Raw genomic sequence first — 144,179 nt, forward strand, 5'->3', positions numbered from 1 at the left:
CAAGATTAACAAAATTGTACAAGAGATTGGTTCTTTTTCCCATGTGATACAAGTACCTCAGATACTGAAGTGGCCACATGCATGGATGGATAAAAGCGAACTAGAAATTTTAAAAAAGTCAGATATTCTTTGACACAACTAGCTATTTTAGAAATCTTAACAGACAAACTAATTTATATCAACAGATACATAGGCCAAATAAAATATATGCCATCTAGCTAAACAGCATCAGTAGTAGTATGTTGGTAACAGTCACTGAGTACCAAACTAGTAAGAAGTCCAGAAAAAATGAATATGGGAGAACAAGATCTAGAATAGGAAAAAAAAAAAATCAGTGAGAAAATTAATTATTCCAATTAAAAGTAATTATACTTTGAAGGCAGAAGCAGATGTTTTATGGAACAACTGTCATGATGCTACAAAGAAGACTTCCCCATATTTAAAACAGTTTCTGGGACTCAGAAAAAACCTGCTGTTCCGTTTTGATATTTAATAAGATTTCTCAATAGACATTCCTCACTTAAAAAGAAAGAAGTTAAAAATGGAAGGGATAGAACAAGTAAGTTCACTAACAGCTTTGATCTCAAGTCATTTACATTCGTTGTTATCATAAAATCAGGGAGGCTGTTTTCACTGGGTGTTGTGCACTTTACAGTATCTATCACAGACAGAAAATAAATACCTTTGGAAGCAAGAAATTTTATTGCAAGTCAACGTGTAGAGTTAAAGCTCTGGAAAGCTAATGTAATTTCCTTGAAAAAAATCACCAAAATTCTGATCAAAAAAAGATAATCTCTTTCCAGTCAGAAAAATAACTTCACATACCTCAAATAAGACAGTAAAAACCAACAAAAAAAAAAAATAGCAAACTCATTTGCACCTGAAAATTACAGCAAAAGGCCTTCTGGGATACTACTTGAATAACAACTATTTCAACCACATTTAGAGCCCCATCCTGCAAACACACTGCTAGTGGGGCATAAATCTTACTTCAGCCTGTTAAGATTCAGGGCCTCACCCTAGCTCATACTTGGGTATAGGAAAACATCTAAGAAGAGATGAAAGCCTTCCTAGAGAACTTTTATTCTCCTTATTCAGACATTATAACTTCTGTGCAGATTTCTTATAGACATTTTCAAAAAGAAAATGGCCATCTTATGGCTTCCTCCAGACCACCATCTCACTATAGCTGGGATGGCAGCATAGTTGTATTCCACTATATTCAAATTGTCAGAGAAAATGTTAACTTATATTGCACATTAACATAACACAGACCCAAAGATCCCAAAGAAACAGCTTATGGATTTGTGTGACACTGTGTAGTCAGTCACAAAATCATCAAACGTAAAAAATAATCACAAGGACCTTTATGATTACATTTGTTTGATGGTCTGAGATAACAGCTACTTGATCTTCATTGGTCTGATCCTCTACTGAAATTACGTATGCTATGACACTGAACACCAAGGGATGTGTTAACATCCCATCCAAGAAGATACAACACAACAGTACAGGCTGAGGTAATAATCAATGAGCTTAGAGCCTGAACCTTGAGAGCCTGAGAACTATGGATCAATGAGTTTTAGATACAAAAGCACTAGAGAGGAAAAAACAAACAAAAAAACCAACTAACAGGCAGGACAGCAACAATCAAGTTGAAAGAATGGAAATACCTGTGTAATTAATGTCAGCAAACCAAGAATGACAAAGGTTTAGAGAATGAGGAAACAAAACAACATATAAGCAAAGCATCTTGTATCCACAAATGTAATTTCAACTCTCCTTTTGAACTTTGTCTTTTCCCACTCCAGTCTGTTTCATAAAAACAATAGAAACTGAAATATTGAATATGCACAATACAGTGTTGATGTTTTAAGGGTTTATTTTCTTTTCCAAGAGGCAGTTTGGCTGAAAGGACTGTAGCGTATTGCTAATTATGCCTCATACCACTTTGCCCAATTCAGTTAGCTTATTATGTTTGAATACCTGTGCAGGTGCCGTGTATTTTAATACCCAAATATGAATTAGAACAATTTCATTTTTAATTATCACACCTTATCAGCTGCCATCTTTATTCTCTGCATTCTATTGCTATCACTGCAATAATTTCCAGTCACTTCTAAGTCTCTGCCGATAAGTGAGTGAAGGAATACATATTCAATAGTAAAGAACAGAATCTATCTGCTTCTGTACAACTACAGAAATATGCCTGAATATTACTATACGCTTTAAGGACCTGGGGAAAAAGAAAAACCTCAGTGGGTCAAATGGCCAACAGCATGCCATGTTGCTAAACTTTCAGATGTGAGCCAACAGCATTGAAGCCAGAGGCTGTCAGGAGAGACGAGGCTATCACCAAACCATGGCTGCTTGCAGCCTCATTTTTCTGAGTTCAAGTATGGGACCACTAGCAAGAGAAGATAACTGTAGATGGCTTTTTGACTTCTGCTAACTTCTTCTGAACAACTTCATTAATGGTACACGGAAAGTTTTATCTGCTAAATTTGTGTCCCCCACCTTGCTTCGTAACAATTATTTTGGTCACATGCTCATAATATTCCCGCAGAAATAATGGCTACTGGTGTTCTACTTCAGAACAGGAAAAAAGTCACATCAACAAGGACAAGTTGAGCCAATTTCTAACAAAATGACAAAGACAATTATTAAAGAATAAACACAAAACAATCTTAGAAATGCATTGTGAAGGCAAACAGACTTTGGAACTCTGTCAAAACAGGCATGAACAACCACAGGCAAAATCTGCCCGAAGCAGCCAAATATTTGCAAAAATATTTGCAAAAAATTTGCTGCAGGCAACAGTCAACAGAAACCTTAATATGGCACTCATCAATCCCTGCTACCAAATAGTCAACAGCCCAGATAAACAAGTGAAATGCTGGGGTTTCAACCCCCAGCCCCAAATTAAGGCTGACATATGGATGATTCCCACAGCCCTTCACAAAGGGGGGTGAGTTTCCCTTTAGGCTTCCCTCCAGGGTGCGGCCTGGCAGGGAGAGCCATTGGGTAAAGGAGCCCCAGGGGTCCCACATTAAGTGAACAAGGGTCAGGTGAACCACTGAGGGATAAAAGCTGGGACCCCTTGCAGGCAGGGGCAGTGTCTGTGTGTGAGGGGGATGCCCTGTGCAGAGTTCCCTGTTGGGGAAGGACCTCCCGCCTCCCTGGGACTGGGCTCCAGTCAGGTCTGGCCTTTGTAAACCTGGGCTGTGTAGAGATTCAGTGTGTGGCTGCCTTGGTCTTATGTATTTGGCTTGTTGACTCTCTTGTCTCCCGTTCCTTCTATGGGAGACTGCATTTCACCATTTATTCCACCCATTGTTGGTCCTGTGGTGTCGTTGTTGGGGTCAGTGGGATTGATGTTGATTATGTATAATCTGACTGTTTGTACCCCCAGTGCTCACCCATGTACTGACCCTTTTGTATCAAATACAATTTGGTTATTGGTTCATCTTTATGCTGGCTGTGTCCTTTATGCTAGGCCTAGTAATTGGCATAAAAAACAAGTAACACTTATCTTTCAGTAGATACCAGGATCTATGTTAAGATCAAAAAAGTCTATTCAGACTATGACACTTGTAGTCTTGTTACTAGAGCTAAAAGTCAGGCTCTTTAATCTTCCCCCCTTTCACACTCTAACAAAAAAAATAAAGTAATAAAAAAATTTGGCTCTTCTATATTTTGACACTGACCTGCATTTTAGCTAAACTACTATTCAGGTGGACTTTCCTATCTCTGCCTTCTCCAGATATGAATACACCATTCTGACAAATCCCATTAGTGTCTGTAAGGGAGTGCACCGATTCAGCTATCCCCAAAAATCGACAGTTTTTCTTACACTGCAGAAGAGGTTCCTGCTTGAAGCCAGACTCATCAGTGAGGCTTTATGACACAAATTTCACTTTGTTTGCGTCCCACAGCATCATGCTATATTTTAATAATTCTGTGGTATGTTTGTATCCCTGTGCCATTACTTGATTTTAAAGTATTCTTCCTTGTCACTTTGTTTTCTTTCTTTCTGCCCATGTTGCTGATTGCAGCCCTCCTCTCAGAGTCAGGCAGAGTACTCCTACACAGTCACTTACCCACAGATGTAAGTTTGGATTTCAAAGACATCTCAGGAGCCTACTTCCTAACAGACTTTAACAGCTATCTCATGTGTATCTTAACCTTAATTCCCTGAAAGTATTAACAACTAATTCTCACTGAGTTCAAAAGAAACTCAATGTATAAATACCTCCAAAAGCAATGGGAACTAGTCACTCTGCAGATGGCAGAAATTCACATGAAAATCTTTAAGGCCCAATATCATCCAGGGAAAAAAAAAAATAAAGAAAAAACTCACTATACCATACATGTGAACTGCTAAAAATAAACAATAAATGAATCCCAGTCCTTTATTTTTATGAAAACACTGTCCTGAGTGATGAGAACACTACAAGCTGGCAGAGCCCAGCCCTTGGAAGAACAAGAAATATTCACATTGAATTATAATTTATTCACTGATAAATCACCTGCTATCCATTCAACTCAAAGCAAAAACAGTATTATGAAGAAAATAAAAGTAGATGTTTGTTCTACAGTCATACATCACACACCAAGAGCTTTATTGTCTACATGGTTTGGACTATGTAACTATAGGGGTCAATGTGAAGAAGGTCTAAGCTCTAATGTACTGTTCATTTTAGAGTATTTGGATTCAGATTATGTTAGAAACTGATTTAACCATTTACTTAATTATTCAGGTATAAACCCAATTAAGAGCCTCTACTTTGGCATACAGCTGTGGATGTAGGACCTGAGGTTACAGGATCTTTGCATAAGACCACCTTTCCCTGCTGAGCACAGGCAGCCTACTGCATGGAAATCCTGATTCCACATGCTAGGATGTTTGCATTGCCGCTGCTTGAAATCATTTAGACTGCCACACTGAGGAGCACAATGGGTTACTTCTGCTCAGCCTAGTAGATACTAAAATATTATAAGTCTGAAAGACTAAGAAGGAAGAAAGAAAGATTTCAAAATGTTTTTCCCATGATCCGCAGCTCAAAAGTATTCCTATGGGTGAAATTGCTTAAGGTTTTCTTGAACAGAACTGTCTTTGATTAAATCTTTTCTCTGTTCACTCTGTTCCAGCAATGCCATCATTATGGTTCTGATAAGCTGATGTTAGACCGTATCTCACTTTACAATCCCATCTGAACTTGCAGTGATCATGGAAGAAATTTTTTCCCCCTTTACTGTTACACAAGATTGAGCTGTTATATAAAAGGCATCAAAGTCCAAAGAATTAAAATTCCATAATGTGTTGAGAAAAATACTTATTCAACATAATAGTTTGTAGAAACTTCAAAGAGGAGAAGTCTAAAACAGTGGTGTTACTGTTTCTTGCTCACTAAAAGCAATATTCTTTTCCCCCATCCCCATAGAGGGCCATACTAATATCTGTCTTCTAGGAGAATATAATTCAGACATTTCCATTCAGGATCATACAATCACAAATGTCAGAAGCAATGACCTGCTATGGCCTTTAGTATTTTCCTTTTCTTAGGCCTGGATTCCTAGCGGATTATGTTCTACTGAATAATTTAGGTATCATAAATAAAGGTATTTTTACTTCTCCTTTGGGAGACTACCTAGTAATATCCTAACTGACAGGGTACTATTTTGATAGCCCATTTTATTATCATAATGACTGGATAATGATAATTGCATGACGGAAGCTAAATCCTGATGCAAACTCTATCCAGCTGAGCACAGAAGAGTCTGTCTCTTACAACTTGCTTGATTTGTGTTTCCTCATGCAGGAAAGTTTGCTTTCTTCGTATCAGTTCTAATTTTTCACTTAGAAAATGCCCCTCTCACACCTACTGTCTTCCTTTTGTGCCTGTAGGGGTGGCACTGAGCAGGTTGCCCCAGTCCAAGCTCTGGCAAGACTGACAAGCAGTCATCTCATCAGAACTGTCTCTCAAGCCTCTTCTGAAACAGGAGAGTGATCCTAATTTGCTTCTTTCATAGGTTATTACTAACCTAATGATACAGCTCTGTTTTGTCTTTTTCCCTACCAGCTAAATTGTAGAGGCAGCCATACTGCCAAGATGAGAGACCCGATGCCACCCAGCCATCTGCTAGGGGAGGTGAAGAATGAGCAGAATGTAAGCTGATCACTTGGGCTTATTCCAAAACATTCACGCTTTAGGGAAAAAAAAAAAAAATTCTAAATACTTGATTTGAGAGTTCTGGTATAATCACAACAGAAGCAGGTAACAAATACACCAAACTGCTGAGCCTACCTGTTCAGATCACAACTTGATATTGAAACAGTCTATGCAAATATATATCCCTTCATTCACTCATACAGCCCAGGTTACTTTTGTATTTGTAAATGGAACATCCTCTCTAACAAATTCTACCCGTTTTACTCAAAATTGAAACATCCCAGTTAAAGGAATGGACCAAATGTGAGATTAGGTCCTATCAAGACTTAAGTATGGAATAACTGGACACTTGATCAGACAGTTTAAGCAGTGATCCCTTTCTTGGTCTTTATTACCCAAGAAGTTTTGTTTTCTCCTCTCTTACGATACTCCATCAACCTTGGATGTAAAGGATGCTCAAAACTGTGAGGTGTTTGTGTCATGGTTAGGTTTTTTTTTAATTACCTCAAGACTAAAGCAATAAAACAAGTGCCCCAGAAATATTTCATTGTTGTCAAATGTCTAATGTTTATAACCCTGTCCTGGTTTTGGCTGGGGTAGAGTTGATTTCTTCTTAGTATCCAGAAGAGTGCTGTGTTTTGGATTCATTATGGGATTTGGTATGAGAAGAGATCAAGGACTCTTCAACTCTCCATGTCCTGCCCATGTCCAGGTGCACAAGACGCTGGGAGAGGCACAGCTGGAGCACCGGACCCAAATTGGCCAAATTTCATATCATGTAACATCATGTTCAGTGACAGAGGAGGGTCAGCTGGGAAGGGAGGGGTTCTCTCTCTCACTTTCAGGATTGCAGTTTTGAAATCTTGGCTTCTCTGAAATTGTTAGCCAGGAACAGGCTGGGTATTAGATGGTGGGTGGTAAGAAATTGCATTGTGTATTGCCTGTTTGTACTTTCTATTATTGTTATTGTTTTATTTGATTACAATTATTAAACTGTTTTTATCTCAACATATGAGTCTCCCTTTACCCCCACCACCCAGGTAGGGGAGAATGACTGAGCAGCTGCATGGTGTTTGGCTTCTGGCTAGGTTCAAACCGTGACAAAGCCATACCAATTACTAATGTATAATCTAAAAAAAATGCAGAATTCCTTATCTCTAAGGTCTCTAATTAATTACTATTTAGAAAACAGTTTAACAAGTTTCAGAATAGCTCTGTGACCATAAAGAAGAGATCAGGGGACTGTCCTGCCTAGCACAGAACTGAAGTTGTTTTGGAGGGGATCATAAGAGCTGGTTAAACCACAACAGCACAGATGACAGGGATGATGGAACTGCTGAAGTAGTTTACCAGTATGCAAACAGTCACATTTAATCTAGGCTATTAATAGTCTTCTCTCAAAAAAAACCCCTTTCAACAGTCAAATCTAACTTTGCATTTCTTTAAAACATCCAAAATTCCCAGCATTGTACCAGGTGACACGTTTCAAATCTCAGAGGAAAGGAATAAATTCATTGAATCAGACCACATTCCATGGCACTTCAGTTCTCCTTGGATACTCTCAGTCAAGCATCTGGAAACAGGCTGGACTTGCATGTGAGGCAATTGTGCCAGAAGACCCACATTCTCTTCCCAGCTGCCATTGGTCTGTGTGTTGTCTCTAAAATCACTTCATGAGTTTCTGCATGATAGCACAAGGAACCGTCAGACCTCCTGAGTCATGGAACAAATAATAGTCTGAAACATTTATCTATAATAAGGGTATGAGAGAGCACAAAATCATCTGGTTTTCCTCCTCCTTCCCACTATGCCCTAGAACACTGACTGCTGATAAACTTTGTGGCACTGCACATCACCCAACTGGCCTCGAAATTAAATTTGACTAGTCTTAACAAAAAGGCCTACAAACAAGGGAAAAACAAATTCTAGCTATTCCTTTAATATTTGGAGTAGCTTGACACTCCAAATGAAGCGTATTTTAAGCATGATAGAATGGTTTTGTAAGAATATTGCTGCTTGCTCCATGGCTAATTAAGCCATCCACTTGTACTGCTGTCAATCTAGGAACCTCCCACTAGAATCAAAAGAGAAAGAATAAGAGTGCCCATGGTTTAAAGACATTTCATTAATGCGTATCTTTGGTCATAAATTACTGTTTACCTGTCAACTGGGTTCAGAACACCCACAAGGTGTTCTTTGAAGTTAACCTCTTGGATTTAAAGATTTTTAAACAGCTGTTGAAGGACTGTTTGATCTGAAAATCTGAGTCTTTTGAAGTTGAGAGCTAATGGAAGATTTATTTTTTTTGACAGTGATCAAGCAGTTAATGAGATAAAGTGATGGGAAGACAGGCTTAATAGAATATGTGAATGCATCTCATGATTTTTTTTTTGATAAGGATTAACAGGAAACCCAGACATAGTCAGGGCCACATGAGTCAAAATCATAACGAAGATGAAAATTAACTTTACTCAGACACAGCTCTTTACTGGAATCAAAGCTATTTTGGGACTGTACTCTAAACCCCCTCACCAATGCATACAAAATAGAAAATTAAGCTATTAGGGATTTGGCCTGTGCTGTTTTTGCATGCTAAGATAGCTGGTCCCTGACACATGGTTAATACACCAAGGAAAGGGCATGGCTAAACAAAATGAAGATCCGATATAAATGAACTATACTCGTGCTCTTAATGTTTTTAAAACCCATCAGGCACAGAGTGTTTATAATACCCTGAACATTCCAAGAACTGCCTTTTGAACCCAAGCAGTGAACCTTTTGAACTGTTTTATTGAAATAAAGTGCTTCCCAACAGTAAAGCTAATATTAAGGCATTAATGTTTTGAGATACAGAAACATCCTGCTCTTGTCAAACAAAATCCTCTGATTTTGATCAGAGCACTGGTACTGATCATGTACCAGTGGCATAAGTTAGCTGCTCTAATTCACATGGGATACAGCACCAGAAAAATCAAGACACAGGAAGAAAAGTCAGTTCAAGGACAAATTTTAAGCTAAGGACAATATGTTTAAGAGGTAAAAAAATTCAGTAGTAGATTAATTTCCTTATATTAAAATACAAATAGACCAGAATCATTGTTTACTATGAAATTGAATAAATCCACTTGCCAGTTATCTCTGACTTGGTCTTCATTAGGTTTTGTCATTTAGTCATTTAGTCATTTAGTCAGAAAAAGAGGTCTGAAAATACAGAAAAGTATTTTTAATATATCTCTTTAAATAGGGACATATTCTACAAAGGATAGATAACAATAACATACATTTGCTGTGAAAAAAAAAAAAAAAAAAATTTGTTCCCCCTTCAATTTTTGCTACTTTTGTAGAAGAATAGTAAGACTACCTTGAGCATTTAAAAAAAAAATAAAAAAATAAAAATCAGGCTATGGATACAGTCCACACTTATTTGTGTCCTTCTTTAAATCAAGCGCAGCATTCCCCTTGAAATCAACACCTGAAGATGATGAATAAGTCAAAACAGTTGGTGAGCAAATAAAATGTTGAAATGTAAAGAAAACAGCCCCATAAAAGAACTTGCAATCTGGCTTGATAGCTTTGCGCACTCTACTTTAGCCTTCATAAGTCACAGTAAAATGGCAGAGGATTTCAGTCCTGCATCCTCTAAGGCTGCAATATAAAAGTGACAGAAATAGCAAATAGAAGCCAAGGGAAAAAAAAATAGAATACTTCCATTTATTTCCTTTAGCACATTCTGTTCTAGGGCAGGAGTGCCAAGGACAGTTGTAAAAGAACTGTTACATGACCTAAGTAAACTAGATAAAATGTAAATAACTCACAAAAAAAAAGTAGAGAATAAAAGAACACCTAACACAATTTAGAAATCATGTTACAAAATGTAAATATAATCACTGCTAAGTGAAAGTGGTTTTTACCATCCTTCCATTGTTGCCACCAATAACCTAATAATTACTAACTACATTTGTATGTGTTCTTACAAATCGTCTCTAATGGGATAGTTAGTAATGCAAAACCTCAGCCCAAGACACATGTCTACTCTTTAATATACTTGCACAACCTATGTAGTACATTTGTTGCTAATGTTTCCAGAAAGAAAAAAAAAGCCAAACCCACAACTGTCGAATGCTCATCTAATCCCGTATCTCATCTCTGACAGCAGCCAATACCAGATGTTTCAGGAAATACAAGGAAACCCTGAGGTGAACCCATCATAACACATACGGAAAGACGCTTCTTTCTCTCCTTAAGGTAAATACTAGTTTATGTTCAGTTTTCTCCAAGGACCGTTATTAGCTTGAAGTGGAAAACTGAGAATGGAGTGGTTGGACTATCAAATATTATATTTGCAATAATTTATTTCAGGGTTGCTGTCTCTAAGGTCTCACCTAGAGCACAAAGCAGCCACTTTAGCATTCCCTGTGCAACGGAGATATAAGACTATCCAAGACGTAATGGAGAAGCAGGTATGAGGAGTGGAAAACCTGAACCTTGCAGCAGTGCAAGAAGTAAGAGCTATGAAATGAAATAACTTTTTTTCCAATTTTTTGTTCAAGTTGTAGCAGCAAAATTCACAGACCTGTTTAGAATTACTGCTCATATTAAAGGGAGACGTTATCTCTCAACTCAAGCTACTGTGACCAGAGCACAGTCACATCATAAATTAGGGAGTAAATTCTGTCAGTATATCTGATTAGAGCCACATTTGAGGGAGCATTTCTTTCCTTTCTTTTTTTTTGTCTTCTATTACACTATAATATTAGCCCAAATCTTCAGCTTTTAGAAGAAATCTTTAGCTAGTCCTGTTTTTCAGTCATCTAATGAGTATTACAGAGAGTAATGGCAAACACTGGAGAAACATGAAAAAGCAGCCTACAGAGATAAGTAAGTCTGAAGAAAGGATGCTTACTAGTCAAAATGGTAGGCAGGAGTCTGGTCTTACCTTCCACGTTGTAGTGGGTGAGAAAGGACAAAAGAAAAAAAAAAAGGAATTAAAAAATTGACAGGAGGGATAGAGCTTTGTAAATTTGTCTTTCCAATTAAAAATTATTTTTAAACAAACAGAAAAGCAAAACCATTTTATACTCTAATGTATTGGATACATAATGGAGAACACCCTGACATTAACAAATCCATACCACACCTCCCAAGGTGAGGGTTATGATGCACATAATTTTATTGGAATCTCTTTCATAACTGCTTGGTTGTGCCACCATGTAATATAGCTGAATGAGCAGATTATGACTAATAAATGGCACCATCCACATAAATAAAAGTTTCTCTCATTTGAGAAGCAGTGAGACCTACATTCTCACTTCTTCGCATGTTCAGTAAGAGGCTGTCTTAAACAATATTATGAAAATTATAAAAAGGTCTCTTTCCACAAATAGAAAAGTCCAAACTGATTTTTACAGGTAAAGTTAATAGCACTTTTCAGGCTGAAACCAAAAGCAATGCCCATTTTTATGGGTCTGACTGAATAAATATGATTTGATGGAACAATTTCCTCATCCTACAGTTACTCATATACTCTATACTTTTAACCAGTTTTAAATAGTTAGCAAACAACCAGAAAGCCAAGGTTGTTTTATAACTGTAATCTCTTGATGAACATAAACTAAGTAAAGTTTATCATGGGAGTCTCTTCCCAACACCAAAGTAAGTGTTATATTCTCAAGCTCTTAGAAAACTGGTACTTAACAAGAGTCTTAAACAGGACAAGGTGGAAGTCACATGCAGTACTCTGAAGCAGTTTTGTTCACTCGAGCAAGCTTAGAGATATATTTATATTTTTAGTACATCACAGCATTCCTATTCATAAAGTCTTTGTCATTGATAGTTAAATGGTGACAGGAGTCCACCATTCAAAGCGGCCCCCTTTTTTGGGTATTTTCGGGTTCATTAGTACTAGATGTGTCACATAAGGCCCTCCTGACCAAGTGCAAAGCTTTGGAAATGACATATAATACATAACCCTATGGATGTTAGCACAGGTCAGGCTCACTTTATTTAGCATAATAGCAAAGGGACAAGGGCTGGACTGGTGTGCTTATGGGAATATGTCAACACCCAAAAAACAGCCTGTAGCTGGAGTCACCACAGGGAGAGCTACCTAGAGTGGCTTATATTATCAGTGTCGTTACTGTAACTGAAGAACTAAAAAAAAAGTATCATCATCACACATCAGACCGTATCATCGTTTTTTGAATTCTTAAGATCAGTGATACAGAGAGAAGAATAAATAGACTGGTGCTCCATATAAAACTGATCTTCCATTTCACATGTTAAATCCTATATAAACTGATGGGACAGCAAGGAATAATTAAAGCCTTGGCCACAACATGAAAATTTTAATCTCCTGAAGAATTCAGTGACATCAACCTGAAAACTAAGAGATTCAGTACTAACTTAAGATGCCCACACTGATAAAAACTACTTAGCATAGTGTAAAAAACCACAATTTGAACAATTTTACCCTTCTTTTAGGGCAAAGTATATCACTGTGTAGAAAAACAATCTGAGCCCTATAGACTGCTTAAGTCTAACCCAAGTCTACCGTGTTTTGAATGATATATAGACTTTGTGTGTACGAAAGTTTACAGACAGTGAATCACATTTGTCAAACATTTTTTCTTACTATGACCTACCTTGACTTTTCATTTCATCTTAATCAGATTATCTGGAGAAGCCTTTTACATAGTTACCTGTAAACTAAATTGGATGGGAAGGAATATTTACTTCTCTTACAGAAGCTAATTTTGAGAAATTCAACTGGAACTAACCACAGTTATAGAAGCCAATTTTATAGCAAGAATGTTTCTCTCCTCATACAAACAAGTCTCAGCTTCCTTCACATATAACAAGTATATGGAGTTTTCTCAGAAGCAAAGAAAAAAAGAATCCACAGAATAATGAAACAAGAAAATTCACTCCAGTGTTCCAATGTCAGAAGGCTGAGCACAACACTTACAGCTCATAAACAGACAAATGCTGTGGCATAAGTCCAGGTGAGGTTTAAATACAGCATGATGCTATCCTATGTCCCCGAAGTCAAGAATGGGACTCTAGCCATGTATTTTGAGGGAACGCATGCTCAGACTTCAAGTCACACATCTTGCAACTTCTAGACACAAAAACTAATTTCAGTACTAAATAGCAGATAAGAACAAACTGGAAGAATTATTTTAGCTCAGTGTGCATATGTCAGCAGCCAAGACTATATCTTACAGCCACATCTTCCTGCAAATTCTTCCTAGATATGTCATAAGATTCAGTTTTAATATTTCTATTTTAAAACAACTCTCTTTAGATTTATCCTAGCATGTGCATCACAGGTCATTTCAGAGAACCTGAAACTCAAAGCAAAGAAAAAGAAAAAAAAAATCCCTGAAGTATAGAAAGGGTAGGTACTAGGATGCTATTAACTATTAATCATAACAAGGGGGTTGGAAGCCAGTAAAGCTAGTCGGCTTCATTCCCAGTGTATCACTGAAGAAATTCAGCGATTTTGCTTTCTTGGTTCAGATTTTTAAGGCATATTTTCTATCTTTCCCAAATGACTTAAGGCCCCTGTTGCATCCTGAATTCAAACCAGCTTCCTTCAAGTTCAAAGCAAAAACTGGTACAAGTTGGCCAGACTGATCTGCTTTAAGTGCCTGCAAGATCTGGTATTGCACTGAACTTTGGCAACTCAGTTGCACTCATGAAAGTTGTGAGAAAGGAATTGGTGGAAAGAAACATTCATGAATATGCATACAAACTGAAGCTGAATTTTGATTTGGCTGCATTCATAACCCATTTATGTTCATTTCTGTGGATGATCAGATGCTAGAGATTTATTCATGAAAATGAACTGAGCACTCAGTCACCAAAAGGGAATTCTGAGCAGCATTTTCAATGGCAAGGTCTGCCAGTGCTGGTGAGCTACACAAGTCACCTAATCAGACAAGGAAAATAAACAAAACAAAAGAGTAATATATGTAAATCTAGCACAAATTACAAATATTCACAGTGAGGTGTTCACAGATGAGCTGCTAATCAGTACCAATTTATTGAGGAGTGGAAGTTCAGCGGTCTGGGTTCTGCCCTGTATCCATCTGCAGGCAATGTAAAGTGGTAATAACTATTTCTGTAACAAAGCATTTGGGAAGCTACAAAGAGGCATGAGGTAGAACTAGCTCTCAGTAAAGAAAAAAAAAAGGGAACTGTGCAACTGTTTGCTGTCCCTTCACAAATGAAAGAAAAAAATTTTAAAAAAATAGCTGATTGTTTGTTACGACAACTTGCACAACCCTGCATGACAACCTAGACAAGGATTCCAATTAAGTTCACTGTGATTACTGGTTTACTGAAAAACTGCACAGTGGTAAGGCACAGCTTAACTCTCCTAAGTAAAGAGATGATCTCATCTGTTCTCCCACGTAAAGACCCTCTTTGCACACCAGACAGTTCTCTAAAGCTATATAGCACATCAGGTTTTAGGAGGGCAAATGGCAACTTGGCTTAATCGGAAGCCATCAGGAAAGCTGCATCACACCACTTTCTTCTTCAGATTATACGAAAATACAAGAACTGTGTTACAGGAGATTTAAGTTAGAGCTGCACAGAGCCTCAACTGTAAGACTCTCTTACATTTCGGACTTTCAAATTCTTAAATTTGCCCTTTACTTAAAAAAGTCAATGATTTCACCAAGAAAGTTTGATTAGTTTCTTTTACTTTCTGTAATGAAGTGCCATCCTTTTTACACTTGAAAGGATCTTTGTAATAATGCAACATTGATCTTTTGAATACAGATGAGCTAACCTAGATAATAGGATTTGGTAAGCGAAAGAAAGGGCTTCTGAGCATATTATCCAAGGCTCCAGTGCCATCAAGAGGATCTTAAAGAGAAGGCACCTATTCACGAGCAAATGTTTAGATTTGGCATTGCAACAATACTCTTTCATTTCCATTATATTTGTAGGTGATCTTTCAATGCAAAGAAAAATGCCATGACATAACTGAGAATGTAATAAACACAGACACAAGCAAGTGATGATGCAGAACCAGCCATAAAGAGCTAATACAAAGAAAGATGCTCCCATTGGCAGCTTCCATGCATAAGAATTTTGGAGCTTTTCTTCTTTTTGGTAGTCCTCACCACATCATAGTGTCTACCTTATTAACTGTAACAACATCTTCTGGAAAGAGGGAACAGTTTAAGAAAAACGTTAACAGCATTTTCCTAGACAGAGAAATTTTTACTTCTTTTTAATAGATATGTTTCTATATTTAAAATGGAGTTTCACAACAGAAACTGTGCCAACAAGTTCCCAGTGGAAAACTGACCAGTTAACTGCATCCCTAACAGATAACGACCACTTACTGTTTCCTTAGAGTGCCTAAGTACAAATCCATCATGTCCAGAAAATAGAGCACAGAATTAGGTATCAAAATACTTGGATTTTCTTGCCAATTGTACTACAAGCTTGCTGCATTCACTTTCTAGCCAGTATAACAAATTTGCACCTTTATTCCTCCATCACCTTCTTCCATTCATTTACTTTCAGAACCACCATGTGACAGCAGCAATTTCTTGTTATGTGCTTGTGACACGTTTGTATTGCTAGTTCTGATTCATAATCTACAATATTTTCATTAACTCTGCCCCTTGCAAATACAGATTGGGTCTGAGAAGGAAAACCATCCTAAAAACAGCCTTAAAAGCAATTCAAGATGGATTCTGTGTCATCCATAACCTGTAACACAGAAAAAATGTTTAGCACAAAACCAGCCACATTAAAGAAAATTAAAAAAAAAAATTCAAAGTACCTGTGCCAGACAGCACTTTGTTTAAATACCACAAAAGTAAAACCCTTTCCCTCCTCCTCCAAGAGAAAAACATAGCTTCTAACATCTTATCCAAGCTCTTGCCAGGCTGCCAAATCATTGTCGTAATGGAACAGCAAGAGCTGAACTCAAACTGTGCCTCAACACCGTTTTCAAACACAACTCTATTCCAAGCGTAGGCAGAGCCTTTGAGGAAGATAACATAAAGAGTCATTTCAGCTGACCTTTTTGAAATCTTTTTATGATATAGCCCATTAACAGGTTTATTGGGAATGCATTTTGCACCAGAAAGATTTGTATTGGTCTGGATAACTTCAATTGGACTTCTCCTATGCAGAGCAATCAGATTTTGCTGGTGACAGCACACATGTGCCATCATTTCAGCTTCAGCTCTCCAGGCTTTCAGACTACTGAAACACAATCATTCTATATTCAGAACATCAAGCGTTTCCGTTAGACCATGATAGCAGCAGGATATCTCCCGATTTTTTTCTTTGCAAGTGCCTTCAGGCAGCACCTATAGATTGGTAGTTTAAGAAGAAAGACAGACTGAGCCATGGCTTTAACTTGTAAACAGGGTCTTTGAAAGAGCAAAGGTGTGAGTTTGTCTCCAGTAAAGCAAACTTACTTTGCTGTTTGCTTTAGGCATTTTTGTGATAAATCTACAGAGTAGGAATGGATTTCCTGTCCATCTCTGCAAACTTGCCTTTTACTGAACCAAGCAAAACTGCCAGAATTTTATTTCCAATGCCAATGCATGTGTCAGGGTCAAAGACAAGGGGTCAAAAGTGCATTTCAGGATTAGGTGCATTTCTTTCCAATGCTTATGCAATCTGCTGTAGTAAGCGAAAATTAAACACTAGGATTTCCAGGGTGTTAAGAGGCAGAATGAGAAGGCTCTGGTATTTTGTTGCTGGCTGCTTTGCTGATGCACTTCTGTCATAATGTATGAGCAACTGACACTTTCAAATGAAGCAGATGAACATTCAGTTTAAAACAGAGATTTCACATATTATTAAAATGAGATTGTTTATATTTTAATTAGATAAACAAAACTAAATTCTATATAGTGTTTTTCACCCCAAGATCTCAGTAGGTTTTGCAAGAAAACTCCAAACCAATTGTGATCCTGATTTTCTTACCAGTTGAGAAAAGTACAATGCAACAACTTGCTTAAAGCCACACAAATTATCAGACTTTGAGCCACTGTTATTGCTTCTCGGCTATTCCGCACATTTCCACACACACCTTCAGCCATTCTAACTTCCCTGTAATTTTAATGACAGCCCTGGCAGGTAGCACCCAGCAAGTGATGTGTACACACCACCAACTAAATATCGTCTATTCTACAAGTGTTACATCAGAGAGGAAATGAACGTCCTACTCATACCATTAGCATGTGTCCATCAAATTGACAAATGAAGATAAATCAGCTACTGTGCTGCTTCCATCAATATAAATACATAAAGAAATAATAAACATTATAAATTTTTAACTACCTATCTGCTTCTACCTGCAAACATGAAATTCCCTCACGCTTCAATAACGAAAAAAATACACTCAATGAAGTCTAACAAATGTGCCATCTGTTCTGAGAAATCTGATAAACCGAAGCAGCAGTTAAATGGGACAATACTGACCTCCTGCGGCAGCTTTGCAGAGAAACAACTTCGGAAGCAAATGGCTCATTTCTGAAAACGCGGGAATTTGCTATGTACTATCCTCATCATTTACCACCGTTGTTGGCAGCTCCAGGTGAAAGCTCTAGTCACTGGCAGGGGCTCTCAGCCTCAGACACACACTTCAAAGTCAAAGCGAACACCACAGCTCCCAAGGACAGACTGAACAAGGCAGCAAAGCTCAAAGAAAGAAGACTGTTGCAAATAATCTTTGCTGCCTTGCTTCAGTTTAAGTCTATTACATACATCTCTTTCTTCTCTTTGGCAGTGCACATTGAGATTTGAATTAAACATGACGATCTCCCAAAAATCCCCAAAGAGCAAAATCAAAACTAAAAAACAACAAAACCAGCCCCACCACCACAACACGCACACAAACACCCTTCTCACAACAGGATGGTTAAGCAAAAGAACAGATCATTTAACGAGATGGTACACTTTCCAGAATGGGCTGGTCTCGAGAACCAGCTTGGTGAACTCCTCCAGGAATAGCCGAAGCTCTTAAAACTGGAGTAGGCTTCCTCCCAAGCTAGCATCTGTAGCTCACTTGTCCTGAAAAACACTAGCTTTACACAAACTGCACCCTAATGTAGTTCACAGGCTGGTCACATCATTATCATGCCTTAAGCTGTACTGCTTCATCCATTAGGAGAAGCCATTAGCATCTCTTCTGTATTGCTTGTTCCCTAGGCATTGAGATGATCGCTAGCTGCATTTACCTTAAGGAGCATGGCCAAGAAAAAGAGGTGATTTTCTTCCCCAACTGAAGGAAGAGGTGGAGATGTTCATACCCTCTGTTCTGTAACCTCTTCCCAGCACAAGACCAAAATAAAAATGTATCCTTAAGAGGTAATCTATAAAAGAAGCGTAACTACCAGCTAGAAACTTCATCCAGTTTTCATGCACGTAACCGGTAGCACTAGGTACCTTTGTACTTGTTACAGGCTGTGGCTGGGTACTACCATGATGATGATGACGACCCTGAACATCACTTACAATCTTATTTTTTATTAATCTGATCTAAATAAAGAGAAATACAGGGAGCAAGCAAAACATGATACATTAACGCAAAATACTTGTGAGCACTATTACAGTAACCCACAGTCCACAGAAATAGATGGTCCAAATAGACACAATGTTAAAGAAACATTTGTAGTCATAAAACACACCAACACAGAACAGCACATGCATTACCTCCAATACCTGTCAGAGCTATGCTTTTTATAGCAAAACCGGCGCGTCAAGCACTTAAAGAGGCCCAGCTAAATCTCCACGGGAGGTCTCTCAGCCTCAGTCCTCACTGAGGTTACACCAGCACAGTAAGAAGCATGTAGCAAAAACATAAAACTTCTGAACTCAAGAGCCAACTCATTTTACAACTTGGAGATGTCAGAAGCATTAAAAGATAGGGGGGGGGGGGGGAAGATTCCTGCAGACTCCTTTTAAGTAAGCAGCTTAAACCATTATACTTCCAAAAAAAATCAAGCCCATAGTACCTGAACAAGCACAGCAATTTCTCCTGAAATTTTCTCCATTCAGGGTAACAGTGCAAAGGAAATAACAAGCATACGCTAGTTCCAAACTAAACCCTGGGAAAAAAAACAATTAAAAAAACCCTACAGTCACTCCCTCAAGCCTGCACTGCCGAAACCCGCCCCTCAGCTGGGCGGCGCCATTTTGTGTTCTAGAACCATCCCCCGGGGCGCGGGGTGGGGGCTGCAGTGGCGACCTGCCAGGGTGAGGTGAGGTGAGGTGAGGTGAGGTGAGGTGAGCCGAGCCGAGCCGAGCCGAGCCGAGCCGAGCCGCGCCGCTCAGTTTTCACTTTCTGCTTTCACATTTCTCCTGTACTACAAGCTGTGCTGCACATTACGGGGTTTCATTCTCAGAGGAGATAAACGGAAAAACAGAAAACCTTGTTGCATTAATCTTTTTAAACTAATTGTTACTGTGAGGTTTAAGGGGTAAAGATGACTTAGGCCTCAGGCTTGAGGATTGGATTGTACAAAAAAGTAAATTTCATGTGGAGGAAATAATTGTAAAGCTCAACTTGAATAGAAGTGCTTATGACTTTAAAGTCTGACCAGCAAGAAGCAGGTAGTGTGTTTATTTAAATGTGTTCTCATAATGCTAGAAGCCCCCACAAAACAGTTCACTTTGTGCTCAAGAACTAGAAAATTAGACTGTCACTTATGAAAGTTACTCTGACCAATTTAATTTCCTTGTGTAAACTGGGTGAAACCTTCAGTGAAGAATTAAAATGAGATTTTGAAGTTATTTCCATTTTAAAGCTCCAGCTGTTCGGAGATCCCTGAGGAGTGCTGGATGCTGTGCTCTAGGAGTGGTGGCACTGCCAGCAAAAAGGCCTTAAATAGGAGAGCCCTTATGCAGGACATGCCTTAGATGGACACCAACTACAATTGCAACTGATGATAGGAAAAACCCATGGGGTCTGATCTGGGGAGAGTTTTCCAGCCTAGACAAAGTACTCTAAGATGAAAATGTCCCTGCTCTGCTCTGAGCTAAGTTATGAAATTTTTCATGTAGCATAAAAGCAAAATCATAAGAATGGCTGCTGGAGATGGAAATGAAAATGAAGATGGAGACCCAGAGAGCTGTCCAGGCTCCAGTGATTTCCATCCCTGAGGTAATGCAACACACGGTCTTGATGCTTGTGAGCAGTTGGTGCCTGCAAGTTGAGGCCTGTAACAATTAGTGATAAGAGAAGTGTTCCATTACACTTTAAATATTAAGAAATTCTTTTACCAAACAATCTTTAAATTTGTATTTAACAAGGCCTGAGTGATTAAAATATACAGAGGAAATATTCTAACCCTGAGAATAGATACATCCTGGCAGAAAAGCTCAAACAAGGCGAATAAGAAAGAACAGTTTGGCAAGGCAAGAGAGTTGGGAAACATCCAAGGAGAAGAAATTGTCCTCAAAAGACTTGTGACCATAAAAGGGAAAAAAGGAGTAGGGTGCTAACTCCCCAAACGACCACCAATGTGTGGAGAAGTTTTTGGAAGATAACGGCCACCTGGTCCTTGATACCGACATGAGTAATTCTCTGCTAGCTGCCTCTGTGTAAAGAACTTACTGTTCAATGTTCCCCTCTGGCTTGCCACTGCATAGAGAGCTATTGTTTAGCAAATTCCTTAACTAGAGATACGGAGTGAAGTTGAAACATTGAGTAGGAGGTCCATACGCTCGTGCTTCTTGCGTGTGCTTCTTGCGTTGTACCAATGAAATATGAGTTATATTGTGTGGACAGTAGCTTAGAACCAATCACAGCTTGTTTAGCTGTATGCGACCACACCCTAATAGTATATAAGATGCTCTGTACTTAATAAAATTGGATCAAGCTGGCAAACCATATTGGTGTTATTCTTGATACGTGGGCTTTATCCGTCGACACCAATGACCACCCAAGACCCTCGCACATGCGTTTTGCAACACCAGCATTATGTAAATATAATAGATAGGCAGAAAGGTGGAGACTTCTTGGAAAATATATGAATATTCATGTATTTAAGGTATATAAAGGAGTAACTTTTGTTTTAGTGTATGCACATTAGGTGGAATGATCCCTCCTGCATCAAGGACTGCAATAAAGAATGCCTGCTTTCTAAAACTCCAAAACAAGTCTTAGAGAGTTCCTCTGCAGGCTTTTATGGTAACAGTCTTAACACGTTCTACCACATCTTAAAATGTCTGACTTAATTACTACCAAGGTCCTTGATGCCAGTTGGAGCCCTTCCTCTATTCCTAACTTCTGTGACAGCAGATATTCATAAATTAATACAGGCTCAAGCCTCTGCCATAGAAACTGCTGTAGTGACTCAGGTTATATTGGGACAGTACTAAAGTCAGTTGGGGTTACTTACATGCAATAGAGAGAAACACAGACCCTCAGGTGTTCAATAAGCAGTCTCTGAAAATCAAATTGAGAATTTTTGTATTAAGTGTTACATGATATTTATGTCTGTTGTCTCTGCATTCCATAATCCAGTCCACTAGCTATCTTTTCTCAAACTAGGTTCATGAACTTTGAAAATGAGTCATCTTCTGGTTTATGTAGGATTAAGAAATTTTCCCCTCCCTCCCCATAATCCAGATAAATGATATACACTCTGTCCTGACTACTCAGAGCTGCCAAGCGCATTTATCTCGCCTAATCTTCTTTTCCAGGATCCATGCTGACTACCCCTTAAGCAATTACATATATCTAAATGTTCTGTGTGCATAATTGCTCTCCTTGTATTTTCTGCCACTGAGATCAGATTTACAAGCCTGCAGTGTTCTCAATCTTCTTCTAGTCATCCTGCTTCTATTAGATGCTCACTGGTGCCTAATGTCGTGTTTTGTCCTTTAATAAATTTTCAGTAAAATATATACATTTTGAAGAGATAGTCAAAATGGCCGCCACCAAGACTCAAGAAGGAAAACTTTCTAAGCTATGTGTGTCTACTCTCACACAGTCTAGAGGCTTTTCCTTTTTTACAGGCCTGACAATTTTGAAAATCCAAGTTGAAAGTGCCTTTCTTAACACTTCCCTGATCAGGGCAAGCAAGCTGGCCGAGCTCCTTGTCTGCTGGCCACAGCCCCTGGCACCTGGCCGGGAGAGCGGGTGGTGGGGTACCCACAGCCAGCCCTGGGGCAGGGGCCCGGGGAGGCTTCCCACAGCTCTTCCCCCCAGAGCCGCTCCCGGCAGCCTGATCCTTGAGCAGCTGCGGAGTGTGAGCCAGGGCCGACCCACAGGGTGGCCAGGGCAGGGAAAGGGGCTGCAGGGCCAGTGGCACTCTCAGAGCCCTGACATCCGTCTGCAGTATACCCTCATGATCTAAATCTGTATCTCCAAGCTTATCACTTCACTATTAAATACATTCCCTTACATTTTTCATATCTGTTTAGTATTTCTTCTGTTTCCTATATTGTCCCTAATAGTTACTACCCTACTCTTAGTCTTCTGTGTTGTAACTCTCCTTTCCCTACTGAAGGAAACCCTCTTCAAAAATCAGATGAGACCAATCATAACCTGAGATCTGAAACTAAAATAGAATGAAGACTGAATAAAAGGGTAATATTTTGCTGAACTTCCATTCAACTTCACATATATTGCCCCAGAGAGAGGAGGAAATAAGAGTCATTAGCTCTTTACCGTGAGGGGCCTGCAGCCACTGTTTCCAGAGTTCCCCTCCTTTCAGCTGGACTTCTTGTTTCTAACTTGCTCTCTTCCCTTCCTCTGCATTAGTTCAGCATTAACCTCCAGAAGTGAAACCTCTATGTCTGTGGGATATGCTGGCACTTACCAGGAATGCCCCTGTGGTAACAGTTTGATGAATCAAGTGTTTAGAAGAAGCTGGACTTTTCTCCTGATAGAATCAACTAGAACAGTTCTCAGCAGGAGGGCGGAGGACACTCTGCAAAGCTCTCCACTTAATTGCAGTGAGTAGATAACATAGAAGGGGGATGTCAAAAGTACAAGTAAAGGTTCAGCTAAGTATTATGCATCCAGTTCACATTGACTACGTACATAATATTCCGTTTGTGCTTTTAGAAGTCAGGTTGAAATGAACAGTACTGTTATGAAGTACGCAGGCTGTGTGTAAATTGGTAGAAGCACTGCATGCTGCAGAATGGTGAGAGACTTAGTGGGCATAGTAGGTACTGGCATGTTCCACTCAGTGCTTGGCTCCCAAACAGCCTTGAAATGCCTCTGTAAAAGAAAATTTTATAAAGTGTTGAACATTGCTTACATCTCAGTATGACGAAATATCTCTCTAAAACTGAGGTTTGCTCTTACAGTATTGTTATTTACATCTTGTTTGCATGAAAAGATGAATATTACACGTTAATATTTTAGTTAAGTATATCTTCATTTATCCTAATGTGTTTAACTTGTTTTCAGACAGAGGATTCTGTTTATGGATACTGGTTATCTTGTCCTTTCACTGTGTCTCTTCATGCTTTTTTTCTTCTTACTATCTGTTGCCTTTGTGTATCACTGTCATCAGCGTACACAGTTCCATTTATATTGAAGCTAACTATCCACTAAAGACTTGAAACAGTCATGCACAGACTTGGTTCCTGTTTATTTTTCCTTTAGCTGATCAGAGAAAGTACAGTCCTCCACAGTCCAGGCAGTATGGTGCTCTAGGTCCTCAGGCAGAAAATTGGAAGCTACTGCTTCACCCAAGCAGCTCTTCATAATGCCTCTCTGATGTTCACACACCTGGGAGGGGATAAAAAATACCTGCTGCCGTCACCCACTGGGCTATGTATGCCTGTATTGCCTGTTCTTGCAAGGAACAGTAGAACTACTGCAAGACTTTTGATTTACAATTTAGATTAATTAGGTTGAGAAAATATACAGAACATCACACAAAGAAACATGCTTTACTTTCATTCACCCTTCTCCTTTTCACAAACTCTTCCTGCTGTCTTCCTGTGGAAGCTGAACTCGGGACAAAATAAAGCACCCTTGTATACCATGACACATTTGTTCATTTTCAGTTCTCCAGCCCTACTCCCATCTTTTGAAGTTCCACTGTCGCAAAGCATGCGCTGCTCAAAATATTTCTCTCCCCACTCCTGCTAGAATACTGAAATACAGAATTCATCTTGACCTTGTGCCTTGTCCGTTTGTAATGCTTCTAATTGCCTGTCTGCTCCAGCATAATCATAAAACCTTTTAACATCTCAGTCCAGTTTCCAGAATTTGACCTTCGTCAGCCCTTCTCATGAATAACAGGCCAAATAAATTCACTTAGACTACTGGCAGTGCCAGCATCATTCATCTTCATCTTTTCTTACTGGGTTTCTCCCTGGCTATTTGCTGCTTATAAATATAGAATAGTGTTTCACTTATTTCTACATTTTCTTAATTCTCTTAATCTTTTTCTGTCATAGAATCGTAGGATAATTCAGGTTAGAAGGGATGACAGGATGTCTCTAATCTGCCCTCCTGATCCAAGCAGTGTCAGCTCTGAGGTAAGGACAGGTGGTTTTATTCCATTTGGTCTTGAAAATCTCCAATGACAGAGATTGCACAGCCTCTCTCAGCAACCTGTCCAAAGTGTCCAACTGTCCTCATGGTGTGAAAGGCTTTCCTTATGTCCACTCTCAACACACGTGTTTCCATTTATGTCCATTATCTCTTGTTCAACAGCTCCCTGTCTCCCAGGACCTTTCCTGCAGAGCTGCTCCCCAGCCTGGATCAACTACAAAGGGCTCTTCCTTCCCAGTTACAGCACTTGGTGTTTGTCCTTAATGAATTTCATCAGGTCCCAGTTGTCAATTCCTGCAGCCTGTTTAGATCCATCTCAATGGCACCCTTGCCCTTGAGCATACCAACTGCTCCTCCCAATTTGGTGTCATCTGCAGACGTACTGAGCATGCGCTCCATCACCTCCTCCAGATCACTGCATTTGTTTCTTCCAGCTGTTAGAGAAGGGCACCATTTTCTTCACAGTAGAAGTGGTGTAGTTGGCCTTGTTCTTCCAGTATTTGTCTCAAGGCTGGCATTTGCCTCTAAGATGAGTTCCTCAGGGCTGTTGAACTAATTGAACATATATGGAATATTTGTGCTACCTATTTATATCTTTTGAGTCAACAGAACTAAGTGGCTAGGACTGGGATACAAACCAAAGCTTCTTTTTTATCAGTTCTTTGACTTCTGTTAATCCTTTTTTCCATACCTTTTTTGCCCATCCATCATTCAGGACTTTCATAACTACTGTCCTGATTTTCCTATATGCTACTGACTCCAAATTTGCAAGCCACTCACTATTAGATGATGATCAGTAATGCTGAAAATTAGACCATTCACTTGTGGAGTTAGAAATAAAAATACACTGGTTGAATCAACAGTCAAGAATGGAAACTGGTATTTGAAATTGTAAAGTACAGGGTTGTTTTGGAAATTTTCCACACAGGCAGTGGCAACAAGCACAACAAGCTGTGCATCAAATGTATCAGGCAAATAAAGTAAATAAAGTGTGTGTGTGTGTGTGTGTATATATATATATATAAATAAAATGAGGATCAGAAACTCCAAGCAATTAAAATTCCTACTGTTGACTAAAAAGATTTGTGTGGTTGAGTGCTGGTAGGGGGAGGATAGCAGGAGGTCAGAAAACAGTATGTACATCAGTCTTGAAGGTTCAAAAGAAGATTTTCCTGTTCGTATGGGCCAAATGTGTCTTTCCTGTCTCCTGGCAGTGGGCCAGCCTGAAGGACTAAGAGCCTGTTACCGTGACTGTTGGTTACCAGGTAAGCTGTTCCCTCAGCTCAAATGGTAGAACTGTGTGCGTTGGTACAAGAGGACCTTTTCCCATGAAATGTTTCTCTAATTTCTCTGCTCTACTACTGCTGTGTGAGCAATAGCTTTCCCAGGTTTCTTTAAAGTAAAATCTACAAGCTGTTTAGCCCTTCCCTTTGCCTTTTACCAACACAACAACCCCATAAAATGCAGTGCAAGCCCTATCTGCACATATCCTTACTAGTACAGAATCGTCACTGGGGCTGGGGTAGGTGCAGTGGCTTTGGGGACCTGATCAGGTCCACCCCCCTGTGGTTGCTCTCACTACCAGTTCCTAGACTGCAATAAAAAGATTTGGAACTTAACTGCTCCACTCTTTGATACCGATATGAATTACAGTAACCCCAACAGCATACTATCAAGACTTAAAAATACATGTAAGGGGACAATCTGTATCCTTATTCACCTCTTATCAAGATACTCCCAAGCACTGATGCTTCAAAGTTTTATGCCTGTGCTTAAATGTAAGCATGGTAAGGAGCCCTACTGAAATCAGTGGAACATTAAGCACAGACAGAAATCCTTCCTGTAATAGTTTTCTTAATGTAATTCCTAATTCCTGCTGTCTACACACTTTTTCTTTTTCTGTAACTATTAAGGACAATTTTTCATGCTGGCAAATGCCCTATAACATTACACAGCAGCCATTATTTTGGAAGCTAGTGTCACAAAATAGCCAATCCTCCTCGAGAGCCCTGTCTCGGGTTATAAAGAAGCCATTTCAGACAGAAGTCTCATTTCTCTAAGGTTTTAATTAAATACAAATTCAGGCAACTAAGAGTTATAAAGTAAACAAAAAACACTGCAAAGCCACAAGTTCCCTGAGCTCAAAGCTACAACTCCAGGTCCCTCAAGACACTGCTAAGCTTACCATTCAATTTATCTCTGAACTCCAAAATCTCATCAAAAACTGTGTATATTGCAGGAGGCTATATATTTCTATCTTATTATACAGTTCATCTAAGCTCCTGTTACACTGTAATCCCTAGATGCGCAAGCATTTTTGTATGTGAGTGGTTGTAAAGTTAACACATTAAACCAACAGCTTAAATAAAGATATGCCACTTAAAAGAATATGCAGTTTTAATTTAATTATAGAGCACGTGAGAACAGAATGGTTAAAAACTTGGGTAATTTATGTCATTATAAGTTAGTGTAAATCAAAGTCATGTAAATTAGGTCAGAAATCACTGATATAATTTGAAATTAAGTTAACTGACAGGTATGCACAGGTCTGTCATAATTCACTAATGTGTTTTTTCATTTAGGAAGTAAATTAGATTTAAATTTGGATTGTCCATTTTGACAGCCAGTAATCGAAGTGAAAAAAATTCTAAAGCAAAATGAAACACTGTTTTGAAACTCTGGTTCCTGCCCCCAGCCCCAACAGAGTGAACACCTCAGTCCTCACAGCCGGGCAGCTGTCGCCAGTCCACGCTCAACGGGAGCATCCCCTTCTGCCCTCATACCCCCGTGAGTGGTTGTCCTGCTTATCGCCTGCTCTGACAGATGCCACAGAGGCACAGGTCACCACAGAGCTCCTGCAGGCGCCTCCTGAAGGCACGTTAGCGTGCTTTGGAGCAAGAGGGCCTGCTGCTGTCATCCTCTCTCTCCACACGCAGCATCCTTTCTGAGCCTCATGAGCAGATGGGCAGCCCCTCTGAAGAATGTACTGAGAGAGGGGCAAATTCTCCCTAACAAACTTAGTTATTTCTTGAGATATTAACCACTGAAAAATTGGTTTCAGCCAGCTGTCCTAATTCAGATACCCATATTCAGCTCTGTAGCAGAAAACACTCAAACGCATTGATGGACACTTGTGTGTGTGTGTGTCATGTCACAGACGGGTGGTGTCAGGCAAGGCTTAGAGAATTATATTTCAGCTGTTTCTTAAGAGCTTGAGCACACAGAAGAACTTCATTCATATGAATTATTTTTAACAAAGTTTTTCTGTGAATCTGTATTAAGAATGGAACTAACACATTACACAAATACTGAAGCAATGAAAAGCTGGACAGCAAGGTGACTGGATTTTATATGTCCTTATTTCACAGAACCTGAGATGTTCTCTGAGGGGCATCCTTCTCATTAAATACACCCTTCTAAATCCCCAACCCCACTACTTCAGTTATAGTCCCCATGTTTCACAGCAGCCTGCATCTTCTCACAGGCCCATAACAGGTAGGGGAGGGAAAGATACTACTAGAGTTGCATCCTAAGCCACTTGTAACTCAACAAGTCAGTGTATTAGTTTTGAGGAGAGCAACTGTAGCCTAGTGATCTGGGTATCAGCATGTCGTCTCTCCTTTGCTCAGGGATGTAGCATTTGGTGCAAACGGCTTCTGCCTTCCTCCAGCTGTAGTAATTTAATGCTGAAGTGACAGGTGCATTGATCACTTGGCCAGACCCGCTTCCAGACAGCAGACAGAAGATGGGAAAAACGCCAATCTGCCATCTTGTAACTTACATTTCTTTTTGCGTGATGAGAAATGTCACCAACTTCTGTCAACCTGGCTTTATTTGAAATCTACTGTATAACATACAGTAGGAAATGAAAGATGCTAAAAGATCATTTTGAACCAAAGTTATGTTTTCCTAGAGATTTTTACATTTGCAGAAAAGAGTCTCTTAATAAGCAAAAGGATTTCATGCATCATCTGATCTTCCTGTTTCACCCCCAAAATTATGAATCCCCGCATACCAAAGCAGAGGCATATGTAGAGCTCTGACATCAGTTTTATTTTTCTTTCAGTGTTAAATGGAGAAAATATTAAATTTTGGAAGTTCAGACAATCCAGCACTCCACAATCCAGCAAGTGCAGTTCATACATTTACTTTATTTTTATTCGTTTGCAAAATCCCTATAAAACTGGGAATTTGTCTATTAGTAAACTGGAAATTTGGAATGCAAGGAGGCAATTTAAACCTTCTTTCTAAAAAAAACCAAAAAACAAACCCAAAACAGCAACAACCTGTTTTATAAATCTGATGGGCATGGACATCCAGCTGTGCACAAAAAGCCCTTGGAGATTACATCACTGGCACTTCTGCTACAGAGCTTCTACTGGGAAGGAAATACTTCTTATACCTTAGTGCTTCCCAAAACAGCCAAGACATTTCCTCAAATGACTCACTCCTGGAAAAAGTCATGTTTCTGTTGAACTCACAGGAGCCCAACTTTCTGGGAAATTGGTAGTATATATTGCTTCATGGCTGCAAGAGCACTCGTCTAGTAAGAAGTCTACCTTTCCCTGATGGCTTTTCAGTTTATCAGTTATGAGAAGAGAAGCATACCATTTTTGGAACTGATCCATACTTTACTTACTTACAACAAATTTTTAACAGCAAAATGGAGCCAAGTGGAGAGAATGAGAACTTTGTGGTTTACAGTGACCACCTTTTCACGGTGCCTCAGCCCAGCAATAAACCAGAAAGTACTGAGTTTTTATAAAGAGTTCTGTCACTGTTTGAAGAACATGAAATTCTTCTCTGTGCAGATACTGAAAGATAAGACTGCTATGAAGCCATGCTAGTAAAATCAGCTTTAGAAGATAAAGGGCACAACACTAAGTCAGCAAGTTACATTTCTCTTAAAATGGAGTAAATAGGCTGTATTAAATTTTTTTAATTCCAATATTGTATTTCCCTGGAACAATAGTGGAAACCTAAAAGAAGAGAAACATTTATAAAATGCTAACTGTATCATCAGAAATAAATCAGAAGAGACCAGATGATAGAAGAAACTGTTTCATTCATGAAAATCTGCCCTTTGGGTTTAGAAGGCCTGGAAGATAGGAAGTGAAGTGCATCTTTGCAGTCTAAACAGAAAATGAGACTTTAAAACCAGTGACTTCTCTTTATCCCTTTGGCTGACAGGGAGCAATGAATAAATGAATATAAACATCAAATAACCCAGAATGAAGATTCAAGCAGGTCTGATTATTGCCAGACTTTCACAATTGCTAAGCTGGCAGAAATTGGCATTGCTTCTGTAAAAAGCAGCTGTTCTCTCCTCTGCACACTGAAATCATGTCCCATTGCAATCCCAATGATTTTGACCCCAAACCGTTCCTGGACACTTGTCACCCAACACAAATACCTACAGAGCTGTGGAGCCAGAAACACAAAGCCAGAGAAGAAAAGGGAAGAGTACAACGGATTCTTGCAACAGCAACAGAGCTTAAAAGTGATGGGAAAATTACTTGGTTCCACTGTCTCCTGCAGTATCTACAGTGCTCTCTTGGGTATCTAGACCCAAGGGAGGGAAATGTCATGAAAGGTGTCTTGGAGACTGCATTCTCCAGAGCAACTTCTACAAGGCTTTATGGTGGAAGGATGCTGAAGAGGTGGATCCCCTCTGACAATATATAACTGAACAGTAGTCTTTTCTTCACAGAAAGGACAGTTACCTAATTTTTCATTTCCTACTGGAACCCCTGAAATAATGATTCCTTATTCTTGACTTGGTATGAAAAAGGTAAGAGGAACTGTTGTTTCTGTATTTTTTAAAAAAATATTTATGTCAAAGATGACAGACTGTTACTGATTTTGTAACTGTTATATGTAAAAGCTATGATTTTCACCTTGTAAGCATTAAGAACATTTTTTCTTGGCAGGAAAACCATGTAGCTAACAGACATGACATTTAAGAACATACTTGCCTTTCGCCTTTGTAATCTGTCACAGCCTTTTGTAAAATAATAATAATAAAAAAAAGAAATGATAGCCGGATGGAGTTTGGTATTTATTTTTTATAGACTACATATGGAGCAAAATGGAAAATACATTGCTAAGTGAGTATAGATTGCTAAATTTTATGATTAACATACTGAAATAAAGTATATTTATCTGAACAGAATCCAAATCTTTATACACATTTATACAAAATGATTGAATATCTCAGCTTGGGACTTCCCACATATTTAATTATGACAGCTTGATGTTCATGATCACTTTGCAAGAATTTAGGCAGAATTACCCCAAAACTCCTGGTTAAAAGGATTAACATAGTGAAGGTTCAATCTACGTAGTATTTTTGAGCCATGCTGTAAAAGTTAATGAATGAAAGGAGCTACCCATTTAATCCAGTTATAGTCAGTGTGACTTACTTCAAAACCTTTTAGGTTGATTTTCCTTACACTTCAAAATAAATTTTGAATTGTCAAAACCGCACCCAAGACATTTTTTAAAAGCACTACTAACAAGACCCTTGGACTGCAGTCTAGCTTGGAATATAGTTTTCATTGAACATAGCCTTTGAATATATCTAAACAACTTTTTGTGAAAGAGGTGCGGTAGGTAGGAAAACTTGTATTGCCTTAACATTTGATTTTTCTGTAACTCTGGTCATCCAACTATTCAAGCATGCAGCTAAGAGAACAACATTTTTTCAATATATCTCTTGTCATCTTTGATTCTTCCAGTCATACTGTCATCCTTTGAAACTTACCCCAGAGTTGCAACACTTTACTGTAACTAGCTCCACACCCTTCTTTTTCAAATTAATATATTCAAATTAATACATTCTCCCTTTTGTGGAAAAATTAAGTATTGGGCTGGGTAACAACATATACAAGGTGCAACACATACATAAACTAAATCATACTGCCAACACCTTATATAGAAATGTCTGAAATGGTGCCTAGGAAGCAAGAGTTCCCCAAACCACCCCCATTGCTGTTTGAACAATTGTACATTTTAGTAAACACAAAAATGATTCTGGAAATGTAAAAGAGCTTAAAAAAACTAAGTCCATAGATGTTTCTCTTTTTTTTTTTTTTTTTTACCTGGGAAGTCCCATGTATCCTAGGGTGAAATATAAAGATTAATCCAATTTAAGAGTAGGCAAGGTTGAACCACCCCATATTTAAGAATTGAAACCACTTGGAAACTTGAAGACTCCTATATTTCGGTGTTAAAAAAAAAAAAAAAAGAGTATCAGTGATTAACTGCCATCTAGGTTACCTTGAAAACCACAAATACATTTTCAAGATAGAAGTTCCAGAATTCTGCTCCTGTGGCACATTTGTTTTTTAGTTTCACCAGTATCCATCAGCCCTGCAAGACAGGCGACATCGGTATTAGTGAGCCCATGCCACCTGCTGTGGCTGCAGCAGCCTTAACAGACTGCTGGCTGCTGAACAAACCAGGGCAGGTGGAGGGGTAAACGACACACTTTTATTTCACAGTTCAGTGTTTAGAGCACTAAGACTGGGATTCACTCACTTGCTCTGTGGGAGAAAAATTCAAAATTGCAAATCTTTCCTCCCAGTAAAATGCCCAACTCATCCCTATTAGGTGCTTTATGTTTGGGAGACAAGTGATCCTTTCTCCTTCCTGGTCAAACTGCTCCATTTACCACTTAGCTTCTACCAGCTGAAGGGAAGGGATGGTTAGAGCACTTCCCTGTAGGTGGAAGAGACAGTTTTGGATCATCTCAGGGGGGGGAAAAATTGGATACTGTCCTAGTCAGTATTGTCACATGTTTTTTTTTTTGTAGATGTAGCAATAAGCAATTTGAGAACAGCTTAACAAAAATCAGCAATAAATCCAGAATGGCATATACTGCCTTCCAAATATTAATGTATTTTCCCACATTTTAAAAATGGAAATAAAGAACCCCTTAAAGAATTATTTAGCTACTTGATTTCAATAAAATGCTGTCACTTCTGATTATGTATGCCAAGGAAAAAACCCAAACAAAAAGAAACCACACAATGAAATAGCAAGTCAACTGTCCACCTCAGTGTTCTTCAAATTTTTTCTTCTTGTGGCTTTTATCCCCATCTCCAATTTTTCATATCAGTTTTAAACTTAATGTGATTTTTTTAAAATATGGTGTCAAATTTAATAAAAATTTAGCTGCCTGCAAGTGTAGAGGATGTACTGAGAATCTTCCTGATCAAGCACTGAGGCCCAGGATGTTTCAAGGCTCGTATTTTCAAAACCTCCTGTACCTTTTTTTGTGTGTACATTTATCATATCCCCAAGCCAGTGGCACGTTGACAGAGAAACACTGATCCAGCCTAATCTAACTCTGGAAATAGTTCACTGAATTAAGGAGCAGGGGTGGGGGGAAAAAAAAAAAGGAAATCACTGAAAGCACACACAGATTTCAAGAAGAACTGTAAATATTTATGATTTAGATATACAAATCCTGATGGTAAAGAAAGAATCAACAACTGTTTCTCATGCTGGCAATATATATTTATTGTCATTCTGGAAATAGGTTACCATATGTATATCAGGACTTCAGACTAAAAATAAATTGGAATTACGCCGGTTGGAAATGAAAGGACTGAATCTAAAGCTGACCTTTAGAAGATCTTCAGTTCGTCTATTTTTTTGTGGGTGGGTGTGTCCCTTTTTTAAAAAAATTAAAAGCTGAACATCTTCCCCTTCCCCTTCATTTTAACCTCACAAAAATAAATGATCATCCAAATGCAGCTTTTTCTAGTTTTACTAATAATCTGCTGGCAATCTCAGAACATCTATATTGTTGATTCTACAACTTCAGAAAGAAGCTAACCTTTACAAACCATGTTCTTCCTCCACTTTACCTGGCTAGTGAGTCCAACTTTAAGGACCAGACTTAAGCAGATTAAAGATTTGCTTATATTAGACTACTGTGGTTACATTATTATGGTGCAAACCTTCAACATACATGCTTTGCTGTTCCAGAACAAGCTGTATCAGTGCAAGATCTGACACTCTGTGCAAAAGAAGCCACAGTGCTATAAATTCTTGAAATACCTTTCTTCTCCCTCTCATGTATTGACTAATATCTTCCTCCCACTAATTTCACCAATCCCAAATACTGTCCCCAAAAAAGAGAAAGATGAAGATATTTCATGCTTTTGTACAACAAACAAACTCCCCACTCCAAAAAAATAAAATCTTCCTACTCTGTCTGATCCCCCATCCAAAAACACCCAGGTCAAAGCTCAATGTTCCTCACCCTCCCAACCCTCTTCCAGCTTTTACGTATCACCATTAAAACAAATGCATACAACTTACTGTACAAATATGAAACTGCAGGCATTCAAGTTACAGAACATTCTGAAAATATTTCAAGCATAAAAAGTACACTTGATAATTGCAAAAATAAAGTTTCACTTTTTTAGAAAACATTTTGATTAGAGCTCAAGCAAAACAAACATTTAACAATTCCTACTTCAGTTTAACTTCATAAGAACACCACCTTCAGAAGTTAAAAACAGAAAACTCAGATTTTTGGTGACAAAGTATCTGACCATGTCTTTTAATGAAGAGAAATGGTATATACAACAATGGCACAGACCTTAAGCATCAACAACATATTTCAGCCAAAAGTAAGTCTACAAGTGATCTGAGTCATTCTTAGCATCAAATGGTACTGATTACTAAGAACCATAATCTGCTAAGAACAGACATTAAGTTAGACTGGTACGAATGAGAGGAAAGATCCATGACATCAAATAGGCTCAGTTTTTGTCACTGAACTTGTTTTAGGCTAACAATTTCCCTAGTGCAAGACCATGTTTACCTGATTAAATGAAAACTCATAAATGTCACAATTTAAGAACACTTATACAAAACTATTTTTTTCTTTTAAAAAAAGTGCCACATACCATACTTTTACTAAAAAAGTTACAAACTAATGGAAGACTGTCTGCCTCCATCTCTTGTCAACAAGGAAAGGCCAAAGTGATTCTTTGATCCCAGCTCGAAAAGGCGTTCTTTGACCTATCCCCAGCATCTCCAACTTGGAGCAGTCTAGCTGAGCATTCCTCGGACGAAGAGCACCCACAACCGGACAATCGGTGATCTAAACAATAAACAGAGAAAAAACCCAACACACCAACAAATAATCAGAAATGACAGAATAATAATTATTTTTACATATGCTCATGAAGTCTTCCTTCATAGGTTTCTATATAGGTATGTTTCCTTCTTACCTTCCAGCTATTTTGTGTGTGGATTTTATTTTTTTTTTTGGGGGTGGGGTGGGTATTTGTTTGCTTGTTTTATTGTTAGTTTCATTTCAGCATAAGAGATGTCAGGCAGAGCAACGTGAAGTATCTTAAGTTAAATTCTTCTCACTCAATTACTGCGCATCATTTATGCTTTTCTATGCTTCATTCCTACTTTCACTCTATGACTATAATCACAAGGTAAGAAGTGCTCTAAAATGCTGACAGAACCATGTCTTGATCAATATACTTGAAGAGAAATACATTTGGGCAGAAAAAGTTCAGACTAACTTAGTGTTCTTCATTCTTTTTCTCTCCATCTTCCAAGCCATATTTCAGTTCCATCCTTTACTAATTCAGAATCCTTGGCATTTATTTTAGAAATAAATAAAATCTTATTTACATGTTATATTCTCATAACATTATCAGCATGTCTTTAAGAGTAGTCTTACTTTTAAGTGTCAATAAACCGGCAGGAGAAGAGTTTTAAGCAAATCAAATATAATTTGAAATGCATGCATTCAGAAATAAATCTGGACACTGAAAAGTTCTTACAGATTTCTACTTTCAAGTTAATATTCTGTCAATCTGTAAGCTTTTTTAAAGACAAAAATACAATTAAAAAAACGGATTCACTTGTGACTAAGGAGAACTCTTCTGCAGAAATACCATTATGCTACAGACTGCAAAACTGGTTACTGACTGACTGGGTACTTTTCATAATTCAGCAGGTGAAAGCAGCTGTTGTTTTCCTGAATTAAGACACCAGGCAGCACCCTCAGCAATACATCTGCTGTGCCAGACATACTCAGAGATCGTCCTGAAGAGGAAGCTTATTTAGCTAGCGTGAGACTACTACCTGAAACAATAAAGCACATGCATCCTTCTGCAGGTCGAACAACACATCACTTACTGGTCTCAAGTGGCTGCTGGGAAGGTTGAAAGCATCTGCAATCGCACACGCCATTTCGTACTTAGTCATCTGTTCATTGCCAGACCAGTGAAATGTTCCTTTTACTGATGGGTCCTACAGAACAAAAAGGAAACACAAGTTAATAAAAAGCAGCTAGCTAGCCCTCAGCCTAATTCCTCAGCCACAATTCCTGAGAATTGTGCAGACTAATCTTCCAGCAAGATCCTATCCTGAAAGGCACCTCACTGAAGTTCTAGAAACGTCTCACACATTTTCAGAGAACACCTGCAAGGGATTGAGACTGAAAACTGGTGTTACATATATCTGACCTGACTTTTCACAGCTTCTCTTCTGCAGAATTAACCAGAGGGAAAGGAGTGAGCCAATCAAATAAACTCAAATAGCTGTGGAGGAGGAACTCAGCTACTCTATAGCATTCACTTACTCAAAAACAAATGCAAGAGGCACCACACATATCCCATTCTGAAAGTTAAACTGCAATTCACGTACAAGTCCGATCAAACAAATTGATTGCACCACGTCCACCATATGTGCATGGTCCATTTTTTTTCCAGGTTATATGTACGAAAAATAGAAGTTGTTCTTTGGTTTCGTTACCTTGCAAAAGTGGTAATCTGAAGATGCTGTGGTGAATAAACACACTACAGTATTTAAGTCCAGTGGCTTGGTTTTGCCACTTCAGCGTTCTTAATACAATAAACAAGGGCATCTTTGAGAATTTACATCCAACCACCATGAGGTTTTTTTAGTCCAAAATGTCAATTTCTATAAGGCATATTAGAGTAAGTTAGGTATTTGCATTTCTCTCCTGTATACTAGAAGACACATGACAATTTTCAGAAGGATCTGCCCCATCATTTCACTCACTATTCAAATGTCAGAATATCTACTCACTGTCATGTAAAGATGCTGCAGTATTACAGCTAGTTCTTTCCTTCCTCTCAGTATCCCAGAAATGCAAAGAATAATGCAGGCTGTGTGCAGCTTGCATTTGTTCAGAAACAAAGCCAAGAACTTGAACTGTTTTTACTCTGAAGAGGCTTTAAATTTAAAGTTTCTTTAAATTCTTACCAGCATTCTCTTTTCAGCTAGTTGTCTGCAAACAGTTGCTACATCCTTGACATTAGTAGGAAATCTTTGTTGCCAGTGATCCATGTTGGCAGATTTATTACTGAACTGCACTTTATCAAACATAACAGTCACAGCACTCTCCTCCAGTCTTTCTACCTCTCCATACAAGACAGGAATCCTAAGTACCGCAGCACCTAAAAGAAAGGATATTTTAGAAGTATTAACATTGTTATGAATAGCTATGAATGCTGCAGCATAACCTGAGAAGTGTTTTGGAAGCATCAAGAAATATGTTAGTGATATTACGCATCTACAAAACACAAAGAAAACACAATTAATATGTTTATCCTCAGAATATAATTTTAATTTTTATCAATTAAAACAGTTTATAAACATTAAGTTTACATAAACTTATTTTCACTTACTCCATTGGTTTCCATAAAGTATAACAAGTTTTCATTAACTCCACAAGAGAAAACAGAAGGCCTGTTTGGGTTAGAGCAAAAATTTTAAAAGTAAAAAAAGCAACTGGACTATGAAGTTACTCTGGCACTCCCCATCCTCCCTGGGTAAGAGCAAGAACAAAGATTCCCACCAAACACAAACCACCATATTCAGGCTGCAATTACAGACAAAGATTTTTTGTGAAGCATGCAGAAGCCTCCTGCATATTTACCAGAAAAAAAAGACATCAACCTTGGAATGAATAAAAAGCTTCACAAATAAGGAATAAGGTCACAGAACACAGTAGTAAACACTATTAGGTTTCAAGATAGTGATTTGAGAAATTAACAGTAAATAAGTGCAAAGAGAAGGCCGTTTTATGGTAGAATACATCATACTAGTCTATCTTGGTCATGAAGACTCAAAAGGCCTCTTTGAGGGGAAATCCAAGAAGGCTATGACAAATTCATTAAAAGTAATACATAGGTATTAGATAATAATAGTTATAAATAAAAAAGCTATTTTTGCTTAAGGAAAAAAAATAAAAATCAGTCTTGAAAATGAAGTGGAAGTCACCAAATCACTGCTATTCTTAAAGATTTGTAGGAAAATGCTAACAGCTATTAGAAAAACAAAACCAAAAAGCTATCAAATTATTCTCACAGAAAAGTAAACCAAACAAAGTACTTACACAAGGAAAACAAATACAGTAAAAAACCCAACATGACACTGATTTCCTGCTGCTCTAAAACCAGTTATTTGGTCACTCAGCAAATATGTTCTTCCTCTCTTCAAATACTGGTTGAAATACCTCTCAATATCTTTAGAAATATTCATTGAGAAAAGGACTGCTTTCCTTTTGTTCTCAGAGAGCTGAGACTTGGAGAGCGTTAAATTTCATTACCAAAACATTTTAATTTTATAAGCATGAATACTAAATATAACTTGTATACCCTCCTAACCAAAGTAAAAAAATAGTTTCAAAAAATACACACACACACAAAAACTATTAGTGAAGATTCTTGCATTATACAAAGCAATAGATAAGGAAGTTCTTCACGCAACTACAGACTGAATAGACTGAATTCTACCTATGCAATATTAGCAAATTAGTGGTTGGAAGACTAATACATCTAAAATATTTCTATTTGTATGAAACAGTATCATTATCAAGAACCTTACTCAGCACCACCTCGAAATTCCTTCTGCTAATTCCACTGCTGCAACCCACTACTGCCTGACAGATCGGGCTCAGAAATGTTACGGAACAAAACTGAAGCGCTGACTTGAGGGAAGGATCTAATGAGATACCCATGTACTTCAATCAATACCAATCTAGAAGAGAGAGCAAGTTGCATCCCAGTCAAATTCAGAGATGATCTTTAAGAGGTGGAGTGAGTAACTTTTTATTTAAATTAATTTTTAATTAAATAGGAATTTTCCTATCAAAGTATTTTTTAGAGGCCTATCATTTTCCAATATAGTACATATTTACTTAGTGTAAGACCATCATACTAACGTATCAACTGTTCAATTCTCTAGTTAGGCAGAACAGAATCACTGCGTATCATATTGACTTATCAGAAGCTTCTTCTGCAAGTACATTGAGATTATTTTCGTAAAATTCTTTTTGAAAACAGAAGTGGTACTTTCCTTACAGTATGTGAATACAAACCGAGAGCATGCTAACTAAAATCAACCAAATATCTATTTTATACAAGAAATAAGTTTTAAATTCAAAGGAACATGTTCAGTCCCAAGCTTTTTTCCCTTATCAAGTAGAATTTTTAAAATTATGTTCGTATATTTTGAATGTAAATTTTCATTAAGAAAATATGTAAATAATAAATAAAAAAACCCTAGTTGGTTAAAACCAGAAATATGTTACTAACCCTATAGAAAGTGTTACAGGCAGGAATCTGATGTGTGGGGCAAGCTAGCTGGGTGAAAATAAAATGGATGGCCTGATGGCGTATGTAATGAGAGCAAAACAGGAGATCAGCAAAGAAACCGAGAGTAACAACAAAAGCCCATGCTGATTTTATCTGCACTATTACTGAGTCACAAGTCTGTTTTCTCTTTAAGTAAACATACATTTAAAACAATTGCAATGCATTCCCCTAGATAACAGCAGCTATATATTAACGTGGTAAAGCTTGTATCATTCCAATATATTGACGTATTTTATCTTTCCTTAGGAAGACCTGATTCACAGTAGACAAAGGCTTGTGAACATCTATCAGCAGATTCTAGTAACACAAATGAAGATCAAACCAAGTGAGAAATAAAGCTTTAGTCAAGCGATACGCAATAGGAATCATTTATGAGGAAGGAGAATGACTCCTAAGCACATTCTTTTCTAAATCTCATTTCCATGGTTTTGCAACTTTACCACTGACTTACCACTCTATTATGCAATTATACAAGTAAAAACTCTATTAAAAATGTGTGACTGTATCCTTACCTTCATTATTTTCCAGGACTGCCTTTTCACCCTCCAGTTTGGTTTTACCATATAAATTCAGGGGATTTGGTACATCAGTCTCTTTATAAGGAGGGCTTGTTCCATCAAACACATAGTCTGTACTAATGTAGATCAGAAATGCTCCAACTCCAGCTAGGAAGAAAATGCATAGACATAGTCTATTTTAATTCATGCCTTGTTTGAAATTCCAATAAACCTTTAAACAAATCCGCAAAGACCCTCATCTCCTAGCCCCATTCATTCCCACTGCTCTGTCCATTCACTGATCCTTCACGCAGACATGCCTGCTGCCCTGACACAGAACGGATGGACATCACACCAATCACCGAAATCACTTACAGCACGTTGAGTAACTTACTCATATTTACATCCATGTATAAATAAATGCAGTATTTTTAACAAGAAACCAAATCCATTAGATGGTCTCCTTACCTGCCTCTTTTGCTAAGTTCCCTGAAGCAGCCACATTGAGCTGAGAAGCAGCGTCTGGTTGACTTTCTACAACATCTGGCCTTCTCTCAGCAGCACAATGCACTATAACATGAGGCTGGAAATTAAAGACTGATTTTAAACAAACGTTGTCAAAACACTGCAGTTGCACCCTAACTCTAGCAATGAACTCCCATCAGCAAAAAGGCATTTCACTAAGTTATGTGAAGTAATAAAAGTAGTAGTACTACTTTTAATCATGGAATTCTGAGGAACACGTTTTCCTTAGGAAATGAAGTAGAACCATGCTGCTTCAAGATACCAGAAAAACTGATCATTAGCTTTGTAATTATGATCTTCAGTAGTTTTGATTTTACAGCAAGATTAAAGCTGTAGGTTTGCGGGGTTTTTAACTCTGTATAATAGTATAAAATATATCTCACACACAAAATGATACTCAAAAAAATTCACTGAACTGTTTTTAGATAAGCCATTTACACATGACTTATTTGAATATGCAGACTACTAACAAGTTATTTAAAGCCATTTTACAGAATGGCACCCTGCGTAATGGGTTTTATACACTCCCCTTGCAAATTAGATTGAAAAACAGTGAACTTCTTACCGTACCACACACTAGACTTACAGTTACTGCTGTTGTATTCAAGCATTCAACTTCAAAAGAACTGCCTTATACTACTATGTCAGTAACTCACATTTATCTTTTCCTTTCAACTGTCAGTGCAGGTGTGCTGACATCTGGAACCTGCAGTCCAGCTATGGTGATGATGGCAAAGGTCAGAACTATCTGTATCTACAGAGCAAATCTATACTCCAGATGTTGCAGAAACAGCAGCCATAGATTTTTCAGAGCTCTGCCACAGCAATAGCCCCACTAAAGTCACGTGAACTCAGCACCAGAACAGCACTATCAACTGATTACTAGTTGTATAAAGTACGCTGTTCATCCACTTCATAAACTTACCTGAAACTCATGGATAATGTCATGAACTGCAATAGAGTCCAGAAGATTAATCTGTTCAAATCTGGGCTGAGCTCTCCTGTATCCACAGCCAACTGCATTCCAATTATTTTCATTGAATTCTTTAAACACAGCTCTGCCAAGAAGTCCTGTAGCGCCAGTAATCAAAACTCGCCTACTGGGAATATCAACATCCTCCTAGGGAAATGAGAACACAAAAGGTTTTCTTTCTACTATTACTACTGTTTTGTCTTAAAAAGTACTCAAGGCTACAGTCAGTGCTACTGTACGAAAAGAGCTTTCCTTGCCACATGAATGTTTTGGAGTATCTCATGGAACACAAATGTCTGGTAACACCAATACTGTACCTAGTTAAGTATTTAAACATATTTTTGAAGATAACAAAACCAAAACTTAAATGGGAAACACATTTACTTGCACAACGAGAGGGGAAAATACACCAAGCCACTAATGACGACAGAATTTTAAGTTTATCCAAAATCTGGTAACTGTGCGATGAGCGATAACTGTGAAATGAGGGAAATAAATTAATTTGAAAATGGACACAAAGGATATAATATTTCGGGTCCACATCCCGCAACAAATAACTTTGTTATTATAACAAATATAATTTTAATATAATATTTTTGTTATTATAACAAATATAATTTTAATATAATATTTTTTAATTATTATTTTTATTTATTATTATTAATTATTATTTTTAATATAATATTGTTGTTATAACAAATAACAAATAACTGTGCCTGTTAGAGGCTGCAGCAATACAATGACTGTAAGAACTGAAGACTTGACTTTTGTTATTAAATAGAACAGTAACTCATTGTTATTCAACACAATAGTCTAATAATAGGGAAACCAAAGATACAGCTCTCTCCTCAGTTTTACAAAATCTGAAAGTGATTTGATAATTTAAACTCTCAATCTATAGAACATACTAAAGATTTACTTCAGCTACTGCACACTTCAGTACTTAAGGCAGTTGCATACATGAGTTCACACAAAGTTCATTTCCCTCCACCACTCACTAGACCATCAAGTTTTCAAGACAGCAAACATTATTTCCTTTCATGCTTTCCTTCTGCACGTATCATGAACAAGAGCCTGCTAAAAGCAAAAGCGTATGCTCATGCGCCAGTACAGAACAAAACTTCAGGTGTGCAGAATCCAGAAATCTTGGACTTCCTGACGACTTTATACACAAAACCAACTTGTGATCATTAATTATAATTTTGTAAATACTCTTTACTATGCAAGTCAAATAGCCCAGTCACTTCTGAGCATTCTTACGTTTTCAGCATTGTAACAGACTGCTACTTTTAAACTGCAGCACAGGAAGCAACAGAAATCACTTCCAAATTACTGTCTTTCACCCTTAAAGTTAAAAAGCTTTTGTTTCATAATGGTACATGCAGAGGTGTGTTATGGAAGCAGCCTATCCCAAAACAATTGCTTAAAGTTCCCAGCACACTACAAGTAATTTCCTCAACTCCAAACTTTCAGGCAAAGGATGACTTATTCCTATCAGTACTGGATGAAAATTAGTCATTTATATCTGAAAATGACAGACTAGAGCAAGTGATGTTTTAAAAAATCTACCTTTATCTTTACAGTCAATTTGATCTCAGAACACAAGTTTGTTTACAATTTAAGACTGCACTTTTCTCTGAAAAGCGTGAGAACAAGTATTGTTTTTTTAAAAATTATGTACTTTTTATTTTAGCAAAAGTCTGAATAGAGGGCCATAGGACAGATTATCAGTGCTTCTATAGACAGATGGTACTTGCTAATAACTATCAATGGCTGGTTGCAGAAAACAGAGTTGAAATGTTCTCCAAAATCATCACATATTATCTTTAATAAACAGAAAGCGACCAACACAAAAACATGTGTCATTTGTTAAATCTGACATTTTAAAGCATCATTCATCTAAGTTAGTTCATTCTAAGGATCATAAAGCGGATATTACGTTAGCAGCACAGCTTAAACCAAACACAGTCACAACACTACCAAGCACAGTTTGCTTCCTGTTGCTGTTGTCTGCAAGACTGATTTTAGTCACTTGTTTCTGAGAAGCCAAGATTAAGTGATGGATGTTTCCCATAAATTCAACACAAACAGACTATTAACTTAAACTTATTTCATCTTACCAGAAGTTCAACATTCTGCTAATACAGAACCTGCACAGATTAACTCTCTGTCTGTACATTGCCTTGCTCCTTCGCAGAAGGTCCTGTCTCAAACTACAGATAACAAAACTTCCAGTCCAAGAGACCTCTGAGCTTCGACGTTCTGCCACTGCTGTTTGCAGATGCCTCACAGCTATCCAGGCACAGACAAGTGCCTGGCTGTTAACAGCACTATACAACTCAGGGTATCAACCAGATCATCTTTAACAGTTAGCAAAGCTAAAAATTTAATTGCTGTTACTTGCTTTGTCTTGCAAGGAATTAATCATGGTGCTCTAGAAGAGAAGGTGGCAAAAAACTATAGCTACTATCTACTCGTATCAGTACTTAACTGAAATCATATACGGCATAGCACCTTCTTTTTGACTTTTGTTAAACTCCATTTTTTTCTTAAATATGGCTGGAGTATTAACAATGTAAGGGAACTAACAAAAAAGGCTGCTCTTAACTGTTATCCTAGTGAGGTAGAAAGTACATTTAGAACTTATAGTAATTTTATAGACAGTACTATATGTGAATAAAAAACATTCTAGAATTCAAACGTTATCCTTTTGCCTGCGAGTTTTACAGGCTTGAATGCAAGTTCTTATTTAGAGTAGCCTATCTGCTAAAAAACTTGTACATGTATTTCTCAACGAAGGAGCAATAACATCCAGAATCATCAAATGTGCAAAAAGTTCTCTTAGTAACTAACTTTGAATACTACTACTTAGAAGTAGCTTTGAGCTTTTTAATAAAGGATCCGATTTCACCTTGGTTTATTTGATGTTCAAAGACTAAGAATCAATGCAATAAAGAAAAATTGTACTCAGCAGTCTCATTCACATAAAAATATACAAGCAATAACATCATAATATTAAAAAAATGGAATTTATGAGACCCAAGACTACTTTGTGGACATTATCAAAATACAAATTAAGAGTATAATTTACAAAAATAGTAAAATGGGATGCATTTCACGGTACTTTTTAACCTTTATGTAAAAACTGAACTCGGTAAAATCAAAAATACCACCTTTAAGGAACGCCCACTAAAACCTAAAGCTACTGGGATAACACAGATGGGCAACGTAACATGTCGGCAGAGAAGTCACTACAAGACTGGGCTCTTCCCTCAGCTCTGACATCACCTACAGCAACAGAGCGAAAGGCAACGCACCAGGCTCCCCCGGAGTCAGGCCTGAGGAGCCCACGCGTCCGGCCTCGGCAAGGAGTTACGTGTTTAGTTTCTATGTCAAACACTGCGGCGCCTAAAGCTACACCTGTTGAACACGATTAGTAATAAACGTGACAACAGAAAACAGCAAACCTAACGAAGCAACAGCAGGCGGGATTCCTGCACAGCGCTGCCCGTTACAGGTAAATCCGCTCCGCAGGAGGGCCGCTCGCATGAAGCGGTTTGACAACGCCGCGGCCTTCCCAGCGCTCGCTCCGCTGCGAGCAGAGATCTCTCTGCGGGATTAACGCGGAGGGAGCGAGGGCCGATCCGGCGCCACCCGAGTTCCCCGAGCTGGCGGGTGAGCCCCGGGGGGGGCAAGGAGGGAGACGACCGAACGAACCTGGAATGAAGGGCCCAGGCACCGCGCCTCAGCGGCGGGGCCGCGCCCTGCGCCGCGGGCAGGCCCCGGCCCCGCCGCCGCACTGCGCCTCCGCGCCCCGCGGGACGCGGCCCCTTCTCCGCCCGGCCCGCCGGGGACGCGTCGCTCCGCATTCGGCCCAGGGCCCCGCCCGGCGGCACCACCCGGGAGGGGCGGCCCTGCCGGGCCCGCCGCGGGGAGCCGGGAGCCCCCGCCAGCCCTCGTTGCGCACCCAGAGAAAATCGCCCCGGCACCGCCGCTCACCTCCACCAGCTCGCAGCGCCCCGGCACGAACCGGATCTTGAGCTCCTTCTCCCGGCCGACCATGGCGGCGGCGCGGGGGGCGCGGGCCGGGGCCTCCTCCTGCTCCCGCGGGGCGCGCCGGCGCTGCGGGGGGCGGGCGGGCCCTGCGGCAGGCCGCGCCCCCATTGGGCCGCAGCGGACGCAGGTGCCTCCCACCGCCGCGCGCTCATTGGCTGAGGCGCGGCCAGGGGGCGTGGCCCAGCAGGGGTTTAAAGGGGCAGCGGCGCTCGGGGGACGCGCCGGGCCCTGCGCCTGGGCCCGCCCGCCCGCGCCGGGAGGGGGCGAGGCCGCAGCGATGGGAGAAACGCCCGAGCAGGAAAGGGTAGAACACACGTAAAAGCTTTTGGTATAAAATACGTGAGCCCTGAGCGGTGCTGCAGCAGAGCCGGAGGGACAGGCCCAGCCCGCGGCAGGGAACGCCTGAAAGCGGGGGCCGGGCGGGCGCTCGCCTCTGGCAATACCGTGCGGGTACAGGCGGTCAGGGGGGCCGGTTCCCCACGGGAGGGAAGAGGACGCACAAGGCGGCCCCCGCGGTGCAGAGCCAGGCCACGACCCCGGCGCCGCTGCTGTCGAGTCTTCCCGTGACCAAGTCTGCAGACTGAAACTGCGATCTGTCAGTTGGATAAAATGAATGATCAAGTCCTGTCCTTTACAAGGTGAAATTTCGTAATTAAACCAAAAGAGGTCCTTTGGCTGCTAAGCGACACCTTTAACAGCACTCAGGCACATACTCAATAGAAACTATTTCATTTTTCTGGTAGAATTGCCTTTGAGAAAGTAATGACAGCGTATGCTACTTATCCTATATACGTAATTTTTATGCTTAGAAGATGACAAAATTCACTTTTTTAAATGCAAGTTTATAAGGTAACATGACTCTGCTTTTTATTGGGATACTTCTTCCCCCTGCAAAGGCAGAGACCATGTGCCTAACATTACTTTTTACAACAGGACTAAAAGTAGAAGTGTAAGAATTAGTGGCCAACGCTTACTTTAGCTACATTCCCGCATCTTCACCTGATCAGTTTATTTCAGCCTGATGATCAAAACAGCATTTAATTAGTAGTCAAGGGAAGAAACTAGCTGATACTACAAGAATTAACACACAGCTAAAGAGAAATCAGAAATATCTACTAAAATTGAATAGAAAGACATTGACAGGACAAAGAAGTAGACATACATAACACACTTCAGCCAGCTTCTGCTTGCTTGGAATGCAGATGCCCTATTTCTCGTTGTAATAAACTATGGACATTTAATTCCCTTGCATCAACCTTCTAATTCTATTGAAAATATCTGTAATTCATAACTTGACATTCAGAAGAAAAAACTACAAATAAACACTGAACTGTTCAGCAGGACAAAAGTGAAAACTCCAAGCACATCTCATGACACACCTCTTCCAACACGGACTGAAAGAGGTCACTATACATCTCAGCAAAAACAATTACATGGAAACAGAAGTGTTGCCTTCCGGTAGAAAGGCAGGGAAAAAACATCAGCACTGGTGTCTCAAGCTAGAAACAGAAATTGGTCTGAAAAGTATCTTCACATTTTTGTCACCAGTATAACAGTTACAAAAACTACAATGTGTTAGCTCTGTAACAGAATATAGTATTTTTTCCTCACATATTTACACTGAATTCAGCAGTGTTCTATCTTACAATTTCAATTTTTTATTATTACATTTACTTTGTGAAACACTATGATTCCATGGAATAGACACACAAAAATTTTACTATAGCCCATATAACAGTCATTTAAGCATAATGTATCACTGGGTGAATAAATGCTCTACTCATTAAACTAACATTTCAGATTGTAATTTGTGGAGACTGAAGTGCAATTAAGTCTCTCTCTCTCCCCTCCTGTTTCCTTTTCCCTGTATTCTGTAATCAAAGCATGGCAGCAATCTGTTAATGCAAGTATCCAGAGCCTTACCTGCTCCATTTCCACCAGCATTTCAGGCATTGCCTCAAACTACAGAAGGAATTACCAGCCTAGGAAATTATTGCAGTTCAACTGCGCATTTGTCCCTTTGTCTGCTTTTGCCTGCAGAGAGTACACGGACTGAAAGCAGCAATAGCTCAGTTGACCTTTGAAACCAAAACGCTAATCCAAGCCCTGTATCACGTGTGGCTCTGAATCCTGTTAAGCTTTTGGTTTATTCCCAGTGGTACCATTTAAGCAGCTCAGTATGAACTTAAACTTTTACTTCATAACAGCCGGCATGAGCAAGTGCAGCCATTGTGTGTATAAAAGGTATTCAGAGCGCTGGCACTGAGTCTTACACAGCTTTCCTTTCGCAGGAAACAGGAGGAGGGCTCTAATTAGGTCAGCCAGGTGGAGGGTTCTAGCAGCTCTTCATTTTACATTTAAACTAAGGACAGCCTACACCTTGCTACAATACAGCAAAATGGACAATCAGAGAAATAATTTATTGTTAAATCATATATCCTTTCAATTAAAACAGTATGTTCCACAACATGAAAGTAATTGATTCCCGCAGTGAATACTTCAGTCAGCTGAGCTACCAGTATCAAGGTTTCAGGTTTGAGAACATATTTTCATATGTGCATGAAACTGGCAAAACCACTTAGACTGAAGTTGACACAAAGCACTCAATTTCCCCTTCACTTCCATTCTTCTCTCCCCAGTCTGCTCTACATTATTTACCTCTGTTTTAAAGCTAAACCAAAAATCAACATTGCTCTAAGGCTAGCCATAATTATTTGCTAGAATTTCCCTAATTTTTGTCAATATAAGCATGCTCTTGCTAGCCTAAAGTAACACTTAGGCCAAACTGCCCATTAAGCTAGAAAGATTTAAGAACAGAGACTGTATGCAGGAAGTAGGTAGCCATCATAAAAGCACAGTCGTGTGTTAGTTGCAGTATCTTGTGTCACTTGGTACACTTCCACCCTGTGAGAAATCCTTGCTAGCTTAATGCAGGACATGTCAAACACCAAAAAATGAGGTTCGGTTAAAAAAAGTACCTTAACTCAGTGTCCCTGTGTCCATGTTTTGAGATTTGTGAAACCTTCTATTAATATTTACTTGCCCTAATATCTCTTGAAATAAAATGTTCATTTACATTTTTAAAGACACAATAAACCAGTCCTTGCTTTTTTGGCATGAGGGCTTTTCAACAGACATTTGATTTATGAAAAGTGATTTTGCCTTCAATATCCCCCTAGGAGTAGAACAGCAGAGGAAGTGAGCAACTTTCAGCAACCATGCATGGAAGATTAATGACATCTTAGGGGAAAAACTCTGGTGTAAGAGCTGTAGAGTGTTACTTCATCCATTTTCAGTTGCTTGCAGACTCCACACACACACACACCCCAATTGCCCTCTCCCCAGCTGCTCACTAGATGGGGTTTGGTTTAGCAAACCCCTCACTTCCCATCCCCTGACCAGTGGCTATAGAGGCTGTGGAGCATCAAATGAGTCAGACTAATGCACATTTCCTCTCATTTTGTTTTACCCCATTTACAACTTTTGGACAAGAAAACATTTCTCTCTTTCTCCACAAGGAGAGCTAACTCCAGTATTCAATTCTTTCAGCAACTTCCTTAAACGAGGCCTCTCAACACTTCAAGCAAACTGCTAAAGTAAACACTAAGCATTGCTCAGTCCAAACACCTGAAGTTAATCCTCACCCTCAACCTTCAGAAGTTCAAGTAATCCAGCAAATATGCAAAGATCACATTAACAGACAAGACCTAGCAATTTCTTTCCTTGGACTTAATATACATTTTTTATATCTTATCTCCTAGGTGTTATCAATTCTCTACGTTTATATGTCAGCGTAAGCGACAAAAGCTTCAACATGCTGAACTTTGTGTCCTGTCCCTCTGCAGCACCCATATGCAGGATAGTAGCAGATACGAGAACACTGAGTTCCACAGTTCACTTCAGTTCCAGTATTTACTTTTGTATTAGAAGAAATTCACAGGAATTGAGGATAAGGGAATTGAAGGTTATCTGTATTGTACAGTTCAGATAAATAATTCCTGTAAGATTAGAGAAAACACAGTCTTTGAAGCAAGGCCAGCATTAGGCTTTGTTGTGAATATTAACACTAGAACAAAGAACATGAAGTCAATTACACTATGTAATTTGACATTGGTTTTTATCCTTGTCTGTGAAGGAAATAGACAAATTCTTTAATTTGATTTTTTTATTGTGCTAAAACATTCTTAATTTTAGATGCAATTAAACAGATTCTTTACACCTTGCCAGCATGCAGGTCTATACAATGGGTATCCTCCCACCCAATTAAAACTTTCTGTTGTTATTCCCCTGCAGGTATCACTGATCAGCTACAGCAGCTGGCTACCAAGATATTATGACAATTGAAGAGTCCAGTGAGCACAGCATTCATAAAATAGACATTTCTCTTAAGACACTAATCTTGGCCACAGTATGCAAACATTTAGGTAAATGCAGTCAATATGAATTTGACCTGAAAATCCTCTTCTGAAGATTAGCAGCTGCATTATGTAGCCACAGGATTCAAATTATCATGTCCTGAATATAGATCCCATTAAGAATATCAAAACTAACTGTACAGTCCAATTTTCTATATTGGTTCTACATTACAGAGGCCACAGAAGAAAAGGGTCTCTTGGCAGCATTCCTGACATTGCTATTGAAGAAACCATCAACAGCAAAATTCATTTAATATGGAATTGTATATACATGAGATACCAAAAAAAATCTTCCATGAAGTCAGATTTCCTTTGCCATCCTTATTCTCCAGTGCTTATTCACCTTTTCTGGACTTAAAACTGCTCCATCAAAACCAAACTGACCAGTTTCTGCATACCCGAGGAGTGAAACTGAACACTTCTGGAGTTCAGGAGAACAACAATGTTAGCAGGAGTCTGGAACACATAGTCACCCCACAGCTTCTCAGCAAAAATACTACGAAGCGTAGGTTTTCTAAAAATATATTATACCATTTCAGAACATTTCTCTACTACTTCTACTAATTTGTATTATATACAGCATCCAAGGTCATCTTGAATAAGTAGCCTGTTGAAGTCTTCTGTAACACATGAGTTTGTTGGTGATTTATGATGTTTTTCTTAATACCAAGAATAGATCAAATGTTTTTGTTACCTGCAATGGAAAAATATTACTAAGTTTGGGTTTTTGACTATTGCTCCTACCACACTGTGTAATTCTTTGCCTGCTGGGGGCAGGAAGGCACTACACTCCACGTGAGAGGCAAGGCAGAATTTCAGACCCTGGAATATACTGTGAAATGAAGGTCTAGTTGAGATCTACAGTCTCCCCCTCCCTCCTACACTGCTTCCCTCCATGTGCCCCTACACTCCTGCTGTCTTTGCCTCCACTCCAGTCACCTGCAGGCCTTCTGCATCTTGCCTTTACGCCTACAGCAGTGTAAGGTCCTGCCAGGGGCCAGCTTAAGAACCAGGGCCCAGAGCTCTGGCTGAGCCACCTGTACCCCTACCACCAGTGCAGCAGATGCTGCCATCACCCCATCAGCTGTAAGGGGAAGCTGCAGGAGGGAAGGGAAGCTGCGGGCAATACACAGCAGCAAAGTTCCCATCTTGCAAGGTAATGCAAACCAGCTGAGTCTGTAACCCACTCCTTCCTCTTCCCCCCATCAAATGCACTTTCTATGGTCTGACCTGACACACCACCTGCTCAGCACAGGCTGGAAGAAACGGCTGGAAAGCACAAGAGCAAACAGAGCACTGCAAGCACCCCATTGATGCAGCCTTCAACATCTGCTGTGACACACACAAGGTGCCATGCTCCTTCCTTCCCCAAATGCAGCAGACTATACAAGACCATCATACCTTCTTTGGTTAAGTTTAAGTGTTACAAGGACATGGGTACATCAGCATCTAAGCTTACCTTCTTTAAAAGGAGTTTTTGGAGGAATATTTTCCTTGCTATCATGCTGGAAAGCTTTAGAAGGATCAAAACGCTTAATGCCCTGATTTGCATATACTTGCTCCTGAAGATCTCTGTTGGTTTGCTTTTCTTTCGCTAGCAATGCACGCAGTTTTGAGACATCCTAAAGAAAACATAATACTTAAAATTTAGATTAAAAACAGGAGAAAAGCTTGCTTCATCCTTTACTGAAGTAGCCCTTTTGACTAACACTAAACACAAACATACATGTACAATTATTAGTGGTGCTAAAAAACAAGCCAAAATCAGAGCTATAGAGAAACCAGCAGCATGGTATAATTACTGTATAACACCACAAAGCAGTATGGTAGCCTGAACTTTTCAGGTGCTGCTTTCAGCAGAGTTTACTAAGTCTAGATCCTCCAAAAGAGCTAAGAAAAACCAAGCTAAGAGGAGGAGTAGTTATTTGCACTTGTGATCCCTCTGTATAGCAGATTCCTTTGGTGTTTCTGGAGGCCAGTGGTTTATTCTATAATCTAGCTCTTCCAGGGAATTTAAGAAGCATAGAAAGTAGTTTGCAGGATTAGTCTATAAATATTTAGAGCAACTAACCAAGAAATCAAGTAAACAAATAAACGTGAAGATTTCTAACCTCTCATTTCACAAACCTGCTTAAGGTGCATATTGTCTTCCTTCAGTTTCATAACGTGCTTGATTTTTTGCTTCTGGTTCTGGTGGCCAAGTAGTTTGGCATAAGCATCACTTAGTTTATTCAGTTCTTCCTGGGCTGCACCATGCTCATTTAAGAGTGCATTCTTCTCTGCTTCAAATGCATCTAGTTGTTGCTGAAATACATATTGAATCTTTTACAAATCTTTAAATTAAATATAGCTTTTACTTAATTGAACTACAAAGAAAATTGGTTTGGGAAGAGAATAGCTGGCTCGAGGGATAGTAACTTAGGAAACCATTGCAGGATAAATGCCTTAGAATAGGAAATAACATGTTTACTTAAACAGTCAACTGCACAGGTCTTAACAGATAGTAATCAACACCCACTCCATAACACACCTGAAAAGGCTTGGTTTTGTTATGTAAATCTTTGTACAGATTACGCCAGGTCTTCATCTCTTCTTTTAAGTTCGAGATCACACCTTCATTTATGGTTTTCCTAAAAAGCAAGAAGTTGAGTTTCATTATGCTTACTGTTAGTTCTCAGCACTTCTTCACACTAAAAAACTTTGATGTCCTACAATATGCAGGTTTAGTTTGAGAACAGTCACCTTGATATTTCCAGTTCAAGTTTTCTTTTCAGATCTTCAGTTTGCTCTTCCAGTTTTTCTTGAAGTTCAGTCATCTGTGCAAGACAAGACTCCTTTGTTCTCTCTGTTTCTGCTTCTTTTAGTGCAAGCTTTGTCTGGACTTCTAAAAGCATCCTACGGAAAATACCATCCATGCTTAATGAACCCTTAATTTTTTTTTTTACACTAGTCTAAATCTGAAGAGACAAGTAACCATGATTGAAAAGCTGTTAGTAGAAGAACCGAAGTAAAGGTTTGCACAAACAGTGCTACAAGGAAGAACAACAATATAGAAAGCAGTTAAGTTCAAGATGTATGGTATTTTTAACTCCTCCTATGAGGAAGCAAGCTTTTGAAGCAAGGAAAGATCATATGTTTCTTTGTTGTGGCTGTTTAACACTAGCAGCTTCTAGTGAAAGACACTTTAGTAATTAAAACTACATGCAAAGTTTTGCTCAAGCAGAAACTAGTCAAGGCTGTTCCATGTGGATGTACTCAAGGATTCAAAAACTCTACACCTAAAAGCATTGCCTTCCCCCTCCAGCCTCAGCTGTTCCCTGTATCACCTAGGTGGGGACTAAGAATCCCATCCCTGCCACACTCAGCCAGCAAATCAGAAAGGAAATTATTATTCTTCCTTCAGTTGTTTTCCTTTTATCAGCAGTAATGGAAACTGGAGGCAGTATTAAGGAGGTGGGGAGGACAGGAAGGGCAATGTCTTAAGCAGCACAGGTATTGTGAAATAAGCTGGGGTAAGCAGTAATTGTCCTGTGGACAGTCTTAAAATACTGGCACATGTATGGACAAACAAGACAGCAGAAGCATAAAACGCCTTTGTAAAGTGTTGTATAAGTCAGCAACAACACAGAGTTGGGAAGATCAGAAATGCCCAATGCAGTTTGGCCAAAACAGCATTTTAACATAGCTGAATGAGTATTTTATCCACATGCAACAGTTAAAACCATTAGAGCATAGTCATTGATTTAAATCCAGCTTCAACTTCACATGGTAGCTAGGAACTACATTAAAAGAAGCAGGGAAGGAAATCTTCCAGCATATACACAATATGTTCTATAACACAGCTCACATACAGGCAGTTACCACAAGTTGCCTAATACAGGTGACGGTACACCAGGACTTTACTAAACTTCCCCACCTCCTCAGATAGTAAGTCACTTGCCCACAACAGGGGACTTTCTCCTGCTCTGTGCAGTGAGCTGGAAGGAGAACATACATCACTGGAGCTGCTGTCAGAGAAACATGCCCTCAGCTAGTGGCCTGTGACAGTGTCTTGGGTGTTACTAATCAGCTGCACTGTGAGGCTTCCACAGAAGGCAGAACCAGGACCTTTGTTTACTTCACCACACTGTGGTATTTATGGATGCTTAACTGGCATCTGCTTGTGAGCAGAATTTGAGGTGATGGATTATTCAGAATAAAGTGGCAAAAGGTGAGCTCTGTGTTAAGTATTTGTCTGTCCCTGTGGATCTTATCTGTAGAGTAGTTGCTGTAACTTATTTCTGATAAAGACCATATTCCAACATAGTTCAGTATTTTCCTTTTCCTGTATGTTCCACATAAAGGACAGTAAGCAATTGATTGAACAGACCAGTTTTCTAATGCACATAAACTTTGTGAATTTTGCCTATTTTCAACCTGGGAAAAGGAAGAAAGCTTAAGCTTACACCAAATACTGATTTTATCGGCTAGAGCACCATATTAAGTTCTACTTAAGAAGGCAAGCCTTAGTTGGCATTCTTTAGCTTAAGGAAAAGTTAATCTGTTTAGTACCTTGCACATTCTTCTTTTGCTTTGTTTTTACTGTATTCTGCTTCCTGAAGCATTTGTAAATTATCTTGGCCTATTTTTTTTAGGTTGACAACTACTTCTTGCAGGGAGGTGTTCTCCAGTTTAAGACTCTGTATTTCTTCAGCTATTGCCTTCTTGTAGCTGGTATTACAATGCAAGTAAGCAAAATTTTGTTACTTTAGACAAAATACAAATTGACATATTCAGGCCTTACATATTCAAAGCAATACAAGCTCATACTAATAGATTTTAGAATCTGGAGATACAGCGCTATTCTGGCACTGATAAATCTAAAGTTAACACCCCCCAACACCCCCCCCATTTCCATAAAACCATAAGCAGTAACACTATGACAAATTCTGCAATACAGATTTTAAAACACAAAAGACATACTGTATCTGAAGCTTATTTTAAACACCAAAAGACCTATTATCTACAGATAGCATTGGCAAATATCCCACTGGATCTGTCATGGGTGCCATGCATACTTAGCAATAACAGTATCACTTTTAAATACCTCCACAATCTGAATATTTTGAAGAAAGATCCTGAAGAACTGTAGGAAAATAATCTCGATTCAGTGCAGAGAACAGCATGACTAGTTACAGGTCTCATCGAGAGGCAAGAGCACTTGAATATTCTAATTGGTTACACTTCAGAAGAAGAAACATCCAGTTTCCTAAACTAATACTAAGTATGTCATTACACTTGATTAGTACTCAGAAGGAATAAATTAATTTCTCAATGCCACTGAATACTTCGTCACCAAATCCTCTGCTTTAAACTGTACCAACGCTCATATACAGTTTTATATATCAAGGCATGTGAATAAACAGCATATTTTACTGTAATCTTAGAAACAAACCCCATCATAGATCTTAATGAAATTTAAATACCTTTCAAACTCAGCCACAGTCTTCCCAAGTTTACGCAAGGTATTGCTATGCTCTTCTTGGATTTGCAGAACAGCATTGCTGTGCTTTTCATTGATTTGCTCCAACTCAGCATTCTTCCTGAAAGAAAAATTCAACATTCCACACTGAAGATAAGTATGTCCAAACACATTACCAAATGCTATTATCAATTACAGGATGCTTGCAGTGGCAGCAATAAATTAATTGTGACAAAACAGTAACTTCTCTGCCATACCTTCAAGTATTAAAGCCCAACCTTCATAGCAGATTTAACTAAGCATTTCTCCCTCATCTTAGTTTCCAAGATAACTGTAGAATAGATTGAACAGCTAATAGTAAATTTTCAGTACATGAAAGGAAGAAGCAACTTGCCTGAAAAATCTTTCCTAGTCATTGACCTCTCCAGGGCAGAAACATCCCATACAACATGCATTTAGCTTACCCTGCTACTATTACTATTAATTTCTATTAGATAATTAATAGCACAAATACAACTAGGCAATTAATAGTATTACTATTACCCTATTATCACAGCACTGGAATTTCAAGCAAGTCTCGCTCACTAATTAGTTTTAAATTAAGACAATATAAAATTGATGCAAGCCATTATTGATAGTGATTAAATCTAATCACTATCAACAATCAGCAAGAAATAAGTTTAGATCTGTTCAGATCTCCAAAACCTGATTTAGGCTCAGAAGCTTTGTTTATATGACTGATTTAACATTTTTCCTTTCAAAGCTGTAGAATCAAAAAATTTCACAAACTCTTTCAGCTTCACTTCCATCTGTGCAAGTTCAAGAGCTTGAGATTTGATTTCCTGTTCCAACCGCTTCACCAACTTCTCCGCTTTCTTCTCCTTAGCATGTAATTTATTCAGCTCATTCATTGTATCACTCAGCTCTTCTTCAAGAAGAAGTCTCTCACTTGTTACTTCATCTTGAAACTCCAGTAACTTCTGGTGCATTAATGCAGATGACTCCTGCATGCCAGAATACCAGGGATTTTAAAACAACCATTTTCTAGATATTAAAGGCTAATTTACAGCATTCAAACTTTAAAACACCGAGTAAGTTCAAATCTAAAGGGAGAATCAAAGCACACAGTTTCTGCTGGCCAGCACCCACTTGTACATTCCATAATGAATACAGCAACTGCATGTGTAACCAAAAATCAGAACCTTCAGAGCAAGTAATTGGATCAGTCTATTTTTTACACTAATTTATAGAATATATTTACCTTCTCTTGCTGCAGCTGAGAGACTATCTTCTCATGTTTCTGAAGCAGTTTTTGGTGTTCTTGTTCATCTAAGCCGATTTTTTTTTTCAGGTCTTCTATTTCAGCATTCATACTCAGGAATTTTCCTCTGGTCTCCAACAACTCTTGCTCTGCTCAGAGGAATTGTTAATATAACACAAATTGCCTTCTCCATCTTCAAAGAACTACATCTATCCTTCACAGTAATTCCATTCTAACTTTAAAGTTAGTTAGGCAAGGGGGGAAAAAAAAAATAATCCCCAAACAAAACAAAACATCTTTAAGCCATCTGGAAACTCCTCAAAGTTGGCTGAAAGCACACCACTTAAAATTATTTTAACAGCAGGAATCTTTGGATCAAGCAATTAGCCTTCATCAGAACAGCAGTACAGCTGGGGAAAAACTAAATGATTTCCCCAAAGCTTCTTCTGCATAATACTAGCACATACAAGCCAACTGGTACAGAGAACTGAGTCCCAGTCTCAGGCTGCAGAATTGCTGGTTTTGGGGGAGGGGAAGGAAAGAAGTGAAGAAGGATTCACAGCCACATTCCCAATACCTCAGTGAACTTCCACACAAGCTGCTAACAGTGAATTGAGACAAGTGGATGCTGCTTCTCAATGAAGAGCAAGGAATAAATCATCTGTGTTCACCTCACAGATTAAAGCCATTCCTACTATGTAAGCAATTTTTAATTCTATACTATTACCTTAGTAACCCTCCATGGAAATAAAAATTTAGACTTAACAGATGTCAGATTGAAGACAATTTCCATACTGTTAGAAATATACCTAGGTGCATTCAGCTGGAGCTCAGAGACATGACTTAACTTGGAACAAACCAGTCTAAATTGACATTTTAGAACAAACCTCTCTGAGCTGCTTCTAGACATGTCAGTGATCCCATATATGTGAAGAGCATACAAGCACTAAGAAATACCTTTTTCTTGTTGAAGCAAATGACACCTTTCATTAAGTTCTTTTATCAGTTTAAATGATTCTTCCTCTTTTGTTTTCAGGGTATCCCTCAGGATCTCAATATCTTGGTCTTTCTTTACCAGCATCTCCTCCATCTGGGCAACATCCAGTTTGTATTTCTCAACTGTTTCTGCAACACTACTGTAGGAGAAATCAAGTATTTGTTACCACTTAATTTTGTTTGTAAGAAACTTCAGCACAAAGAAATCTTGCTTAGGACTGTTCGCTTCCAACAGGAAAACTGCCTTCACCTACCTTCCCAGACACAAGATTTTGCACATTAAGGCAAGTTACTTAAAACCAAAGTACTTTAACCACCAATGTTTTGTTTTGAACTAAGCTTATACAGTTACACAAAATATAAAGGTTTGATTAAAACCGAATTAGTCACTATAATTGATTTACAGATGACTACTACATCCATTTTTTTTAGAAAGCTGCATTTTCACAGAAAAGCATACACATTAATAGAACCATTTTCACAAGAAAAATCAGAATCTTAAGATGGCCAGTTAATGAAGTATCTCTTAATAACTAAATTGACAGTGGTGTGGGTGGTGAAGAGTGAACTAGTTAAATTTAAATACTTTTGTATTTTCACCAAGTTCTGAGCTAGGAATATATTACTGTGAAGCCTGGTTAGAATTTCAATCAGTTACAAAATACTGGATTATTGATCTTCAGAATCAGACTGATGCTCATACATACATAATTCAACACTACTCAAATGCAAGTTAGAGTATTGCAAACTTCACTGTAAGCCATTATTGAGGGTTTTTTTGCATTACTGTACATAATTTTACAAGCAGGGCTAAAAGACATTACTGCCAGTACCTTAGAGGAAAAGGATTTAGCTTGATTTATGTACAAATAGGCTAAAAACATGATTTCAGTACCCTGATGCAAAACTCCTTCATAGTATTGCTTAGCCCAGAAAAGCAGACACATTTAGAAAGTTCATTAAAATAATACCTTATGACTCCTTTCCATTATGTGGAAAGATTCCTGCTTTCTTTTCTGCCTCTGACAGAATTGCTGCCAAGTTTCTACTTCACCAGTCATAAAGAAAGCTTAGTTTTAGTGCCTTTTAAACTTATGCAGTCCAACTCAAGAACAATTTGTTGTTACCTGAGCTCTGTGATATATTCCAGGAGTTTTTCAGTGTCAGACTTTTCTTCAACTTTCTCTTTCTCAGTAGCAGACCTAAAACCAGGAAGTTTCTGTTATGGATGTATTCAAACAAATTCACAGCTACTTTAAGTTATTTGTTTATGGATAAGCAAGTATAAATAAACTACTGAATTGTGACTTAGTAACAATACATTCTTTTCACAGTTCAGTTTGGCTGACAAACTGGTATTGGCCCTGCGAGGTGATTCTACCCTCTTTCAATACTTGTTCCATATGGTGTTCTCGTTTGTAGTAAAGATGCTGAGCCATATGCTGCCCCAAGAAAGTGTGCTAGAACAGTTGCATTTGCTAGACAAATTACCATTTCCTCCTTTTGTGCACTGCACTACCTGCATGATTAGCTTTGTGTATTTTTAGCTCTAATGTAGGTATAAAAATTCTTCTCACATTTGAGCACTTGCATGTTAGGTAAATGAAGAAAGGGTAAGAAGGATGCTGCAGTGCCGATCATGCAAAATTGACATAAAATATACCTTATAACTCCATCCTTCTTAGGTTGCCATCCTCAGAAATAGCCTATATGTTAGTGCACTGCTCCCGCGTGGCAAATGACAGTATTTGGGCAGAATAGGAACTCTTTTCCTACATATGGCTGCTTAATCCAAGACACTTTGTAGTTGCCTTTTTTTTCAGAGAATGTGGCTGTTATGAATCAATTTAGAAGGCACCGTAACTGCTCTTCAATACACTTAGCTGAAGAACACACAGGTACTCACTGAACTTGGGTCAAATGCCTGGCTACTGAATTAGGATCTCAACTCCTGGTCCAATACCTTTCCATTCTTGCTTATTCCTAACTGACTAGTCTAAAGGGCCAGACACTGAAGTACCCAATCTACATGAATGTCTTACTCCAAGATGAACAACCCTTTTCTCAAGATACATGCTTTGCTACCCATCCACCCATATCACACTGGAAGGCAAAGGGTTGAGATGATACAGTTTGTCTTTTGGAAAAATATTACATTAGAGAAGCAATAATCTGTACGTTCTTTTTATAAGAATATAGCAGTTGCTAAAACTTAATTCCATCAAGTTTATTCCCATTTACAAGTACTAACAATTTCTGTTCCTTCTCAGTAGGGAGACAGCCTATATTTTCCCTAAACTACATGCTTACTATAAGGTATAAGCATGTAAGCACAGCTAGATAATACAACATTTAAGTCAATACCCTTCCCTACTACTTACAGTTTTTCTTCTAACTGTGCTACTTTTCCTTTTGAGTGCTCTAGATTCCTTTGCACTTCCTGCAGCTTCATTTCCATGTCTTCCTGCTTTGCAACTGCAGTCTTAAAAAAAGAAAAATATCACCAACAAAATGAGATTTAGTAAAAAAAATAAATCCATCTGCTAAGAGACCGTGGTAAACAGAAGTTGAGTCATAACTACAGTTTAGTGATAGTGCTTGCTACTATGCTACATGTGATTCAAAGAATCCCTCTGTAAATATACTAGCCATTTGCTAAAAAACCAACCACCACCACCAGTTGAAAAACAAACATTTATAACAGCTCCAAACTACACAAAGGACCACTGATTTTCAAAGAAATTAGTGTGACCAACAGATTGATACTGTAACAGAGGTATTTCTAGGCTTCCTTACTTGAACAAAAGTTTACTCTGTGTATCAACAGCAAGATGAAGAACATTCGTTGTTTGATCTTTCTTTCTCTAGTTTCACTGTACAGAAAATAGAAGAAACTACCGAGTTGAGGACAGAAACAGCACATGACCTGCAGGTCTGTGGTAAGCCCTTCATTAGCTGATCCTGAACAGCTCACAATTACTAACCCATGCAGGGCAAATAGTCATACCTTTTCCTTAGCGTCCCTCTTGTTTCTGAGCTTCATTAACTCCATGCATAGGCTGCTCATTTTCTTCTGCATGCCATCTTCAGACAGCTTATTAGAGAAGAAATTAAAAACTAAGCATAACTCCTTCATATGAATTACTCCTTACACAATCCTTTAAGTGTCTCCCTCCCACAACACGGATCTCCACTCATCCGTGAGATGGGTGCTAGCAAGTCCCGCTCTGTCTATAGACAGAAGTGCACAAGATTCCAAACCAGACACACTCCAGCCCTGTACCAATGAAGGGGCACAGGGAACATCAGAACAGACACTGAGCAGCAACTGAAGCTTCCTCTTGCCCAGGGAGCTTAATAACACCAAAGGCAAAGCAAATATATGCTTCTTTGTCAGAATACCTTTGACTTCAGTAGTTCATTGGTTCTTGTTAGTTCCAGAAGCTGTTTTTTCAGACATGCAACATTTGCCAGAATAGATGTTTTCTCCTGAACTGTAGCACTCAGCTTTGCCTCAATCTTAACAAAATCCTCATCCAGAGCCTGAAGTTTTTTATCCTGCTCTCCACGCTCTCTCACTAATGTACGAATCTAAAACAAAAGAGGCATTTTCTTTATTTCTCATGATTACTCTTCTTCAATAACATCGTTAGTTTAGGCCTGTGATTTTCTTGGAGAGGCTAAGTATCCACACTGTATTAACTTTCATTCAGAATATGTACCTTCAACTCTGTCATTCACAGGAAATGGAAATATCAGAACCACCACAATTCTCTATTGTAATATACAACAGATTTGCAGTCCTATCATTTCATGTGATTTATTTCATGCTTCTGAGCTACTCATGCTTCTGACTAAATTTACCATGTTAAAGTTACAACAGTCTTAGCTTCAACTTGAAACAGAAGCCAACTCTCCACTTTGGCTGTGGACTAGAAAGACAGTATGTGACATCTGAGACTGGAGGCATAGATTAAAACATAGAAGTGTACTGATGAGAAAAAGCTAGTGACTCAAACTTTAAAATTATGTCAATTACTAAGCAAAAATCTCAACAAACAGGTGTTAAACAGAACCTTTTCAGGGTGGAGAACATAGGACTTTGTTGTTTTGGTTTGTTTTGTTTTGTTTTGTTTGTTTTTTTTTTTACAAAAAACTGTCTGCGTAGCTGTTCACAAACAGTAAGAATTAATCTAATTCTAACCCAATACTTCTACATACCATAATATTTGATAATCTCTGCTCTGCACAAACCTGTTTGTGAACTACTTGTATGCTATGTTACACAAAAGAGGCTCATTTTACCAGCTTGTATTTTTTATTATGATACGTGGGAATAAAGGATTGCACTCAATGTATTCATACCTCCTTCTCCAGCATCTTCTGTTTCTTTTTCTCTTTCATAAGGATAAGATCTTTTTTAGGCTTCAGAGTCCTACTCGCTGGCTTTTGAAAACAGATGTATTAGAAATATTTAAACTGATCTGTAGCTGCATATTAGTTTAACACAGTTAAACATAAGAGTGGACACCTTCACATAGACAATGCTATTAAAGATACACAAATAAGATGCAAACATCTCTCTCCCACACATAGGGCAGACAAGTATCAGGTTTGGATGGGGTTTACCTCTGTACTTGCTCATAAGCATTACTCCAAATCGACAGCTCATAACCATAGTGACAAGAAGTTTGAGACATTAGCACCCCCTAAACACCACAAAAAACCCCATTTTCATCCCTTAACTCTGAAGCTTGCTTGCAGAATTTCATCCTACATTGTGGTGGTGCAACTCCTCCTTCCACCTCCTTCCTGGGCTGCTCTGTGTTTTGTGTGATTCCAATCCCCCTCCTGGGCCACATACTAATTTAGGGAGGTATGGGCTGCAGATGGCAGTGAACCAGAGTGTTAAGGCACCTCTTTAACGAGCCTGGCTCCTGCTCTGCTATTGCTTGGGAAGGTTATAACAGTCCATCACCGCCTGACAGCCTGGTACACCTGTACCTGGGATGTGGCCGAGGGAGAACAATAACAGAACTGCACATTCATCGAGTTCTTGATCTGTGCAGCTGGTGGAAGACACCAGAATATTTCATGACTTAAGTTGGGCCAGAGTGGAAAAGTACCTGACGAAAGTGAATTATCTTGGACCCTGTAAACAGCAGCCCCAAGTGAGACCCCTTGAGCTCTCCTGGGCGCCACTGGGCCTGTGACCAGCATCTCCCCTGAGCTGGGACGTCTCTCGGGCATTAACTCCCCGAGGAGTCCACTGACAGAGCTGATGGGAGCCCAGGGCAAAGCCGACCTGCTCGAGTCTCAGTTATCACCTGCTGAGGAACACCGATGCATTGTGAGTATTTGCTCTAAACTAGAGCGGAGGGAAATTTTAACTGTAGGCCAGCTTCTTTTACCCACCTCTCTACCTACCAATGTGTTTGGGTATACGCAGTTATTTTCACAAGTGTGGGTACATACATATTTCACCAGATACAAAAATATTTGTATGTCTTGTGTTTATGAATGTACATGTGTATAGTGATTTAGGATACTTTATAGTAAGTTAGTGTGAATCTTGTAATCTTCGAATCTGTACTTAAGTCCCTTCTTTAATTGTAACATATTTTACTAAATTACTTTGTAAATCCTTAAATTGGTTAATGATTAAGTGCTACTAGTCATTAAAAAGTCTTGATTTGCTGCTAAATCATTACTGTGTTAATATTTTCATCTGCGACAAATTGGTGTAGTCAGCAGGATGACAAGCAAAATAAACTACTTACAAAAATAGAACATACAACCAAATCCCACCTTCCCAAAGTATTGGGCTTGTAATAATTATTGTAACTGGGAAGAGGTAGAAGAACAGTTAGCTGATCCTAGAGGATTGTTGGAAAAGATAAAGCTACAGTTTGTAAAATGTTGGGAGTGTGCCTAGAAGCTGCCTGCCAGGAACAAGGAAAATTCAGTCATAAAATACAAGATGACAAGACGAGATTGTAGGGGGCAAATTCAGCAAGCTGCTGTTATCAATGAAAATAAAACAGCAGCAAAAACAAGTTAAGAAATACCATCAAAACAGGAAAAACTGGGGGAATGTATTGAAATGATGCTAATGCAGTCTCCAAAACCCCTTGATACAGTTCAAGTTGGGAAACTGTCTCCCCTGAAGACTGGGATGGTAATATTTGGAGTGATTCAAACAACAGCTCAGATTAAAATAATTCTTTTCAACTGTCTGAGCGACCCCCACTTGCAATCAGACCTATTATTAAAACAGAAGAAACAACAGGACCTCAGGGTGGTGTGAGAAATCACATTAGCAAAACAACCCTGTTTGATCCAATTCAGACGGCCAATTTACAAGACAGTTACAGCTGTAAGCCTGGAGAAACTGAAACTGAATACCTCTGGAGAGCATCTCTGAATGGGGAGATAGAATTTTACTAGATGGCAATAAAGTCAGTGGTTATTGGGGTCCTGGTGTCTTTTTGAATGCTGGCCCTACCCCCCCGAATGACCCCCCACTCACTAACAAGCGGAGTGGCATATTGGGCTGATGCCTTAGGGAGAAGAGAGCTCTATATACCTATCAAATCTCTAAACGAGCTCTCCACAGCTTTTACAAAGGCTGCCTGTATTAAAGCCATGCATTAACATGATCCTAGCGATGTTCCTGTTTCAGCACCCGTGGCTCCTGCTGTACTTAAACCATTGATAAAAGGAGCCCCTGCCACACTCCAACCTTTCCTCATTGCAAAATAAGATAAGACCCAGAGAGACTTAAGTTATAATGAATTGGTAAACATAACACAGACTGTTGGAAATGGTGAGGAAGGAGAACTAGAACAGGGAGAATCATCCCCTTGGGCAACGCTAATATATGAAATTATAAATCATGCATGAGAAGTGGGACAGCATGAAATTCCCAGTAAAACAAAAAACACAGGTCACACTGTTACACAAATTAAACAATCACATCAGAACAATTCCCACAAACAAAAATCCTGTGACCAACAATTTAAGGGCCAGGAGTGGAGAAATGAACTATGGAAGCAATCATTGGCACTAGGAATTCCTAGAGACATGATTCAGAGACAACCTACCAGTGTTTTTCCGAGTTTAATTCAAGCATTTCAAAAATGTAACACTCCAAATACTCCAAATCCTCCATCACCAGCTCCCAGAGAGAAATAACCCTCTTGTCCCTCACAAGGATCAGTTACAAAACACAAGAACAAGAAACCTAATAATGCCCCAATGGCAACTGGGCCTGCCAGTCCGGCAAGTAGAAGCTTCTCAATGGTCAAATGAGAACAGCCCTTACATTTTAATTCCAGTGGGTCCTCAACAACAGTTAACAAATTTTTTAATTGATACTGGAGCACAAATTTCAATTACACAATGGGATGCCGGTAAGCTAGGCATATGACCTGGACAGCAAAAAGTTAAAATTACTGGCGTTACGGGAACTAGCACTGTGTGCCAAAGAGCAAAAGGTACTTCATGGCTCCCTGACACAAAGCATACAACATCTTTTCACTCTGCAATCAAGGAGCACCATGAAAATATCCTAGGTTTTGATGTGTTGAACAAGCCAATGAACTACTGAAAAAATATCTTGAAACACATGAAGGACAATGGGACAACCATCCTTCTAGATCGGTATGGTCCCTGTGGAAGTCCAATTACTCAAGCCTTTTGAATACCTTCTCCAGAAAAATCCCTAAACAACGAGCATACCTGGTCTTTGATGAAACTGGGACTGCCTATGATGGTAAAAATACCATCTCCAGTAACCTAACCAAACCACGAGGATTTCTAGCATGGGATATTATTGACAATGATGGAGTAGATCTCTAAATCAGTACTAAATGAATTTATCCTACATCATAGGGGGTAACCCATTTAGTCTTCCCCACCAAGACAGTTCCTTCTTCCTTTCTTTTTCAGAAATAATGAACTCCAACAACATTGTGGGAACAAACAGCACACCCAGCGATTGCACCAGTAGCACTGTGGGAACAATTGCAATCTTTGAGGTGGACATCTTTGAAGCATTGTACCTACTCCTTCTCTCCCTCACCATGTACATCAGTGGCCACAATGACTACACACCCCTTCCCCACTCTCTTTTTCTGTCCAGGAGAATTTTCCTGCTCCTATCAGACATTTTACCTCACTGGGAACAAATTGAAGAAAATGAAAATTAATTAATTAATAAAAGCTCTTGGAGCAACCCACGATAACAGCCCTCTTGCCTTGAATTGTATCCAAGTGCAATTGTGGATACAGTCTATAGCAGCAGCCACTATTAGAGAAAGAGAAGGAGGAACCCCACCCACTGAGATCTGTAAATTTTTCTGGGACAAGGCCTCAGAATTTGAAAGGGAATTTCAATCATGCTGGCAATTGAACAGCCTCATTCACCATGCAGAAAGCAATAGGATTATTGCCTTTGTCCTTGCCTTATGTAGTGCTTCAGTGTACAATATATGCCCAATGATTGCGTTCAGACTGAATCACTGTGGAACCATACTCTGTCCCTTGGAGCACAGAGTGTGGGCCCACTAAGAAGAGGAAAACAGGCAAATAATTGATGTAAATGCATGTGCTGTGCAAGAACAACAAGGCTTCATTTGTGAAGTAGTACTCTTGAAGCTCCAAGACATTGGTCTTGACATTGAACAAAATATTTGCCACTTTGAAATCCACTCAAACAAAACCCCTGAAACCATAGTGCTAGGTGTTGGAAAAGGATGCATGCAAACATGTGATTCTTTACTAGTAGATGATTTTGTCTATAACGTAACCAATCAGTTCAATCTATGTGTGTGTAACTTTTCTGTGATTATTGGTTGTGATTTTAATTTCTCTGTGTCAATAACTACTTACAATGACTTATCTTTAGATTACACATTATATTGCAAGCTAGAACCTACAACTATGGGGATGAACGTAACCATACTCAAGCAACTCCTCCAACACCCCGATGTGATCAATCTTCTACAATAAGCACGAGAAACAGGATAAAAGACTCTTATCACAGTCCAGCATGATATAAAAGAAATACATCAGGTGTTGAAGAGAGCCAAAATGGACGGAGAACACTGATGGTAGTGAACATTAGGAGTGGTAATAAACTAAATTAGTAAGTCAGGGTTATAATGTCTCAACTTGTTAAGCATCTTCAAATCCTTTACCTCACATACTGCACTGAGAACCTGTATATAGAGTATCATCCCCTGTGTTACATTTACTACTAGGTTTCTACTCTGTTCTGTCCACCATATGACAGCAGAAACATCATCTTAAAAAGAAGCAGGCACACCATCATCACATGATAAGCAAGAGACAAAACCCCCAACACTGTAACACCAAAGACAACAAGCCAATCTGTAGTCCCAAGTAATCATCATACGATTCCCAAGATACTGCAGTTTCATTTTTCCTTCTTAGCTACTAAGGAATACAGGCACAATAATGTGTTTCATACTTTACTCAGGTAGGTTAATACTAATGGTATGAAGGGGCTAGATGATTTAACCAGTCACAGTGAGGCCTAGCTGGAGTTTAACAGTGCTATTAGACACCATAGAAAAGTCTTACTGTTGTTCCAAGAGATGCAAGTCTCCTTACAGTCTGAGGAGTAGGTGCACTCTTCTCACTGTTCAGATTTGTTTCACCTACAGAAGGATGCAGAAAAGAATGGTAAAGGAGGAGGGTGTGCACACACAGAGCAAGGGAAATTTAACCCAACTGGACAAGGTTTAATTGAAAAAACAGAAAACCACCTGATTGTTAAGACAATTCACAACCTAACATCAGCTGGTTTTGTACCACAATCAGGCAGTTCAATAGTAGTCATCTGGGCAACTGAGAGAGTCTAGACAGAGACTACCAGATGACCACCAGTTCTGAGAATTCAAGCTTCTGCCAAGGCTCCCCCCTATCATTCAGATAACATGCTGTCAGTTTTCAGCTGAGGGATGCTTTATACCTGAAAAACCCATGAATCTACCACTAAAACCAAGGTTAATGAAGCAGTTAAATATTTTATTTGATCTCTAGAGGTCTCCCTAATTAGCAGAAGTCACATATAAAACTATTTTGGAAGATTCAGTTACACATGCTTTTACAGCTGCTGTACCCTTTAGCCAGAAGGTAGGTAATGAGCCCCTGCAACAGTAAACAATCTCTAAACAAGAAGAAAGCAGTAACAGCATGTAAGCACTGAGAGTTTTTGCATTCAAAGACGTTATACTGTGCATCTTTTACAACTACTTACTCTTCTGTTTCCTAATCCGTTGACATGTTTCAGAAGACAGAGAGCTTTTCAGTGTGTCTGAAGATTTAACATCACAGGATCCTCGCAGTGGGGTGCATGCTGGAAATGACATTTTCAGAACAGTAGAAAATTAGTAAGGTAAATGACAGGGTTTTCAACTTTAGAGTTGAGGCTGGTAACACAACTAGGTTGAAAAAAACCCAAACAACCAACAACTGGAGTCTCAGTTCTCCTCATCCTCACCATAAACATAAATCTACAGCACACATGGTAGGGGAAAGGGTTGGTTTATTACACGGCTAAGAAAATTAGAAACCACGATTTACACAGACCATATTGCAGGGCATCTTACTAGCAATAGCAGTGCATTAGCTTCCATAAAAAAAAAAACAAACGGTTAGAGGATCTTCATGCCAGTTGGTGAAAAATTGGTTTAAAATAGTAGAGGATATAAAACAAAATTCAGTGTTTTTTAAAGATCTTCCTCCAGTTTAGAAAAGACTACTTAGATGTTTTTGAATAGCAAATTTTTCCCTCCAAGGAACTAAGTTACTTAAGCTTCTATAAAAAATTAAAGCCTTCTTTTAAGCATCAGAAGGCTAGCATGTACTAGCCTACCACTGTTTTATTTAATACATACATACATTTACGCTCAGCGCTATATTTAATAGCCATTTCCCTACAACCAGGATCCGACCTGGAGTCGGAGTCTTTTCCCCTCAAAGGGAGACTCCTACACGGGCTGAGACAAGAGTCCCCCAAACAGGCGGTTACAGGCAATTCCCCTCACAGGGGGAGTACAGGCAGAAGGGCTGGGACACGCCGAGGTAACGGCAGGCTGGACCCTTCCTCCCGGCACCACTCCGTAGAGCCGGGACTCCATCCCCCCGCCCCAGGCCCAGGCCAGGCGGCCGCCGCGGACGTACCGGAGCTCTCGTTGAAGCGCCGGAGCGGAGCGCGGGCGAAGGCCATGGCAGCGGGGACGCGGCGCCGCGGGCCCGCAGCGTTCAAAGGCACCAACGGCCCCTCCGCGCGCCCCGCGCAGCCAATCGGCTCCTCCCGTTGGCGGCTCTCTCAGCCAATCAACGCTCGGGCACGGAGCACGCGCGCTGCCGCCCGCGGCGGGGCGCACGGGGCGGGGCGCGTGCGCATGCGCAGAGCTGGCTGCGCGCGGCCGGGCGGGAGGGGGCCGGCGCGGAGCGGAGCGGAGCGGCCGCCGTCTCCCATGTCGGCTCCTTTCGAGGAGCGGAGCGGGGTGGTGCCCTGCGGGACGCCCTGGGGCCGCTGGTATCAGACCTTGGAGGAGGTGTTCATCGAGGTGCAGGTGCCGCCGGGTACCCGGGCTAAGGACGTCCGCTGCGGCCTGCAGAGCCGGCACATCGCGCTCTCCGTGCGGGGCCGGGACGTGCTGCAGGTACCGGGGCCGGCGGCAGTGGAGGGCGCCGCCGCCCGAGGGAGGGCAGGCGGGGCCGCGGGGAGCCCCGCCGCGGCCTGGGGGGGTCCAAACACCTCTCTGCTGTGCTACACCTTCTTTTTTTCCGTTTTTAGATATCTACATTTTGATAAATTAAAAAAAAAAAAAAATCTATTAGAAACAGTTCTGTCGAACTGCAGGATCCTGTAAGAGGGGAGAGGAAATAAAGACCATATATTCACGTGGGTTTGTGTTCTTGTAGTGATTTGGTTGGAGTTTAGCGCATAGCTTCCATCACTGCCGAAAGCCAAAAAAACAGATCAGAGGCAGACTTACTTTACCTGCCAACAAACAGGTTTTTTTAGTATAACATGTATACATTGCACCAGAGCTGTACATTACCCCTGGTACAAACACTGGCATTTTCATGGCAAGTCTATTAAAAATGTCATTATTCTCTTGAGAAGCACAAACTCTTTCAATAAAGTGAGATAGTGAAACACTGACATTTTTACTGCATTAAATACTTCATTACAAAAAAATAAGGGTTCTGTAACAAAAATATTTCTTTGGTAGTCTCTGTGCAAGTCTACATTTGTAGGGCCAGGTCACCCATTCATTTTCAGTAGAAAACAAGAAGGTAGGTTGGCAGTAATACTTGAGAATTCATTATGAACTGGACACTGAACAGGTTTTGCTGTTTTGTAATATTGTATGTGTCTTTTGCAGGGTAAACTTTTTGACTCCACAATAACTGATGAAGGAACGTGGACGTTAGGTAATAACCTGCATCTGAAATGACATTATGAGGGCAGTAGAATTTCTGAAAATATGCTGCAAAAGAGTTTACCCCCTTGTTTTAATGGGAAAGATTACTTTCTTCCCTGTATATAGTTTTGTAAAAAAGACAATCGTTATTGCCAGACTAAGGAGCCAAGGTAGTACAAAACCCCTAGAGATTAAGGTTAATGTAAAAACGGTGTATCTTGAAAGGTGGTAGTCAGTGGATTACCAACCCTCCCATATAGTGAGAAGTACATGGCAAACCCTCACTAAAGCCGGACAATTAAAGTCTAGTTTTGTGGTCCGTGCCTCTCCGTAATTGTTAACTTGTTTTTTCTCTGCTTATGCATTATATTTTTGGGATAGGTGACATTGCGTGCATTATATTTTTGGGATGGGTCACAAAAACTAGAGTCCAAGAGAATCAAAAAGCAACCTAATAAATTACACTAAGGTACCTACAGGTAACGAGCAAAAAAAGCTTCACTGATCATTACATCATAAATGTGTTCAGAATATTTTGGGGTTTGACAAATCGTATTTCTGGACTGTGCCTCTCACTTTGTGTTTTTATGTGTTGGATTTTGTTTTCCATACAGTATTTATTTTAAATATTGATTAATGATTTAGTAATTTAAACATGAAAACTAGAAGTGTAAACATTGTGAAACCTACTCTTTTCCAGTATGTGAATAATTTCAAAATACACTTTATCATTCTATATTTATTCAGTTAAGTAGAACTAAACATCCTTTAGTTATATGTTAACTTTGAAATGTACTTCCACTGTATTTTCTTTAGGCATATTGTCTGTGTTTAAGTAAATTGATTATACCTCCAGTGTTGCTAAAACTTAGTTCTGGCTTTTAGTGCTAATAATTGTTTGTAAAGCCCGACCTCAAATCCTTCATTATTGCTTTAGCTGAGCTGTATATATTAATAGTTAAATCTTTTCTCTCTTGTGAACCTCTCTAAAAGGTTAGTTTATGTTTGCAACAGAAGTACTCATGAACTGTGTTTCTGTGTTTTAGTCCCTTAAAAGAGCTTCAGCATTTTACAGGCCAGAAAGGGGAGAGATGGCTGTATAGGCTATCTTTACTTAAGCCTTTCTGTTTCTAGTTAGTGTTTATTTATTTATCAATAACCCTGTTGGCATTGGCATTAAGAGTTTAAATTACTTCACCAAAAGAAATCCTGTGCTTGTTAATGGTGAACCCACCAAAACAACAGAAAAGACCAGCATGTAGGACTGAGTTTAATGGTAGTTTTTTATGTCTGTTTTCGTTCAACAGAAGACAGGAAGCTGATACGAATTGTTCTAATGAAGACAAATCGAGATGCTGGAAATTGTTGGACATCTCTGTTAGAAAATGAATATGCTGCTGATCCTTGGGTACAGGACCAGATGCAAAGGAAACTTACACTGGAGCGATTCCAAAGAGAGGCAAGTTAAAGGACCATAATTACTCCTTATATTTTGTGTTTGCATTCGGAGGTTATGGCCATGAAAGCTGAGCAGAATTGTTCTGCTGTCCAGTGCCATGGAAACATATACTGTTGTTCAATAGATAAAGAGTGCTCACGAGGCTTTATCAGTGTACTTTCAAGAGGTTTTTCTGACTGTAGTCTGTCTGAAGGTTTTGTGAAAAGTTAAGATGAGTTTGGGAGGGTATTGCTGGTTTAGGGTTTGTGGCATAATACTAACAACTTCACACTTAGGTTCGGCTACAGACAATTTCTGGTTTTATCCAGAATTATGACATAGCCTTATTTACAATAAACTTGTAACATCAAGCTCTACTCAGTTTGTTTATAACATAAAATGATGTAGAATAGTTAGCTGGAAAATACTTTCCTTGCCCTTTTACCAAAATTGCTTGAATTATTTTGGTACACCTTTAGCCCACAATTATTCCTATGTATGTCTGCAAAGTTGTAGAATTACAACTTACTACTTAACAGCTTAATCAGTACATGGCATACTGCAACAAAGAACATCATTTTTATGAAACTTGTTATCCAGCATGGCAGGTACTTATATTTTCAAATAGTAATTTCAAGTGACACCAGAAGCCAGAATTTTTTCTTAAACTTTCTTTAACATTTCTTTACTGGGAGTTCTAACTGTCTGCAAAATTGTGAACAAAGTCACTTCAGCTGTAGTCAGTCAAACTATGACAATTCAAGATTTATTTGTTGATGCATTTTCCAAGAATTTCAGCGCCATGGCAAATGGATGACAAATTGATTGTTAGATGTTCTTTTTACAGTGGCAGAATATTTACAGAAAGAGTTTGGGACTTTTTGTTAGTGTTTTTTAAAAAAAACATTTTTATTACAAATAATCTAATTAACTTTTTTCTTATCCCCATCAGAACCCTGGATTTGACTTCAGCGGGGCAGAAATTTCTGGAAACTACAGCAAAGGAGGACCAGACTTTTCTAGTCTTGAAAAGTAAACTGTTTTTATCTGTGTTCCTTGAGAGGAATTGCACATTACACTTAAGGACTGGAATCATGTGACTGGTGAATACTTCAGTCTTCTCTTCAGTGGATTGTTGTCAAGTAAATTACTTCAGTGTAAAGAAAGACGGATCACTTCCAGTAGAATGAAGACAACAGCTGATTTATAAGCTGCAATAACTTTCTAATACTACAGGGCAAACTACAGAGAATGGTGTACACCAAAAAGTGACATCTTTAAGCAGAATGTTGGTTTTGGTGGTTTTTTTTTTATAAACACCATAGTAAACTAGTCAGTTATAAGTATACAATTTGTCTTTATGCAAGAATATCATATTCATCCGTGAAGAATAGGTGTTACAAGCAAGCTATTTAATATTTTCTCTTAACTTGCAGCAGGAAGGATACTAGGATGGGTACAGTTACACTTTCCCTCTGTAGCAGCCCTCTGAGTTTTCATAAATGTAATTCTAGAAAAGTGATTTAAATAAAGAAACTACTGCATCTTGCCTCAAATAAGGTTTTACAATCCACTGTGCAGTTGAGTATAGCACCAATGATTAATACTTGCTACCAGGTAAGTGATACTAGAAAACTGAAATGTCAGGTGAAAGTCTGGTTATACATAATTTTATGTGTTAATGTAATATAACCTTTCCATTTAAGTTATTTAAGATTCTGAAAGTGAATATAATGACTTCTGAGAGGCATAGGAAGTCCCTAGGTAGAAAATGGTATCTTGCATCTATTCATTACCAACATATAGCACAAGTTGTTGGTATTGTATGTAAGAAGCTATAGATTTTTGCAGATAGTTATAAATTTAATAGCTCTATTTTAAATTTAGCTATTGCATGATACAACATTTTGCATGTGCCAATTATGTATCAGGAATTTTCTGCTCGTTAAGGATGCAGCTGAGCAGCAGTCTAACCACAGTATTATACAGGATGAAGGCTCTGTCAGACTAACAGAGGAAGGAAACATGATTCTCAAATCCTGCTGTATTCTGAGCACTGTAACTACTGCCTATACTTAAGTCCTAAGCAGAAGAAGATAAATTGCTAGCAGTTGTCCATCACACTGCTAAGCCTTATTTATAAAATTTTATCAGTTTCAATTGGCATGTGGCAAAACCAAGTTGAGGAATGCTTTCATTGTTAATTCTATCCATTGCTTGTTTGGCGTACAAGCAAGCAAGCATTAATACTTCTAAAATAATCAGTTGTGCGGCTTCTACCCATGTCATCTTTACAGAATGTAAAGTAAATCCATACACTGTGCTTGGGTTTTAGAGAACTTGCCTTACTAAACCAAGAGAAGTGGTGTGATACTAAATGGTAATTTGTGGCTACAAAATTTTGTATCTTTACCATGATTCTGGTATCAACAGTAGATGGTATAGTTAAGAAATGAACAAGACTGCTGCAGAAGTAACTGAAGCTAGAAGACAATTAACATTGCATCAAAATGAAGCTATCCAGTGAAATAATTTTTGTTACAGCAGTTGTTTTGCACAGGACAGTTTTGTATCTTTAGGCTTACAGCAGAAGTTTAGAATGGTATCTAACACTTTGGTGCATGAAATTACATTTACAAAATACACTTTTCAAAGCTAAACTTTATTCCTGTATTTTCTGTTTTAAGAAGTAGCATGAGAGTCATCCTACAGCTAAGTCCAAGGCTGATGTCAGGGAAAGAGGACAACTGTCAAGTATGTATTTAGGCATCACAGCTCTGAACTGTTGTAGGAGGAAAGGTGTGAAGTACCTGGTTACCTACCCTAAGTTACAGACCTCCAGTTCTGGAAGAATGTAGATGAAAATAAAGGTACTGATGCTATGCCTTTCCTTAGTTAGTATCTACTCAGTTCAGACTTGAAGCAGGGGTTTGTCTTCCATCTCACAACAGTGTCACTGGGATTCAATCTCTTTGCTTTTTAGACAAACAGTACCAGGTATTTGGCAGATGCATAAATTTGGATATAAGAGTAGCTAGAGCAACCCACATTATCAGAAACGATCCTCTGCACTCAGTGTTACTCGGCCACGTAAATGAGTGGAGGACAGGCTACCGGCATTTTTTCATGCATCTGGTTCAAGATGAGCTCAGAGTTAATGCCCCAGCATTGCTCTCTCTCAAAAGGACCAGAGCTGTTTTGAGTCAGACCCAGAGATGTATAGCTAAACTTTAACTAGTTAAGTTGGGATGGCTCACATCAGTGCAAAAAGCCAAATCTGAGTGCTAGATTCTCTTCATCCACGTGTAGGAAGAGGTAATATGTACTATTAGATAAATAATGGAAGTCAGCTAGACAAATAAATGAGGTCAAATTTGAACAGTCTGAACTACTTAAGTCAATTTTTTCTATCTTGACACTTTCACATCTCAGAGGATTTCGAGTAATCATGAGCCAAGTTGAAATAATTTTTATCAGGCTCCCTGAGTTTTTCCTGTTGGTTCTTTAGCCTTGCCCACACAGCTTCAACCTCTTCAGAAAACATAAATTTGAAAACCATCTCCATAATCTTTTATCTCCCGCTTAGAAGTTTTCCAGGTACTGTTCAGATATAAGTTACTTAACAGAAAGCCTATAAAAATGTTTTATAACAAACAGGAGAACAGTTATTCAGTTAAGCACATTTCAATGTTTAATTGAAAGGTACATATCTTAATAGAGGACAACAGTTATAATTGCACATTGCATCTTCTCCCTCGCCCAGTAGGCTGACCACACCTTTGTCCAAATCGGCTGTATACTTTTCACGGGCCTGCACCATGCAGAGAGCACAATGGCAGATGCAAACCCGAGTTACACTACGCAGTGCAATCACTCCCAGGAGCTCACGAGAAGGCTTGATTTGTCCAGTATAGAGCTTTGGTATGAACTCTTCTGTGAAAGGTTTAACCAGTTTGAGATACGCAAAGAATGGTTTCCCCCTCAGGTATTGCCATGAAGGGGAAGGAGGGGTTAGCTAACAACCAAGCCCCCACTATATTCAGAACATTCTGATCTCTCCTTCTCCCAAGTCAGTTCATACTGGCAACCAGGCATTACCAGCCCATCGCCAACAGCCTCTGCTGCACCGTGATGCAGAATTCAAGAGGACATTAGCAACATTCCCCCAACACCCTGATTCACCTTACATACAGTAATACATTCTTACTGCTTACTTCCTTGTTAGCACCAGAAGCATATGCTTCAAGTGCTGATCTGCTCTTCAGGAAAACTGTATTTTACAAAGCTTACCATTCACAAGATCAGAGTTGAAGCAATCTTCAGCGTTTCTCAACTAGATTGCTCTTACAGACATGCCTGGATGGGCCAATAGCCCTGCTCCTACAGTGCCTGTAAAAATGCGCCTGGTTAGCATCAGCATTAACCTCTTGTACAGTCAAACTTTGGAAAACAGGTCAGACTCGGGGCAGGTGACCCTGTACTTTCCTTCAGCCTTCATTAGGTATTAGGAAGTTTTTACACTCTATAAAAATTCTTTATTTCTGTAAACTACACCTCTTCTAAAGTACTGAAGTTACTGATGCCGTATTAGTGACTACCTTTTATAAGGCAATGAAATAAGGTTTCTCTTTGCTTCTGCTCTAGTTACTTGACGTGTTCAGTGGTTATCACTTAGCTTAGTTTTTAATGTCTCTGGTAGAAGGCCTGTGCCTTGCCCAACAGGAACGTGTGGACACATGACACTGCCCAAAGAGCTTGTCAGGTGGCCTGACAGGCATTTGCTAATGTCATCAGTATTGAGCGGGATTAGTCCTTAGTTTGAGACACTGCAGCACTACGCTGCTGCACACTATGTTTCCCTACTGTCACATCATCTTTGGAAAGTGAATGAGATTTTTAAAATTAAATATATAATTGAGCACCTGCAGTTACAGTAAACCAATGTTATACTACACAAGCTGCTCTAAAAACTATCAGGTGTTAAAATTCCTTGTATTGGTATTGTTGTAGTCCACTAAACAGTAAACAGCCTAACAAATAAGACTGAAAACTGACACTGATTATTGTTGTAATCAGCATGAAAATAACATTTTCTGGAAGGATCTTCAGTCTGAAATGTTACATGTTCTTTCCATGAGTTGAGTTCTTCATGTTTCAGACTTTGCTTCTTAAATATTCATGTGTCTGGTGACAAGATCACAGGATGGTTCTCTCCTCATTTTATTGTACTCCTGTAAATAAAAAAACCCAAACAAAACTGTCAACTGCAGGCCTTTCAACAGGAGCCAAACAAAGCATTGGACTTGTATATAACAAGAGCAAGACAGCTGTTATACATAGCCTTTGGAATTAAAGGCTAGATAAAGAAGTAGTTCACAATTTCTACAGAGTAAAAAACCAGTAATGTAACTGAATTATAGTTAGACTTTACTGAACAGACAGTTGCACAAGTAAAAACATATAAAACTGTCTTTTAAGTGGTTTAAGTGAATGATTACAAGAAACTCATTCTAACAGGCAACTGTTCCTCTCAGCCAATTCTTTTTAGGATAGGAGCAAGCCAAGTTTTCCCTCTGCCTTTTTACCAGTTTTACTCCACATTTTAATTTGAATGAGGTCCTGATGTCTGTAGAACATATTTGTGCTCCTACAGGACACCAAAGAATCAGTTCTTTCTCCAGCATTCATATAGGAAGTGGTCGTTTCTTTTGGTACAGCACCAGCTCAAGCATGAACACAAGAACAGACGAGCCTCTCTGACCGGCCTACTATGCTTACATTACATGTCTTCAAGAGGTTATCTATATGGAATAAGAAACTTGGAGGTAGTTAACAGCTACGTACTTCTACAGCATCAGAAGCTGATTTTACAAGGAGTTACCTTTTATGAGCTGGTCTCTGGAATTGTAGGAAGGTGTGTTATTCTGTAGTAGCTATGTTTAAGCTGCCGTGCTGTACGTCCAGACACAATCCATTTTAGTTTCTGGACATTTGGTTTGGAACACTTGCTTGATGAATATTCTGTAAGGCACTTTAACACCAGTTCCTTCCAGAAGGTCAAATCTCTGTTGTTTATCTAAATAGCAAGACAGAATCTCATATGTTAATTACTCATTAAATCCCTATTTCATACATGTACTTTCAGCTTCTTCACCTAAGATAGAAGCCAAAGATCCCAAGTGAAATGGAAAAAAAGTACCCAAAGCCACAAAAGAAACCAGTATGCCAATGGACCTCTCCCTTCCCCCCACTTTTCTTCCTTCCTCCCCTACAACTTTATCCATATATACCTTGGAATACAACTGCAGAAATTCCAATGCCTCTGTCAACTCCAGTAGTTTTTGTTCTTCTATCTCTAGTGCCATAACAGACAGTGCCAAGACAGAAGGCTGGAGAGAGAGAAAATGTTTTTAAACACTGCTTTGTCAAGGTTCAGTAGTCTCACTGTCTTCCAAGTTTTCAAGACATTTACCTTTGCTTTAGAAAACATGATTCTGCAGTGACATGCCTTCAGCTGGGTCTCAAGTCTCTCAAAATTAAGGTATTTTCTCCTACAATAAAAACAGATGAGTGACTGTAGAAGAACACAAGTTTGATCAAGACAGCACCACCCTGGGAACTCAGAAGCAGCAAGAATATTCATTATCTAAACAAAGGCCTCATTTCTCCCACAAGTTCTAGGGTTACAGTCAAACTGATGTTCAGTTTTGGCAGTCCCAATGCCAAAAATAAATCTTGTGTTATGTTGAGGAGAGTCGCACCGTCAAAACAGGCTTACCAACAAGAAATTTCAGTGCTTACCAGCAAAAGGAATCTCTAAGCTAGATTTTGAAATCTTTCCAATCATGCAATACTTACTGCAGCATAAGCAGAGATTTATTATACCATCATTACTGAGCAAGTTTTGGTTTTGGCTCAGAGAGCAATACTCTTCAATTTATACAAATAACATTTAAAATTAAAACAATAACAAAGCACAGATATTCACATTTATGATATTTACCAATAAGGCGGAAATTTTGTGAGTTTTTTAAGTATAGAAAGGCCAATTACTCAAGTAATTTCCCTGCTTACTTTTCTACATAGACTTCTTGATCATATGCAGTCATAGTAAAATAAGTATCACATATTTTACCTTTCGCAGCTTAAATTCTCATGAATGAGTGAATGATATAGTTGAAGAAACTGGAAGGCTGTTGTAGCTTTGACTTTCCAAGATAGCTTCTCCAATATGATTTTCTCCATTCTCATCATATCAGAAACAGTGAACCTATACTGGCTTATCCGAATTAAGTCAGTGGCTAAGGGAACATTCCTCTCTTCTTCTGATGCCTTCACAGCCAAGTAGAAGCAGCTGAGTCCAACACAGCCCAAGTGTTTAGGCTGTACCTATAAAGAAAAGTAAATTGTTACTTTCAGAGAGAAAGGCCTTTGATTGACCATTTCAAAATATAAGTACCAAACTATATAGGTGCCAGTGTAATTCATGAAAAAATTATGGGCAACCGGGAGGGTTGTTCTGCTTTTTGAAGATCAAGAGATCAGTTTTTTACCTAGTTACATTTTTAGCTGAACTAAATGAGAAGACTGTTAAACCATACAAATTCTGGTCACATTCGTTTAAAAAGCAAGACTGCAGAACAATGTGTTCTGATTGAGGCAGAGCTGGTTCTATATAATGAGGTTCTATAATGGCCTAATCAGAAGCTTTTAGGACTTAGTGTTGTATGTATTGATTTACATTAAAAAAGCAGTTTTTAACTCTTTTCTACATATATATATATATATACACACACTCATATATAAAACCTGACTTATCTAGGCATTACAGTCCCTACTTTTACTGCTTATTTTGGATTCAGAAGGCTTGCAAATCATCATTTCCCTATCCACTCCATCTAGCTTTCTCATTTTTGTTTTAACACACAAGGAAAACAAGCTTTTGTTCTTGACCAAATAGTGCAGTGGTAATCCCGTCTCGTTAGACTATTAAAAACAACCCAGGTCAGCATGCCACAGATGCATGGTAGAATGGAGAGCTAACTAAATGTTTTACCAGACTCTGAGTGCTGAACAGCATCAAGCTTCTTGATATAGACAAAGTTTATGGGTTAGTTGAAACAGCAATGAATAAGTAATTTAAGGTGTTCTTGTATATATGCAACAGGCAAGACAATTTGTCGTGACATAATCCATTAATTCGGCCTGCATTTCCAAGCCTATGGCTACCCTTAATTTGAAACTGATGCCTTCTTCCTTCTGTTCTCCAGAGGAAACAGTTTTCTCAACAACAGTAAAATCTGAACAGGGAAAGCTGTTTTTTAGCTCTTGCACAATCGGAATCTCCACAAGGAGCTTAATCTGTAGTCATCTAAAGCCAAGATGCTCTAATAGGAACAAGGCTGCAATGAGCAGAAGCTAATGACTGAGAGCCTGTACTTTAAAAATCCATACCTTCATTTTTGACAAGAATCTATCTAAGAAATTCACAGCTAACGAAAACGTCTCGGTATGGAAGCCAAAGAATTGAGTTAAACTGAGGAGATCTTTCACTTCAAAGTCTCGCAGCCTTGCAGTCATTCGGAGACCATTATCATGAGCAGATTCAATTAGTCTCAGGCCAGAGGCCTTTGGCTGGCATCTTAACTCCTGTTCCAACAGGGCTGTGAGCTGGTACAACAATTCTTGAGCTTCAGTAGTTACAAGCGTTTCGATCATCTGTAACAAGAAACGAACGTACATTTATCAAACAGCTGAAAGGGGAAAACTTACAAAGTTCCAGATGTCTCTAAAGCAGAGAGAAACGTGCCTTGCTCTGCAGGTATGACAACTACTCATCTGTAAGACTAAACACTTGCCGCTGGCGGGGAACCCTCGGGAGGGATGCAGCTGGCAGCGAAGCTCCCCCCGTAGCAGCGAGCTGGGCCCGCGCAGGTCCAGCGCCGTGAGGCGGGGGGCGCAGGCACCCCGCCAGCCACCGCAACAGTATTTTTTAACTCACGCTTCCGAGCTGCACCGCCCAGCCTGGGGGACACCACCGCTGAGCCCGCACCAGCCCCGAGGCCCGCCCGGCCGCTAGGGCCCCTCCGCGGCGCCCAGAGCCCCCCGGCCCCGCCGCGACCTCCCGCCGCCACCCCCCGGGCCCGCACACCGCGCACGCGCCGCCCGGCGGGACATGTCCGGGCCTGCCCCCGGGCCTCCCCCGCCCCTCGGGGGCTCGGCCGGCGGACCCGCGGCCTCCCCGCAACGGCGGCCGGGCGCGGGGGGCACACCCGCCCCGCGGAGGGGCCCAAACCCGCGGCTACGGGGCCCGGCACCGCGCCCTTACCTTGTCCCTGTCACCTCGCCCCCTTCTCGCGTCGGGAGAGTCCGGAGGGTGCGAGCCGCGGCGACAGCCACAGCAGCGCCGAGGGGTCACTCCGGAGGGCCGGCCGGCTCCTGGGGCAGCACCGGCAGCCGGGAGCGCGCCATGCAGCCGCCGCCCCGCACGCACCCCGCACCGCCCGGCCCGGGCGGCGGGCCTGAGGGCTGATAGGCGTCCACACAGACCAATCAGGGGCGCGGATGCCGGAAAGGGGCGGAGAGTTGTCGCTGAGAGACAGGCAGGGCGGGCCCGCGGGCGCCCTCTGGCGGCGCTTTCGCCCAAGCCCGGGGGCGGGCGCCTGAGCGGGCGTCGAGCCGGCCCTAGCCCGCCGGGCCCGGGCCCTCGAGGGCTCCCGCGGTGCTGCAGCTTTTCCCCGTGAGTGCCAGGGCCGCAGCCTACGTCCCCCTGTGGCAGCAGTCCCGGTAAGGTCTGGCCACGCGGCGCCCGGGGCCGTGAGGGGCTCGGTGCGGCCGGTCGTTGTCAGGCTGCTGGCCTGGGCCCCGGGCCCCGCCTTAGCGACTCGTGAGCGCTGGTTACAGCTCCTGGCCCCGGCGCTTCCCCTCAGGGGACGTGAAACCGTTTTCCTCGTGGGCTGAGGACTGGTGGGAGCTGACTGTTCCTACCTCCTACACGGCTGACATCTAGGTATAAACCTGTAAGGATTTTTAGTTTTATTTTTTAAACACTTTCCAACCCTTCAGAAATATTTTTGTATATATATTGAAGGTCACAACTAGCTGAAACACCTGATCAACCTCTTGCTTAACGCAGCCTGAGCTGGCTAGCGGCGTTTGGGATTCAGGCGGCCACTTACACATACACCCGTCTCCATCTTCCTTGTGCCTGTGTGTTTGCTTGAGTGGAATTACAAATATTTTTCCTGCTCAGAAAACTGACAGGAGTTACTTAGGGTTATGTTAAAGTGAATGTGTTGCTGGCGAAAGTTAATTCTATTTTCTGTAGGTATCAGGTCAGGTTGTGTACTATAAACATGCCTTTTTTGTTTGAGAGAAGTAGTTATGTTACAAGATCTGGAAAAGATACGGTATTGTTGAAAAAACACTTAGAACAGTTTAAAATTGTTCTAGGAGCAGGAAGTATTCCACTTCTGAAGTTCCTTACTATAGCGAGCTTCTGTTTAGAGCATGCTTGAGGCCCACTGACTTATTTAATAAATGTTCCATTATCTGTTATTTTATGAACTATGAATACCGATCTCTTATAAAAGACTGAAAAATGGCTGATGGATGAATTTTGCAGACTTATAATGGGTGCTATGTCTTTCAAATGGGTCAAAGGTGCTTAAGTACTTTGCTCTCCTAAAACCGTTGGGGTATTATTTCTACTTTAGTCTTAGAACTATCAAGCTATGTTGTGATAGTTACTATGAATTGGATGAAAGGCTTAAAATTAAATTCTTAAGGGGTAAACCAACATTTTCTGCACTGCAGGGTTTTTAGGAAGGCAAAACTCTTAGCTTATGTTTGATCCTTGGAGTCCTTAGAGAAAGTATATGGTCTGTGACTAATAAGTGAGGTGATATGCAGCTCCAGTCTTTTTTTACTATTAAATATCTAGATATTGAAGATAGATACGTGTTGCAGATAGGAGGCAGTTCTCTGAATCTCAGAAGGACTCTAAGAGTTCAAATCCATTCCCAGTGCTTCAGAACAGCCTAGGTGATAACTATCCTGAGAAAAATGCTTTTTTGCTCTCAGCTTGTCTTTGGGTCAGAAATCTTGCTGAAAGGAAGGCTGAATGATTTATGGAGCCTTTAGACAGCACTGCTGGTACCACTTTTAGCCAGCCCTACAGATAGTCTACAACTGAATGCACAAGTCAAAAAAGTCATCCTATTGTTACCCAAAAAGCAGATAGCTATAACTGCTATATCACTCTGTCCCCTGAGACAGGATGTTTTTCTGTCTATGTTTTCTGCTTACAAACATGTTTGTTTTGCATTTGCTGTAAGCATTATTTCTAAAACGGTTTATGCCTTTCTTTAAAAATGGAGGGAGGATGAGTTACACTAAGTGGTGGCAAATTGCGAACAGCTTTACCAGGCAGTATTTTGCCCTTCCCTATAGCACAGCGTTTTTGTTGTAATACAACACTAGAGCTTGTCATATCTGCCGGGAGTAGAGGACAAGGTGATTTTAAAGCCGTTTGGGGTAAAATTAGCATAATATTTGTGAAACAGAAAATAAAAAATTTACTCACATGAGACGATTTTGCTGACAGGTGATAGATAATACTGCAAGACTGTATTTTTGTTAGCCAGAGGTATGTCTAATATAGTTAGGCCCAACAGTTAACTATGATCAGGTGGGCATAAGTTCTTCTCTCTTCTACCCCCAATGAACAGCATCGTAATTTGTTTTCAGAGGTAAGTCTCTGCATTATGGCTACCAGAAACTGCAGTTGTTTTCATTATCTTTATATGGCTTGAGGTAATGATGTGGAATTACTTTCACCTTAAGAGAATTCTGTTCAGCAAAAATTGTTTGCGTGTGTGGGTTTTCTACTGTTTGGAAACATTGGCTAAATACTGGCAAGGACTTTGTGTGTGTTTCCACCAAAAGTGAGATCTACCGAAGCAACTGTTAGCCTCAGTTGCTCTAAATACAGTGATCTAAACTCGATTTTAAAACACTTTGCACATCCTCCCCTTTTAGGTGTTGATGGAAGTCATTACCAGCATTCATTGGTCTGTTGTTACACAATGAGAGGAAGGTGAGGGAGCAGCTTTCCTGGGAAGCCTCTGCCATTGTGTTCCTTCATTTGAAGGCGTCCGAATGTAAAACAGAGGGACTATTTAATGCATCAGTGAGCTTTATCATCTTATTTACTAGGTATATGCATCAAAAGCTGTATTCATCGTACTTTCTTCCATTGTACTTCTGATTTATTATGGGTTTGCTTCATTCTCCTATGACTTACTTTTGGAAAGTAATTAAAGTTTGTTTTATTAGAAGAATCTTTGTACTTCAGAAGGCTGGAATGAATGACAAAAAAGGCAAGACCAGAAAGAAGCATGGTTAGGGAAGCAGAGGTTTTTAAGAAAAACGTGTTTTGCATAGTAAGTGTTTGGATTTCTAGAAGGCTCAGTGGGAGTCAGTGTGAGGGAACTTGAGGGAGCCCTTGGGTGTGAAGGTAGAATGACCAAATAGTGTGTCTAGCTTTCCTCTCTAAAGCACCGTTCGCTTGCATAGAAGCTAACCTTTATTTCACTTGCTGTCTGTTTATCTTTCTGTTAGTAGAGTGACTGCATCTAAAAATCACTGGTTTGACCCTCATTATAATGACCTTGATTTGTATGTCTATTAGGCAAGAAGTAATTTGTTGAAAAATGAGGGTGGAAGCATCAATCCCAAATCTCATGCCACAGCCCTTCTGAAAGAAAACGAATTGGCTACAAACTCTCAACTATAAATCAATCTGTTGCTACTCTGTGAGATTCCTGTGTAATTGCCCATGAATGCAAACTCAAGTACTTCAAGTGTTCACAGATGCAGAACATCAGAAATAAAGATTATAGTAAATCAGATCTCATGAATATGCATATTTTTGTTGCCAGTAAATAATCTGAGTTATCTAAATTAAAATTCAAAATTATATATTGCAAAGGAAGCGTTCTTCTTTTTTTTTTAAGAGTTGGAAAACATTTGCAGTAGTCTTCCTGTCATTACTATGCACATAATAATCATGTGAAGCAAATGATAACTTCTTTTTATGCTGCTTGTTTTAAATAGCTTATATTTCTTAAATTGCTGTTAAAAATAGGCTGAGAACTCTAAAAAGCAGTGGGCCATGATGCTGCTTGGAAGTCAGCCACAGCAGCCAAAGCCGCTGGCCTATTTTGTGTTCTTGCAATAAAGAGTCAGGACTGAGGCAACACTAAGAAAAAACAATTTATGTTACTTAAATGTAGTGTACAGGTTTTGGTTCAAAAACATTCCTTGAGCTTAGATACTTAGCAAGTGGAAGCCAAAAAAACCTGCATCAGTGTATGCAGTTAACATCTCTGGTGCAGTCTAGGCTGCTGTTAGCCGCTTTGGGCAGCGGCTGTGAGAAGTGTCTGGCTCTCAGGTGCCAGACTTTGTGCTGAAGTGGCTGAAGCGAGTGCACAGGCTCCATCTGCTCAGCAGTCTGCTGCGTGGGGGTAGAAGGCTCCTGAAGGAGAGTGGCAGAAGACAGCCAGGGCGCCAATAACTTCTTAAATGTGTTGCAGATGTTTCCCAGTAGCTCTGGCAGGCATGACATCGAGGATTAAGGCTGGATAGCTAAAGATGTTACAGCTTCTCTGTTACATGTCTGTTCTGTCTCTTTGGTGGTTGTCATGCCTGAAGCAAGAACATCCAATTTTCTTGTGAATCAGTCTGGTGGCTGAAGGCACGCTGACCCAGTTGTATGTGGCTGTGCCAAGCTGAGGAGTGTGCTAGTCCTGGAACTGCTGCAGGGGTGGGTGCTGATCCTGCCATAGGAGCAGAGGGGATAGCTGTGGGAGTAACATCTTCACCTCTTTTCTATTTAATCTATGCCTGTATGTCTTTCAGAAATCTGTATAAAAGTCTGTTTAATCCCTACTGCCAGAGTCAGTGAGCACAAGTAGGTCATAATTACTTGCCCCAGTCTCACCTGGGACTTCCACCCACACTCCCTGCCCAGGGCTCCAGAAGCCTCACTTCAGATCAGAGCTATGGTCTAGGAAGGACTATGGTCAGCCCTCTCCCTTCCTTGTCCAGACTTGTTGATTGGGCTTCCTGGATTGACCTTGGACTTGCCTTGTCACCTCTTGTTTGTCTAGTAATCACAGGGCTGCCAGTGCAGCCCATGTGTCACCAAAATGGGTTAAAAGAACTTACCGACACCAATGTGATGTAGATAAGCAGACACTCCTTTATTAACAGCTGGGTGTGTATGGGAGTTGTCTCACCAACAACACATGCCTAACTCATGGAGCATGCTGATTATATAGGATATGGTAACACATATTAATCAAGTTCTCATACATAAACATGTTAACTCCTATAACTCATTTTCTTACTCCCACCTCTTTCCAGTCATACACACTTGAGTCCTGAAATGAGTCAGGGGGCTACTTTTGTGACCACCATGGACTACTGACCTAGAAGAATGCCCTCCAATGCCCTTGACCCAAGGATTTTTGACTTCACATTGCAATTTTAGCATGCTTTGAGGCCCTTTCGCAGTGTTACTTTTGGAACACCTGGTCTACAGGGCAATAAATAGTCCTTACCGATCAGTCTAACAATGGTATGTTGTCACGAGTCTTGTTCTTTGTATAGAAATCTAGGTAATGATTATCACTAGTCTACATGGCCTCAGCCTGGGACTTCAAAAAGGACTTAGTAGCAGCATAACTTGTTATATAGCTATTCTAAATTATTCCTTATTTAAATCCAAATAATCAAAAATCATTAAAATCAACTCAAATTAATAACAAATCAATACTTGAAGAAATTAATAGGGCTTCCTTTTCTGTGAGCTGTTCTGGACAAAATTAAGAGTTTATGGTTAACTGGCAGAGGACAGGTCCTATAGTTAAGTCCTTCAGAGACAAAACCTGTTGTTATCAGCTAGAGGAATTTCTGTTGTAGCAGAAATTCGATTGTTTTGTGATGGGTTACAAACAGTTTCTAACTTGCCTGAACAGCATGAGGAAACACTGCAACATGTTTGTCTTCATTAGAAAATATGGGTATGCAGCCAGAGTCCTTGGGGGTGGGAAATAACTGTTATTTTTTCTCTGTGGAAAGAGATCTGTGTTTTCAAGACAACTACTGAAGTTAATGCTGGGTTTTCACACTTCACTGTATAATGTTTTATGACTATAGCATCAGAATTAAGATAAAGCTTTTTTGAAACTATTTTTGCTGGGATTTTGTTTAAAAACAAACATTAAAAATTACTGTAAGAGCCAGAATGGTTTCTCTCCTGCCCCTTCTCTTGTATGTCATATGGAATTCAGGTAGACCCACACACACAAGGAGCATTAGGGTTTTGATTGCATTTGTCAGTAGTTATGTTGTGCTTGTTGCCTTATTGTAATAACTGTCCGTAGTTCATTAATGTAATTGTGAAGAAGTGCATATGAGAAAGAAAGGGAAATAAAAAGGAGGTGAAGCTTCCCAAGTAAATACGAGGCCCCATAAGAGATTTGCTTTGTCTGGTGTTACTCCTTTACTGAAGCCTGTCATATAGTCCAGCATAGGCACAGGAGAACTGTGGAATTCTAATTTCAAAGGCTTCATTTAAGCTTATGGAGAGCCAGGCTTTCAAAGGTGTTTATGCATCTAACTCCCACTGTCCTTAATGTGAAGGATTTAGATGTCTAAACTTTACTAGGGAAGAAAGGTCATCGAAATCAGAGGGGGCAATTAGCCCTGACACTGATACACTGAGTGATTTGACTGAAACTTAGATTAAATGACTTCAGAAGTTTGTTGTGACTTTTGCTTTACATTGCGTTCTTCAACTTTTACACAGAAAGAACTCTACAGGCCAAAAAGAAAGGCAGTGAGCTGTGCTTTTCCTTGCTATAAATCAACTGGGAGAAGGACTTTGTCAGACTGAATATGGAGATTGTAACACTTTACATAAATCCTAAAGCCTGGAATGGATCTGGAAGTTGTAATTAACTCTTACTTGATGTTCTTATACTGATTTTAGTCAAACATCTGTTCCATACTTTCTTCTTATTTTCTTAATAAAGAAAATTTAAAAGGTTATAACAGGATATTCTTGAAACTGGAAAACATGTTACTGCACACATGTGAAATTGCTGAGCTAAGCAGACTATTGCGTGTTTCTCCACCTTGATTGCAGTGTTAATGCACCAACCCCTGTTTTGGATAGGGATGATAATAGTCTGTTAACTTTTTTAATTAGTGTATTGGAATAACATGATCTGCATGCTTCGGTCTCTTGTATGTGTCTGATCTGTATGCGGGCATATGTTCACTATGATCTCTTTCAGTTGTTTTTGTTATGCATCGATTTTAAAAATAATCTCCCTTTACCCTAAAGGTATTTATATTTAAAGTAATTCAGGAAAACCTCTTGCTGTTTCACACCCCTTTCCCTCAGCCTTTGTTAAAGCATTGTCAGTAAACATCATCGAGGGTACTAGTGTGCAGTTGTCCCAGAAAGAAAGAGCATGGGGTATGAAATTTTAAATGTTGTGGTGGAAACTTAAAAAATGGCAGCAGTCCTGAGCTCTTAATAATTACATCTTCTCTGCCCTTAATTTTCATCTGGGTATTTCCTCCCACTTTAAGAAGATTCAGGACTGCTTTTCTCGGAAGAGTGGTGTCAGCTGGATTCAGAACACGAGTAATTTCCTGAATAGACAGCTAGAGCGCAGTCCGGGGACTTGTGATTACTACTAATAAGCCTGCAAAGGTGCGTGTGTTTTCGTTAATCACCCTGAGGAGCAGTTTGAGGACAGTATCAGTTTTCTTGGGAAAGAACTGTTTGAAGTAGTTCAGTCATTGCAAGACAACACAAAGTCATGTTTCAGTATTTTCTGGCTTGCAGACTAAATATTTCCAATGGTTGTGTGGGTGCTGCACAGTTGCTTTAGTCTTACTGTTAATGAGCTAATTGTTCTTGACTACTTTGGAACACCAATTTGTTAACCCTGTTAGTTGCATCTTGCATCTTGCCATCATGGAAATACTAAAATTAGTATGAGTATAAAATAGAAATTAAAAAATATTAGGAAGCAAAGTAATTGAATTTTGAAGCTTTTTACAAAAACTCTACTTTTCAATAGATTCCAAATTAATGCAATTTGAAAGACTAATTGAGAGCTCAGGGGCTTAAAAGTGTTTGAAAATAGTTTGCTAAAAGCAGTACCTGGGGATCTTTTGCACAGTGCTTGGCTGATGAACCCAAAGAGATGGATCGAACAACTGTTGTAGTTTGATGGATCATGAAGTACTTGGAAATCCAAGTGAAAGTATACAGAAAAGACTGAGGGGAAAAAAATTAACTGGGTGAAGGCATTCTCCCTGCCACACCCTCTAAAAGCAAGGTGACAGCCTGGCAGCACTGTTCAGAGAATTCATATTTACTGGGTTTGTGTCACAAATATTAGGTGCTTTCTGAAGCACTGGAATTGAATGCATTGAAATAAGTGAGGTCAAGTCTCCCATCATTCACTCATCATCTTAGTTCTGAGCTGATCCTCCTCCTCACCCCCAGCATCTGATCTTGTGGCCATTTTTTTTTAACTAATTAGTGCCTTGATTTAACCACAGAGTAATATTTACAGTTTAAGCTTTTTCCTCTCACTTTAGTTCCATCCAACATCAAGAGCTATTAACTCAGATGTATTTGCAAATAAACGAGCTTTACGGCAAAGTTACTTTAAGCTTTTTGATTGAGAAATGTAACTGTCTCATGATTGTAATGCAAATTCCTTTTTATTATCTTTAAAATGATGGGATTGAGGGTGTGCTTCCACACTGTTGTATTGGTGATTGTCTCTGGTTGCATACGAATGACTTATTTTGGCCCAGTTTTAGCACTTGTCACATAAATTAGACCAGAGAGCAAATTCAGTTGATACTTTTTTTTTTTTTTCCCTAAATCATTTTCTTTTTCCCTAAAACGCCAGTAGAACAGTGTCTTTAAGGGCTGAATCCTGTGAATGTCTTAGCTTGATGGAAAAGAAGAAACTTTTGAGTCAGGGCTATACCTTGCTGTAGACTGTCCCCCAGTAAATCTTGCTGCTGTTTTCCTCAAAAGTGGAGCTCTGTCACACTCTGCAAAGTGCCATAAATAACTTGAGTATTCAGAAGATTGCTTCATGTCAGATTGGAATAACTCATTCTCCCAATGCCCCAGTATAGAGTTACGTTATCTCCTTTTTAAAAAGGAAATAGTTCCATTCCTGTTATCTCTTATTTCCAAGAGAGTCAATTCATTTATTGTAATTGCTAATATGCTTTACCAAATGAATGAGTTAAATATTTCAGGTAGTAGTTTAAACAATCAAGAATTAAATATCTTTTTCCAAACCATAGATTTTGAGTACAACAGCTTGAAAGTCAGTTAGCATCCATGCTATTGTGGGAACTCGTGGTTAGTGCACAGCTCAGAACATGAAGCATTAGGATATTTTAGTTCATGTGCAGAGCTACATCCTTCTTTTCAAAAGCTGTTTTAGGAGAAAAATGGGCTGGTTTTCACAAAGGCAAAGCTTTGATTAAAGGACAGTCTGCTTCCCTGATGGACCCTTTTGGTTTCGTAGAGGAGATCTTCAGATAACCTAATGAAGCAAATTTTGTTCTTGCAGTGGGAAACCATAGCAACCTGCCACTTTAGAATGCATGGTATATAATCTGTCTGTCCTTCAGATAGTATTTTGCAGTCCAGAAATAGTCATCGTTTCCTAATGTGTGAATGTAAAATGTCAGACAAATGTAGCTGGAGTGACAGTGTTGTCTCTGAGATAAACATGAGCCCTGTTCTGCTGCTTGTCTGGTACTGCATATTTGGAAGGCAGGTTCCAGAGGAGGGCAAAGGTTGTCTATGTTTTTATTTTTACTTTTTAATAAATAGGTTAGAGGTGCTCTGAAAATTAATTGGTACCTGAAAGAGCTCGCTACAGTTGCTTCAGTGCCACCCTTTACCTTGCCCTCCAACCCATGTGTCCCTACTTATTTTTGGCACAGTTTTGTTAAAGGACAGCATTTGGAGTTCAAAGGGGTTTTTCCTTGCTGCTTTCTTTGATACCACTTTGTTCAGACTGAGATAGCCATAGAAGTACTCGCTAATTATGTAGTGGGGTAAGTGCCCTGTAACTTGCAGCTGGCCAAAGCTGCTGGCTGTGCTTGATGAAAACACAGACAGCATTCTTCCTTGGTTAAATAATAAAATGTGTGAGCAATCTGACTTCTCTCTTTGTGTCTCTCTCCCGCTTATGAGCTCAGAAACAAAGCCGAGAAGTATTTTCTGTAGAAACTAGCATTGATTAATAAACGATTAAAATTTAACTTGTGGATCTTAGAACCTTCTGCCAGTTTTACAGACTGGGCTACAAGTCTGGAAGGGGATGATTTAGTCAGCTTTTTATAAAGAGGATCAAATGATGAGTGCATTGAAGGAATAAATGCCAAATATTTAATGGTATTACTGGGGACTGATTTAGATGAAACACCCTGTATTTCCTTTAAAATATGATGACTCCAGCTTGCTTAGAAGTGTTTAGAAATCAACTATAACAGCACAGAATGCTTTTTATGTACGTTTTGTGGAAGAGAACCATTTCAAGTGTTTTTTCTATAAATCAAATGTTAATAGCCCAAATGTATTGTTTAAAATGCAAAATTACTTTGATAGGGCTGTGTTTTACTAAAGAGGAGAGCAGAGGGATATTTGATTGGTGTTTCTTCCATTGATCATTCTACTGTTTATGTCATAGTGAGCCAAGGCTATTAGATTCCTTCTGCTCCTTTAAACTGATCTGGCTCCTTATTGTTTGTGACACATCAATTTCCTTAAAATAATGGTTAACCAAATTTTTCTTGTCACTTATGCCTCCATTTTTCTGCCTTTTCTGACACTTTTAAAAAAAATCATGTCTGTTCAATACCAGCTTTTATTCCCCTGTCCCCTTTAGCTTTGTTTTCCATCCACCGCTGATTATGCCTTTATGAGAAACAGTGGAGCATATTTAAACTATTTCCATTGTCATTATTTTTTGTTTTAATACATCTTTCTGTGTGATCTGAATCCAAGTTGTTTTCAGTTTTTTAATTTTTTTTGTACATTTGGTACTTACATTTGTATGTTGATGGATTCAGCACTGAAATCACTTGTGATCACTTGTGTCTAAGCAGATGCGGTGGGTTTCATGGATTGTTTTTGGTTTAGTGTACTAGCAGGTTTTTCTCCCTGTCTTGCTTAGGGATCTAATAGAAATCCTTCTTGTTAGGAGGACACTTCAAGTCGAAAGAAAATGTAAACAATACATATCCTCAGATCTATACTTTCAAAACTCATAATAAAAACAATCGTGTGGAAAACTATAGTCTTTTGAGAAGGAAGAGTGAGATTCAGGCTTGTCCCGAATGAGGGCAGTAGTGGCACATGATTTGTATAGTCCTTATTCATGTTTCATGTAACACTCATTAAAGACTGTGAGCTTTGGTGTATTTATATTAGGTGTTTCAGTGAATGTGTTGTGGAATTACTTTTATAAATTCAGAGTTGAGAAATACCAGAAAAGACTGTGAAGGGAGATATTTTTATAAAGAGGACTTTCAACTTAACCTCCCACTAGAATGATTTTTGAGTTCTGAAGAAAAGCAAGACAACTTGCTGAAGGGAAGAAAATGCTATCACTTGACAAGCAGAGTTGGCAAATCTGCATTCAAAGTTTTTGAGGTTTTCAGGAGATGGTCAAGTTTTACAGGAATGAAACTTAATTTTTACCGAAGGATGCTTTTCCATCCACGGTGTTTTATTTTACTGTTTAGTTCAATACCTACAAAGTCTATTTACATGTATTTAAATCATGTACTTTTAATTATTACATCCTTTTGTGGCTGCTTTGCAACAGCAGTTATGGAAGTATTAGATGAATAATTACCCTTCCCTTTGCCTTAATATGAGACCTGTCATGTTTTCTTAATTGGCTCTCAGTATTGAGTAGCTTAGTAGATTAGTGAGAGAACAATATATGTCGTCGTAGGTGTCAAGATGACACTCACTTAATGAGTGTCATCTTCTGAAGCATGACTTTTCTACCAGTGGAGGACTTCTTGATATAGCAACTAGAGACATGATTTGGGGGCAGTTAATAGAGCAGTGAGTCTTTTAACTGGACAAGAGTCTTGCTGAGGTGTCCCAAGGAATGGCCTAGTGGGTTGACTAAGAGAGTTAATGATGTAATTGGGTATTATGGTTTTAAGGAACTGCTGATATGATGTGCAGTCTGCTCTTGTTTGTTCTCCATGTCTGCTCAGCTTTACATAAGCTTGTGCTTATGCTCCACTGAGTCTAGAAACTCTGCAATTGCAAGGCAATAATCATGCAGAACAGTGAACTGAGGTCTCTCTACAGCAGACTCCGTCGATCTATTAAATGAAGTGGAAAGAGTAACTCCATGCAAGCACAACTGCTGCTGACTTGTCAATGGTGGGGTGTTTGTATTTACATCTCTGCTAACAGCAGTGCAGATTATGAGAGTTTTCTGAAGGCTTTGCTAAAGCAATGTGAAAGATGTATGTCTAGTCCCTGGATGATGAAAAGCGTTAAAGTGGAGTTGCTGGCTTTGGCGTGCCAGGGAGTACAGACCCAGTTCTGTTTCAAGTGTGAACTGCTAGGTACACCTTTTATTTTAGGCTAAAGAAAAACAAGTGTATTAGCTTTGGTTGCACATAATTTTAACTATAATTTAAGAAGTTTATCTAGCTAAATTTTCCTTTGTTGGATTCATCTGCCAGTATGCCAGTGGAGTTTTAACATACTATAGAATAATGCTTCCTGCTTTCTGTGGAGTGGATGGACCTTGAAGTTAGGAGTCTAAACTAAATCCGCATAAAACCAAACTGGCAAATACCACATCATGTTTTCAAATATATGTAGGCAGCAAACTTTTGATGGGATGAGAAAAGCATTGGGTGTCTGTAGGCTTTCAAAGGGGTAACGGCAGGCTACAGTTTGCACTGTAATGTGTGGCTGCTGCCTTCACAATGTGTAAAAGGAGAAAGTGGCACTTTTTAATTGAACTTTGCACTCTTGTGTGGGAATTTCTTGGTAGTACAAATACACCTTGTGTTCTGAAGCAGCCATTTTGGTGCCTGCATGTCTTCAGACACTCGGTAGACCTTCTCTTTATAAGGAATGTGTAGGGTAGAGGATCCTTGCTGGACACTACTTGTGCCTGAAGTACCATGTGAATCAGTCTGCCACATGTGCACTGGAGGGACTGGCTTGTTCCTTTGAAGTGGGTGTATACGTGCATGGTTAGGACAGTGGTCAGTGATGGGAGCATGGAAATCTTTTCTTAGAAAGTAGTCGGGGAAAACACCCCTCCCCTGTTTTACTGAGCTTTGTGGCTGCATGGAGAATCTGTGCATCATTAAGCACACCAGCTGTAAATTGTCACGCCAGCTGAGAGAACCTAAATTGACAGGTTTAATATCTGGTGACTCCTGCCTGAATGTTTGTTACATTGTGATATGTGACAGTGTGATTTTCAGGTTAAAACTGTGAAATATAATTTATCCTTACTCTTGCTTGGGAAGCCCTTTCTAGTGGGCGTTTACACCTAGCAGCTGATCTGAATCTTGCACAAATATAGGTCCAAGGAACTGCAGCAAATGTGGGGAAGCTAGAAAAGCTGAACTGTTGTGCATGCTTGAGTTACTTTTCTTTGAATTGGGGTGAGGAGAAGTGGATGGTCAGTTTACTGGAGGTTTGGTTAGATCTTGCTTGTGTATTACCCTGATTAAGGTACTGTTTTGCTTGCAAAACTTTTATTTACCATTCATCATGAGGTTTGAGAATATGTTTAATGGCCAGTAAGCTTTGTACCATGTTCCTTATGTGGTGGGGGTGTGTGGGAGGGAAGCCTGCCTTTTGGAACTTTGACAGGTTATCTGTGTGCAATGGGCTCAGAAACATGGGGCAGTACTCTTTCTTGTAATTTTAGTTGTTCTTCATCATCTCTGGGAAGCACAGTTTACAAATTAAGAGCTGTTTATCAAGTACCTGCTCGAAATAGCGTTTTCCATAAGGTTAAATTTCCATGATGTTATCTATCTTGACAAAATTACTGTTGCTTCTATCAGTTTCTTCTGTCACTTCTCTCTTTTCAATTTGTTCCTTGCTTCCTGTAAAAGAGCTTATACATTATGCATATAGAAGCTATTTTCCTGGTGTTCCCATTCAGAATAACTTAAAATACATGACAATCAATGCTGCTCAGGAAAACTGTCACATTTTTGTTCCCAGACATCTTGGAAGGTTATAGCCCTGTAGCTGGGTCAAAGGTGATAGCATTCACTGTAATGGATTGCATAGAAAATCAATAGGAAAGAACTATTGCTTGAAAATGTTACTTCAAGGTAATGTCAGATTAAAAAATATATATCAATAAAGCCTCTTGTATCGGCTGGTGACATGAGAACCTATGCTTTATTCAGTTACTCTGTAGGAAGTTTCATTATTCTTTCAGAGTAATGAGCATCTTTAAGCTCTGCATCTCTAGCCTCTGCTTTTCTTGCATCTAATTTAATTCAATTGTTACCTGGAACTTTTTTCAGATTGACAGAAGGGGACCTGTAGAGGCTGTCCTCATGATGATTGCCATGAGATAAAGGCCTACAGCATGTTGGAAGGAGCTTTTGCTTTTCTTCCCTTCTGTGCTTGCATCCAATTCCTATTGAGGAAAAAAATAATTTAAGGATGAGATGAATTAAAAATAACTTTTCTTTATCCCAGTAGATAAACAGATAAAATCTTTTTCCAGTTTGTCTTGTGGAAGGCTCCGGGGAGACCTTATAGCAGCCTTCCAGTACGTAAAGGGGCTACAGGAAAGCTGGGGAGGGACTCTTGATCAGGAAGTGTAGGAGTAGGACAAGGGGTAATGGCTTTAAACTGAAAGAGGGGAGATGTAGATTACATAGAAGGAAGAAATTCTTTCCTGTGAGGGTGGTGAGGCCCTGGAACAGGTTACCCAGAGAAGCTGTGGCTGCCCCCTCCCTGGCAGGGTTCAAGGCCAGGTTGGACAGGGCTTTGAGTGGCCTGGGCTAGTGGAAGGTGTCCCTGCCTGTGGCAGGGGCTTGGAACTAGATGATCTTTAAGGTCCTTTCCAACCCAAACCGTTCTGTGATTCTATATGCAAAAAATGATTTTTTTAGGAAGTATTTTAAAAAATAGAAAGGCAAGATCAACAGATACTTCCATAAACTTGGTAGCAACTAATGTCTTACAATTTATCTGAGAAAGGCATAAAGTGAAAAACTGCCTGATATTAAAATCCCTCAGATTATTTCTGAATGTGATCCACAGACAACCTAACCTTGTAATTTCTTGGGTCCTATGTCGCGAATTGTCTGTTTCCCTGTTTCTGGCAGGACTAAGTAGCCAAGGTGGTGTACTGTCAGCCACCTTTGCCTGTCCTAGTCCAAGACTTCTCTTCAAACTCTTGCCTATACTTGTGAGTTCCAGTGTTATACTGATAAATCTGCATGGACCCATATGCCTCAAACAAGAGCCACTTTGCATGGTAGTGTGGGCCCACCCTGCTGCTGGGAATGTGACAAGGATTTCTGCTTTGCCAAAGATTTTCAGCTCTGCCTTTTATTTCCTTTCACCCAGAGTGTTACCAGATACCAGAGTATCAAAATCAGTATTGCTGCTTGTCTGGTAATCATCATCAGCATGTTGATGCCCTGATGGTACACAGTTTGTAACCGTGTAAATTTGCCATAGATAATAGATAGTTTACTGAAGTGAAACCATTTTGGACACTTGTATTCAATTTTTCTCTGTGCATGGAAAGTTATAAACATGCCAGGATCTAGCCAGGAACTGTGATACTTATGTCTGCCGTCTCATGCTTCTAACAGTACCTGTAGTCATCATGGTACTAGACATAATACAAGAATTCCCATCTTTGATAGCTGATAAGTAGTCAAGACTTAACTATGGGTGAAGTAAAATGGCAGCTTTTTTTGTGAATCCTTAAATCCTTATTCAGTATGTTTCATTAGAAACATACCTTGCTTTTTTTAAAAAACCCCTAGTGTTTCTATTCAGCAATCCTTGTACCTGTATCCTAGTTTACAGATTTTCATAATTAATCAAGTGAGTCACTCTCTGAGACAGCACTGAAAGCCAGTAGATCTCATAAAGTATTCCAGAGCTTCTATACTACAACTCATCACAGTGTTTAGTCTTAATTAAAAAGGCTATTCTTGACACTTAGGACAAAAGGGTTTAGAAAGGAAGAAATAGATGGGGTTTAGGCTTTCCTTTTTGTTGTTGTTTTTTTTTCTTTTAAAATAAAATTCTTTCAACAGAGAAGTGTTGATAACGTTGAGCAAATGTGAAGTGGTTTCTTAATGTCATATAAATCACATATTTACAACATGTGATTATTGGAACTATTTTTCCTAATACGCTCAGTTAACTGAACTCTCTGATTATCCCTCCACCCCTTATAAATTGTGCTTTGAGGCTTTGGGATACTTCAACCTTTAAAAAAAAAAAAATAATTAAAAAAAGCTTTGTACAGTGCCTACCATGTTCTAGATGATCTCCTACATGCTTTTCTGTAAATTCTCATGTAATAAAAATAATATTTTAAGGAAAAACTGACAGTGATCACTATATTGTGGATATATGCAAACCAAATACTGCAGAAGTACTTTTTAAGTACCTAAGTGCCTTTTATGTGTTTTAACGGTAACAAGAATTTCAATAGAAGGCAGTCATATTTGAATGGAGAAGAAAATACAAGCTGTGACTTACTTTACCCATAAGCCAGGAAAAAAAGAAGTTTTTTTCAGCAAGCTATTTAGAACTACTTTGACTTTTAAGGTCAGTATGTTGAAATTCCCATCTCCCCATTCATCATCTGCTTCAGTTTATAGAGAACTTTATGGGATGCATAATTATTTTTATAAACCTCTGACAGAAACCAGTAAATGTGGGCTGTCCTCCTGCACGCCTACAGGCTGCGCTTAGTTTTCTTGAGTGTTTTGTTACAGTTTCCTCGGTCACTGTGCTTCTGGGGCTGTCTTCCATGTTAAAATAGTTTTACGCTTCTGTAAAGCGATTATGTGAGCAGTACAGAATTGTTTTGCATGCTAAGGACTTGCTCTTCCAGATGTGTGTTACTGAGCATTCACAATGACAGCTGAAGTCAACACACATCCAGCCTGTATGAAATTTAAGCCCTGAGGCCCAATCAACCTTTTGCTGAAATAGGTGAAGAGCTGGCAGCAGTGGGAGCTGGACTGAGGACAAAAAGTCTTTTGAGGCAAAAGTCAGAGTAGGAATATAATGAAATATTGGGTTCCTGCCCAGCTCTAGTGCTGGCTATTGTCCAGAGGTAGTCTGTACTTGCCTGCCTGCCCTGTTGCTCTGTTGCTTTGCTTTGTTTCTTTGAACAATCATTTTAGCACTTTCAAATGTAACATTTCAGAGCTCGCACTGGCACGAACTCTGTAGAGTACATGTGTGGCAACGTTTTGTTTGTGACTTTTTGATGTTGTTCTGTGAAAAATCATAAAGCTTAATGTGATGTTTGTTGGTTTAAAAACTGTGGTCTTCATAGGATTTATCTGGAGAGACAGAAGCAGACAGGCCCTTGCTATGAAGTGAGTGAATACATAATCCCATGGAGACTGTTTTGCACTTGTTCCCCTCTGCAGTTATTCCAGGTCTGCCTTCGATGTCCTGTTCAGCACACTGTGTCTGAGCCAGGCTTTCTGTTACTGTTCAAAAGAAGTAATTACAGGAGATGAACCTGAGAGACTTCTCAGTACTCTTGGACAGACCTTTGAGTACATGAATACTCTTTTGAATGCAAAGCAGCAGGGCAAGGGTTTTTCTCTGCAGGCAGTAAACAAGCCAGTGTAACTTTCAGGTTCTTTTAAACAGAAAACATCTCCTGTTTCATCCCCTGGGGAGCTGAGTTGCAATGGGACCCCAGTCACTTGTAGGCACAAGGGGTTTTTTGGTTTTGTTTGTTTTTTGCTCTGTTTTTATGAGTCAAGTGTCCTACTGCAGTGTCTGATCTGGATATTTCCAGATCTCCAAACCCTAACAGATATATAAATTCGAACTACAAATCAAGGGGTATTTGGCCAGCCTGAACCCATTGTCGGTTTTGGTTCCTTCTGCTTATTTAGTAATGTTTAAACTTCTAAATCTATGCTGCTTTACATTTTTGTCAGCTATCAAAAATAAATCTTGGGGTTTGTGTATACAAACAGCAACTGCCAGGATCTTATTTCTCACTCTTTAAGTCGAAAATTCATGTACTGTATTACTAGGCAGTTGTGCAGAGGCATTCTAGTAAGTGAGGCTTGAGCTACTTGAGTGAAATAGGGGTATTCTTACTGAAGCTGTATGAAGTAGCAACTGCAAAAAAAGTAAAATCTGCCTTTGTGAAACTTAAGTGCCTAACTGTTGAGTGAGAGCTGGGTAAGAAATTTCTGACAAAATAACTCTTCTTAGGATAGGCCAACTTCAACAAAAGCTTGATTTGAAAAGGTCAAGATGTTGCTTCCGGTCAAAACTCAAAGTAGAGACCCCTACCATAAGCAGCTCATATGTTCTACTTCTATACTTACAGTTATGGGGAACTTGGGTTGAACCCTAGACTATTTAGACACTCCTGAAGTAGACATTTGAATGAGTTGTTTCTGCATCCCTGGTGATAAACCAGAAGAATGTACTAATACTGTGTCCTTCTGGATATTCAGAACCAAATTCCATTACTGTTTTTTAAATGTCTCAACTTTAATGATATGAAATCTTTGTTGACCATATAGATGTGAAAAACCCTACCCCTTGACCACTGTATTATGTGTATCAGGAGATGGCACTTAAGACCTCCTGGCACTTCAGCACCTAATGATTGATCCTTCCCTAGAGAACCAGAGGAAGACTGGGAGGCATGTTATCACTGCTCTATTCTTTTCTTCCCTTTGTCCTAGTTACCAGAAGAAAATGTAAGTAAGAACTAGTGCTGCTTTTAAAGCATTAAATCCCATTCATCTCTTTGCTATGTCTGTTTGTGTACTCTCCAAGTAGATGAGGGATGCCCCAACAGAAAAGGTGTTCCTTGTGGATGCCTCATTATTGGTTTTTCTTCTGGATCTTGTGGAATTCAGTGACCGTAGGGATAATGTTATCTGCAAAAATAAATACTGTTTGTTCAGGAGCTTAGCTAATGCTTGTAAAGGACTGTATACTCCTCCTAAAGCTATTCCAAGTGCCTGAATTACTTGTTCTGCTTTGTTCAGCATTTTGCACACTCTGGAAGCATGAGTAAATCCATTAGAAGAAATTGGCATACAAATGATGGAGTCCCTGAGATGAAAGCAAGGATAACAAAGAATAGTGGAAGGTGGGGTGTGGGTGGGGGAAGCATGAGAATAATATTCATGGTACTGCAGCTCAACTGATATAGCATTAAGTGTTTATGTGGGCTAGTGTCTCATCCCATGCGGTGGGTTACGAGGGGGGTGAATCTTTTGAATTCCCTGAGAGCCTGCGTGCTGGTGGAAGAGCTGGTCTTCTGACTCAGAGAAGCAGTTTACTTTGGTAACTTTATTAACTGACCACTTTACTGAGTGGATGGAAACTGATACAGAGAAATGACCAAATGTGGCCATAATCAACTGATAACCCTCCGGGAACAAAATAAAAGCACTTTGGCATGAGACTACTTTCCTGATAACTTGTCAATGATGAACTGATCACAATTCATACAAAACTTATATATATATATATGAATATATATAAGAAATGGAGAGAGAGAGAGAGTAAAATGAAGAAAGAGCAAAGAGAGGAGGAGGAGATAGGAAAATAAGAATTACCACCCTCAGATCCTGCATTGTTGTAGAGTAGCAAGCTTAGTCTGTAGGTGGTGGATCGACAGACACACGTGGGGTGTTGCTTTTATATAGTCTTTCTTAGGCATGTGCAATAGGTTGTTCCAGAAGATTTTCTCTGGGTTGTACCTGTGCAGTGAGGCAAGTTCTGTCTCTGGGCAACCACAGGAGGGGAGGGAGAGAGAAACAGCCCAAGGTCCCACCTCCACCGAGCTTTCTCTGCTTCTCCCCCACAGGGCATCCCACTCGAGTTGAGACATCCTCTTTATGAATGGTTTATTGTTTACGAACAGTTTGTGACAGCTAGACAAAACAAAGTCAAATATACTGATTTAAATGGTGTACATAATAAAACCCTTGGTTGATCGAATTCTGCTTTTAATTTGCAGTGGACTGTAAATATGCATGTAACTACTAAACTGACTATTGTAAGTCACTGAACTGCAGAAACTCTACTTGTCTGTATCTTTGTTGACCATGTAGTAGATCTTAACGTTCAGACATATTACCCTGCAATATTTTGAACTTCTCCAAATTCATGTAATCAATGTCCTTCTAGTCTACAGAAAAAGTTTTAATGTGCTGGCTTCCTCTCTCTAGTATTGGAGTTGTTAACAAATTAGACCTGTATTTCAGATACTCTGGAGTAAGACAAAGAAATTATTTTAAGCCTTCCAACAGCTTCTGCTTAAAAATCAGACTATGATGCCAAGTGGCATCTTGTGTCATTTGCTGCCAAATATCATTTTGCCTCATAGAATTTGAATCCACTCAAGTGGTGTGAAAGCAAAATTAAAAATCAGCCTACCACTGTTACTTAGCTTTCAAGGGTACTTGGAAAACTGAGATCAATGAAAACCTTTACTGAAATATCAAATTAAAAATAGGGATTATCTCACTTATTTAAAAGCTAATTTAAACTATCTGCAGTAGGGATTCCTGTTCCATAGTGGACTTGAGATGTTCAGTTCACATGGTTTCTGGTGAAGTTTTTGTGCTTTGATTTTTGAAAAATGGGTATGATTGTGGAATAATCTTACATGTTTATAAAGACAGTAATACAGACTGGAGAGCTGAGTATAACGGCAACCTGTTTTCTTTCTTTACAGCTAAATCCAGGTGAACAGAATAAACTCCTTAGAAATACTGTGTAGATATTCTAAAACCTCCCCGAATTAACTTGCATTTGGTAAAATCAAATCTTCAATTGGTGCCTATACATAAAACTGATTCTTTAATGAATGGTGTCATATTCTGATAAAACCTTTTGTGTGGGAAGAAAAATATTTCTCTGAAGTATAGAAATCTGTAAACCAGTGAGGTTTATAATCTATAAAATCTATAAACCTTATTGCAGGGAAGGGATCCATGTGCCCAGAGTGCTTTTGAATGTGTGAGAACTTTCAGCCAGGAAAAATTATGGATGCTGCCACATGTCTGACGGAGCAGCTTTTGTTTTGTGCAGTTGTGCTTGTATGGGAGTTGGGATCACTACTCCTGACATGCGCTGCCTGTAGAGCTCTCCTGGCTCCATCTGCACAGGCACAGAAAGGAAGCTGTGGGGTGGGAGGGCCCAGCTGAGGCCACCCCACCATGTCTCTCCAGCTGAGCATCAAAGTGAAGATGGAAGGTATGTAACACTACCAGCAGTAACTGTTGCTGTCATGCTGTGCATACGAGACCAGTGTCTTATTTTGAAATATAAATTGGTCAGTTGAGCAGTAAGTGTGTTCCAAAGGAGTTGGAGAGTTTACCTTTGGGGGAACAGGGGAGCAGGATCAGAATGTCATACTAACTTCATGTTAATTGAAAGTTTTCTTCTGCTGTGTGGGAAGTACAACACATGATACTTGTGCTGCTTGATTAGCAGAGTCTCTGGTACTGACATATGGAGTTATCAGACTTCAGTGTTGAAAACAGAGGAGCTCTTACTGAAGCCAAAAATGGTGTTCAGTTCATGGTAGGACAATGTGTTATTTTCCAGGACAGAATTTGTTGCAGAAAGAGACTGTCTTTTTAAAAGCTATGAAACTAATGTAGAGCTATTGAGTTCTTAAGAGGTATGATAATTTTAAAAGTAATCTACTTCATCATTTAGCTCTGCTTGCCAAAAAGTTAAAAAAAAGAAAAAAAAAAAGTACAATTTGATTCCTGAAAGTTACATGAAAGTATGTTTATAGTTAAGTGGAGTAAGAGCACATTAGCACCCCCTTCTGTAATGGGAAAGACTGCGCATGGGGAAAGGTGTTCAACTTGCACAGAGGAATGACTTTCTGAAAGGTAAAATATCCCTTTTGAAGTTTACATTCCTATGTTGTCTTCTATTTTTGTTGACTTCAGTGTCACCATAAAGGTTTTACAATTCTTGAAGTAGAACTTGTTTCTTAATGTTTTTCGCAATTAAGAGAAAAATAATCCCACCCATGATGTAGGCACTGGGGGGACCTCACACTCCATCTTGAATGTAACACTTGTTCTATGAGTGTGTTTGGATTTAAATTCCAGTCTTTTTTCTCTTACTCTTTCCCCTGCCTTCTAGCCTGAACAGTATACAGATACCCCAAAGTACGCCTAAAATTCAGATCAGAAGGGAGTAGCCATTTAGTGAAAAGCTGATGTTAGAATCAGGTACTTGGTTTCTCTGAACACCTCCTAACACTGCACAGTTCAAAAGCCTCTCTCTGCTTTTCTTAAAACTGAAGGTTTAAAATGCTTCTTTCACCTGTGCTCTTGATTTCTTCTTTCAGTATTTCTGTTCTTGCTTTTGCTTCTCTTATGCATATCTGTATGGTTTACAAAATTATTTCACCTTTGTCCGTCTGTGAACCAGTATTAGAAATAACCTTTCGGAAAAAAAATGAAATTGTAGGTAGTATGTATAAGTAATTTAGAGAAGAACTTCTAATGCTGGTTAGCTGAACTACATAATTCAAAAAATTTAATAGTTTGCCAGCCAGTACAAAATTTTAATGAAGGCAAAAGGAGTTGCTTTAACATTTTGGGTAGACATCAGAATTTCTCAACACTTGTAATCGTAGGAAACTTAGAATTTCTTTGACCTTCCTTGATACATAAATGTTAAGTGGATATATTGCATATATGAATGTTTTTGCAGTGGGATGACTTCTCATTTGTTTTCAAAGTGACGTGCCAGTTGTTTCTGTAATACTGTGTTTTTCTTTTGATTTGTATGGCTACTTCATTTATACTCTTGACATCTATTCCCAAAAGAGCCCTCTTATATGATGAGTGGAGCATCAGGAGTATAGAGATTAAATGACATTGGAAAATCAGCTTGTGGGATTTTTCTCCTTTTTTGGAGAATACCGATAATTAAATTTCAGGAAAAGTTTCGCTTACTGCTCATGACACATAGCGGTATTAAGTGGTTTCATGCTCCATCACTCCTTTTTTTTTTTTTTTTTTATTAACTTTCTATTTAGAGTATTTTTTAAAAAACGTTTTATCTTAATAAGAATAACCTATCAAGCAAGACAGCCAACAGACTTCACATTATCACACTCTCTGTACAGAAGTTTATCTTTTTGCTACCACTATTGCATTCCACACTGCTCTGATGTTGGAAAATGGATTGGTTTTAATGTTTGATTTTTGACTGATCAAGGCAGAGAGGGCACCAGTGGCCTGTCACAAAAATTACAGGATTAGAACCAATTGAATAGACACGCAACAGGTTAAAGAGCTTTTGGGAGAAATGTGCTTTCCACTGGTACCTCTGATCAGCATTAGCATTCTCTGTCTGTTGCAGACTCTTTAAAATGCCATTTGCATTGATGATGGGATAATTGACATGGCTCCCCAAGGAGCTGTAGGGATTGTAGGAAGCTCAGATCTCAGGAAAAGTCATCTGTTCTTGGGACTCTTATATAGTTTGAGGTCTTGTTGGTAGCAGGACTCGCATTGTTGTATGCTATCATTCTAATAATAAAGGACTCTCAGTATTATGGCTCTTCTCAAGTTCCCAGCAGTATATTTGTTAAATCTAATTGAACATTAACTTGCTAATTAGCATTAATGCTTCATTCTATTGGGTAATTGACTGCATAGTTTTGTTTTGAATGGCTTTTCTGGAACATGTAGTGTAATAAACTTTTACAATGAAATTAATAACTTATAGAAGGTTTCATTATTTCAGCAGTAAAAGTAGTAGGATGTGCAATAAAAATTTTGTATTTGCCTTCTAGGGCTCTGAAGGCTAGATGGTAAGGCAAGTGTACAAATCAATGCCTGATAACTACAGAAATAAGTAACTTAAAATATTAAAAGGGATTTAGGCAGGAATTAGTGGAAATAAGATGACTCTTGGGACCTACACATACTCAGGAGCTATGAGGAGATTCTGCATATTAGAATGTGGTTAGAAGGTACATTATTGAAACTTTGCTGGTAAGTACAGTAGGAGATAAAACTGATCTGCCTGTAAAAGGTAATATCTGACAATATATCAGTAAGGTCTTCTTTTTCGGGCGTGTGTGTATCATATGCAGAAGATAGCTGAGAGAGTATGTCCATCTATGTACTTAGTGAAAAGATCATTCGATGAAAACAGAATCGGAAGCAGTAGGAGAGGTGCTGACTTAATCTGTAGAGTGTAAGTGTGATTACTTGTCTTTAGAAACCAAAGCTTTTATTTGACTTCAATAAAAGATATTGGATGAAATTCTGATCTGATACTTAAGTGCAAATTTGCAGTAATTTCATTGAAGGCTTAACTTAATCCTGCACTGAATTGGCACTAAAATTTAAATTAGATTTTTGTCAGTCCAGATTTATTCTTTTAACCTACAATTCAGGTGAAGTCCATTGCTCTGAAAGGAGGTACTGTATGTTAAATTAAGCTCTTTGAGATGAATACTGGGCAATGCTGGTAATCTCAGGCACTCAAAAGAGAAATTGCAACAGTGATTGATTTTGCATGCTTATTTTATGCAAAGGTCGCAATGCAGTTCCTGAGCGGTAAAGTAGTACTGCTGAAATTTTCAGATTTCCTTGTCAGTAAAAGAGGTTTGAAAACCAATACTAATTATGTTTAGAAAGCATTTGTCTTAAGTGTGCTTAAGATATAATCCAACTGTGTTACACGTCAAATTGTGGAAGGGAGGGGAGAAATCTTCAAGTGAATTTTTTTTTTTGATGCAAGTTTTCTCATGATTTTGCCTTGAATTCTATCTATTTTATGTTAATAATATCAAGTAATGAATTATTGAAGACTTAGAAGTGGCTATAGAGGGTAGACAGTAGAGATTGACAGAAGATTATTTTTTTTTCTTGAAAATGTAAATGTATGAGAAAGAGAACATTAGAGAAATGTGGAAGGAAAAGTGGCCAAATTTGGACTAAGTTGTATTAAGGTGGGTGCAGTTTTGGACACAAAGAACATGGCAAATTTACTCTCATAGGCTTCTTTTTTAACAATCAAAAGAAAAACACTAGTGCCTTTTTACAGGTTTAATAGTGATTGATGCACCATTAGGAAAGAAAATTGATGATGGAGACATAACATAAAGAGTTCAAGCACTTCGCAAAGATTGTGTCATCACATACATCTGACACAAGGCCAAGTGGACTACAGAGCTAAGCCACCTGACTTAATTCCCCTTTCTTTCATACATGTGTGCACTGTACCATTATTTGTCTTTAAATTGTTTTTATGTGTTATGTCCCATCAGGTGGAAGACATCTACAGAAACAGCAGCATTGTGTATAAAACGATTTAATGTTGGTGCTTCCTATTTAAAGAATTTTTTCTCATTTAAATACTTTTGAACCCATTTATGCCAGCATAGGTTAAAGGTGGTACTTGAGACTGGAAAGTTTGTTTCTGCTTGTTTGTATTTAAAAATATACAGATGCTAAAAGGATGCTTGTCTATAACCTGTAATCTATGAACTTCTGAATTACACAATGAATGTGGATGGTCACAATAACCCAATGCAATGCGCCCTCTTCCCATTTTTGTTCAAGTAACTGCATTTGCAATTGTAATTCTCTCATCTTGCGCTGCATTTTCAAGTTGCTGGTGCTGAAAAGAATGATGCTCAGACCATTGTTAATCACAAACCATTTACCAACAGTAGCATCTTTGTACCTTGATCAAATTCTAGCTCTAGTAATTTTGTTCTCCTTGCCTCGGGTATCCATATAATTTCCTGTATTGATATTTTTCATATCTCTTCTTGTTGCCTGTTGAAGAGCTGCTGTATTCCACCCTAGCTGAAGAATGTATTTCAGTGGGGTATGAAGTGTTCCTGACATATCTCACAGCAATCTGAAAGGTTATAAGCACCTTTAGGAATTTTTAGAATTAATGTTCTGTAAATGCCTAAGAAATTATTATTCAAAGATTAGCCTTCTTGAAAAGAGGAGGCAGGGGGGAAATTCAGTCATATAACTGGTACATCTTAAGCATAGAACTTGCTTACCAATTTACGTTGTACAAAACATTCCCATATTATTGAAGTTATATCTTCAGTATTCCTGCGTGGGAGCATGGAAGAAAAAGCAAAATGTTTTTTCCTATATTTATGACACATTGAAGAGGACTTCTATTATTTTTTTCATTGTTTTCTTTGTATAGATAACTGTTCTAAATTATACCTGATCTTCAGTAGCCTTGTCACAGGAACTGCTGTGAATTTGTTTTTATCAAATTATAAAAACTAAAAAATTATCAGTTTAAAAGGAACAAACCTAAAACTACTACTACCCCCAAGCCCCCAACCAAACCAACCAACCAACCAACCAACTAAATGCTTTCACTACTTTATTTCTATAGCTGTGTGACTAGAACCTACATGCTATTGATATTGAGGGATAACCTCTTTTGTCTATGCAACACCAGTCCTGTATTTCTTTTCTCCATGAAAGAGGAAATTCTGAAGTTATTAAACTGAGTATTTTCAGGCTCAGCCTTGGTAACATTCTGATGACAAAACTGATGCTTTCCAGGCCAGGATATTTTCTCCAGGATGGGATGTATCTGCAAAGGATATCTTTGATTTCTCAAAGAATACTATGCTAAAATGTATTAAAAGTGCAAGAGGTGTTAAATTCAGAACTGATTTGGAGAGACTTCACTTGAGCTAAATATATGGGTCCTTTTTGTCCGTAAGTACTTGGGAGAAGCTTGGGTTAGTTGTTTGCCCTAACCATATGAATTTTCTATGTTTAATATGTGTTTTATCTGGTAACTGTGTTTCATGCAATTTTCTCAGACAAAACTAGACAATATAGCTTAACTCTTGTTGCAAGAGAAGGAATAAAAATGAAATCTCATTACTTAAAATTTAAAAGAGGGTATAAGGTATCCACATCAAGAGTCACAGACTTCTTTTTCAATCCAAACTCTATGCTCTGTGTAAGGAGCAGTGAACATAAACTCTGAAATTCCGACCTCTCTTTATTATTCATTATGACAGGAAGTTGTCCTGAGAGAGCAAGGCCACCTTCTCAGTCAGTGAGGATCAGGGCTCCTAGCTGCACAGCTTACAGATTCACTTTACCTGAAGTGATTTAGTTTTCTAGACAAATCTGAGAAAATGTTTGTTGTTCCTTTATTGTGGTTACTATTGCGCATCTTATTAGAGGAGTTCTTTATTCTTTCCTACTAGGGTCTGATTTCTTTTCCACTCTTCCCCCCCCATCAAACACAAGCCTATCCAAGTGACTTTTCAATTGATTTGCAAGGACCAGCAGAGGAAAAATTCATTCTTTTGGTGTTCTTCCTTTTTTTGATGTTTGTTTAGATTGCTGCAGGCCAACCCTGATCTAGTAATGAAAAGTTAGTTTGCCTCTGTCCTTACTGTGAAATTGAGAGTAAGGTTTTATTGGCCTTGATAGTCACCATTTTGGTAATTCAAGACCAGTTACTGTTTTCTCTAGATTCATACTAGATATCTGGGACTGTGACTGTCAGTTGTGGAAGCGCTTCTCTGTCTCACTTGGTGAGTGAGCTGAAAAAAAGTTTAAATTACTTTTTTTGAGTAGTCTTTCTCCTTGAATTCTCCTCTTCAATTAACTTAATTGAATTAACTACTGTCTTGAACAAACCATAAATAGCATTTCTGTTAGACTGCACTGGTACATCTTGTGTACAGAGGGGTTGGAGGGACATATGGGATTAAGTTTTGCCAGATAGTAGCTTTGATACAAAGTATTTCCCTCAATTTTAAAGGACATAAGCATATGGGGGCTGTTCATCAGGTAAAAGAAAGCTGTTAAGTTCAGCACCTCAGCTGTTTTCATTGCCAGATCTACAGAGAGAGACACTTAGTGAACAGAATGCAAAACCACAGGCTTGTGCTTTTTCAGCTTTGACACTGACTCAAGGCAGCTGTATTGCTTTCCCTAACTTTGGTTTCTTACTTGGTCTTTCTCTCCTTCTGCTCCACCTCACTTCTGTTCTCTTCAGTGGTAATTCTAGACTTTGCAAAATCTCAAATTCACAGCGTAATGGTGGAGACATCACAACTGGGTTATGTCCAAACAAAGGTCGCTTGTGACCAGCTTTCTCAGAGAGGAGGCAGGCAGGACACGGGTAACACCTTCCTCCTCTGTACGTACGAAGTGGTGATTCTTTGTTACACCCCCTAACAGATGTGCACCAGCAATAAACTGCTGCCATTTCCAATATTTGTGATGGAGCTCATGGATGTCAAATACTGTACTGCTTAACAGCAGTGAAGTGAGGATGGGTGCCGTTCAAAGATGCCAAAAGTACGTGGCACACGCTGAAAGCTGTACCAAGCTGTGGCTTGGGGTTGTCTGAAAGGAGTAGCTGCTTTTTCTAGAATTGTAGTTGTGTGCACGCTGACCTAAAAATCAACAGCAGTTTTCTGAATGCTTTCTATAAACTTAACTTTGGCATCTGGTAGCTGTTTCTGGCTCTGTCACTGTTTCAGGATTTTTATTGTAGTTGTATGACAGGAATGTTACTTCTCAGGAAGACAAACAAATCTGTTGTACTACACTGGTAAATGAGCATGGTTTAAAAGAAAACTGGGCCTGGATTCTTCCTTGAAACTTCACTTTCCTTTTTAGCTCACAAAACCAGAAATGCAATGAACAGAGTATTACTAAGCCCCTTGGTGAAAATGCAGGTGTCTTGACACTGGAATGCACATCAATCCAGAAAGAGAGTGTGTCCTTTGTTGCCAAGTTGCAAATTATTCTCAGAAATTATTAAAGCTGAGCATGGCTTTCCCAAATGATTTCATATTCTACTCTGAATTTAAAAAATACATTAAATAGAAGTGCTGATGTGGTAGGAAGGATCTTTGTCAGTACAAGACTACAAGATTGTCATGGTATTTAGATTAATAGAATCTGGGAGAACAGGTAGAACGGTTGCAAGAAAATATACTGCAGCAGAGCAAATGTTCTGCCACAGAATGAATGGCTTACTGCTGACCTTTCTTGGAAGGTGGTGTAGACTTTGATCCCTGATATAGGGAGTAGTTTGTATGTGTAACCAGGGTTACTCTGCAGTTACAGCCACATAGCTGAGGTTAGTTTGAACTAGTTAATGTAATTTGGATTTCTCAGTCTGCAGTGCCAGAAAGCACTCATTATGATCAAGCCTGATGTTATGAGCAAAATTTTTTGGTTGAATATAATTTTAGGAAGACATCTGTGCCTTTTAGACTTTGTTAAAATTATGCAGGTTGTCTAGAAGTTGTTGCTGTAAGTGTTGTAATAGCATGGCTTTTTTTTTTTAATTTTACATTTTACAATTTTCTTCTTTGATATAGTGAAAGCTAATGCATCTTGAAGACAGTATCTTTTCCTGTAAGAAGGCAGAAATAGTGGTAGTATTCCTACCACATAATGTAGTAGTATTTCAATGTTTAGATTGTCCCACTCTACACTGCACGGCTGCAACCCCACCTCAAGCCACTGTGTGCAGTTTTGGGTGCTTCAGTATAAGAAGGATGTCAAACTACTGGAGTGTGCCCAGGGGATGGTCACCAGGAAGGTGAAAGGCCTCAAGGGGAAGTCTTACAAGGAGCGACTGAGGTTACTTGGCATATTCAACTTGGAGAAGGCTGAGGGGGCCCTCATCGCAGTCTACAACTGCCTCAAGGAGGGCAGTGGAGGTAGAGGTGACTGTTCTCTCTGGTGACCAGCGATAGGATGTGTGGAAATGGAATGAAGCTGTGTCAGGGAACATTCAGTTTAGACATTAGGAAAAGGCTCCTCACTGAGAGGGCGGTTGGTCACTGGAACAGACTCCCCAGGGAAGTGGTCACACACCAAGCCTGGCAGAGTTCAAGGGGCAGCTGGATGACGGTCTTAGTCATATGGTTTAGTTTTAGGTAGTCCTGTGGAGCGCAGGGAGTTGGACTTCATGATCCTTATGGGTTTCTTCCAACTTCAGAGATTCTGTGGTTCTACAGAAAGGCAACTTAAAGTAGTAGTATAACAAAGAACAGAGGTACCAATCTGAACTGCAAACCAATTAAGTTATACAACTGCCAATACAAACAGATGTTGTCATTCCATAACTGCCTCTCTCTACTATATTCAGCTTCAGCAAGGTCTTGTGGTCCAGGCTGTCTTCTTTACAAGAGGTCGTTGTCCCTGCTTAGACAGCTTTTCTCCATCATTTCCTTAAACAGCTTGTGAAATCAATGTTGTTTTTTTTAAGCAAGCTACCCAAAGGGGTCTGCTTTCTTCACTGGATGACTTTAAAGATGCTTGTTACCAGAAGCAATGCAATGACTGGATCTCCTGGCAGCCTCTCAAAGATATGGCTGAAGGGTGTACATTTTTAAGTGGTCTTCTCATCCACCTGCAGGTTAGCAATCTCCACTCACATGCTTTTGATATAGTCATTCCACAGAAATTTTGGGCTTTTTTTTGCTCATTCTGCTGTGACATTTATAGCTATTTCATAACCACCCTTTGAAAATATGCATAGTGCCCTATGTCTCTCAAAGATTAAGCATCTTTTAAAAATCTTTACCTGTTAATTCAGATTTCCCTGTTTAGACATGCATGTGCTTTTCTGTGAAGAATAGAGTAACTGTTACCAACTGGTATTAATGCAATCCCTTGGCTTTGTGTTGGGGCTTACTTATGATGCTCATCTAGCACATCTTCTTCCCAGTTAAAAGAATAGTATGGCATACTCGCTTGTATCCTTTATGCTAACTCTGGAAATTGACTGTGGTATGAAGGGAACACATGATACCGTCTGATGCCTTCTGTACTGATTTGATTGTCAGTCCCTGTGGGCCAGCAGCTAGTCTCACTGTGCCTGAGTAATAAGGAGAAAACCCTGCCAGCTTAGCCTGCTTTTGCAAAACAATCATGCTATGATTCTTTTTCTGAAAGGTGTGAAAACCAGAGATCCATCAATATTATTTCTTAGAATTTCTAGTGGGCAAATTCCTGCCTTACTTCCAACTCTAGGGCTAACATATGTCCTTATCTCTCCCTATCTTGATCCTGATGTTCAGTATGAAGATGGTCAGCTGTATGCCACATTACAAATCTACCAGATAGAATTTAAGATAAAACATACACTGGGTTTCCAGGCATTGCTTCACGATTTCTAAATGTTCTGGTTTTCCTTTATCTTCTCAGCCCTTCTATTGCCCTTAAAAACTGAAAATACCCTACTACTTGTACTATGGCCTTGAGGGCAGAGTGTTTTGTATATTAGTATAAGTTATTTGCTAGGTATTTTAAATTCCAGAGGTCTGAATGATTGGTGGGATACGTGGGGTCTAACCTATAATCCCTCTGAGAAGACCTTGATAGGTACATAGGTAGTTTTAATACATGGTGCTTTATGTGATCATCAGTATTGTTAAGTCATGGAATAACAGTGAAGGTTTGCACTAAGTATTTGGCCTCCTAAAGTATGACAAATCTTAGGCCACTCTAACATGTGATACAAGTAACACTTAGTGATGATTTTACTGATGGAATATAGTATTTCCTCAGTTTCTTTTCTGGGTCTTATTAGGAGACAGGTTTGAAAATCTTTGGAAATGCTTTTATGGGGTATTTATTCTCAGGAAACTTGAGCTGAGCAGGAAGATCAATAAATTTCTAGAAAAACAGTGGTGATCAGAAGCCTTGGATGTGAAGAGGAAGAGGCATTTGTCTACCTGGGAGGGAAAGGTGATTTGATTTCTTGGGTTTTTCCTTCCTGTCTTCTGCAGTCTGAGATATAGGGAGCAAATGGTCGTAGGAAGAGAGAGGGGCCAAGCAAGCTAATGCTGAGGGAAAATGAAAGCGACTCTGAAGGAGAGGCAGGTGAGATTTGTTGGGACCGCAGAGTTCACAGATCTGTGTCGAGCACCCTTTGTGAATAAGGCAACACAAACCTTTCACAGATTCAGTGTTCATGGAAATGCTTTACCAGCTGTGACTAACTGCTGTAGCCGTTGATCCCTAGCCATTATTTCCAGCTATGGCTCTCCAAAAAAGAACATAGGTCATTGATATTCTAAAAGACACCTGGAAATAGAGCTGTGTGGTGGGTTGGCAGGGTGGTGCAGGACAGAAGAAGGACTTCTGCTTCCTTTCTAGCAAAAGTAGAGAAGTAGAAGTTAGTTTGCTGCTTATGCATTATTATGTAAAATATATTTACAGCAAATATTTGGGCACTACTTAGTGTGAAAGGAGTACTGACTGAAGGTAGTGTTTTTGTCAAAGTATTAATTATTATGTATTCTGTGTCTCATCCTGTGTTTCTACCACTCCTATGTATTTTATAGTGACTTTTTGTGATGAACACCAGGAAATAAAAGAATAGTTGCTGTAATAGTTAAACATTAACCACAGATTTCAGTGTCTGACTAGAGCTTGTTCGCTCTAGTTTGTAGGATGAAGCATGAGTGCATGATAGCTGTGAACTGGAGGCTGTGCTGGAAGAGTACAGCTGATGTACACACAAAATTCTGAGCTTAACTGTTAGATATTCACAAACAATCTGGAGAATATATTCCATTTTAACTTAGAATCATCTAGTTATGATGAGCATGAGGAAAACCTGGCTTCAGGTAATCCTTCATAAGCAGAGATATTTCAATCCAACCTACTCATGAACTCTTGCTTACTTTGCCCTTTTTACTAGAAAACACACTATTAATGCCTGATTCCCCCTGCTCATAAGATAATTTACTTGCCATTGAAAACTCCTAGTAGCTAGAAGAAAGATGAACTTGTTAAAGGCATAGGGATTGCAATTCAGAGATCTTTTGTTATTTTTCCTTTTCAGTTAAAAATCCCCCCAAAAAGTTTCTTGCTTCTTGCAAGTTTTTCAATCCCTCTGAGCTCATGTCACTTCTCAAAAAAAAAAAAAAGTACAAACAAAGAAGTATCATGACTTCTCCTTCTCCAGGGTTCTGTGCTGTCACTAGTTTGATCCATCTGCTATTACATCTGTGGATTGGGTTTCCTGGCCACTGCTACTTTGTTCCATTATTTGTGCATCTCTAACTCTGATCGGGCTTGTCTCCTAATAATTTGTTCTGTGATCTCTGCTTGCAGTTGCTAGTAGTAATCACTCAGTACTTCCCTTTTCACCTCATTTCTGCTTGGTGTATTTGATTAGCGTTCATGTTTTCTGCTTTGGGCTTTAGATGATGGCTGGGGAAGGAAAAGAATAAGTTAAAGACCTCCTTCAGCCAGAAATAACAACAATGGCTGACATTACAGGGCTCACTTAAGGCAACTTCTTGCAACCTGCTTTCAGGTTGGTGATTTCTCTTGATATTGTCACTGCTCTGTTCATTGTTTTCTTCCTTAAGAAAGGCTGCTATTCAGCTGTTAAGAATCCTTTTCCTATTGCTTTCAAAAGTAGATCTTCCCTTGCTTTTATATCTAGACCAACTATGTGTTTTAAGATGTGCTCTTGAGAAGGGCTCAACATCCCCATTTATTTGAGCCGAAGCTCTGTGTGTTCAGCAAGTCCTGTCTCTCATGTTCTTGTTAATGTTTACTTCCCCATTTGAAAATGAGCAAGATATCAGAATAAATGTAATGTAGGATGAGGTTAACGGAGTCTTCACTGAGCTTTCCACCACTTTCTTACTAGCAGGCAAGTCAGTGTATCCAGAAAAAATTGCCCTCTTTAAGTTCACCAAATTATATGAGTGCAAATTGTCCCCAAAACCTAGATTTGAAAGCTCTTTATCCATCCTTAAAGTAGCTTAATCTAAACTGATTAAAACATTGTGCTGAAATACACTTGAATTTGCACTGTTTTGTTAAAATCATATTGACCATGTTACACTTGGATCACTGATCTGTGGTACTTGATGGACTGCTGACCAAATCCAGCAGGATGATTGCAGTGTTTCAGGTAAGGTACTGAAATCGTAATGGATTTTTTGAATTTTAAAAAACAGCAAAATAGGAACTACAAAATACATTTGGTTAAATGTCACTTTGTCCCATACTTCTTGACTTGAGAAAAAGATGCGTAAAGTGCTTGGTGAATTGTTGCTATGTGATAGTGACTATAAATTCATTTCAGAATGGTAAGATTTGCACATCTTTAAATTTTTTTTAAAAAAGCTCTGTTTGCTGAAAGCACTTACATAGCAAGTAGACATTCCACTTTCAATGTACATTCTGTGTACAATGCATGGTCCCTTATGAAGATGCTTTCATTATTTGCTTCTGGATTTTTAATGAGGTAGATAGGTAAGTTTTTGTGGGTTGTTTGATCTTTCTTCATAAAGAGGAGAAATACAGAAAATACAGTTCTCCAGAAAGTCACTGTACCATTTTAAGTCTAGAAACACAAGCTGTTGGTTTGTTTTGCTTCAGACTGAGTCTGAAATTGCTTGATGCATTACCAGTGTACTTGCTTACCTTCATATGGTTGGATCCTGTTAGATGTAGTTAGTTTTGAACTAAACACACCTTGGTGGTGCTTGGTTTGTAGAGGGTATCTGTATCCCTGTAATGCCTGTTTTTCTTGAGTGCCAGTATATGATTTGAGCCATTACTTAATGTAGCTCTTTGTTTTAAGGCTTAGAATTGCCCCTGTCAAGGCTTTTTGCTCTTGGTTGGTCCCTGCAGCCTTTAACTGTTCCTTGTATATGATGTGTGTAGAATTGACCATTTTGACTCCTATGTGCTGCTTCTTAAATTGCATACTGGTCATCTTCTTCACCAACTTCTTCTACACTTTTTTACTGAGAAAAATGTAACGGTAAAAAGGGGTTTTTTTGAAACCTATGTCCACTTGAAGTAAACAAAGCATATATGAAGCAAATCTCTGGTGCTTTTTCCTCTTTCTCAATAATATTATGTGGAACTGGTATTCACTGTGGGTGCACTGGGATATAGGGTTTTGTGTGTAGAGACAGGCATAGTTTTACAGTTTTTGCAAAAAATCATTTCAGTGTCAGTCCAAGATAACAGTAGTAATAAAAACCTATTTTCCTTCTGAAAGTCAGGGTGGACCCTGTCAATTTTATGATAATCTTGTCTGCCATGTATGAGAGTCCTGGTGGATATGTTCTTAGCTTCTGCTTTATTACCAAGATATGAACAGAGAACGTAAAACTATAAAAAAATTAAAAGCCAAGAGCATATCACAATCTCCTAGAGCTATAAGAAGATGATAAGAGCTGAGGCATGAATATGTAGAAGAATTCACTGAAAATGTAATAGTTTTTATCATGTCTACTTAATCTCTCTGTGCCACAGCCCATAGCTTTTACTCGTGAACTGTAGATTCACGTTCTGAGTCAAAAGTAGAAATGATAAAAAAGGGCCTGAATTTATATGGAAAATACAACCTGTTTCATGCTTATTTTACTTCAGTTTCAGGCTGTTGACTGAGTGGTTCTGGTTCCCGAGGCCCGTAGGTGGCAATCTTGCACTGTGTTGGAGAAGCAATTCCTAACGCTTCCCAACTACAGGTGGGAATGTGTTGGGTTAGGGGGAAGGGACAGGGGATGGCAGCAGATGAAACGAGGTTTAGGGTTTGTTTTTTTTTTTTACTTTGGTTCTTCAGTTTTTAAGACTTGCTTCTCTCAATATTTCCTCACAACTTCTTAATCCCTAGGATTTAGTGTAGCAATTAGTTTCTGAGGAAGCGAGGCAGTGGCTGTGCAGCAGTTAGAGCAACACTTCTTACCCAGCCCAAGAAAGCAAAGCTGCAGCAGGATGCTCTGTTCCTGCCTGAGCACCCAAACCCTCCCTTCAATAGCTTTTCAGAGCGTGAGCGGGATCACTATAGTCTTAACATTTTTTTCCCATCGTTCAGCATGGCCATGATTTTCAAGAAGTTTGGAAACCAGTTTGGCACAATACAAACAACTTCCTTTAACAGCTCTGCCAAATACGTAAATAGATCCATAGAGGGATGGTTGAGGAGGGAGTGGGCCATCCCAGTTCTTGGGGTTTATGATTATTCATCTTCCAACCTTTATCAGCAGGACCTAAAATAATAAAGGTCTGGAATTTGGAGTACACTTTGGAAAAGGTAATTTTCTGAACAAAACTGAAAAAAGAAAAACTTCTGGTGACCAGTTGTTAAGAGAAGCAGACTGAACTGACATTTTAACCCTGTATGCACAAGTTATTTCCTGCCTATATTATTTTATAATTAAATACTCTTTGTTGTCTTTTCTGAACTACTGAAGTTATATAAGTTATTTCCTTTTTTATATTAAGGGGTTACACTAGTATTAAAATCTTAGCAACTATGATTGGATCTAAGACTTCATCGAATCTAAAACTTGATATCTGTGGAAAATTTTTCTCTCCCAATTACTCTGGGGGAAGGGGATGGGGGGGATGACACACACATCAGGAACTCCAAATTTTAGGTTTATGCTCTGCAAGATGCATGTTTGCCTCATGCTGCCTATTTCAGCAGAACAGTGGAATACACCAGGGAAGGTGGGGAGAGAAAACCCATGACTGGAAACTGGCAGCACAGGAGCTTCACTCAGTTCAGTACAGGGAATGCAGTTTAGGTGACTGCAGGGAAATGAGGAAAGCAGTCCTGTCTTAGTGTAAATCATACAGTAAAATATCATCAGTCCTGCTCTTGTATCAGTATTTCACTTAAAGAATTTCAAAACCCAAAAGGCATAAACATGGGCCTGACTTAATTTTTGAGGTAAAATGGGGGTGTGATTCTAGAATGAAATCATCGTCCAATAATCTGATCACTTGCACCATTAATCTTTAGTTGAACTAGGCAAAGCAAAGGGAGTCTCACAGTATGGACCTGCAGTGGTTTAAATCAATGTTAATTTTGTGTGGTTGCAGATCCATTTTCCCTGCCAAATGTTCTTTTTGGATTTGACATGCGTATGACCCTAGGGTGAGCTGGTTTAAGTGATATAAACCAAGGCTATGTTTCCTCACTAGTGATTAGTTTTCAGCCAGCCAGCTCTCTGAGCTGCTTGTTGCCCAGTCACACTAATGTCACTTCTCTTGAGAGAGGAAGAGGGGAGCAGTTTTGATAAATGGACTGTTATGGAAATGCACCTTACTCTTTCCTCTCATGTATTAAAGCAACACGAGTGTAACCTATGGTCGCTTTGTTTTAAATTTACAGACAACCCCTTGAACGAGAGTATGAAAAGAATTGATGTAATAACGAAGATCTGTGGTGTACTGAACTCTGAGTCAGAAAGGCTGGCTTGCTAAAAGGAAGAAGGAAAGCTGCATGATAAAGTATTATTATTGTTTAGAATTTCCCTCGGGCTGACATCCTTCATTTCTGTGTTTTGTTGTTTTTTGTTTTTTTTTCCCACCACAGATTCTGATCTAACCCTAATCTAGCCTTTAGTGAAAGTTCGATGGCAGCTCTCCACATGCAGAGAAATCAGACCCAGTTTTAAAGCTCTGTGGGAGATGAAGGCAGGAGGCTTTTCTTACCCTAAGGCAGACAGAAGTGCTGCTGACTAAAAGCTTTTTTGGAAGCTATGCAATGAATTACCCCAATGCACAGCTCAATTGAAGGGAAAAAGATCTAACAAGCCCAACTACGTAATTTTTCATTAAAGTGTTAGTGAAGCTTGACTTTCTTAATCTTGCCCTTCTTTCACAAGAGAACTTCTGGTGTAAACAATGTTCTAGAGTGGGGCTCAAGTCCAAATAAACCTATTAAGGAACTTGCTTTTCTGGAAGACCAATCTGCCATCATCTCTGTATAAATTTGGTTTTCCCCTCACAGGAAATGAGCAAAAGAAAATACTGAGACATGAAATCAGTCTTTACCTTATGTGTTACAGCAGTTTGTGCTGTGCTTAGCAACTTAGCTGAAACAGTTCTTAATAGTTTTAAAACTATTCTTCATTAAATAGTGGTGGGGTTTTTTTTTTCCTTATGGAATGCTTCTACGTATTTTTGAAAGATACTCTGTGTAAGAATGTTTTCACCAGAACATATAGCTAACTTGTTTTTTCTGTAACTTATTCGGTCAGTTCATTGGCTCTGAATCATGAAAACAGAATTCCGCCTTGTACTGTAATAAGCAGAGAAAAGTGTACCCCTGTCATTCAAAACATAAGTGGAACAGTCTTGACACAGATCTCCGAGAAGGAAATACTGTCACCCTTTAGTCTGGGGAAACTACAGAGCCCCTCCGTGTTTATAGTCCAAATGCATCTATGCCCAGTATTGAAATGGCATTTTATATTTCTTCTGCAGTCATATAAACTACAGTATATTCAAGCTAAAGGAAAATTATGGTCCAGATCAAAGGAAAGGCAATGAAATAACCAAATTTCAGGTAACTGTCCATGAACTGGAAATTCAAAATTCAGTTCTAAGAACACTTTCAAACTTGTTAATTAGTACAGTTAACTGTGGTGGTGTCTGTCTAGGAAATAGGAGCTTGAACTTCTTAGATGAAGGTAAGAGCTAATTTGAGTTCTGTTTGCTGGTTCGTTGCTCAGACCATGGAGTCATTTAAAAAGGGTTGGGCATCACTGCCAGCTGCTGTCATAGCGAATTCTGTAGTGTCTTAGTGAGGCATCCAAGGGGTAACCATTGCTTTTTTTCTTCAAAGTCTTTCTGTGGTTGAGTTTCTGGGAGGATTTGGCAGTGATCTTTTAATCTGGATCACCTAACTACATATCAGTAATAACTGTTGAGTTTGGAACAGTCTTGGGCATCTGAGGATGATAGAGAAGCACTAATGAGTTGAGTTGCCCCGATTGAGATTTGCAAGTCCTTTGTTGGATCTGGGCATAAATATTTTAGGGAAGGAAGGTCATAGACAGCATAAAATATGAGAAAATGGAATTCCCTTTCTTAAGTAAGGCAGCTGTAAAGCACTGGTGGAAATGTGAACTATGGGTTATCTTAAATATATTGAATACCTTTTACACTTGAAATCCAAAAACTTGGCAGGTCAAGGGCTATGTTCTCTGTAACTGTGCATTGCCTTGTTGGAGAGATGCTATGGCGCTTGCTTTTCTTATGAAAAAAGGTTTCTCTGTTGGTGGACTGAAGAGTGGTTTCCTGTGTCTGAATGCTGTTACAGCACTGATATTGTCTCTTATGGTAGGCTAGAAGGCAGAGATTGTTTTTCTGTAATGCAAATTGCTGCTTTCAGATAGAAGCCATCGTTTTTGCTCAATGCCAGTCACCTGTAAATGAAACTGCCAATGCTACAGGAAAGGAAGGAGTTAAGTTCTGAGGTGAGGAAACAGTGTACCTGCAAACCTTACTGGCCTGGTGAGACAAGGATCTGCACTCAAATCTTTTTTCTTTTTAATAAATCAAATCTTGTGAGTGACTGAAGCCAACTCATCCTCTCATGGAGAAGAGGTGAATATGACTTCCTCACCATTGGAACCATGAATCTTTCTGAAGCCACATAAAGTGGCTCAGGATAAAAAGGACAAATGGGCTTCAGACTGGTCTTTCTGTTAGAGAACAGAAAGCCAAACTGACAGCTGCTGGGGGTAGTGCTGTGACTGTTGAGTAAGTTGGAAGAGATGACCTGCAGACAGGTCATCTACATTCTGTTTGAAGCAACTTTAAAACTTAAGCAGTAATGAAAAAATTAAAATATAGCTCCATTGTATTTGCACTTAATGTTATCTGACATGTCGCTGGGAAATCAAAACACAATGGGATATCAGAATTTTCCTTAGACTATAAGTGGATGTGGTAGGTTTTAAAATATTTTCTGATTCTTAGTGCTAATGCCCAAGCAGGTAGCTCTTAGGAGGGTTTGTCTGGCTTTTAGTTGACTTGTGTTATTTCAATAATTTTAAAAAGACATGTAGTCTAGTAAGTTATGGAATGTTGCTGTAATGACCAGTTAATGAAAACAATTATGGCTTATTTATGCAATCTATTATTTCTTAAAAAATGTTTTAAGGGTCTGGGCACTTCAAGTCAAAAATTAAAATGACAGTAGAAGACACTTCTAAAAATTATCTTTATTGATAAAATAGTGGTTTTCAGTAAAAGCTGCTTCCAGAATTTTCAGAGATGCTTTAAAGAATAGGACTTAAATATGTCTATTAAAAAAAACCCCTCTCTCAACTTCCTCCCACATACTCTGATTTTTATCTCCTGAGCCTGTGTTGTTGTAGAAAACTGTTTCAGCTGGAGCTGATAACCAACAACCAATTTACTAAGGTGATTTTCTTCATGAATTACTTCTACAGATGATACCTCTACAGTTGAACATCTGGAAGAATTTGCCATTGCTTTTTCTATAGTTTCTAAGTGCTTCAGCTATTATTACTCAAGGACTGTCAAGTTGCATTTTCTACTTAGCCTGAATTTAAGTTGCATAGTACTGTCTGCATTCTATGGGATGTACAGTTGATCGTTGACTTGGTCACTTTTGATGGAATCAATTAACACTTGTTAGCATAGCAATCTAGGAAGACTGGTTCATTTTGCCTTTTGGATGCATTTGACATCTCTATTGTGTTATCACATCTCTCATGTGAAGGTGTTGACAGTTTACTGGGAGTTAATATCCATTTATCAGCTTTTCAACATCCTTTGAAATCCAAGTTTCTTCCATATTATTTTTTACAAAGAGCTCCTGCAGAATTCTGTGAATCATGTTACCCTATTTCAGTTGTTCTGCATTGCTGCGTGTTCATACAACATCAAGTAAAATAGGTTGAAGTTATGTTGCCAGTCAGACAACTGTGCAAATGTTAGAAACAAACAAGAAACTTTGTGGAAGGCTTTGTTGCAAAAGTTTATTGTAATTTTGCGTGGCAAAGAAAACCTCAGGTGCTACAGTTGTTCTGTGTTTTAGCTCCTGATGGCTCTGTGGAACTGCTTGTCTGTACCTTCTTACTCCGTTCCTCTGCTTCCCCTACATACATTTTGGGCAGATCTAGTAATAATGTTTTACGTGAAGTATACCATCTGAATGCAACCTTAACTGCAGGCTTTAAAATACTTAAGGCAAGAAAATATTGATAAAGTTTGAAGTTCAGATCATGTCTTAGTGACTAAAAGGAGGAAAAAATAGGAGACTGAAGGAAAGAAGGTTAGGCTTGTGGCAAGGCTATTTATAGGACTTAAAGAACTTTTACCTCATCTGCTCTGTGTGACTGTGGGCAAGTTTCTGGGCTCAAGTTGTAAGTTCACTCTGAAGTATATGCTGAGTTAACAAACTGCTTTTCTTTTCCATTTTTATATAATTGTGGATACATTTTATCTTTCTCTGAGGCATGGGAGGGAGGCCATTCTGAGAGCTCACCTAAAGAAGTTTTCCTATCTCGAGGTCCTTGACCCTGGTGATGCCCTTCCTTTTAGCTCCTTGCTGTGGGGTGTTAGAGTTGCACCTTTTGTCCGATGCCTCATGCTTATTGTAAGGTGCTGGAAGGCATGCTGAGGCTTTTTAGAGCTAAAAACGTCTGTGGAGTGGATGATCTGGGGACTCCTGGTAGATAAATCATACTGCTATTTTGTTACAGGATTTGTGAAAAACAGCATCTTTAACAGCAGTTTATTAGAAGGTTCATATTGTTGCTATTTGTCAGTTGAGGGAAAGAAAGCAATGTACCCTACCTCTTATTTCCAAAGGACCAATCACCTCCCTTGCACGATCTTTCTTAAATATACCTATTGCATACAGCCTACAAAAAGAAGTCATGAAACATCTGACCCGAAGAGGGGTATTTTGGGGGAAATAAAATGTGAAATCTTTCATCTTTTGGGAAGTGTTGGCAAAGACGGGGAAAGTGAAAAGCATTACTAATTGCTGGAAATTATTAACATCGTTTTCATGTCCAAAACAATGTAGGTGAAGATGATTATACTCTTTTTAATTAACTTTAGGTCTCTTAATTTTGTAATAAGTCTGATGAAAGCTCAAGATTTATCTTCTAGTTTTTTTTCCCTAATTAGGCTTGTCTTTTTCTTACTAATGTGTAGGAAATAGCATTTGGTTTTTTCCTTAATAGTGTTTCTTCATAAGTTATCGGGTCTTTATAAATTATCAAAATGATTTGACAATAGGTAGCAATTAAAGGCCCAGCAGTCTTCTGACTAAGTCACAAACACACTGTGGTATTTGACATGGTTGAGCAAAGAGCTGGCCTTTTCCCTGGAGGTCACTGGTAGAAAAAAGAAGAGATGCTGCAGGTTCTGGTTAAAGAGCTTTGGCACAACGGTGCAGAGAGCAGCTCAGAAAATTTATTGTAATAAAAAGAAAGTCTAAAGTTCTGGAGCAAAACATGGTTCTAAGTGATTCTATGTTTTCAGTAGGGCAAATCTTTTTAAAATCATTAGGGCTGCATCAGGTTTGGGCCTGAGTAACGAAGACTTAAATATGTGCAATTTTCAAATTGTCTAAAAGTAGGCAATGAAAACTTTCAGACTACTGTCGCAAAGAGAATAAACTTTGAGTTTGTACTTATTTCTGTGGCAGCTGAGAGAGGACAATAATTTGTGTGTGGAATGACTTACTGGAGATACACTTGTGCCTGGATTCTTTAACACCCTCTCCTTTTTTAAAATAGCTATTTTATGAATTCACTCTCACCTTTTGAAAGGTTACAGCCTGGTATTTGTTGAAGGATCTATATGAATTTGGAGAGAGAATTAAAGGGTGAATGTCCTATAATGCACTTTATAGTTGTTTTCAAGAATGTTGATGATGGGAAGATTACTGAAGTGATTTTTTTTTTTTTTTTCTGTTTATGTATTTGTAGATGGTGGAGAAATGCTAATTGAGTTCTTAATGACTTTTCAATCCTTGAAGTCTACTATTTCTGTATAAATTCAAATTAACAAGAATGTAAACTTAAACTAGGGTTTCCAGTAGTCCAATTTGCTTTAATATTACTCTTTAAAACCCCAGTGTTTGTTCCTGGAACAGGCGTAGGGCACAGTCATCCTGGCACCTTTTATTACCAACTCTTGAGGAGCAGGATTGGGGGTACAGTGATAGCAAGGTAAAAATATTTTTGTGCTTCAGCATTGGCAGTTAAATGTGTAAACCTGTATTGTTACTGCTGCTGCAGTAGTCACGATGTGTAGCAGCACAAGGTTTGTCAAAAGCTTGTTGTATTAGGACACTTCCATATCTAGCACTGATACGCAAATGTCAGAAGACCTATTAGATGGAATTGGTTTGTGTAGGTAAATCCAAGAGATCTGCTCTGACTGGCCAGTACTCAGGGAGCTTCAGTTAGTGGTTGCACTCAATTTTTGTACGTTTCAAAATGTAGGCGTTAGTGTTCTGCCAGGTTAGGGGGGAAAGCTGCAACCTGAGCTGGTGGAACAGGACAGGCTCCTGCCTGATGTCCTCTTACTACATCAGTCTGTCTCCTCAGCATACGCTGTGCTCAAGCTATTTATAGCCACAGTCCCACTTCCAGGATCAGATGTACCTGGTGCATATACTTCCCAGGGGGAAGGTATCACTCCACCAGGGGAGCACGCAGAGCAATGTGGAGCATGAGGGACATCAGTGGGAGCAATTGGATGATGTAACATTGCTTGATTATGTGAGCTGAAAACTAATGATAAATGAAGTTACTCTTATCTCAGAAATGTTGGACATTTTTCCTTTCATGAAGAATGATACAGACGGCTGAAAGAACTTGATGTGCCCAAGTTAAGGTTTTATTTTTGACCTTAATTAATAAAGGCTAAGTATAGTGATTTCAGGCTCTGAGAGGCTTTTTTTATGCATAAAGGATAGTGTTAGCTCTTACTTTGGGTCAGCATAGGAACAGTCTGGTCAGTCACTGGCCATCTCTAGAGAAGACAGCAAGTGTATTAATAACTGATATGTGACTCAGTCTTCAATATTTAGTAGCAACTTTTCCTAAAACCTTTGTACTTAAAATGTGATTGCAGATAAAGCAATAGCTTAAATTATTTATAAAACTTCTTTAAAAATTTATCACTGACAACACTGCTGATAAGTCATGAGAGACAAGTTGTACTATAAAAGTTCTGTGTGAGAAAGTGGTACTTTTTTTTTTCCTTGGCGATTTAGCAGAGTACTCTGAGGAAGTCTTCACTTCTGACAGCTGACCTCTGGATGCATCTCAGGATAACCTGCAAAGATGATTTGTATTCACTCTATAAGTGGGGAAGATGGACATTTGAAGACATTGCACCCTCTCACGCTCTTAGTAGGAAGGATGTTGTGGCAGTTGGTATATAAAGTTACCAGTTTTAGGACTACTAAACTCATTATGAACCCTGAATACTACAGACATTTAGATTATGTGAAATCCTGTTCTGACAGTGGTCTGGGAGGAAGGTGGTATTTCTTTACTTATTGTCTGATGGAATAGAGCTCAACCATGATTTTTAAAAGTACTAGTACTACTCCAAGTACCAGTGCATTTCTACCACAAAAATATAAGTGGGGTTTTGTTGTGATTAAAAAACCAAACAAACAAACTGCAGTATGAGAAGCATCTTTATTTAATGTTAATGGAAATTTAATCTCATTGTTTCTGACAAGAAGTAGGCGGGGAAAGCAGGGAATTGAAATTGGCCCAGAGAAGGTACCTGGTTCTGAATTAGCTAAAAATAGTAATGGAATTGAGATGGAAAATGAAAACATTTTTGAAAATATCTAATGGAGTTTTTAGTTTCATTCTGTGTAAGCTTGGAACCCCCAAGTGTTTGGGGTATGGAAGAGGAGCGATGCTTTTGTTCTTTCCACTTCTTTGCATAGTTTAAATAAGACTTCCAACTATTCTAGGTGCCTTCCCTCCTTCCCTCCTTCCCTCCTTCCCTCCTTCCCTCCTTCCCTCCTTCCCTCCTTCCCTCCTTCCCTCCTTCCCTCCTTCCCTCCTTCCCTCCTTCCCTCCTTCCCTCCTTCCCTCCTTCCCTCCTTCCCTCCTTCCCTCCTTCCCTCCTTCCCTCCTTCCCTCCTTCCCTCCTCTGAGTATCATTTACATTAAATAAAAGAGTGCATGTGTTCAGTGGTAAGGGCCCAACTGGCATATGGCAGCTTTGCATTCAGTTGCTCGTTCTTCTGGGATGGATGGACCATGTTGATTTTACTTAATTCCAGCTCTTCAAATGTTCTTTTTCTTCCTCTTCCTTCCCCAATCAAAACATAACTTATAAAGTATTCATTTGAGTTTCAGCTAATTTTCTCTCAGAAAATTCTTTACTATCTCTGATCAAAACTGGAGTTAGGACTCAAAAATTACTTACTCTTTACCTTAGGCTTATTCATTTAAAGCAGTGGTTTTGTTTTTGATGATGGGAATTATTCACCTCATGCATTGAGGCACATATACGTTGATTTAGGTCCAAGTATCTCTCACATTGTAGTACTCTACAGTTTTCTCATTATGCTGGTCCCCTATTGGCAGCATCATCAGGAGCTGTATGTGTGAACTAGGTATAGATTACAGACCTGATTTCTAAGACATTGTTTTGTGATGGAAAATGAAATAATACTGTATGAGGAACACTGTATGCATGGGGAATGTTCGAGTACATATGGTGACACTGACATGAAAAAGAATAGAAAAAAGCAGTATGGAACATTCAGATTACAGTCTTTTTGTTGCATTTACAAATCAAGAAAGCATGGGCAGCATGGGTATAATAGGACAGTGCAATACTTTTGTGAAGTTTATATGCTTTCAGTGGTACAGCTACCATAGTAAAGCTTCTCTAGATACTTTTGATAGGGAAAATAAATAATTCTGTTTTAATATAGCTGTAATTAAGGTTAGTTAGACGTGAAACCATTGATTTATTATATGGAGGCAAAATGAGTAAATAATTTCAGTTTGCCAAGCGGGAGAATATTATTTGGTGCCCAAATTCTAGTCATAACTTCCTAGATCTCCAAGAAACTCTAATAATATGATGTTTATAGTGGAGTTTCTATCAATATTTTTTTAAATGTAAGCAAAATTCTATTATGTGGGTGCATATTCATGCGTGCTCATGTGAATTGGCCCATATTAGTCTGAAGGAGCTTCAGGATATGCTACAGAATGTTATTCCCATAAATGCCTTGGAATTGGAGTTTTTGAAGGGGCTCTAAAAGAAGAAAAACAGTTATGTGATTTGTATTTGGGATCAGGGAGGGAAGGAGAAGTATGTTGGTAATAATCTGTTTTGTCATCATCTAGCAGAGTTGTTCTCACCTTGAATTGATTAATTTTAAGTGATGTGGGAATTATTTCTATAACATACTTTTTGTATAAAGCTAATAAGAGAGAATGTTACAACTTCCAAATAATCTAGTATTTTTATCAAATTGTAAATTAGTGCTGTAAATTGAGTGACATGTATAAGAATCAAATGCAACAACTAGCTCAGTTAAAAGAAAGAACTTTGTAAGTATCAGTAGTTCCTTCCTACTGACACCTGATCCTGTTTGGAGGTCTCTCCTGCTGAAAGTTCTAGGAAGCATCACATATGTGGGGTCTCTTTTTAAAAAAAGAAAATAAATCCAAGGACATTTTTTGTGAACAAACTAACTTCTCTGCTTTTTCATTCATATGGATGATCAAGGTTCTTAATCTTTACAGCAAGAAAAGACTGACCATGTTGAGCCCTATTTCTTGTGATTCTTCAAGTAAATAAAATATATTAAATCTGTGTACTTTTTCCCACTAGAGTAGGTGGTTTCTTGTTTTTTAACTCATCTGATTGACGGACATTATTTTCCTCTTTTTTTTTTTTTTTTTTAAGGCAGATTTTCTTCAAAGCCAAGTGTTCCTTTGCTCTTTCTTTTACCTGATGGATGTCTGAGTCTGCAAATTAAGTTATCTTATAAAGCTAAATATAAGTGGGTGGAACAGCTAATTTCAGATGCCATTATGTTTGTTCTGCTAACATGGGCTACAATAAATTGAAATGACTGAGATTGATAGATCAGTTAGTGGCTATTTAAAATCCTTTTTTCCTTTAAAATCTAGGGAACAAAAATAACTTTATTTTATCCTTCTGAGAGGTTAAAAGATTCCTTAATGGGGATGTAGCTTTGATATTTAAATTTTTTTTAAAAAATGTGGCTTTTCTCATTTTATTCAGGGAGAGGGGAAAACAGAACTGAAAATCCAATCAATTTGAGAACATGGCTTTTTACTCCTGTATTGAATGATTTCATATTTGATGCTTTATGTACCATCTTGAAAAAATGTTAATTTCCACAATGTGGAAATGACATTGGCAACTTAGCTGCTCACTGACTGACTTGCTGAAGCATCCTTTCTTTTTCTTGTCAGAAGAGGGTCTAGTAAAAAGATACAAAGATGAAATGAATTATTAAGAAAATTGTTTTCAGACATCACTGACTGGAGGTGAAATTTGCTTTCAGGAGACAAGGAAAATAAATGTAAAAGGCACCTCTTGCTTCTAGCAATGAATCACAATAGAAAATGCCACTGTAAATTTTCAGTGTTTATGTCCCGTGGTACTCTGGGAAAAACAAACTCAGGCAGACCTCTGGAAAACTAGCTTGAACTATTTACGAAGTATTACACTTTAAAATAGTACTCTATATCTGCTTGCTTTATTCCCCAGACAGTACACTTAATTTGGGACTGTAATAGCTCTCCCAGTTAGGTGTCACACTTGAAAATGTATGATTTCACCTTTCAGGTTAGCTTTTTACTGTAGATAATGTTGGCTGCTGTATCATTCTGGGATTTGAGGTAGTAACCTGATGACCTGACTTTATGATTTTGAGTGGCATATACTGAATGGCTTTCTTCTGACTAGGTTTGTAGTAAATGACTGAAATCTTTTTCATTTGCTTTCATAGAGATTTATTTATTTGTAACCTGGCTGTGAAAATACCTTCATAGCAAGCAGAGAGAGATTGGTTGACCTTAAGGTTTCCATTTGCATACCAAGAGAATCTGTCATTGACCACAGAAATCAAATGGAGAAATAATCAGAAAACAAATGGGCTATTTGAATTATACATCTATCTGCTCTACAGGTATAGTTCCAGAAATAGCATTTAGGTCTTGATTCAGCAACAGATTAGTTTTGTATAAGCATTCAAAGCAGGAAAACTGTTATCCAAACCGACCATTATGAATAAGATGCTTGTGTGACTATGGGCATTATTAAAGGTCTTAATTTCTAAGTTCTTTAGGCAGGGATCTTATAAAGACATCAGTGGAGTACCCTGCTCTGTGATGGTGTGTAAGTAATAATGATATGGATACTGCATACATTTGGAGTCAGAGCAGAGAATTTTTTGGCCAACGACTATGAGCTGTTGGTAGCCAGGAACTATTAGAGGATGTTGAAAAGAAAATGGGAACAGGGAATGGAAGTGTTATTTCTACTGCAGATCATCCATGTTAGAGGGGAACTTAATCAAAGCATCATTACTTTAATGAAATTCTCATATAAAATGCAGGACACTTGATATAATTTATCTAAATTAATTACTCTGCTGCTAAAAGGAAGTTGTATGACAAATTATTTGTTCTGCCTATTCATTCATTCTTTATCAGACCTTTTCCCACTCTGATGAAACATAAGGAGCAGAAGCAGCCTTTTCATGGTGCTGAGTGGATTAATTTGCATTGATCCCAGGCTAATAGATGAGTTATTCACCCAAGACAGCACTCGGTAGCTTTAATAACATAATATTTTTCTGTGCCTAAATTAACAATCATTTTACAAGTAAGCAAAACGGAAAGTAAACATGGTTGATTTTCTTTAAATTGTAGGAATTTTTTAAAAAACCCACATATATTATTGGTGTGCATAATAAAACCCCATAAATCTCAGGTAGCATTTTGCATTCATGTTACAAATAAGAAAACTCCTAACATATTTCAGATTATAATTTACACTACAAATTTGTCTGTAAGTATAAGATGCGTCAGATGAACAGCTTCTGCATCCACTGAGAGTAAATGAATACAAATGCCACAGAAGCAAGATGAATCAGCTTTAAAAATACTAAATTATTGCCATGTTGGACAAGATATATGAATCCTGAGTAGAAGCCATATTTTAAGCTTTATTACAGGTAAACCTGTTGTTTTAAAAAGCTACAAATGATCAACAGAAATAAGCAAGAGCTGAATAGCGTATTTCTGATGCAACTTTAAAGGCTTTGTTGAGCTTTATTCATGGCAACAGTAGAAGACTGGAACATGTTACCTTTCTGGATTTGAGTAGAAACATACCCCAGTTATTTGTTTGGGATTTCAGTTGAGAGTAGTATCTGGTTAGGGGATTCTTTACTCCTGAATCTGCATTCCTACTCCATTCTTTTCCAAAGATAAGGTGAACACAGGCAATATTTATGATTTGGAACTGTGAAGTCTCAAAGTCCTCAGATGGTTGGGAGAATGGATACTGTGTTGTGCAGCGTGGACGCAGGTGCTGTGACTGCAGAGCAGCGGCTCGACTGAGCCCTTGGCGGGACGGGGCTCAGCCTGGCGCCTGGCTTCTGCCCCGGCTGCCCGGCCCAGCCCTGCTGTCCAGCAGGTCGGCATCCAGGGCTGGGCTCAGCCAGCTGTATGCTCCCTTTCAGTTCCGTGGTCCTCTCCTGAAGATACTGAAGATCACCTTTGGTTGCTGAGCTATAGGGGTATGTGCTATTAAAGCAGACTGTCAATACAGAAATAGGCGTGTGGGTTTTAGATGCCGTTGTCTGTTGAAATAATGCTCACAAACCAGAGCGGGCAGAATGGATTGTGTGAATGCTTTTTGTCTTGTCTGAGCAAAATGTCCATCTTCTTAGTGTGAAGTGACTAAATACTTTTTAATAGATAGTCACTCTGATACGTGCTGAGGAGCATCCATGTATTCTGGTCTGCTGGGTCGTCTTTAGCTGTTTCAGAGGTATGATAGGCTTTATAGCTCTCTCACAGCTGTTCCCTAAAACTGGCACAGCATCTGACAGTGCAAGCCTGATCATAAATCTGTATTCAAGCATATATATCACAAAGTGCACTGCCGCACAGAGAAAAAACTTACTTTTCAGCAGAGTTTATCTAATCCAAGTGGGGTGCTGTCATAGTATAACTAGTATATTATAGATGAAAAATATTGAAAGCTAGTGTATCTTGAACTGTGTCCTTACGTACATACAACTCCCCAGTGCAGGGAACAGGTGGAGGGTTCAGCATGATTGTTAAGTAGGCCAGAGGTATCCATTAAAACAGTCTTGATTTCTTTAGTAATGTGGGTTTTTAAAAACAACTAATGGAAGTATTTCTAGTGTTATCTCATGAGCTGTTCTAATACTTATATGTATTTATAAATTTATTGTTCTGGTTATTTTTTCCAACATTTTCACCTTGTCTGTGAAACTTTAAGCAAACTAGAAGATAGCTTATTTATTGATCTTTGAATATTTGAGTCTTATCAGAATGTTGCGTTGTTATTCAGCCTGTGTTTGTGAACCTGCCAAAATTCACTTTGCTCAGGTTTCATGAACTCTGGATTCAGAAAATAGAAAATGAATTTTTCTGTGTGTGTCTAGAGTGCCCAAAGGTGTCCTCCCAGAAACAGGTCATATCTGCTGAGGAAGGTTTTGTGGGACATGTCAAGTCAGCCTGTTGTCTTCCATATTGCATTGTTAGTGGGCAAGAATAGTCTTTGGGGTCTGTAAAGAAAATTTTTTAACAGTAACTTGTCTTTCTCATGTTTAGTGGAGAGTGTCTATGGAGTCCACAGCTAAATCCAGTGGGTTTTCTCTCTGATTTAGTGAACAGGGACGTAGAGAATGGTGTGTTGGAATAGATACACTTCAAAAAAGTCAGTCTAATTACTGTTCTAGATATCGTTAAACTTAAATCTGGAAGAGCCCAGATAATCATCTGAACTTTACAGTGATGATTTGAACTGTTTGAATTAGCTTGCTGGTAGCTGGAAGTCCCTACCTTATTTTTTCCTTTATCTGTGGGACTCATTTTTTTTCCATGCAGTTGGCTTTGCCTGCCATTTAATCTTGGCAGTAGCAGCTGGCTAATCGAAACATGCTCTAAATAAGGTAGGGAAGGCCATTGTAGGCACACAGGTAGAAACAAAGGTCGAACTGACATTATTGTATATACTGCAAAATATGACAAGTATAAATGATACCAGCTTTGTATAACCAGAGCTTCTAGGCATACATGGTTAGCAGCTTCCAACATTCCTGGTTTATGTTGGCTGCTTTTTTGGTGTGGTTTTTTTTTTTTTTACAAATATAAATTAAAATGGACACCGCAGCATCCTGAAGTCAACCTTTGTCTTACTTCTGAGACTTGACTGGAGCCAAAGATATGCAGGTGGCTCTGACAGCTGCACTCAGCAATAGATTCTAGTCTTGTGCCCACAGAAACTAGGTTAAGCCACTGCTTCTGGCGTTGTGGGTTGCAAGGAACTCTATGGCAATGCAACTGTTCACTGAGATGCTCTGTTTCGCTCCCCGCTGTGAAAATGCATTTAGTGAGATTTTTCTTCTCCTTTCTTAGCAATTATTAATGCTAATACTTACCTTTATTTTTGCAGCGCTCTTTACTTCAAAATCTGAGTTTGCAGAAACGAATCATGTTTGAATAAGTGGGGTTTTTTTACAAATGAAATCAAAGTACATTTGCAAATATTTGTAATCATTAGATCTATGTGGGAACTTTTATAACTTATTTCTATTAATAAAAATGTAATTACTTCAATAAAACCAGCCTTTTAATTGTTCATTTGAGTTGTTTTGTTTCCTTTTTTTAGCATTTGCAGATGGCCATGACTTCAGTACAACTACTGGGCAATCTAAACTTCTGGGCAAACATCTCTTTAGTATTTTTAAAATGTAGATTACAAACAAATATGCAGCTGAACTGAAATAGAGTAAGTTTTTGATCGCTGATTTGTCATTAACTTTCAATAACATGTCCAGTGTGTCCCTGTGAAGCCAAAACATTTGCAGTGTGTAACGCAGACTATAAACTCCTTGTATAATGGTTGAGCTTGTATTGCCTGTTGTCTCGTATGAATGAGAGATGGCTATGATTTCAGATGGGATGTGCTTAATATATGTACTAGAGATTTATCAGTTGAAAGTGGGCAAAATCCACACTGAACACAATAAATCAAACATTTATGACCTGTGCACTTAGGTGCAAAACTATTAAGGTTACAACCTGAAAACATCAGAGGTCAGCCTTGAAACCAGAAGGTTGTTACATTCCATGGGGCTTGAATTGTTAAAATGATCTAGAACATCACCATTGCTTTGTATGGCTTCAACTCACTGCCTATCCTACTTGAAAATTCTTTTGCTAACACCTCATGTTTTCTGGTAGGTGGACTTCTGCCTGTCTGTACTAGAACATTTCATCTGCTGGTACTGCAGGTTGCATTTTAAAATGTGTTCATGTGACTTCTACAGCTCAGTAGTCAAAGATTTTTTTAGTTAATGTATTCCTTGTTCAAACAAAAGAATTTGTAAGTATGTCTACCTTACTACCTGAACATTTTTTCCCTTGCACCTGTTTCATGCCATGGTAGGACCACTCTTATACTGAGGTAAAACTCTTCAATTGAGTTGTAGATGAGGACAATGAGATTCTAAAACACTACCGATGTATATTAAAGAGCTTAGATCTCCTTTTACTTATGGTATTTATTTGTACTTCCAAAAAGGAAAAGTGGAATTTCCTCCCTTCAAAAAGTGAAGAAAGTGTTTGGGCAAGTTAGGTATCTATTTTGAGATCTGAGTTGGGTAAGTTGGTTTCCACTCAATGTAAATGTAGTTTTGGATTAGAACGCATGAATAACAAAAAGGCAAAAATAACAGGCACATTAATGGGCACTGATTAAACTCAGTAAGACACACATGCATTATTCCTAAGCTATTAACTTTCTGACACAGTTTAAATTGCCATAAATTAAATCTGCATGAATGGTTTAGACCCCCTGTAGAACAAAATGTTTGGTAATGATAATAGGGTAGAAGAAAATTTAAGTCAAAGGTGAAATCTTAACTGATGAGAGTTGATGAAATTCCTTATCTGTGTTGACAGTGCAAATTCCTTGTGTACTTTGGGTCACCCTAATGGGACTAAGCATCATCACAGTAATTAAATCACTCTCCAACACCTTTCTTTCTGAAATTGAGGCTACAGCCTGGGTTATACTTTTTTTTTTTTAAATGTGTATGGGCCCCAGAGGGAAAAAAAAAGAACTCAAACCAATGAAACTGAACAAGAGGATGGAAAAGTGGTGGAGGCAGGAAGAGTTCTACCTCCTTTTTTCTTTTTCTTTTTTTTTAAATGCATACATGCACATATTGTTGGTTTCTATGAACTAGACTTTCTCCACAAATGGGATTTTAGTATTATAGTGGAGCTAATAAGATGTTCAAGTCCTGTGTGCAAGTGGAGGAAAAGCTGATATGATATCTATATCATATATAGCTATATATGATAGCTATATATGACCTTATGACATAGAGGACTCCAGCAACTGTTGTTTCCAACATTGTTTTGGATTAAATATGTGGGTTAGGAGATTTTCTGGGATGGATTATCTCAATAAAGAGTGCATTGTGGGTTTATTGGAACTTGTGAGTTCTTGTATAGGATGATTGTAGATATAATTTCTTAATACAAATATGCCTCTTACTAAAGTCTGTTATACACATTGAAAGCAGGTGAGCTGATTCAGCAGAAACAAAAACCTGAGAACTGTAGGGAAGGAAATGTTTTCCTTAAAGGATATTCTGCATTGAGAACTTACCTGGTCTGGAGGCTTGAATGTTGGTCCTCTTGCCTCTGCATCGTCTTTTCTTCTCTTGTAGAGAAGTCAGTCCCCTTTTTCTTTCCTGTCCCTGTGCAAAAAAAGAGGAAGCTTATTTCCAACTAGTCTTTTGTTCCTTGTCGATCCAGATGATTACTCCATCAGGATGAATTCATCTGGAGTAGCTGGAGATGCTGAACCTCTGGCACTGCTGGTTGATTTACTTGCAAATTCTCAGGTTTTGCATTTTGCTGTTTTGCCAGCCTAGCCTTTTTCTGGCAGTGGAGTATTCCTTTATGGCTAGAAGGTAAGCTTAACTTTCACTTCATAGGAAGATACGGTCTTTTGTTTCTTACTCAGCCTGAATGAGACCTGACATTTGGATTTGTTCAATATTTGTGTAAATTTAATCAAATGAATGAAATTTAGTTGTCAACATCAAGCTGCTATTATCCATTTGTTTGAGATGGCTTTTGTGTTTACTAGGATGGGAAGGTACTGTCATCTTTGAAATAAGTAGTTATGAAGCCTGTACTCAAGAAGTCACCTTTTGATACTGATGAAGATCTTCTATCAATGCAGTGGGCCGACGTTACTTATGTGGTCGATATTTGCATCTCGAAGATGTAGGAAACCTGGTGTGCGCTCTTATAGCAAGCATTTTTCCATAGTGAGCTTCTATACTTCTCCCCTTTTTTCCCCCTTGTTTACTTGATGCCAGTTATTTTAGGATGTGCTGTGCATGAACATTGTTTAACTCTAAACTCATTTGGTGTCTTATTTATTCTAGACAATAAAAAAGAATTTTTTCCATTTTTAATCCATATTACAGGAAGATCACTGAGGAAACTGTGGAAGAAATTATATAAATGTTTAAAACTTGCATCCTCTTTAAAAATATTTTTATTGACTATTGCATAATTAATTTCACTTAATATTAGCATCTCACTCATGGCAGCATTTTTTAATTGCCAAAGAAAAAGGTGGCAAGCTAATGTTCAGGAGGCTACTTCCTGATGGATTAGATAAATGCTTATAATCAGGAGAGAGGAACAATGACTATTAATGTGGGTAGCAAGAACAAGGGAAAGCAGAGACTGAATTATTCATGTGGTCTGTTTCAACACACACTTGTTCTTTCACTTGCTCATGCATTTATCTTTGTGACTCACTGTTAATGTGTTTGGAGAAGAAAGCTGTGGAGAGAACAACCTCTGAAAAGGCTACCAAAAGAACATTTGCCTGCTTGGCTGTAATTGGGGAAAAAAAATACATGTGGAACTCCTGAAGATAGTAGCTTATGTTGGATCTGTTCACAGACATTTTTCATATGATCAGAAAATGATGATCAAGGTTTTGGAAGGAGAATTATATATTTAGGACACTTAGACCTGATATTTCTAACCCAAGGCACGTTAAAGAGAAATGATGTGCAGCACTAAGAGGCTTTGTGCAGGTGTGTCACACCTCTCGCTTTCATTGCTTATGCTGTGAGAACTGCAACAACTCTCTTGTTTAAAAGCTCGTGTTGCAGTCTACAGGGACATCAGGTTTTCTTAGTCTGTGAAACTCAGTTATCAGTTCTTACTGGATCAGTTCTTATGGATCTTACTGACTTTAGAGAGACTATGAATAAAAATTATCAGAATTGCCTATGTGGCTTTACAGTATTAAGAAAAAATCTGTATGCTGTCTGGATCTGATACTAGTGATCAGCGTTGTTGATTTTTGAGCCAAGGCATTAGTTAAAGCATTTTCAGTAAAATTATTGCTGTAATTATTTACAGCAAGCACCATCTATTTCAATGTTTAGGTATGCTTGTTACAGCAGGGCTGCAATTGCAGAATCATAGATGCCTTTCTGCTGAAAGAGACCTTCTACCAAAACAGGGTCAGTGCTGAATGGACACCTGATAGTTTGGTCTTAGACAAGTATTCAATGGCTTTGCATTTTTACTGCTTTGGTCAAATATATTGATTTAAGGCACACTGTAAAGGTTATTAAAGGTTATTTAAGGTTATAATTATGGTTATTTAAGGTACATTGAAAAGCCTACCTGTTCCTCTGGCCTTTCAGAATGCTTGAGACATGTTGAATGAGTTTGGAGTTGGAGCATCAGTAGTAGGATAGTAGCTATTGCTGTATGGTTTTGTTGACCAATTTAATACTGTCCTGAAAACGATATCTGTATTCTTGCTGAAAAATGTATGTTTTTGAACAAGGGTGTGTGTGTGTGTCCTTCTCTTTTTTTTTTTTTCTTCTTTTTTTTCACTGATTGAGAGCTCTGAGAACTGAAAGTGAAGGAAGGTAGCTTAGATCCTGCTTTAACACTGTTGCTTTTTTGAAGTTCTAGTCTGTACACATGCAAAGCATAAGACTGAGATGCAGGAGATGTGGGTGGAACAGAAACAGTGCAGGCCTTTCCCTTCTGTCCCACTACAGAAGCAGATGGATGTATGAGGTAATTTACCTAGCTGGACTCCAATAACAGCTACCTCACTAGTCTGGGTGTCAAAAAGCAACTTGCTGCTATGACAACAGGATACTGATTTGGTCATTTGAAGGAAAGTACGTGTACAGAGTGTTATAGAATCTCCATAGTAATTAGAAAGACTAAATATATATTGTGAAATAAACTATGAAAATGGTGATGTAGATGTTCTTATAATCAATATAACAGTTATTACACATCTAGTGCTGTTTTCTAATATAGGGAGAGAGTATTCTAAATAATGTAAGGAATTAACAATTCATGAAAAGCAGCCACTGTCTGCTTCAAAGATGTCATTAAATGCAATCTTTCAGATTTTTTGGCATTGGGAAGTTTCAGCATTCAAATCAAATAGCTTCAGATGTATGTATGCATAACATTCATGTAATACTTCTGCTTTTTGCAACTCAACCAACAGATGAAAGTGAAACAGTTTATTTTTTATATTTAAAAACCTCACATTTTCTTCAGATCAGTCTTCTCAACATTTCATATGGTGAGAAGAACTTGTTACATATTAACTGTTAGAAGAACATACCCACTGGGATTAGTAGGTTTATTTTTGTTTTGACTGTGTCCCATCTGTTTTAAGTTTTGTTTTGTTGGGTTTTTTTAATCTTGAATATATTATAGCTTTCTTTGAAAGAGGTGTATCTGGCTTCTGTGTTCTTCTAACTGAGTTTTAGAATAATTAAAAATGGATCAAATGTATTTGGCGTATGTGGTTATTTTTCTCTGTCAGTTCAGACATACTTCATCTCCATGGTTAGTCTTAGGGGAAATGCTCTTGTGTTCTTCTCTCCACTAAGGTCTCTTGCCTAAGCAACCCTAGGTCTTGAAAAATATATGAGGATGTGCTGTTGCATCTCTGTAGATTTCAAACTCACTAAAATTCAGCAGAATTTTTGTTTTATATGCTCCAGAATAGTTTGAGGAGTTGGGTTGGGGTTTTTTGTGTGTGTGTGTGGTAGTAGTTATCTTTTTTGTCTTCTGTGTAAATATATGGTGGTTTGCATCAAAGACCTCTGGATGCTACTGCACGGTATGTTATACTAATCAGCGATTTCTGTCACATGACAGGGCTATGAGGGTGCTGTTCTGAAGATCTCTAGGATGCTGTGCTGTGTTACAAGGCTGCCTCTATTGACTTTACGTAGATTGTGCTCTGATAACTTCTCAGAGTTCTCTTCTTCACCACTTCATAGTTGAAAATCTTCCCTAGTACTTATTCTATATTGGGCAAAATCTATACCTTTTATCGTCTGAGACTTAGTATTGCTAGACTGCAAGCAGACTCGTTCTTGGCTTTGAAGTTGCATGGTACATTTGAGGTTGTTTGATTCTGTGAAATGTTAAATTGCTGGGGAAAGAAGAGTCTAATATTTGAGGACATGGGGAGCTGATCCAGAGAACTTTCTTTCTAAACTCTGAAGTAGCAAATTCTAAGCTAAATTCAATATCTAAATTCTAAATTCAGTATCTCACTGTCATCTTAAGCTTTTTTTTAATGGAACGTTGCCCCATGTGATGCAAGTCCATAGTATAATGTGGAGATGGGAGATCCCCATCTTACAAAGGAGAGCTGTTCACTGGAAAATGCAATGTTACTTATGCTTTTATATGTCACTTTTTATAATTTAAGTGTATTTCAACATTTATGTTATGGCAGGTGTTAAGGACCTATATAAAGTGATTTACTGATATGGAGACGATTTTGGTAGAAACTAGAACAAAGCGTGTTTTGGTGGGGGTTTTTTGTTTTGTTTTTATTTTTCTTTTTTATTGATTCTGCCTTCTGTTTTCTTGCTAGGTGTGATTGTCTGTGACAAAGTAATAGAGAAGATGAGATGCTGTGTCACAGCTCTGCTGAAACTCTTGTTCTGAGAGGAAGTTATGCTTTCTTCTAGTCTCTCTGGTCCCACATTCCTTGCAGTTGTCTTTGCCATAAAAAACTATTGAAGGACTGTACAGAAAATTCAGAAGGTTCTGCTTCCTTAACCATTGTAATGTAAAAGAGAAATAGTATTAGCAAAGGTTTCATAAATCACTAAGGCTGATGATCTTCATTTGAATGCTTTCTCTTTCAGTATTATCCTGCTAGAAAACAGTGATTTAGAGGGAAAGAATATGTAAGAGAGAAATTTTGACCAGCTCTGCTTTGGGCTTGATACAGATTCTGTTGTGAAGCAGTTCTTGCAGTAGAAGAGCAGGTGAATGATGCAGTTTCTTTACACATGATTCTGTTTGTATCTTTTTGTTGTATATCTTCCTCCCCCTTCTTCCCACTCAGACAAGTGTGTGCGTGGACGTGCATCACATGTACCTCATGCACAATATTTCCTTATTTTAAGACTAGAAGATATGCAAAAAACAAGGAAGATTCTGCCCTGTGTTTGTACGTGTTCACAATCTAGCATATTGCTTTATTTTGCAGTTACAACTAAGATTTGCAAAGTGAATTTTGAAAATAGCTTTGATAAAATATAAAGATGAGCATGGTCTAATCAGATGGATGGATGGTAGCTTTATTTTCCTATAATGCTCTGTTATTCTAGATTATATGCTCAAAATAGTTATGATAATATTTTTAACGGTGGAAAAAAATCCCTTTCTTGCTTTTGTTGCTTAAAGATCACTTACAATGTAAAATTGAGATAGGTTAGCTTCACTGACAGAGACAGGTCTATACTAGCATTCAGAATTTCTAGTCTGAATCAGTGGGTTGTAACTAATGGCACATTAACTATATTTCCCCTGGAGAAGATGTGCAGTAATTATATTCAAGTGTTTCTATTTTTAGAATGTGATGGGGTGCCTTTAGTGCCTTGTGTTTAGACCAGCTGTTGGTTTTTTTTTTTTTTCAACTCTGATTTGCTTTTTTCCCTGAAATTCTATCAATTTGTCAAGTGAATGAAAGCATTGTTATAAGTCTGATATGTCTTAAAAGGCTCCATAAAAAACAAAACATATTTTTCTAGATGATAGAATCAGAATACCAGGTTGGAAGGGACCTCAAGTATCATCTGGTCCAAACTTTCTTGGCAAAAGCACAGTCTAGACCAGATGGCCCAGCACCCTGTCCAGCTGAATCTCACAAGTGTCCATTTGGGAATCCACCACTTCCCTGGGGAAATTATTCCAGTGACTGATTGTTCTCATTGTGAAACAATTCCTCTTGTGTCCAACCAGAATTTCCCCAGGAGTAACTTGTACTCATTTCCCCTTGTCTTTTCCACGTGACTCCTTGTAGAAAGGGAGTCTCCATCTTCTCTGTAGCCACCTTTGAATACTGGAACATGGTGGTAAGGTCTCCCCTGAGCCTTCTCTTCTCAAGGCTGAACAAACCCAGTTCTCTCAGCCTTTCCCGCTGTGGCAGGCTTCCCAGCCCCTTGATCAGCTTTGTGTCCCTTCTCTGGGCCCTCTCCAGCCTGGCCACGTCTTTTCTGTATAGTGGGGACCAGAACTGAGCACAGCATTCCAGGTGTGACCTGACAAGCGCTGAGTAGAGTGGGATAACGACTTCTTTATCTCTGCTGGTGATGCCTTGTTGGTGCAGCCCAGCACCCCGTTGGCTTGCTTTGCTGCTGCAGCACACTGCTCACTCACACGGAGCTTGTCGTCCACCAGGACCCCCAGGTCCCTTTCCACAGAGCTGCTCCCCAGCTGGGTGGATCCCAGCCTGTGCTGCACACCTGATTGTGTTTTCCTAGGCACAAAGCCTTACACTTGTCCTGTTGAACTTCAGGAGGTTCTTGTTAGGCCACGCCTCCAGCCTATCTAGGTCTTCCTTCAGGGTGGTTCTCCCTTCCAAAGTGTCTACTTCCCCGCTCAGGTTGGTATCAGCAGCAAAATTAATCAGGGAACACTTGATCTCTTCATACAGATCATTTATGAAGATGCTAAACAGGTGTTCTTCTGTAGCAGAGTTCTTAAAAGGGATAAATGTGGGTTATTAATCTGAAAGAAAAAAGCACAGGAGTATGTGAAATGTTGTGTCTTAATTTAAAAAAGTGAGTTTTGGTATAATAAGGCTTGAATAAGTTGTGTATCATTTCCCAATATCATTTACTTGTATCTGGAATATGTTAGTCTGTAAATCTTGAGGTATTCCTACTTCCAGTTTAGAGAGAGAAGTCAGCTTTTTAAAGGAAGACCCGAATGCCTGTAAGATGTGTACCAGGGTCTCAGTAGTGTGTGTGTTATATAGGTTTCTTCACATATTAAATTCCAGTTGCGTAATTGAGAGTATTTTTGTTTTGGTTCCTCTTGTTTCATACTTGTAGGTGTTTGTAGTGACAGATGCATGGAAATACTATGTGCAAGAAAGTGAAGAAACTAGCTAGAAAGCAGAACTTGGACGTTAGAGGTAGGATTTAAGTGAAATATAAGTGGCTATTATGCTTCTGAGTGCAGAATGTACTTTACTGCTGCTTAAATGGGACTTTCACTTTTAATCATTTCAGCAAAGATGTGCAGTCTGTGTAAAGCCACTAATCAGGGTTAACTTGAGGAAATCTAGGATGAACCTGCTTGGTTTTAATTAGAATTATTTAACAGCCAATTACCACTGCTGCCTATATTCAGGACCAAGAAGGGGGAGTGGTGTTTTAAAGTTTGTTCTGACGAACAAGCTAATTCACATCATGGCACTGTGATTCAGCTCCTGCTACATTGTAATGTAAAGAAATAACAACATTTTGCCGAACTAGTTGACACAGAGTGAAAATGTAACAAATGTGAACAGTAGAGGGTGTTATCATATGGTTTGGTGGCATTTTGTTGGTAGATTTACAATTGAAAGTAACTTTTTTTTTCATCTCAAAGTTAGATAGCTGAGCTAGGGTAAAAGTGTAAAATCAGTAGGTTTTCTTGATTTTTCTTTTGTTTTCATGAATAAATAATAAAAGAAATGCAGGGACAGGATATGACACCTTTTGTCCCTCAGCTTCATTTCACTTTGCTAAGAAGCTATACAGTCTTTAAAACCCCAGTTTGCTATATTTGTATCTTACGTAGATCTGATAAATCTAATGTGGCCTTGAGCGCCTTTTGCACTTATTCTGCTTTGTCAGACGTATCAATGCAATTTAAAAATTCCAGCTGATATTGTGAAGCTATTTATTAAAATATCTGTATCATGAATGCATTTATCAATACCTCCAACACTACTTGAGGTCTAAGGATCAACTGTTAAATCTTAATATAGGTTTCTAAGGCTAAAAGATTTTAACTGAGCTGTAGCATTTTAATCGGGCTCACTTGTCAGAGGAAAGAGTTTGAGGCAGTGGGATGTTATCAAGAGCCAGACAAAGGAGCAAATTTGACAAAGAAATGTTAACAGAAGCCTCCCTAGTAAAAGAATACTAATATACATAGAGGCCTGTGGGTAGGAGAGAAATAATTGGGTTCCCTTTTGCAGTAGGTTCACCTGGTTTGGATACAAGGGTGTGATGGACCCCTATGGGTTTTCAGGAAAAGAATGAGATTTATTGAAACAGTGTTAAGGAATTCTTATTTAGGATTGTTGTGCTTTTTCTAACATGTTGTAAACTGGCTGTGTTTTACCTGGTTATTAGTGTATGCCTCCAAAAGTCTTGAGCTAAAAGTATCTTTGGTGACAGTCTGGGAAAAAAAAATGAGGGGGACTGGACCAAAACCGAGCATGGTCTTGGAGAAGGTCTGCTAGAGAAACGTGCCCTTGGAATACTCTGTGTGTGTATGCAGGATGCTGAGCACAAGGGAACATGGGGCATGCAGGCAGAAGTGCATGTCTTGTTACCACTAAGGATAGCTATTCCTCTGTTCCTATCCCTTTAGAATGTCTTCTAACTAGGTTTTATGAACTCTAAAGTAGTTTTGTTGTAGATTATGAACAGCTTGTGTGGAAAAAAAAAAAATTTGCAAAATCTGCAGAAAGAATGAACAGCTTCATGTAAAAACTTGAAATTTCTTGTATTTGTAAAGCCATTTTGACGACCAAAACTGCAGAGTTAAAAAAATGTCTTGTCAGTTTGATCACCTTTTAGATAATCGCTGCTACAGTTTCCCAAAGGCTGGGAGCTCAGCTTTGAGAACTCTTGCTTCTCTAGATGACTGCTTCAGTGATTTCAGAACCAAATTCTCCATCTGATATCTGTTTCTAGGCCTGGCTACCACTGCTCTGGGAGTCTAAGAAACTAAGCTGGGCTTCTGCTCCTCAGACTTAATGTTACTGGCTTGCTTTTAAATTTAAAAAACCTTCTTCTTTCTTCATACTTATGAACCTGGTAAAGCTGTTCAAGAGCTTTGTGTCTGAGTGTTTGGACAGAAAAATCTCTAGGGCAGTTCATTTTATGAAATTATTTTCCTTTGTGGACATTAAATATACTGTGCTACATTGTGTTGATCCAAATACAAATGCTTTTCACTTGTTAAATGAATTAAGTATTTTGTTATGGACTGGTTTAATGTTAAATTGCACATGTATGAGCTGTCATATCTTACAAAAGATGCAGCTGTGGTGTGCTATGCTTGGTCTCTAGTGTGAGTTGGGCTCACTGCATGCACTGCACTCTCCAGATGGACTTTAGGGAGCTAACATTGATGCATTATTGGAATGAATGTATTCTGCTTGGGTCACGGCAGAGAGTCACTCATTCAACTGAAGCAGGGGCCTCTGAGAGTTACACAAATTACTCAGATCAGTAACTGATGTTCATATTGAATACCTGAAGGTATTTCCCATCAGTTTTGAGTTTTCACACTTTCTGAAGTCTATCAGGAAAGTTCACTCTGTTTTCATTGGTTATGCATATGGGTCAAGATTTTACTGAAAAAATTGTTATTGTTATAACAAAGCTGAAACAGTAGTATTGTCTTCATCGAAGCATAGATTAAATTCAGATTTGATATTGTAGTGTAACTTTATTGAGGGATTTTTGATCTCCCCGATACTTCACTGAGGGAAAGAAAAGGCAACATGTTGAGTGGGGGGAAAAAAAAAAAAAAGGGAGGGGGTAGGAACAGGGTTATATCATCTTACTGTCTCAGGCTTGATCTTGCAATGAGGTGGAAAAGGCAGTCTTGTCTTCTGTGACCTTTTGTAGAAATACACAGAAATTTGGTTTCTGCTATTAATATGCGATCTGCTCAAGTTATGTT

At 38.9% G+C, this 144,179-nt stretch overlaps 5 protein-coding genes across 6 annotated transcripts; 1 reads left to right on the top strand and 4 right to left on the bottom strand.

Annotated features, from left to right (window-relative positions):
- Window positions 1–30,726: 30,726 nt before the first annotated feature.
- MAT2B (methionine adenosyltransferase 2 non-catalytic beta subunit) lies at window positions 30,727–47,463 on the bottom strand. 2 transcript variants are annotated; one of them, XM_074915697.1, is made up of 7 exons: window positions 47,322–47,463; window positions 41,295–41,489; window positions 40,313–40,427; window positions 39,860–40,012; window positions 36,952–37,145; window positions 35,860–35,973; window positions 30,727–34,801 (listed from the first exon to the last, which is right to left on the bottom strand). In XM_074915697.1, the coding sequence occupies exons 1-7, from the start codon at window positions 47,349–47,351 to the stop codon at window positions 34,631–34,633; spliced, it is 972 nt and encodes a 323-aa protein (XP_074771798.1). In that variant the 5' UTR covers window positions 47,352–47,463; the 3' UTR covers window positions 30,727–34,630. The 2 variants fall into 2 exon arrangements, with proteins under 2 accessions (XP_074771798.1, XP_074771797.1); XM_074915696.1 differs by lacking the exon at window positions 47,322–47,463 and adding an exon at window positions 45,342–45,465.
- A 2,114-nt stretch (window positions 47,464–49,577) lies between these two features.
- HMMR (hyaluronan mediated motility receptor) lies at window positions 49,578–61,140 on the bottom strand. Its single transcript, XM_074915695.1, is given in 14 exon segments — window positions 49,578–50,507; window positions 51,273–51,435; window positions 51,941–52,117; window positions 52,344–52,443; window positions 52,556–52,708; window positions 54,365–54,523; window positions 55,279–55,395; window positions 56,064–56,278; window positions 56,536–56,684; window positions 57,493–57,671; window positions 58,659–58,733; window positions 59,913–60,013; window positions 60,539–60,625; window positions 60,934–61,140. Coding segments are annotated over 14 exon segments (1,899 nt in total). The 3' UTR covers window positions 49,578–50,490.
- A 480-nt stretch (window positions 61,141–61,620) lies between these two features.
- On the bottom strand, window positions 61,621–68,843 carry LOC141964861 (hyaluronan mediated motility receptor-like). Its single transcript, XM_074915698.1, has 4 exons — window positions 68,743–68,843; window positions 67,817–67,915; window positions 67,138–67,214; window positions 61,621–61,977 (listed from the first exon to the last, which is right to left on the bottom strand). The coding sequence occupies exons 1-4, from the start codon at window positions 68,786–68,788 to the stop codon at window positions 61,891–61,893; spliced, it is 309 nt and encodes a 102-aa protein (XP_074771799.1). The 5' UTR covers window positions 68,789–68,843; the 3' UTR covers window positions 61,621–61,890.
- A 139-nt stretch (window positions 68,844–68,982) lies between these two features.
- On the top strand, window positions 68,983–74,992 carry NUDCD2 (NudC domain containing 2). The gene is made up of 4 exons (XM_074915887.1): window positions 68,983–69,230; window positions 69,960–70,008; window positions 71,306–71,457; window positions 72,389–74,992. The coding sequence occupies exons 1-4, from the start codon at window positions 69,042–69,044 to the stop codon at window positions 72,470–72,472; spliced, it is 474 nt and encodes a 157-aa protein (XP_074771988.1). The 5' UTR covers window positions 68,983–69,041; the 3' UTR covers window positions 72,473–74,992.
- A 119-nt stretch (window positions 74,993–75,111) lies between these two features.
- Window positions 75,112–80,954, bottom strand: CCNG1 (cyclin G1). The gene is made up of 7 exons (XM_074915886.1): window positions 80,765–80,954; window positions 79,891–80,154; window positions 78,572–78,825; window positions 77,909–77,987; window positions 77,727–77,825; window positions 77,318–77,512; window positions 75,112–76,667 (listed from the first exon to the last, which is right to left on the bottom strand). Exons 2-6 carry the CDS (start codon window positions 80,152–80,154, stop codon window positions 77,321–77,323), a joined length of 888 nt encoding a protein of 295 aa, XP_074771987.1. The 5' UTR covers window positions 80,765–80,954; the 3' UTR covers window positions 75,112–76,667; window positions 77,318–77,320.
- Window positions 80,955–144,179: the final 63,225 nt, after the last annotated feature.

This window comes from Athene noctua, chromosome 12 (genome assembly GCF_965140245.1).
Source record: "Athene noctua chromosome 12, bAthNoc1.hap1.1, whole genome shotgun sequence".
Taxonomy (NCBI): Eukaryota; Metazoa; Chordata; class Aves; order Strigiformes; family Strigidae; genus Athene; species Athene noctua.

Coding starts and splice junctions, on each gene's coding strand:
- MAT2B (XM_074915696.1), bottom strand. CDS start 45,404: ATGGTCGGCCGGGAGAAGGAGCTCAAGATCCGGTTCGTGCCGGGGCGC. Junction 41,490..45,341: donor GGCGCTGCGAGCTGGTGGAG/GTGAGCGGCGGT, acceptor TCATTTCCCTAG/GAGGATGTTGATATTCCCAG. Junction 35,974..36,951: donor TAGCTGAAAAGAGAATGCTG/GTAAGAATTTAA, acceptor TTTGTTCTGTAG/GACCCATCAGTAAAAGGAAC.
- LOC141964861 (XM_074915698.1), bottom strand. CDS start 68,788: ATGGCCTTCGCCCGCGCTCCGCTCCGGCGCTTCAACGAGAGCTCCG. Junction 67,916..68,742: donor GCGCTTCAACGAGAGCTCCG/GTACGTCCGCGG, acceptor TGTCATTTCCAG/CATGCACCCCACTGCGAGGA. Junction 67,215..67,816: donor ACGGATTAGGAAACAGAAGA/GTAAGTAGTTGT, acceptor ATCCTTCTGTAG/GTGAAACAAATCTGAACAGT.
- NUDCD2 (XM_074915887.1), top strand. CDS start 69,042: ATGTCGGCTCCTTTCGAGGAGCGGAGCGGGGTGGTGCCCTGCGGGACG. Junction 69,231..69,959: donor GGGGCCGGGACGTGCTGCAG/GTACCGGGGCCG, acceptor TGTCTTTTGCAG/GGTAAACTTTTTGACTCCAC. Junction 70,009..71,305: donor TGAAGGAACGTGGACGTTAG/GTAATAACCTGC, acceptor TTCGTTCAACAG/AAGACAGGAAGCTGATACGA.
- CCNG1 (XM_074915886.1), bottom strand. CDS start 80,154: ATGATCGAAACGCTTGTAACTACTGAAGCTCAAGAATTGTTGTACCAG. Junction 77,988..78,571: donor GAGAATTTAAGCTGCGAAAG/GTAAAATATGTG, acceptor TTTTTATTGTAG/GAGAAAATACCTTAATTTTG. Junction 77,826..77,908: donor TCATGTTTTCTAAAGCAAAG/GTAAATGTCTTG, acceptor CTCTCTCTCCAG/CCTTCTGTCTTGGCACTGTC.